Genomic DNA, 139294 nt, shown 5'->3' with positions numbered 1-139294 from the left:
ATTTATGGAAAACTCATAAAGCTCTTGAGACGAACGCAGTGCGCCCTTTGTTCAAATTAACACGACGCAATCTACACAATCACTTAGTTAACAAGCAACACTGAGTTCATAATCTTTCATCTTTGTATTTGCATATTTTTCTGTGCCATCCAAGTGCTACAAATGGTGCCGTGGTTATTATGTCGGAATTGCCATGTCATTTGTCGTCTTAAACAAATTATTTCAATAAATATGTTTATTAAGTAATTTATGTTTAAATTTAACACAGGATTATTACCATGCTTGTCTGAATTGTTAAAAATCTAGGGAATAAATGGGCCGTGCTCTGTGAAAAGGGGGTATAATGCATGTGCGTAGAGTGTCGTTCCAGATTAGCATTGCAGTTCGCACAGGCTAATCAGGGACGACACTTTTCCTCTACACTGGATTTTCGCTAAGAAGAGACCTTCTTAAAACGAATAATATCATAAAAGCGGAAAGTGTCGTCCCTATTTAGCATGTGCGGATTGCACAGGCTAATCTGGGACGACTCTTTACGCACATGCATTCAACCCACTTTTCACAGAGCACAGCTCAATTATAATCCAAACAATGCTAAGGACGAATATGAGTTCGTGTTAAGGGGGATGTGTTTGGCTAATTGGCGAAATCAGTTGTTATGGATGACCAACTATTTTTCAATGAAATACATTATTTGCAAAAAAAATAGAGTCATCTGATTTGATACTTAATGCCTGCATTAGCTCAGTCCCCGCTTTGAAAAATGAGCGGCTTCATTAAACAAGTCTATCGATAACCTGTTCGACTCAAGGGCGAATTACCCTTCACCTAAACCTAGGAACCTGCGGAAACAATTATAGTAAAATAAAACTGCTGTGGCTTCTGCTATTTTTTTATCCGCCACTTCTATTTCTTTTACCTTTAAAATACCTTCCAGCATCAATGCCGTTACTAAAATGCGCTGCCACGTTTACCACTGTTAAAACGACCACCGCCACGGCTACCACTGTTACAACTACGACCACCACGGCTACCACTGTCACAACTTACACATCCACGGCTACCATTGTCACATTTACCACCGCCACTGCTAAAACTGTCACAACTACCATCGCCACGGCTACCACTGTCACAACTAACACATCCACGGCCACCACTGTCACAACTACCACCGCCACGGCTACCACAGTCACATCTACCACCGCCACGGCTACCACTGTCAAAACTAACACATCCACGGCTACCACTGTCACAACTAACACATCCACGGCTACCACTGTCACAACTAACACCGCCACGGCTACAAATTGTCACAACTACCACCGTCACAGCTACCACTGTCACAACTACCACCGCCACGGCTACCACTGTCACAACTACCCCCGCCACGGCTAAAACTGTCAAAACTACCACCGCCACGAAAACCACTGTCACAACTAACACATCCACGGCTACCACTGTCACAACTACCACCGCCACGGCTACAACTGTCACAACTACCACCGTCACGGCTACCACTGTCACAACTACCACCGCTACGGCTACAACTGTTACAACTACCACCGCCACGGCTACCACTGTTACAACTACCACCACCACGGCAACCACTGTCACAACTAACACATCCACGGCTACCACTATCACAACTACCACCGCCACGGCTAAAACTTCACAACTACCAGCGCCACGGCAACCACTGTCACAACTACCTCCGCCACGGCTAAAACTGTCAAAACTACCACCGCCATGACTACCACTGTCACAACTAACACATCCACGGCTACCACTGTCACAATTACCAACGCCACGGCTACCACTGTCCCAACTACCACCGCCACGGCTACCACTGTCACAACTAACACATCCACGGCTACCACTGTCACAACTACCAACGCCACGGCTACCACTGTCCCAACTACCACCGCCACGGCTACCACTGTCACAACTAACACATCCACGGCTACCACTGTAACAACTACCGCGGCCACGGATATCAATGTCACAACTACCACCGCCATTGCTACAACTGTTACAACTACAACCGCCACAACTACCACGGTCACAAGTACCACCGCCACGGCTACCACTGTCACAAGAACCACCGCCACGGCTACCACTGTCACAATCTACCACCGCCACGACTACCACTGTCACAACTGCCATCACCACGGCGTTAACTGTCACAACTATTAGAATACTTAGAAGGGTTCTTACTTGTAGGCATATCCTCGTCCGCCCGGTGTTCTGAACTCCCGACCCCCTGGTCCGTACTGGCGAGCAAATTGGGCGTGTCGCATGCCCTGGGACATCATGGCCGCGCCTTGCATGTGTAAGCCCGCCGCCATGCCGTGAATGTTCGCTAGCATATCATCGAGCCCTCCACCCATAAACCAGGCTGGATATAAGAGGAGCAGACAAGTTAACATTTTATCGCCCCCTTGGTGCAAAAAGGTACCATGTCCCTTCTAATTTCGCTGTCACATGGTACATTTTTGCACCAAGGGAGCGTTATGTTATTCGAGCTGTAGCGGACTTAGCTTTTCCTTGAACGAAATATATTTTTACTGATCTTGAATTCCCACTATTCAAGTGAACTGTGCAAACAAATATTCTAAACGTTGCTTAAATAAGACATAAATCACATGATTAATTTCTTATTGAAATTAGTATGTGTTACTTCACATAGCGTTATGGTGATTATTTACAGTCGGAAACGAATTTCAAACATAAATCTCGAAGGTAGTTGCCTTGCGTCATTTTATCATTTTAACCCATTTATGCCTTGCGTCTAGAAAAAAAGTCATTGGCAAACAGCGTAGACCCAGATGAGACGCCGCATGATGCGGTGTCTCATCAGGGTATGCGCTGTTTGCTTAAAGGAATTTCTGTAAGAAATATTCTAAATTTAGAAATAAATATACTAGACACCCCTAATTTTGTAAATAAATTGATCCAATATAGAAGGATGGGAGAGTCCACTAGGCATAAATGGGTTAAAACTAGTTATCTCTCTTAGATCTTATGGATCTTATATAAGTAATGAACATGATACTTACGTTGAGCGTTCGCTCCTGGCACTACCACGACCACCAGGAACAACAGAACGAGCGGCGCCATGGTGATCTGCGGACAAGAAATAGAAATCCTCTGTAGAGTGCATAGCATTTTCCTTTAAGATATGAGAACTTGAGAATGTGGTCGTGTTTTCATTATACTTATGCAATACCATGTAATATCAACAAAACAAAACGGTTATAGAGTTGTCAAGAAATTTGTTGAACGTTAGCCTTAAAATAGTCCGTACGTATCAATAACGTTCCGTTACACATTATATTTTATATTTCAACCGGATCATATTTATAAATAAGCGCGCATATTATATTAAAACACCGCCAAATTTTATTCAGAAAATTAGGTTGATATAAAAATTCACCATTTCTTTTCCCGTTTTGCAGTCAATATGTTTACGTTAAATGCGACTGAAAGCCACGTCATTTAAAAGACGCTCTGCTCAACATTTGACGTGTAAACGCACAACAGCGTAGTAAACACGTACTGGCCTAAACTTCGCGTTCATCATTCTTGTCTATTAAATTACGAACACATGGACTCGTTTATTCAATAACAAAAACTGATTTCATATGTACACATTTTGCGGTAAAACATGTTTTCATTAGCGTTTTTTTTCCAGAATTGACAACAAAAAGCAAAACTGGTAGTAAAATGTTCAATCATAAAGGTAGTCGAATATTCGATCGTCGAGTAGGCACTGTTGTATAAGTTGAATGATTAATTGTAGTGAACATACCTGTAGTTACTGAACATACCTGTAGTTACTGAACATACCTGTAGTTACTGAACATACCTGTAGTTACTGAACATACCTGTAGTTACTGAACATACCTGTAGTTACTGAACATACCTGTAGTTACTAACGTGCTACAGTATGTATATAAATTATAAACGCATATACAATTATGCTGTATTAAAATACATCATAGACCTACACTGACAAACACGAAGTGTTAACATGCGTGCAAACCTGCGTTTCAACATCATCTAACAAAACAGTATTTACTGTACAGTGTTGCTTTCAACAGAGTGCGAAGTGGATTACTCTTGAATTGATATTCTTGTCAAGCCGGTCACGTGATAGTCTGTGCGCGCAATGTGATCACCTTAGCCGGTCACGTGATAGTCTGTGCGCGCAATGTGATCACCTTAGCCGGTCACGTGATAGTCTGTGCGCGCAATGTGATCACCTTAGTCCTTCGACGGAAAGCATTCGCTCAGAAGAAACATATGTGGCCGGTAGAGCGCAGTTTTTAAGTTGCGATAATTATTACAGATGGATGATAAAACGTTAAATTGCGCATTTTAAGCGGTCGACGACATGATATTAATATAGCAAAATGCCGTCCACACAATCATATATAGATTTAAAGACATTTGTATTATAAGGAACCATAGGCAGCTGGGGTTATGCTCTTATACTGGCACAAATTATTTGAGACGCGTTCTGAGAAAACGGGGCTTAATGTATGTGCTTAAAGTGTCATCCCATATTAGCCTGTGCAGTCCGCATCAAGATTATCAGGGATGACAGTTTCCACTTTTATGACATTTTCCGTTAAAATGAAGCCTCTTCTTAGCAAAAATCTAATTTAGGCGGAAAGTGTTGTCCCTGATTAGCCTGTGCGGACTGCACATGCTAATCTGGGACGACACTTAACGTACATGCATTATTCCCAGATTTCTCAGAACACGACGCATTGTATTACTTATTTCAATAGGACATACGGTATTCGAATAGCAAGGATATATTCAAATATGTTTACGAGTCGAATTCTCTGTTCCACGCCTAATATTAATAAGTATTTAACTCAATGTTATAAATTATTTATTTCTTTTTTATAAACTTAATAATATAGGTTATTTAAAAACAAATACACATTTTGACAAACAAAATCCACAGGGCCTTTAAATTTGCAATTCTCGTTGTAGTTATGATATTTGTGAGGAAACAGTAACACTGAAGTTTGAACATTTACCATACTCTAAAATAACTATTATAGGCATCTTTTGGCGATTTAAAACCTGAAAATCATCAAGCGTTTCATCGCAAAACGATTGAATAATTTGGAGAGTCCCAGGGGTTGTCATTATATTTTGTGACACTACGAGGATTGCTTATAAATATTTATTCTAACACGGCACGTGCCGAATTTCATATAAACAAAGAAGAAAATCGTCTCTCTCTTAATATATATGGGCTATAAAAGGGGCCTTTTCACATATTTTGGCATATTTTGAAGTTTGTCATTAAATGTTTTATATTGATTAATGTAAACATTCGATCTTATAAGCTCTAGTAAGAAATCAAGAATAAAATTTAAAAAAGGAAAAAAAGTAGCCGGTACCAGGGCTCGAACCAGTGACCCCCGGAGTCCTGGAGTAAGTCTGAAGTAAAAACGCATTAGCCTCTCGGCTATTCCGCCGGGTATACAAATTTTAAGTATGTTATACCTTATATAAGCAATCTTCGTAGTTTTGTAAATTTAAACGACAACAACAGAACTCTCCAAATTATTCAATCGTTTCGCGTTGCAACGCTTTATAATTTTTACGTTTTCAAATCGTCAAAGGATATATAAATTGGCTATATTGGACTATGCTAAATGTTCAGTAATACTGTTTCCTCACAAATATCATAACTAAAACGAAAATTTACGAATCTGAAACAACTTTTTTCAATTTTGTCAATTTACCAAACCGTGTAAAGATCCCTTTAAGATGTTAACATGTCCATGAGTGGACATGATGCGTGGTTTCAAATCACTCGTGCTTCGCACTCTTGGTGTAATCCTTATGCATCTAAACGTCCGGCAGTGGGTTATTCAACAACAATCAAAGTAGTAGTAGTAGAAGTAGTAGTAGTAGTAGTAGTAGTAGTAGTAGTAGTAGTAGTAGTAGTAGTAGTAGTAGTAGTAGTAGTAGTAGTAGTAGTAGTAGTAGTAGTAGTAGTAGTAGTAGTAGTAGTAGTAGTAGTAGTAGTAGTAGTAGTAGTAGTAGTAGTAGTAGTAGTAGTAGTAGTAGTAGTAGTAGAAGTAGTAGTAGTAGTAGTAGTAGTAGTAGTAGTAGTAGTAGTAGTAGTAGTAGTAGTAGTAGTAGTAGTAGTAGTGTAGTAGTAGTAGTAGTAGTAGTAGTAGTAGTAGTAGTAGTAGTCGTAGTCGTAGTAGTAGTAGTAGTAGTAGTAGTAGTAGTCGTCGTAGTAGTATTAGTAGTAGTAGCAGTTGTTGTAATCGTAGTAGTCGTAGTAGTAGTCGTAGTAGTAGTAGTAGTAGTAGTAGTAGTAGTAGTAGTAGTCGTAGTAGTAGTAGTAGTAGTAGTAGTAGTAGTAGTAGTAGTAGTAGTAGTAGTAGTAGTAGTAGTAGTAGTAGCAGCAGCAGCAGCAGCAGAAGCAGCAGCAGCAGAAGCAGTAGTAGTAGTAGTAGTAGTAGTTGTTGTAGTAGCAGCAGTAGAAATAGTAGTTGGTTTACTTGATGTTTTGTCTCGACATCTTCGGTTGCAGTTTTGCATGTATAGACATTTCATGTTCAGTGCACGGATTGTCAAGACAGATTGTCGCATCCACAAAAAAAGTTGCATTACCTTATTGCATGTCGTTAAAATGCATGTTGATTTGCACATACAATAAATAATTGTGTTCTTCTATCTCAGAGGATCATTAACTCGATTGTTTTAATTCAGCGTGAACATTTGAATAAAACTTTAAGGGACAAAACTTCACTCTGGTCAATATTCAATTACGGACGTAATAAAAAGTTTTCACATCAGGCAGTACAGCGTTAGAAGAAATTTCGATGTATTCATATACAAAGTTTGGGATCGTGCTCCAAACAGTTCGCAATTTTGCCATATCAATTTCACTGTACGGAGTAGTTTGGGCATTCGATTCAAGTCTTTCAATGAAATCTTATAAATCCACAAACGTACATTATTAAGCATCTAGTGGTTGAAACGATGTTGGGTGCGATGTTGTAGTTGATTTTCTATTGGTTGAGACGATATTTGATGTGGTGGCATGGAATTGAGACGCTATTTGATGTGATGTTCTTCATGTTTGTAAAATCTTACCCTTGGATCAAAACTGACCTAGCCTTAAGAGTTACCTTTTCCCCTTATATATAAATAGTGAAAACTTTGAGCCTTGTTGTGAGAAAACTGGGCTTAATGCATGTGCGTAAAGTGTCATCCCTGATTAGCCTGTGCAGTCCGCCCAGGCTAATCAGGGACGACACTTTCCGCCTAAACATGATTTTCGGTAAGGAGGGACTTCCTTGAAACTAAAATACCTAAAAGCGGAAAGTGTCGTCCCTGATTAGCGGACTGCACAGGCTAATCTGGGATGACACTTAAGGCACAGGCTAATCTTGGATGACACTTTAGGCACAGGCTAATCTGGGATGACACTTTAGGCACAGGTTAATCTGGGATGACACTTTAGGCACAGGCTAATCTGGGATGACACTTTAGGCACAGGCTAATCTGGGATGACACTTTAGGCACAGGCTTATCTGGGATTACACTTTAGGCACAGGCTAATCTGTGATGACACTTTAGGCACATGCATTAAGCCCATTTTTCACAGAACGAGGCTCCTTTAAAGATCTTCCATGAAACTGCGGCTCATATGTTTGGTGTTTGGCATATAACACTGTTTAGTGTTTGGCATGTAACACTGTTTAGTGTTTGGCATGTAACACTGTTTAGTGTTCCCATTCGAGGTTTGTTCAAACATGCCCTGAGTCTAAAATGGAATATGAGGGTGAAACGATTTATAAAGATTAATACAGTCAAGTTAAACATATGTTTCATTTAATACAACAAGGCTAATAGCTTTGATATTTGGTGTATGACATTAGATACATATACTATACAAAGATCGTACTTTGGGTCAAAATTTGCAATCATTGATCACAGGATTTATATAGAGGTGTATAGTTACTAATTCATGCATCTTGGGTCAAAACTGGCCATGGCTAAAGAATCACATGTTTTCTGTTGCATTTTTTTAGGAAGCATAACTATTTAAAAGTCTTTTAAATAACATTGATCTGGTTACTCTGGTTAGAGATCTAGGGCTTTATCGGCCATTTAGTTTTCGTTTCAGGCCATGTTGTTTAGTAAGCGCCATCTTGTCATCTATATTTAACCGTGATTGCATGGTGGACAACATTTCGAACTGTTAACAAGTATGGTTCGTTAATAATTGTTCATACATTGATACAGTGAGAAAAAAATTGATGGTCTTGTGACCCACATTTGATAAAAATGTTTTTAACGATTTGACTTAGATGTTTTTCATGCATAATAAGAGTCAAGATTTCTAATTGTATGCTTTTATTGTAGAAAGTTATATGATACATTTGGTTCCAATATAAGACAAGAAGAAATAACGCACTATATATCACACAGTGCATAAGTTGAGAAACTTAATGCATGTTAAAACTTTACATTGATCAGTTTCACATATGCACACCGTTATCCGAAAAATGAAGCGGATGACAAACAAGCATAAAATTTTACCAGCCGAAACTTGACTTTAAAGACAGCATGCTGTCCCAGGTTTGACATATAAACATGTGGAACCTATATAATTGTTAATGATGTTAACATGCAGTGTTATAATTACAATATTTTGATAATATACAGGTACTTCCTGTGATTACAAAACAGAAAACAGAACAGGAAGTTTATTTACGACTTAAGCATATACAGCTCATCGTCAAAATAACAATATAGCAATAATAAATACACATAAATACTCATGCGTCAAACTAACAACAATTTTGTTTATGCATTTTTACTTATAAATGTTTTTTGTGAGAATGTAATATGTAAGAGAAGGCTCTCTATTATTTTTTAACAAAGTTAAAATGATGTAAAAATCCGCGATTGTTTGAGAAAAATAATGCGGTTAGTTAAAATATGCACAATTCCAATTCTGGGGAAAAACTTATCTATATATTTTCGGCTCTAAGTTAACATGCTTTTTTAATACAGAAATAAGCAAGACGTATCAGTATAGATTTTCTAGTCTCATTCAATAATTGTATATATTTAAACATACTTGGTCTTCTTCTGTTAACATCAGGTATAAATGTATTTCTAAAATTGTAAAATTACACACTTAGCGATGTTTGCATATTTTCGTTTACTAGGTTTACAGAAAGCAAAAGCAGTAAATACTCTAATATACAACAGAGTATGGACTCAAATCTCTGTTCAACAATGAACTCAAAATTGGTGTAAGAATCTATAACATTTGTTACTAAACATAACATTCTCGTCCCAGTTATTTTTCTGCTATGGTTTAAGGTTTCTAATAAATTGCTTATATCGTTGTAAGAGTATTATTCAGTTATATTCCGTGTCTGGTATAAACATTTTTGTCAAAGATGGTCGCATTTTTGCTTCAGTTGTGTACTTCCAAAAGCATATAAAAAAGTTACATGTGAAATTCATATAAACATTATAAACGCTTCTTGTACTCGGATGTTCCAAAATTATATACATGAACAATGTCAATTACTATTTGTAATATCAAATCGGATAAATCTGAACACGTTTATCGATGTGATGTACCGTATCTGAACTGAAAACTTTACATATCCGATTGTTTTATTTCGCTGATTTGTCCAACAAATAAAAGTATGTTATGACAAACTTATCCGGTAAAATGTGTATTTTACATAAATAATAAACACACGTTTTGAAAGGATGCTTGCACACAAGGTTTGGTCTATACTCCCACCGTTCATCCTTCATTACTCGGTGCTTGTATGAATGATATAGCCATCATAATCACCATATTTCTTTCACGAAAGCACGCGTGTACGCAAGCTATAGCCAGCGTTCCCGCAATTCATCCTTCATGAATGGATACCTGTACGCAAGCTATAGCCAGCGTTCCCGCAATTCGTCCTTCATGAATGGATACCTGTACGCAAGCTATTGCCAGCATTCACGCCATGTGTACTTAAGCCTCGGCCCGATGGTTCGACAGGCCTTTCTAAAGTTCTTGTCTAGCAATGCGTACACAAGGGGGTTGATAATGTTGTTCAGGAAATAAAGCCGAAAGAACGCCTCGAAAAGGGCAAAGGAGGACGGCGACAGCTTGGTGATGTTGTCCACTTTGGTTGCCATGGCAAGGAATAGTATGTAGGTAACAATGAACACCAGCGTAAGGACGAACCATATGAGGGTTTTATAAGGAAATCGTTTAAGGCCGAACCCAGAAGCTCGTCGACTCATGGTACGACGTCGTGAGGCGGTAGACGAGCTGGTGTCGTTGTTAACGACCACAATACGGCCGGATGAGGCACTAACGCTGCTCAGCTGCCTTATGAACTTCTTCTGCATTGCCTCTTTGTCGCCTTCGTCTAACGTGCTTTGCTTGACCAGTTGAGCTCGGGTTCTCCGCGGACTTTCGCTGGCAGTCTTAGCACTGCCGGGACACACGATAGGGCTCGGTGGACAGGGATCTACGTCGGAGCTTTTCGTCTCCGTGCTAACCCGGTTACTGGTTTCGTTGTTCGCTGATTTATTGGTTGATTGCGGCACCACTTTCAAATTACCAAACGTGTCCGAGGAGTACTCGGAGTTGTATTCTCTGTTAGAATCCTTCCGGAAAGACACAGGCAAAGATCCCCAGTGGCTGAAGATTTGCTTTCCGATCAAAATATACATAACAATGCACGCTATTGAAACACCTAGCAAAAGGGTAATGAATGTATATTTATATATGACTCTCATTGGGTGTTTTTGGAACTTTTCCTCTGTAGAACATATGTATACCGTCGTGTTTTGTCCGCGCTCGTTCAGCATATGTGCTTGCCGGATACCGCTCATAATGACGCCTGGCACTGCGAGAACTATGGGTACGAGAAAGGAGAGTACCACACAGAGCCGCAGGGCCAGGCGAGGGCTGATCTGCCGCTTGAACGGCTGGCACACCTTCCGGTACCTGTCCACGGAAATCACCAGCAATGACAACGCCGCCGCGCTACCCGCCCAAACATTTAACATATTTTTTAGTTTACACATGACCACATTTTCAAATCCAAAGTAGTTCCTATGCTTGGCCATTTCTGCAGGAATCAGAAAAGCGCTGGTAAGCAGGTCAATTAAACCCAGGCAGACGACAAACACGCGGAAATTGTTGTTCCGGTATGCGCGACCAAGGGAGAAAACGATCAGTACAATTATGTTGCCGGCGACACCTGTTACGGCAAACACCCCAAAGGTGATCGTTAATGGCAGAATGGCGCTTGCGTAGCGCTCATTCAGTTCATCGGTGTCTCCGGTGCTCGAAGTTATGTTCAAACCAGGTGTAGTGTGGCCCCAGAATAGTGAGACAGGGACGTGTACCTCACTGCTGCCTGTGTCAGGGTGTGCAGACGACAGGCTGCTGAAGCCTACACTGCTGTTATGTAGGTCCACCACCATATGGCTGGAAGTATCGGTTTCACCCATCCTTAATAATGTCAGATTTCGCTTATGACTCGCTTTTTAAACGCGAAGCTACTTTCTGATTTACGAAAAAGAAATATTTTAACTAACAGTCCCTATGCACGTTTTGAAACGAATGTGACCATATCCTGAAAAATGTTTAACTGCATAAACACAGACACATAATGTCGGTTATCTTTTCAGTCAGGAGCTGTTTAACTGCTGATTTTATGGTTCTCAGAAGCAAACTATTGAATTCATCCTGAACGATCAGAACGAAGATTAAGTGAGCTAATTGCAAGTGCTTACGCTACGGATGCGTCAGTGTGGGATACAATCAAGCCGGAAGGAACATCTATTGCATATATGTTTAAAAATATTGCATGCAATACTGGAATCAAATAAAAGCATACCGAAACATATTTTATTCCTTTTAAGAACTATATTATTGGCGTCGCTCTGAAGAGCGGCGACTAGTATGTAATGCATTTTTTTCGCTTATGAGAGAAGTTATTTTACGGATCATTGTATGTTTTTGTTTTAAGAATATCTTGCATAATGGTGATTTTTTGTGTAAATTAGTGTAAATAAGTACTGCATTTGTGCCTAGTACATTTTATTACAACATTTATTGCCAATAATGCAAAGCTAATTGTTTTAATTAATAACTGATACACAACTGATCACAGGGGAAAGATCACAGGGACTGGGCAAATACGCGAAACTTTCTGGTTTTTTTATGAAAACAAAACATAATCAAAATATATAAAAAAATTTCTAATTTGCTTATTTAGTGGTGAATCAATGTAGTACGATATTTGACGACCTATCGCGCAAGTTTATTGGAAGGCGTAGTGGTACGAAAACGTACACTGTATTAGTTTATTAATAGACATATAATAACGATCGCTATACACAACTTCACCAAATAGCAGTACATAAATGATGTCAGCCGGAATAGCTCAGTTGGGAGAGCGTTAGACTGAAGTTGTTTACGCAACAAGCATCTAAAGGCCCCCGGTTCAATCCCGGGTTCCGGCACGAACGGAACAGATCGGCGATTGACAATTTTTTTCAGTCAGGATAATAAATATGATAAAGCTTCATTTTATGTAGACATTTAAAATCCATTTTACTACAATTTGACATTTTTATTATAATTTATGGATGCCACGTGGTGACAACGTTAATTAAAATTTCTTACATCACTTAAATATCTTATAAAAAATACACGTGTTTTTATATTAACAAATAAATGCAAACAGCACATCTATTATCCATGTATTTGTATGGTTGTCTATCATAGGCCCTAAGTACTATCCCTACCACATATAGAGCGCGAAGCGCAATACGTATGATTGATTGTAACAATGAGTTGCGATAAAGGAAGCAGCCGCTTTTCAATGAGGAGCTGTGTGCCGTTAACCCGTCAAGCACTCCTCGGAGTTTTTTTTAAGAACCACATATAGAGCGCGAAGCGCGACACGTATTACTATCCAGGTGGTATGGGCCCTTTAGCATTATCCGACCATTACGTCCATAGTTATCTTCCTTAGAATTTGAAAAAATTTGAAATCGTTGTTCGAAGTCCAAAATTTTCATCCGCTTGTTCCCAAACTTGCACAGTTTTTTTCTTATCAATGAGGACCCAGCCCAAACTCTATAAAAGCAATATCGGACCATAAGTCCAGAATTATGTCTTTTTGAATTTAAATATAAAAGTGAAAAACTGCTTGGTAAGGTGATTATGTCAACATTTGTCATCAGATTCTTTCCAAACTTACAGTGTCTTCATATCAATGAGCATTTTTACCTCATTTAAAATGAGAAATATTGGGACAATAAGTCCAGATTTTTTTCTATTAAATTTGACAAAATAAACAATTTCCACTTGTTTAAAAGATTTCACAACTTTCGTCTGAATCTTTCCAAACTTTTTAAGTGTTTTTATATCAGTATTACTCGAACCCTATTGAAAATGATGAATATCGGAGCAATAAATCTATTATGATCTTTTACTGAATTTCAAAGTATTGTGAAATGCAGCTTCTTTATGCAATTTACAGTTTTCATTTTTTTTTACAAACTTTTACAGTGTTTGCAATGAGTACTCAACCCCTATAGTAAATGAGCAACATAAGAATAAGTTCAGAATCATCTCCCCTTGAAGTTGAGAAAAATATGAAATTACGTTTACAAGATGAAGCAGATTTTTTAAAACCTACACAGTTCTGTTCCATTAATGAAAACTGCACACGGATGCCAGTAAAAAAGGAAACCAATGTTAATAAAATGAACTATGAAATATTTGGGGGTTACAACACAAAATCATAGATAATGGTTATTTGGGGTTATAACACAACATCATAAATAATGGTTATTTGGGGGTTATAACACTAAATTATAGATAATGGTTATACCAGTATCTTTTTCTACTTTGTTTAAAATAATCGGCCAATATATTAATATTTACAGTAGAAAAAAATCGTTCTATGTAACTTCATTGAGTGCCTTTTACACTGAAATTCCCGACGCCCTTTGATGCTTTGCATCAATACTTATCTTGCAGTTTATACAATACGTGTGACATAGTTTCCTAAGGAATACCTGCCTAAAATAATTTTGACGATGCTCCGCCGTGTTTTTATGTAATTTTTTCTACGTTGGTCATGTCGGCGCCACAACTTATCTTTTTAAGAAAAACTAAAGCGTATTAGAAAGAAATGAATCAATGTCGGAGCCGGGGCAAGAGTCGCTACATGCACCGGCAACGAGATAATTGTCCGAGAGACTTCGACCTCAGGGGTTAATATCGAGTCCTTTCCTGGCACCGTTGACCGGTTTCATGTATATATGGTTTAATATAATATATATTTATCGGAATGATTTCAATGGCTTTATATGTTCTCGCCCAATTTTATTAGAAAATAAGTTTAGATTCACCCGTCTGGATTTCAGTATATTGTGATTTCACACAGCAATGACGTTATCTACTCCTAGAGGCTAAACAAAGAAATAAGAAGTTTCCTGAGGATTGCTAAGGGCCTAGTTCACATACTTTCCTATTGTTGAAAAATATCTTCTTTTTTTAAAGTTACACAAATATAATAATCGGAATAGTGTTAAGATATTAAAATATCAAGAAAAAATGACATAAAAAAGTACGATGTTTCTGCAGTTCGAACACTGGACCTCTCGAGGCAAAATATAAATCTCACTAGGCACAGCAGGGGTTAAGCTTGAAACGAAATTTTAACGCCGTATCGCTAGTACACGTTTATGCTAAATTATCAAAGGAAAGGCGATTCAACCCCTAGTTTTTTTCTCCGATTACGAATGATGATTTTCAATAAAGGAACACGTCTATGTCACATTTTTATATGCCGTGAGTATTATTTGGCTTTCTTGTATACCATGCATGCATTTTAGTTGTGCTCTGTGAAAATGGGGCTTAATGCATGTGCGTAAAGTGTCGTCCCTGATTAGCCTGTGCAGTCCGTACAGGCTTACCAGGGACGACGCTTTCCGCCTTAACTGGATTTTCGCCAAGAAGGATCATCCTTTAAACGAAAAATACAATAAAAGCGAAAAGTGTCGTCCCTGATTAGCCTGTGTGAACTGCACCGGCTAATCTGGGACGACACTTTACGCACATGCATTAAGCCCCATTTTCTCAGAACGCGACTCATATATAAATAGGGAAAACTTTAAAGATCTTCCATGAAACTGCAACGCTCATAAGTTTGGTGTTTAGCATGTAACACTGTTTAGTGCTCCCATACGAGGTTTGTTCAAAATATGCTCTGAGTCTAAAATGGAATATTGAGGTCAAACGATTTATAAAGATTAATAAAGTTAAGTTAAACATATGTTTCCTTGAAAACAACAAGGCTAATAGCTTTGATAATTGTTGTGTGACATTAGATACATATACTATACAAAGATCGTACTTTGGGTCAAAATTTGCAATCAGTGATCACAGGATTTATATAGAGGTGTATAGTTACTAATTCATGCATCTTGGGTCAAAACTGGCCATGGCCAAGGGATCATGTGTTTTCTGTGACATTTTTGAAGGAAAGTATAACTTTAAAAAAAGTCTCTTAAATAACATGGCTCTTTTGTATAAGATAGAAAATGTCAATATTGCAATGTTCTTGAGGATGAATATCATTTTTTATTAGAATGTTCTTTATATGATGATATTAGGAAATTGTTGATAAATAAATATTACTGTAAAGACCAAACATGATCAAATTTATTGAAATAATGCAATCGGATAATATAAGTACCAACAGAAACTTAGCTATGTATGTACGTAAACCATTTAGTCAAAGAAACCTATAAAAATATTATTATGATTAATTGTATATAATGCAGTACTCAAACTTGACTTCTTGCTCTCTAGTAGATTCGTCTTTGTTAATTTTGAAGTTATCGTTTATAGCATTGATTGTTAAATAGATTCTAAATGTTGTAATCTAAAAATAATGTGTCCTAGACCTTTTTATGTATTGATTCTTTATTTAACAACTTATTGAATTCAATACTGATCACGTGTCATGCCTTTATATATGTTACTATGTTTTGATCATGTATACTCATGGACTGTTTGTCTATTGTATATATTGAATAAACCTAAACCTATAAATTGGCCCTTCCATGTTATAGGGGGGTTAACTTTGGGTTCGGAACTGGCCATCCACCGTTACTCTGGTTAGAAATGTAGCATTCTATACATAAATGGTGACGTCACTACGTTATTTTCAACTCTATACTAAGACGCATCACATTCCCCTGATTTGGGGAATTATGTTTCCGCCAAAGTAGTTCTGCGTAGGAGAGAAAATGTTAATAATGAAATAAATTGTTTTTTATTGTGTGCTTAAAAGGAATGTTGTTTAAAGAAATGTTATTGAATTATGTTTACCTGGCCTATTTTCGCTTTCACTTTTCACTCGTAAAAGAAGTGCTACCCACAATTCCTTTCGCGTTAGTACACAGGTCAGTAAGACCGGTGTGTACACAATGGAGATGAAGGGCTCTTTCGGCCATTTTGTTTCGTTTGCGGCCAAGTTGTTAAGTCAGCGCCAGCTTGTCATCCATATTAAACCGTGTTTGCATGGTGGACAATATATCGATGTGTTCACAAGTATGATTCTTAAATAATTGTTTTTAAATTGATACAGTGAGAAAATAATTGATAGTCTTTGCCCCCACATTTGATAAAAAATTTGTTTTTAACGATTTTAACTTAAAATGTTGTAAATGCATAATACGAGTCAAGATTTCTAATTGTATGCTTTTATTTTAGAAAAGTTATATGATAAAATCGGTTAAAACGTAAGACAAATAAACACGCAATATATATCATATAGTTTATAAGTTGAGAAACTTTATGCATGTTAGAACTACATTGTACAGTATCACTTATTTACAACGTTATCCGAAAAATGAAGCTGACGATGTTACCATAACAGTCGACAAACACGCTTTAAATGTTTCCAGCTGAAACTTAAGTTCAAAGAAAGCATGCTGTCTCAGGTTTGATATATACAAATGTGGAACCTATATAATTGTAAATGATGTTTACATGTAGTTTTATAATAATAATATTTTGATAATATACAGGAACTCCCTGTGAGTACACACTTAGCGATGTTTGCATATTTTCATTTACTAGGTTTACAGAAAGCAAAGGCAGTAAATACACTTATATATACCAGAGTATGAACTCAAATCTCTGGTCAACGATGAACGCAAAGTTGGTGTAAGAATCTATAACATTTGTTACATAACCCATTTATGCCTACTGGACTCTCCCATCCTTTTAAATTGGATCAATTTATTTCAAAAATTAGGGATGTCTAGTATATTTATTTCTATGTTTAGAATATTTCTTACAGAAATTTCTTTAAGCAAACAGCGCAGACCCTGATGAGACGCCGCATCATGCGGCGTCTCATCTGGGTCTACGCTGTCTGCCAAGGACTTATTTCTAGACGCTAGGCCTAAATTGGTTAAAGTTGGTGTAAGAATCTATAACATTTCTTACTAAACATAGCATTCTCGTCCCAGTTATGTTTCTGCTATGGTTTAAGGTTTCTAATTATTTGTTTATATCGTTGTAAGATTATTATTCAGTTATATTCCGTGTCTGGTATAAACATTTTTGTCAAATATGGTCGAATTTTTACCTCAGTTGTTTACTTTTAAAAGCGTTTAAAGTAACATGTGCACTTCATATAAACATTACAAACGTTTTTGTACTCGGATGTTCAAAAAGTACATATACATGAAAAATGTCAATTACTATTTGTAATATCCAATCTGATAAATCTGAACACGTTTATCGATGTGATGTACCGTATCTGAACTGAAAACACATCCGTTGCATATCCGATTGTTGTTATTTCGCTGGTTTGTCCAACAACTGGTATGTCCAGCAACTAAAAGTATTGTACGATAACGTTATCCGGTAAAATGTGTTTTTTACATAAATTATAAACACGATTTGAAAGGATTCATGTACGCTAGCTATTGCCAGCATTCTCGCCATCTGTCCTTAAGCCTCGGCCCGATGGTTCGACAGGCCTCTCTGAAGTTCTTGTCTAGCAATGCGTACACAAGGGGGTTGATAATGTTGTTCAGGAAATAAAGCCGAAAGAACGCCTCGAAAAGAGCAAAGGAGGACGGCGACAGCTTGGTGATGGTGTCCACTTTGGTTGACAACGCAAGGTACAGTATGTAGGTCACAATGAACACCAGCGTCAGGACGAACCATATGAGGGTTTTATAAGGAAATCGTTTAAGTCCGAAACCAGAAGCTTGTCGACTCATGGTACGACGTCGTGAGGCGGCAGATGAGCTGGTGTCGTTGTTAACGACCAGACTCCTGCCGGATGAGGCACTCACGCTGCTCAGCTGCTTTATGAGCTTCTTCTGCATTTTTTCTTTGTCGCCTTCGTCTAACGTGCTTTGCTTGACCAGCTGAGCTCGGGCTCTCCGCGGACTTTCGCTGGCAGTCTTGGCACCGCCGGGACGCACGATAGGGCTAGGCGGACAGGGATCTACGTCGGAGCTTTTCGTCTCCGAGCTGACCCGGTTACTGGTTTCGTTGTTCGCTGATTTATTGGTTGATTGCGGCACCACTTTACCAAACGTGTCCGAGGAGCACTCGGAGTTGTATTCTCTGTTAGAATCCTTCCGGAAAGACACCGGCATTGTTCCCCAGTGGCTGAAGATTTGTTTTCCGATCAAAATATACATAACAATGCACGCTGTTGAAACACCTATCAAAAGGATCATGAATGTATATTTATATATGACTCTCATTGGGTGTTTGTGGAACTTTTCCTCTGTAGAACATATATATACCGTCGTGTTTTGTCCGCGCTCGTTCAGCATATGTGCTTGCCGGATGCCGCTCATAATGACGCCTGGCACTGCGAGAACTATGGGTACGAGAAAGGAGAGAACCACACAGAGCCGCAAGGCCAGGCGAGGGCTGATCTGCCGCTTGAACGGCTGGCACACCTTCCGGTACCTGTCCACGGAAATCACCAGCAATGACAACGCCGCCGCGCTACCCGCCCAAACATTTAACATATTTTTTAGTTTACACATGACCACATTTTCAAATCCAAAGTAGTTCCTTTGCTTGGCCATTTCTGCAGGAATCAGAAAAGCACTGGTAAGCAGGTCAATTAAACCCAGGCAGACGACAAACACGCGGAAATTGTTGTTCCGGTATGCGCGGCCAAGCGAGAAAACGATCAGTACAAGTATGTTGCCGGCGACGCCTGTTACGGCAAACACGCCAAAGGTGATCGTCAATGGCAGAATGGCGCTTGCGAAGCGCTCATTCAGTTCATCAGTGTTTCCGGTGCTCGTAGTTAAGTTCAAACCAGGTGTAGTGTGACCCCACAAGGGCGAGGCAGTATCGGTGTCATTCATCCTTAATAATGTCAGATTTCGTTAATGCGTTGCTATTTTTAACGTAAATCTACATTCTGATAAATATTTTCACGCACAGTTCCTATACACGTTTTGAATGTATATGGCCTAATCCCGAATAATTTGTTAACTGCACAAACACAGACACATAATGTCGGTTATATTGTTCAGTCAGGAGCTGTTCAACTGATTATTAAATACGGTCATTAGAACAAAACTATTTGTATTGATCCTGGACGATCCCAATACCGCACACACGAAGAGGCCAAACCGGTTATGTATCATTCAGTTAAGACATCCGCAATATTAAGTGGGCTTATTGCAAGTGCTTACACTACGCTTCTGTCAGTGTTAGATCAAATCAAGCCAGATGGAACATTTATTATACTTATATATGTTTACAAATTATTCATGAAATACTAGAATCAAAAAAAAAAATTATCGAAAAATAATTGTATTCTTACCAAGAATTCTATTACAGTTTTACAATACTTGTAACATTGTTTCCTAGGGAATACCTGCCTAAAGTTAATGTTGACCGTGCTCAGCCGTGTTTTGATATATTGTTTTCTACGTTGGTCATGTCGGCGCCACAACTTTATCTTTTAAAGGAAAGCTAAAGCGTATTAAAAATAAATTAATGTCGGAGCCGGGGCAGGAGTCGATACTTGCACCGGCAAGCAGATAATTGCCCGAGGGCCTTTTTCGATCCTAGCGGCTATATATAGTATAGAGTCCTGGCCCGGAACAGCCATTTATTGACCTGTTTCATGTATATGTTTTAATATTTTATATTTATCTGAATGAGTTCAGTGGTTTTTTGTGTTCGCTCCCAATTTCATTAGAAAATAAGTTAAGATTCCAGTCTAGTGTGATTCCACATAATACATTGTTTACAGTGATGACGTTATCTATTTCATGAGGCCTACAGTAGAAATAAGAAGTGTACTGAGGATTTTTAACAATCTCCACGCAGAGTTGTCGGTTCTTACTCTAACCGTCGTGCAAGAGATTGGATTTTTAAGGGACTAGTTCACAAAATTTCGTATTGTTGAAAAATATCATACAATTAAAATAAACAAATATAATATTTTGAACAGTATAATAATAAAAGAAAAAACATTACATAAAAAGTATGACGGTCCTTCGGTTCGAACTCTTGACCTCTGGAAGCAATGCATAAAGTGTCGTTCCAGATTACCATGTGCAGTCCACACAGGCTAACCAGGGACGACACTTTCCGCCTAAACTGACTTTCCGTCAAGGAGGATCATCGTTTAAACGAAAAAAAACAACATAAAAGCGGAAAGCGTCGTCCCAGATTAGCCTGTGCGGAGAGCACAGGCTAATCTTGGACGGCACTTTAGAGACATGCATTAAACCCCCTTTTCACAAAGCGAGGCTCTTTAAGTTTTGAATCCGAAACATTTTCTGAAAATGACATTTTCCTAAATTGTTAACAAGTCTCTTTTAATGTGGCAATACTTCTACGCAGTTTGCACAGACAGTCTACTCGAGAGCGCATGTAAACATTTTCGTATGATGTTCCGAAAAAAAAATCGTACATAAAGAAAAAACTTCAGCTGCGCTATTGAACAAGGCGATTCTTTCTTTATGGCAACGAACCAATTACCAAACAGTGAGACGCAAAACAAATGCACTGGACAGAACAAGCACGTACATATTGTACATAAAAAACGCACAAACATGAACAACACTGGAGTAATCGCTTAGAACGGTCGTGGCTTGTGGATGCGCAGCGATTTATTGGCTGATCGCTTGTAGCTGGCGGTATCTACGGTGGGTTTACAGGAAATGGCCTGTTCAGTATCTCCTGGAAGAACATCCACATCTTCTTCTGCCGTCATCTGCGATCACCCCTCCGTTCAAGTTCATGACTGGCCTCTATTGTTTGGTAAACTTTCCCGGTTTTCTCTTGGACGAATAAGGCTTCCTTGGTTCTGTTCTGGTATACTGCTTATTCAGCTAGTATTGCAAGCGTCTCTAAGTAGTTCCGCTGGTCTGCACATATACTTTTCGTTTCTATTTGTTTCTGTGCACTCTTCTTGTTCGTTCACTAATGCAGCTCTTGTCTCGCTTCTGTTGAAACATGCTTCTTACCTATACTTTCCTCAATATTTATGTAGCTTTCATTTTGATATCCACTCATTGTGAGTGCATGTCTTGGACCATGTACGTGTTGTGGTTACTGACTCTGTAACATTTTTCACACTTTTACTCTATCGTCTCTTCGTCAAGCCACTCCTCTAGGCTTGAAAATTGTTATATAGAATGACCTTGAACTCTCGCTCCTTGGTGCCCTTCAGCGTAGCGGTGTTGTAGCGATGGCGTTGGTTGGACCCCCTTCCCCACCCAACGTTCTTCAACTTCAGTTTCAATCGGGCGACAAACATATGATGGTCCGAGGAAACGTCTGCTCCTCGCTGAACGCATACATTCTGAATGGAGCGAAGAAACTTGCTCACGATGCACAGATGGTCGATTTGGTTCTCCGTTGACAGGTCTGGTGACACTCTTGTTGCCTTGTATATCCTTCTGTGATGGAAAATACTTCCTCCGATGACCCTGTTACTTGTTGCGCACATGTCGGCGAATCTCTCACAGTTGTCGATCATCTCGATTCAAAACATGTATAACCCATTGTTTACCTACCATATGCGCATGATAATTATTGCACACGCCGAATATATTTTTTCTGGTCTAAAGATATATTTTGTTTTAAACGCTTAGTTAGTACGAAAATAAATAAATAAGCTTTTTGTCTTGCAAATAGAATACAACCTAACCATTCATACACATACACAAAAACATGGATCACAACATACGTTTTGCGCATAAATTATTTCCATGTCAACATAAACCGATCCGATCGACTACCCGCGAACAAAACGTTTGACCACATTACAAAGTGCCGGACCTTACCCACACGAATAATGATTAAAACTTAAAAGGTTAATAAACAAATAAACAATTGACTTGTTCATCACAATTACAAATGTGTATACAAAATCAAACAAAATTAAATAAAGTTCCAAAAGACTAATGAATAAATAATACCCTAAATGACTATATAAAAACACTCCTGAAAGAGACTTTCATTAGCATAAACAAATATTGCTATGAACAAGCGACTTAAAAATATTTTTAAATATTTGTAACAAAAATGATCTTCATATCACCTTTTATTATTTATCTTGTTAGTATTGCCATAATTTAAAATTTGCTGCACCATGTGTAAACTTATTTTTAAGCGAACTTTAAATAAGTCTAACCGCCTATTTGAAGAACAAACAAGTGCAACAATTACCAGAGAACTACTGCAGAGTGCAGGACCACGTGATTTTGTGGGGTTCACAATTGAACTTTAATGGATGTAAACACACCGGTAAATGGTGCTTTTTTTCAAATAACTTTTTAAAACAATTTTTGCTTTTGAATTTCAACTAATGCATATAAGATAGTTTGTATGCTGCTTATGGTGTGAAATACATCTGAATAACTTTATTTAATTAGCCCGTGTTCTTGGTAAAAAAAAATTTTACGAAATTTACAACATTCATTTACACGGTTACCAAGCACGCAACGTGAAATTTTGGCACCGATTTCCGACGTTTTAAAGGATTTATTCTTCAATCTTCAGAGATCGGCACAAACTGCAAGAAAAACTGTAAACCCCTGAACAACTTTGATCATTCACCGTGCTTAAAATGTGACGAAAATTATAGCAATAATTTTCTCCCTCACTGCGTTCGACTTAATGCATTAAACGTTTTACATTTTTACTTTTTGTGTATGTAGTTACTACAACCATTGAAACTATAAACATCACTGGAGACAATCATCTCTTTTATCAATGAAAAAAGCATGAACATGTTTAACCAACATTTCACTAATAACGATAGGACACACAAATATATGCCCCAATACTGTTAACTACGAAACACATATATACGCCCCTATACAAACAGCGTGCATATTCACTCGCTCTTCGAAAAACTGAATCACAATCTTCAAAAGGCAAAACACCGACCGGAATTCAAGAAAAAAACACACACAAAAAACGATACATGCGGTGCATATTTATGAAACCAGACATGCCCCCCCCCCCTTCAGCAACCAGAAAATGAAGCAATCCGAATTTGTCAATTGCGAAATGCAACAACGAAAAGAGATGTGCCGTGTGCCAAATAGCGTTTAATTTCTGCAACTTTTCAGGTATATAGCCGATGCGACTTTTTGTTAAATCTAAAAAATGTTTATCACTGTAACATATTTCAGAATTTAGAGAACATGCAGAATTAGAATTATGTTTGAGCTTTAATATACACAATAGAAAGTCAAATCAATTATATGTTAATGTGAACGAGTCAAACAATTATAGATTGCCTTTTTTCTCTCCATATTTTATGCCAAATATCCATTTAATCATCGATGCCTTTCTGCGGGAAATTTTGTCAATATTTCGATAGACAATTACATAGGTCTATAAAGAGCAAAATCTTTTAAAGTTGGTATGTACATTTGGTAAACCACTGTAAATATATTCCTCGTTTTGTAAACAGAGGATCGACACGATTACATATTTAGACGAGGATACATCATAATAACCGAAAGCATGAATGAGGACGAAAAATCACACTGTGTTCGGCGTAAACTCAAGCCCATCCTGTTCATGTTAACTGCTCAAATACTGTACGGAGAACAGATTCTCATCTTTCTTCTGGACCTTGTACCCTTTATTACTATTGTTTGATGTTTAAATGACGCTCACTTTCCAGTCATGTCAGAAAAACTTGATTAGCGTTTATCTCATATTGACATTCGTTTTATATCTCGACTTTAGTCCCCGCAAATTTTCTTGATGGAGCTGTAATTAGGTCATCCCGCTAAGACATATTGAAGTCAGTAATATCGATGAAGAGCGAATATTAATACGAAATAAATGTTAGTAACTTTCTTGCTGATATGGCTGGAAAATGAGCGGCATTTAAAATATTAATACAAGTAATAAAGGGTATACCCTGGCGCAAAATACCTGCCTCGGCATGGACGTCGCCATCTTGACTATCACGGGATTACCCCCCTTTGTTGTATTGATTTGGTATCATAGGAGTTTCAGTCCATAGAAAAAAAGAAAAATCCGTTAGTGAAGATTGTGTTTTAATTATTTGATAAGCAATTACACATCTACTTTGTGTATAAACCCCAGGCATGTTCTGTACCCGACTATTGGGAAAAACATATACATTTACAGATTTGCCTAAAAACCGTCTGTATGAGGTTGGGGTGAAGAGGAATCAGAGATTAGTAATTTGAGTGGCGAGTGCGACCTTGACCTACTTTTGAGGTAACAGGTAAGTAGTTATACCTGCAAGTATAAAAGTACGATAACAGGCACAATATGGAGCTTAAATATATATTCCTATTTAGGCCTACATGAACATTTCTAAATTTACCCACATATACAATAGAAATATGACGATAATGGACTCCGCGATTTCACGTTAATGGACAATTAAAATAGGGTTGCAATGCTGCGATGAAAACATATCATACGACACAAATAAAAGTGAATTCACAGTGTGTTCCGTGCGTTTCTCAAAAACATAACTTTCCAAGTAAAGATCGACATTATCTTATACAGATGCAGTTATATGTGTCGGTTCATTTACTCAAAGATGTCGTTCCCATTAGGCTCCATGAAATGAATCTGCTTAGAACTGAAAAAGGTATGTAACTAACATTACAGTTGATCATTAGGAAGCATATAAATAAAGATCATCTGATTTAAACAAAGTTATTCGTGGATAAAACGTATTAATTTCGATTCCGGTAATAGTAACTTTTTCAAAATTTGATGATATCGATTTGCAACCCCAAAATGTCACACAAACAGAATGAATGCTTGTGTAGGATGCGTTTTGAATGCCGTGATGTTCCTTAAACAATTACTAACGAGACAAGGTCAATAGAATGTATCCGCCGTATACATACATTGATTTGGATTACCAATATAAACTAATAGCAATAATTGTGTCTATAATTACTGCTTTTTCGTACGCACAAATAAACACTAAGACAAGCGCATGTTATACCTACAGTTATGTTCTTTCAATGTAACACAGAAGTGCAGTTTGTTTTTGCGGTTATGAGGCATAGATCATCTATGTCAAACGTTAATAGCGATTCAGGATTGTCGATCAAACATAGATTCACTAGACTGCAAACACTTCATTGACAAGAGCACTTTGAAGCCGCCATTGTATATAACGGCTGTTTTCCACGACTTGCCTTCTTCTCGGTAGAGGCCTATCACTGTGTACAAACTCTCGGTCAAGAGCCCGGATCCGGACATACTGCGAACCACAGATAAGCTGCTCTCTCGTTTGTCAACAACTTTAATAATGTCAGTCGAAAACTGTAGCCCATCTTCACTTAAACATGCGCGGAATTTCGAGTTTCTGACCTTCATATGCAGGCTCAACATGCACGGCTGTGATCAGCCCAATTCGAGAGTCGCTTAATATATAGTGTCACTGAGCCGCATTATGAGAAAACTGGGCTTAATGCATGTGCGTAAAGTGTAATCCCAGATCTGTGCAGTCCGCACAGGCTAATCAGGGACGACACTTTCCGCTTGTATGGTATTTTTAGTTTCAAGGAAGTCCCTCCTTACCGAAAATCAAGTTAAGGCGGAAAGTGTCGTCCCTTATTAGCATGTGCGGACTGCACAGGCTAACTGGGATGACACTTTATGCACATGAATTTAGCCCAGTTTTCTCAGAACAATGCTCCAATATAATTATTCACAGTATATTTATGATGTAAACTTTGCATATTCCAGTTCCGTAACTATGACTCATGGGAAACATTGCCCAAAGATGTACACTAGGTGCTGTAGAGGCTTCGTTGACCATACATTAGTATGTTGTGAACCGTAATTTTATTTTCTGTAAACTTTAATACGTTAAAACGAGGACTCATTTACATATGCCAACACAACTGGTCCCACATGTTATACCTCAGGCACAAATAGAGACCGATCACCGTCCTATCAGCGGACGACGTGTTATTCCGTTATTCGGACTGGCGCCCGGCCGATGATCAGACGGACAGCGGGTCATTTTATAGCATCGGGCGGCGTCCGGATTAATTTTAAGTCTCACTTAAAATTTTATCCGACGTCGGGCCCGGGATGGAATCGAGTTGAGATCGAAAAAAGATCGGACGATCGCCCGAAATCGGATTTATTGAACGTGTATCGGCAAAAGTCCAAGTATTTTCCAGCGGAATAAACATCGGACGGCGCTCGTTGTGATACACGTACAATAAATCCGATGTCGAAAAATACGTCGTCCGCTGATCGGCCTCTATAAGTGACTGAGGTATTAAACTGTGTCATTCATCGGACGGCTCCGAAGTGTCTTCCCGATGCCTGGAGATCGGACACATCGGCCGGCGACCGGATTATTTGTGACTGAGGCATTACACATACAGTAGACTCTCTGTAAACCGGACGGTTTGGGGACCGGCCTGATCGTCCGGTTTTCAGAGAGTTCCGGTTTACCAAGAGTATGCATATTGCCGAAATATACATTGTATGCCTTGTGTACAAAATCCTATAAGAATAAGCTAGTTCGATTTCGCTATAAATAGCTCTGAATTAATTAAACCTCAAAGACAATTTTGACGAATAACGATTTGAGAAGACTTGTAGATTTAAGAATATTAATGCTGAAGATGCGTTTGAAATTAAGAAAAGGCAGTGAATGAATTTGCAGACAGATGGATGGATATTTAACGGTCATATTTCTCACCGTTTTATCTGACAAACAAACACACAACAATTTAAGCGTTAAGGCTATGAGCTTGTATAAGTTTTACTGCTGAATAAATGTTGTTGTTGTTGAAAACATGGCTATAAGATCTTTTTAAACGACCCGAGAAGATCACAAGAAAGTGATCGTCGCAACGGCATGCATTAATTTTGTAATAAAATTGTTTATCATAAGCTTAATAAAACGATCGAGTCAATCACTTTTTGGTGTTACCGCACGTCTATTAAAGCCATTCACAGTTTGTTTTACATTTTTTTATCGGACTTCTTTAGCGCGGTAACGACTTAGCACCTTTATGGTATGCTTAATCCGATTATCGACGATTGCGCGAGCGAAATGTGTGACACCGCACGCGCTGTCCAAGTTTCCAAGTTTATTTAACTCAAGCTCATTTCATGCATAACATGACAGTGTGAGCAAAAGTTACACAAACATAAATTTAAAAGTACATAGTTGAAGGGGCCATTACATAGCAAACTAAACACACAAAAAAACATTTAAAGGGAGAGAATGTTTAGAAGTTAAGCATCAATCACATGGGGGTAATAACATACACTATTTGATTGTATAGAAAAACAACACCAGAAAAATATAAGTTCTAAATTAAAACTGTTTCAATATTTCCTTAATGAACATACATAGTTTTCTGTAATAACTGTTATTATGATAATCGATGGACATTAACAATTTAAATTTAATAGTATTAGGTCTTGTGTAATATTTTTAATCAATAAAACGTTTTCTTAGATCTTTAAGGGCATTACATTCAAGTAAATAATGGAATTCATCACCAATGTGATTATTGAAGTTACATAAATTACACAGTCTTTGGTTCGATTCTATTCCGTACCAACTTCCAGTTTCGACAGGTAACCTGTTATTTCTTGTCCGAATTTGTATAATGTATTTTAAAAATTTATCTGGAGTTTTAATAAGGCATGATTCGAACCCAAATGTGTCTTTAATTAGCCTATAATTACTGCATTTACTAGAATTATGTATATCTGAGTACCATTCATTAATAAACAGATCTGAAAGTTTTTGTTTCACGCTTTGAATGAGCCAGGTGCAATTCGGAAAATCATGAGACTGCCAAATATTCATCATTCCGCATTTAACAAAAATGTTTCGGATGCACTCTATCCAGTCAAATTTAGCATTTTCTATTGCATGTATATTAAATAAGGTGTTGTAGATTTGATATGACAATTTAAAACACAATGGATGGACCAATTTAGACCAAAAGGAAATCATTCTAGTTTCAATGTCAATTTGGAGGGGCTTTACTCCAGTTTCTCCGTATATAATGCAAGATGCCGTACTGGCTTTAACCCCTAATATAATTTTCAGAAACTTCAACTGAACTTTTTCTAATATATAATTATTTCCAAACCCCCAACATTCATAACCGTACAAAAGAATAGGTTTAATCATCTTATTAAAAAGATCAATTTTCATATCTATTTGTAAAGCGAGGTTATTGCATTTATTAATCAGACAGTACATAGCTTTTGTTGCCTGTTCGGCTAGATTCTTTTTGGTCTGGAAAAAAGAGCCACTGCTATTGAATAAAATACCGAGGTATTTATAATTTCTAACAACTTCAATGGGATGATCTTTATAGTAGAATACATAATTAGATGGTCTACCTTTACTAAAAATTACAATTTTTGACTTGTCTATGTTAACAGTTAGTTTCCATGTGTCACAATATTGGGAGTACACATTTAAACAATTTTGAAGATCGTTAGCTGACTCTGCTACAATAACAGTATCGTCAGTGTACAGCAAAACAAATAGTTTGAAAAAATTTAACATATCGTTTTCATTTGACTGAACATGAAAATTTATTCCGTCTACATCACTGCTATTATTGAAATATGAATGTAGGTCATTCAAAAAGAAGGAAAATAGTATGGGGGATAAATTTTCTCCTTGCCTTACCCCAACTGAACATGAAAAATAGTTAGATTTTTCGCCATTACACATGATACATGATTTTGCGTTGTTGTACATATTTTTGACAATATTTAAGAACTTTCCATTTATACTGTACTTGCCTAACTTATACCACAATAATGACCTATTAATCGTATCGAATGCAGCCTTTAAATCGATAAATGCAAAAAACAGTTTTTTCCTTTGAGTTCTAAGAATGTTAATCAGCGCATATAAGACAAACATATTGTCAGTTGTTGAAAAATGTTTACGGAAACCCGCTTGATGCTTATCAATAAGGTCATATTTCAAAATAAATTTTTCTAAACGTATATTTAAGACTGAAGTGAATAATTTACTCACACAGCTCAACAGAGTGATTGGTCTATAGTTAGAAGGATCGTTTTCAGAACCTTTATTTTTAAAAATTGGATTAATAAGCCCAATGGTCCAATTGCTTTAATGTGCTCATTCAAAATATTATCAATGCCGCATGCTTTGTTATTTTTTAGCAAATTTATACAGTGCTCGATTTCTTCGCATGATATCTCGGCATTAAGTAAATCGTTATTATTAACGGTAGTTGGCTGTGATTCATCGCTAGTGAAATCATAGACAGTGTCGTCGGCATTTACAGTTTTAAAATGGTTTTCCAGCAAGGCAATATTTGCTTTTACCGTATTGTGTTTTTTGCCTGAAATAGTTTTCCAGAATACTCTGGGGTTAGTGTTTTTCAGGGATTTAATTTTTTGAGCATTTTTCTTTTTAAATGTGTAATAACATTGTTTAATGGTTTTCTTGTATATTTTACTTGTGCTTTTAATATTAAGGCGATGCGCTTCAGATTTCTTAGTCTTGTATACATATTTGGCACGGTGAAAATTTGTCCGGGCTTCTTTACAATTTCGGTCGAACCATTTGGGCTCGTTGCTATACTTTGATTTATTTACATGTTTATGAGTGCCGAAGCTGTTTTTACAACTGTTTTGATAAACAGAATCATTTTTGGAGACTATATGGTCCATGTCATTAATTGAATAAGTATCCGCGTTTTCAAAAGCTTCGACAACCCGGATGATGTCATTGACATTTAAAGATTTTATATTTTCTACAAATTCATTACATTTATCATGATCCCACAATTTCACGTTTTCATTGATATTATTATTATTATTATTATTATTGGTGTTATTGTTATTATCTTTATCATTATTACTAATAGCATTATAAACATCACCGACATTTGCATCAGCAACAATACAATTCTCACAAACATCAACATTTTCAAAGACATTTAAACATATACATGTATTGTTAACAGTGACAATATCCCTGTTATGATAATTTGGAAATTCGAACACCATAGAAACGGGGGTGTGCACATCTGAAAGTAATGGGCAAAAATCTAAAACTTCTATATTGATTATATGCTTAAATAGCGTAGGAGAGCTGACAAAATAGTCTATGCTGCTTGAATTTTTACAAGTGAATTTACCCATAAAGTCACCTTTTGTTCTACCATTTAATATGAACAGTCGGTTTCGTTGTAAGAAATTTATTAACTTGTAGCCAAAACCATTTGCCGCTTTATCTTGGTTATTTCGAGTAATAGTCATACTTGCTTCTAAAAATAGTTTCTCATCGCATATTAAATCATTGTACATGTCATCTAAGTGTCATTCGCAAAAAATATCATGATCAGGTTTAATATAATCTGCTAGCTGTTTTGTACGACTATTCCAATCACCAAACATGCATATATTACTGTATTTATCTCTAAAATTATCAATTTCTATCTTGATATCGGAAAACGGATCATCGTTTACATACACAGAGTTTTCAGGCGGTACATATACAATACCGCACAGTATATCCTCGTTTTTAGTAAAATGTTTAGAGATTTTAAACCACAATACAAATTTACTGCTTGACTGAATAATTGTGACATGTTTACAGATTGTGTTTTTAACAGCGAGACATATCCCGCCTGATTTACGTACTGAGAATTCTTTTCTGTTTTTAAAATGCATTTTAAATCCATCTAATTCTAAATCAGCTGTGCTTACCAGGTATTGTAATTTTCACGCCTCGGGCATCTTGAGAATTTGGACCGTCCGGTGTACTCAATGTATTTTACGTTGAAAATGACCAAATTCATTAAGATATCGGTTTCCGGTTTTGAGAGAGTTCGGTTTATTCAACATTTTTTTAACAAAGAAATAGAAGGAGAAAATACGAGACTAGCCCGACCGTTCGGAATCGGGAGAGTTCCGGTATTCAGAGAGTCCGGTATTGGCAGAGTCTACTGTATTAGCCATGGGTTAAAGCAAACACTTGACAATTAATAAAGGTTCAATGGTCCTTGCTATTACTATCCATAATCACAGAAAAAGATTTGCCCTCAAACTTTCACCATAGTACTGGTAAAATGTGGAACGATGGTGCCCTTGTTAATCAGAATAACTCACCAAATTGAATTAATTCTAGTTTTATTAAAACGTCTACTACATATCATTCGGATATAATGTTGCTAGCATTTGCTGTTGTCGAGACCTTGCTCATGTCACCTCGTTGCAGTCTGAACAGTTCTAGCCCCATGCCGCTGACCAGCACGTGCGTGGTCTCACTGAAACGTAACACGCCATTGTGTATAGCAAAACCACGTGTCTTTGTAGAATAACACCATAATTGTTTGTTCAAATATGATATTCTCATGAGGGCTATGATGACCCAAAATCGCTCACCTTAGTTAAACAAGAGGGCTTGAAAGGCCTTAAGTCGCTCACCTGAGATTCAAAGAGACTGGCCTGTTCTTTGCAGCCCAAGATGTCATTAGAACAAAATGTTCTTACCAACTTTCATGACTAGTGAACACCCTGGCAGCCACGATTTTCAACAGACCAGAACCATTTTCATACACATCAAAGATATCATTTAAACAAATATTCTGACAAAGTTTCATGAAGAGTCATAAGTCCATATAAGGAAAAATGCCCCGCCGCCATGTTTTTCAAGCAACTGGAACCATTTTCGAACTTGTCCAAGATATCATTGGGACAAATCTTCTGACCAAGCTTAATGATGATCGGACAATAAATATGGCTTCTAGAGTGTTAACAAGGTTTTACTATAGCTATATTAAGAAAAATGCCACGCCCCCTTGGCGGCCATGTTTTTTCCACAAACCGGAACCATTTTCAAACTCATCTAAGATATCATTCGGACAAATCGTCTGACCAAGTTTCATGATGATCGGACAATAAATGTGGCCTCTAGAGTGTTAATAAGGTTTTTTAAGCAAACGTAACCATTTTCGAAATCATCCAAGATATCATCGAGACCAATCTTCTGACCTAATTTCATGAAGATTGGACAACAAATGTGGCCTCTAGAGTGCTAACAAGGGAAATGTTGACGCCGCACGTTGTGCTCAGGTGAGCTAAAAAATATTAAGGTGCCAATATATTTGTTCATTCAAATTTATAAAAAACAGATTTTTTTTAATTCTTAAACTTAATCATGTTTCAGCATCATGATACTATTTTTTCATTGCAAACACAGCATGCATTTTGGCACCAATAACATTAACATCAAGCAGGCTTCATGGAAAAAGCTGGTAATGAAACATATTCATTGTAGATTTACATAACTTACTTAACCACTCTTAGTGTCTTTTTTACAGACATGATTTCCTAAACCTTAAGTGTTTTGCATTTATGCTGAGAAATCAGGAAGACATTAGTAATCTTTAACCTTCAGCACTGTTCAAGCACTGCCTCTATGTAGGTCTTTGTTTTGGTTGTGACATTCACTGTCCATTATAACCTTGCAAACGCCTCCAGTAATTACAAAGTCCGAGATATATGTATATAAGGAATAGAAACTACATAGAAGCTTATTTTATAAACAAGAGGGCCTGAAAGGCCCAAAGTCGCTCACCTGAGATAACAAGATATTATTGGGACATATCTTCTGACCTTGTTTCATGAAGATCGGAAAATAAATGTGGCCTCTAGAGTGTTAACAAGGTTATACTATAGCCATATAAGGAAAAATGCCCCGCCCCCTCTTCCAAGATATTATCTGGATGAATCTTCTGACCAAGTTTCATGAAGATCGAACAGTAAATGTGGCCTCTAGAGTGTTAACAAGATTTTACTATAGCCATATTAGGAAAAATGCCCCGCCCCTTGGAAGCCATGTTTTTCATGCAAACATAATTATTTTCGAACTCATCCAAGATATCATTGAGACCAATCTTCTGATCAAATTTAATGAAGATTGGACAATAAATGTGGCCTCTAGAGTGTTAACAAGGTTTTACTAAAGCCATATAAGGAAAAATGCCCCACCCCTGGTGGCCATGTTTTTCAAACAAAGGGCATCATTTTTGAACCTGTCCAAGATATTATTGGGATAAATCTTCTGACCAAGTTTCATGAAGATTGGACAATAAATGTGGCCTCTAGAGTATTAACAAGATTTTACTATAGCCATATATAGCCATATAAGGAAAAATGCCTCGCCCCTTGGCAGCCATGTTTTTCAAGCAAAGGTTACCATTTTCAAACGCATCCAAAATATCATTGGGACAAATCTTCTGACCAAGTTTCCGTAAGATCCGAAAATAAATTTGGCCTCTAGAGTGTTAACAAGGTTTAACTATAGCCATATAAGGTAAAAATGCCCCGCCCCCTGGCTGCTATGTTTTTCAACCAACCGGCATCATTTTCGATCTCTTTCAAGATATAATTGGGATGCATCTTTTGACCAAGTTTCATGAAAATTGGACAATAAATGTGGCCTCTAGAGTGTTAACAAGATTTAATATAGCCATATAGAGCCAAATAAGGAAAAATGCCCCGCCCCTTGGCAGCCATGTTTTTCAAGCAAAGGTTACCATTTTCAAATGCATCCAAGATACCATTGGGACAAATCTTCTGAGCAAGTTTCATGAAGATCGGAAAAAAATGTGGCCTCTATTGTGTTAACAAGGTTTTACTATAGCCATATAAGGAAAAATGCCCCGCCCCTTGGCGGCCATGTTTTTTAACCAACCGGCATCATTTTCGAACTAGTTCAAGATATTATTGGGATGAATATTCTGACCAAATTTCATGAAGATCAGACAATAAATGTGGCCTATAGAGTGTTAACAAGATTTTACAATAGCCATATAAGGAAAAATGACCCACCCCTTGGCAGCCATGTTTTTCAAGCAAATGTAACCATTTTTTAAATCATCCAAGATATCATTGAGAACAATCTTCTGACTAAATTTCATGAAGATTGGACAATAAATGTGGCATCTAGAGTGTTAACAAGGCAAATGTTGACGGCGCACGACGGACAAAAGGTGATCACATAAGCTCACCATGAGCACGTTGTGCTCAGGTGAGCTAAAAACACCCATTTTTGTAGAGTTGGCCAGATTAATTAGTTTTTGAAATCACTTGACCTTGCCCCAGATTAAAAAATGGCCTTCATTTTGATGAACATTCCGACAAAGGTTCACCAAGACCAAGTCACAATATGGTGACAAGTTTTGTGGATGCACCTGATCAGATTCAAACTTAACCTAGATATTGTCAAGATATACATTCCTACATTCCTACCAAGTTTCATCAAGATTGAGTCATAAATTTGGCCTCTGCAGTGGTAACAAGGTTTTTAGCTCACCTAAGCACATGGTGCCCATGGAATGCATTAAGGATACTGTGTCTGTCATTAAGGATACTGTGTCTGTCATTAAGGATACTATGTCTGTCATTAAGGATACTGTGTCTGTCATTAAGGATACTGTGTCTGTCATTAAGGATACTGTGTCTGTCATTAAGGATGCTGTCATAAGATACTGTCTGTCATTAAGGATACTGTGTCTGTCATTAAGGATACTGTGTCTGTCATTAAGGATACTGTGTCTGTCATTAAGGATGCTGTGTCTGTCATTAAGGATGCTGTGTCTGTCATTAAGGATGCTGTGTCTGTCATTAAGGATGCTGTGTCTGTCATTAAGGATACTGTGTCTGTCATTAAGGATGCTGTGTCTGTCATTTAGGATGCTGTGTCTGTCATTAAGGATGCTGTGTCTGTCATCCATCAGAGCGTGCATCAGTGGTTTTTTTCTTAGGACTTCTCCTTCTTATCTACTTGGCAGACTTTGATGAAACTTGTTTAAATTTAGATTGATTATATTGACTACAAAGTTGACCAGCATTACAACTTGGCAGAATGATGGGAACAATGTGTAACACTTTGACACTGTTATTACCCCTCACAAAGGCGGAGGGATATAAAATTGGTGTTGTCTGTCTTTCACTCACTCTGTCAGCGACAACATCCATTTTTGGTGGGGGATATTAATTCAATGAATTTGCTTGTTTTTATTGACATCACATCATTATTTACCTGTCTATCGATGTACTGATATTGGCAACATCAGACACTGAGGTCAACTGAGCGCACACAAGCTGCAACTGTAAAGAGAAGTGTACTTTATAGAGTGATTAAAAGGGCAACTTTTGAAATGCCCTACCCTGATATTTGATAATATATAAGTATATCATTGATTGGGGGACAGAGTAGCTCACTGCAATCACTAGTAGATATGCCTTTTTCCTGCTATGTAAAATAACATAAAAATACCACTGATTGGGGGAAAGTGTATCCCCGCCCCAAAGCAATCACTAGTTACTAGTCCTACCCTGAAATTTGATTTATAGGGAAGAATTAGGTTCCCTGCAATCATTATTTATTATAATATACCCAGATATTTGAAAAAAACAACAAGAGATGTGTTTGTCAGAAACACAATGCCCCATATTGCGCCACTTTGAAGCCATATATTAGACCTTTGACCTTGAATGATGACCTTGACCTTCCACCACTCAAAATGTGCAGCTCCATGAGATACACATGCGTGCCAAATATCAAGTTGCTATCTACAATATTGCAAAAGTTATCGCAAAACTTTAACCAAGGTTAAAGTTTTGGGACAGAATGACGAGTGACAGAAAGACAGGCCAAAAACAATATACCCCCGATCATTCAATCCAGGGGCATAAAAAGATAAGAATGTCAATGATTTGGAAAGTAAGACCCGCCTGCATGAAAGTTGATATGATCTTCCCCAATATTAATAATACATAAGAATACCACTGAATTGGGGACAAAGTAGCTCCCCTGCAATCACTGGTTGATATGGAATAACCTGTTAATTGAGGTGCGTTCTGAAAAAAATGGGCATAATGCATGTGAGTAAAGTGTCGTCCCAGATAAGCCTGTGCAGTCCGCACAGGCTAATCGGGGACGACACTTTCCGCCTAAATTGGATTTTTGCTAAGAGACTTCATTTAAACGAAAAATGTCATAAAAGCGGATAGTGTCGTCGCTGATTAGCCCGTGCAGACCGCACAGGCTAATCTGGGACGACACTTTAAGCACATGCATAGGCCCAATTTTTTCAGAACATGACTCAATTGACGATTCATAAGTGTATCACCAAGAGAGAAGTCCCCCTCCCATGCAATCACTAGTTGCTTAGTTGCTTTGATCTACACTTTAAATTTTGATATAACATTAGTATATTGTATATATCTGATTGGAGGACCAAATGGCTACTCTGTGTTCACTAGTTGTTATGGCCTACCCCGATAGTGTCTGCAGACTGCACCATCTTCCAGATGCACAGTCTCTGGTCTATAGAGGCACTCAGGACGTGGTCCTTGTCTAACAAACATACACCTGAAAGTTAAGTAATAATACGAGTCACATACAGCACTAGGTTATGATATAATTTCATAAAGGGAGAGAACTAAATGTAGGCGTAAAACTATAACTTGACATAGAAGTACATGTTTGGATAGAACTAAATGTAGGCATAAAACTATAACTTGACATAGAAAATACATGTTTGGATGGAACTAAATGTAGGCATAAAACTATACCTTGACATAGAAAATACATGTTTGGATGGAACTAAATGTAGGCATAAAACTATAACTTGACATAGAAATACATGTTTGGATAGAACTAAATGTAGGCATAAAACTATACCTTGACATAGAATAACATGTTTGGATAGAAAAATATGTAGGCATACAACTAAACCTTGACATAGAAGTACATGTTTGGATAGAATTTAATGTAAGCATAAAACTACATCTAGGCATGGAACTCAATGTACCATACATGTTAAACTAGAGCAGCATTAACAAATGTTAGGGATATGAAATACAGATTGGTTATCAATATATCTTAGCGTTGAACAGTGTTAAGAACTTCACAACTATCTTACACAGACATATAAGTATTTACCAGTGACTTGTGCGCTATGAGGATTAATATGTCCTCCCAGTTTGTCTGTGTGTACTCTTGTGACAGTGTCTGAAGTATCCATGGAAACTGCAGTGACTCTGATGGCGTTGTCGTCACCACCCGTAAGCACTATATAACGATTCTCTGTAATATAGCAAACATACAAGTTAGTATTGTCCCTGTAGAAGTTAACCCTTTCCCACTTAGAAGCAACGTGAAAATGGCAGTCTGTTCAGGTTTTACGCTGTTTGCTGCTTATCAGTATATAAGGTTTGGAGATGAAGCGTTACAAACTTGAATCTAGTAAGCAAGGTCTAAAATTAAATATAACTTTCTTAGGGACTACACAAATAAAATACACAAATAAAATCTAAGTGATAAAGGCACCTACCTGCCATGTGTTGAACATACAGACTGTTGATCCCAGACTGATGGAGTTGAATGCTACAACACTTCCTCAAGACGTCACCTCCAACATTCACTCCTGCTAATCCCTTTCCTGCATTGACGTCCGCTTCCAAAATATCCTTAGCTACATTATTTCCTTTGAGTTTATTTTCTTCAAAAACATGTTTAGAATGTGCACTGTTGACATCATGTCTGTGACTTTCGCAAGAAGATTCTGTTTGCACTTCATCATCATATGTATCACTTTCCTCATCCTCATCTCCACAATTGCGACCCACAGTTCTGCTCCTGCATACAAGATGGCATACATCTGTGATGTCCCAGAATGTGACCCTGCCGTCAGTGGCTGCAGTCAACACCACCTCCCTTTGCAGGCTTCTCCCCATACCTACCTGGTCCCCAACTGGCACAAAAGGTATTGTCAGGTGCACAATTTTAAGAATGCAATGTTCTGTACACATGGACGTAGCTATCACTGACATTTCTTTTTCATCTTCATCAAACAATATTAACCTGAAACAAGAACATAAGAAATAACAAGAGGGCCATGATGGCCCTGAATCGCTCACCTGACTAACCAAATACAATATCAACCCAGTTTTCATCATGATAAACATTCTGACCAAATTTCATAAAGATTGGATGAAAACTGTGACTTCTATTGTCTACACAAGTTTTTTTTCTAATATTTGACCTATTGACCTAGTTTTTGACCCCAGGTGACCCAAATACAATCCCAACCCAGATTTCATCAAGACAAACATTCTGACCAAATTTCATGAAGATTGGATGAAAACTGTGACCTCTATTGTCTACACAAAGTTTTTCTATTATTTGACCTAGTGACCTAGTTTTTAACCCAAGATGACCCAAATACAATCCCAACCCAGATTTCATCAGGATAAACATTCTGACCGAATTTCATAAAGATTGGATGAAAACTGCGACCTCTATTGTCTATAAAAGGTTTTTCTATTATTTCACCTTGTGACCTAGTTTTTGACCTAGTGACCTAGTTTTTGACCCCAGATGACCCAAATACAATCCAAACCCAGATTTCATCAAGATAAACATTCTGACCAAATTTCATAAAGATTGGATGAAAACTGTGACCTATACTGTCTACACAAACAAATTGTTGACGGTTTTTCTATTATTTGACCTTGTGACCTAGTTTTTGACCTCAGATGACCCAAATACAATCCCAACACAGATTTCATCAAGATAAACATTTTGACCAAATTTCATAAAGATTGGATGAAAACTGTGACCTATACTGTCTACACAAACAAATTGTTGACGGTTTTTCTATTATTTGACCTAGTGACCTAGTTTTTGACCTCAGATGACCCAAAAACAATCCCAACACAGATTTCATCAAGATAAACATTCTGACCACATTTCATAAAGATTGGATGAAAACTGCGACCTCTATTGTCTACACAAGGTTTTTCTATTGTTTGACCTAGTGACCTAGTTTTTAACCCAAGATGACCCAAATACAATCCCAACCCAGATTTCATCAAGATAAACATTCTGACCAAATTTCATAAAGATTGGATGAAAACTGCGACCTCTATTGTTTATAAAGGTTTTTCTATTAGTTCACCTTGTGACCTAGTTTTTGACCTAGTGACCTAGTTTTTGACCCCAGATGACCCAAATACAATCCCAACCCAGATTTCATCAAGATAAACATTCTGACTAAATTTCATAAAGATTGGATGAAAACTGTGACCTATACTGTCTACACAAACAAATTGTTGACGGTTTTTCTATTATTTGACCTTGTGACCTAGTTTTTGACCTCAGATGACCCAAATACAATCCCAATACAGATTTCATCAAGATAAACATTCTGACCAAATTTCATAAAGATTGGATGAAAACTGTGACCTATACTGGCTACACAAACAAATTGTTGATGGTTTTTCTATTATTTGACCTAGTGACCTAGTTTTTGACCTCAGATGACCCAAATACAATCCTTACACAGATTTCATCAAGATAAACATTCTGACCACATTTCATAAAGATTGAATGAAAACTACGACCACTATTGTCTACACAAGGTTTTTCTATTGTTTGACCTAGTTTTTGACCTAGTGACCTAGTTTTTTACCCCAGATGACCCAAATACATTCCCAAGCCAGATTCCATCAAGATAAATATTCTGACCAAATTTCATAAACATTGGATGAAAACTGTGACCTCTACTGTCTAAACAAACAAATTGTTGATGGTTTTTCAATTATTTGACCTAGTGACCTAGTTTTTGACCCCAGATGACCCAAATAAATTCCCAACCCAGATTTCATCAAGATAAACATTCTGACCAAATTTCATAAAAATTGAATGAAAACTGCGACCTCTATTGTCTACACAAGGTTTTTCTATTATTTGACCTATTATGTGACCTAGTTTTTGACCTAGTGACCTAGTTTTTGACCCCAGATGACCCAAATACAATCCCAACCCAGATTTCATCAAGATAAACATTCTTACTAAATTTCATAAAGATTGGATGAAAACTGTGACCTCTACTGTCTAAACAAACAAATTGTTGCCAGACGCACGCACGCACACACAACGGACGCTGGACATCACACGGTCACATAAGCTCACCATGTCACTTCGTGACAGGTGAGCTAAAAACATGTGAACCACAATTAAAATGTTCTATATTAATATCTGAGCTGTTGTAGAGGCTTTTAAGTAAAATTGCTATTACATGCATTTTATTTTAGCATGAAATGAAAAGGATTACAATTCCTAAACCATTATTGAAAATATAACAATGTTTTAACCCATTGATGCCTAGGGTCTATAAAAATGGCCTTGGCAAACAGCGTAGACCCAGATGAGACGCTGCATCATGTGTCGTCTCATCAGGGTCTGCGTTGTTTGCTTAAAGGAATTTCTGTAAGAATTTTCTAAATATAGAAATAAATAAACTAGACATCCCTAATTTAGGAAATAAATTGATAAGATTTAGAAGGATGGGAGAATCCACTAGGCATAAATGGGTTAAATACCTAACAATCCCATCAGAACACGCAGCACAGACAATAAACAATGCCCTTGACCCTTGCAAGGTCACCACACAGAGGTCCATAAGTCTGGTTTCTGGGTCAGAGTTCTCTACTGGGTATCGCCATGGTTTTTTGGCCCTCCTTGTCAGATTGTTCAGGTGAAGGCCACATAAGCTCTCATAGGTGACTGGACACTGCTGACTCTTCCCAGCGTCCACTGCAAGTCTCCATGTATCACAGTCTCCTTTCTGGTCACATGCTGGGCCACCCTGAACTTCACCCACAGCAGCACTACGTAACTCTTCTGAAGCTTTTTTACACTCAACAATAGAATGAACGTCTGTGCCAATATCTAACAGTTGAGGGTCAGTCTGATTCCTACAGACTGAAGACGGGTTGTGCTTGTTCCCACCCAATTGCACTCTGCATACTTTGAGCTGGGCCCTCCCTCCTCCACTGAAGATCAACTTCATGTCAGCTGGTGCCCTGCCTGTGACTTTCCCCGAGTCACACACTGCCAGGCACTGCACACTGGAGATGTGGCTGGTCAGTTTGTGACACACCTTCAGCTGGGTTACACAGTCCTCATCTACATACACTGTCAAGGATTTTTTGTTCTCATTTATTTTACCATGTTTGACATTTACATAGACACAATTAACATTTACATTTGCATACATAAACCATTGATTATATAACATATGATATACATGGTACACTCGTTCAGAATTGTTTTTTGATGTACACAAGTGTAAATAGTTCACAAACGCACCATTTTTATTGTCAGAATAAATCATTTTATATGAGAGACAAATCGCCCCCTTGGCGCAAAAAGGTACCATGTGAAATTGAATTTGAATTGCGCATGGTACCTTTTTGCATTAATGGGGCGACATAATATGCATGCACTCACTGTCACACACACACAAACAAAGGCATGCATTAACACAATGCAAAGTGTGTTTAAATGATTCAAGAAACACTATCAAGGATGTATTGAACATGTTTGGGCTATTGTCATGGTGACAAAAGTTAATCCGATACAGCATGATCCGATATTATGCATATTAACCCATTTATGCCTAGTGGACTCTCCCATCCTTTTAAATTGGATCTATTTATTTCCAAAATTAGGGATGCCTAGTATATTTATTTCTATAATTAGAATATTTTTTACAGAAATTCCTTTGAGCAAACAGCGCAGACCCTGATGGTGCGGCGTCTCATCTGGGTCTATGCTGTTTGCCAAGGCCTTTTTTCTAGACGCTAGGCATAAATGGGTTAACTACCTACACAGAAAATTACAGTGTTTTGCCCTCATTCAGACTAAAGTTATTGAGCAGATGCAATTATCCACTTAGATAGGTATTTTAACGCATCTGTAGTCACTTAGAATATCAAATTTAATTAAAGAACTTTCTTACTAGTTTCAAGTTTTAAAGGCTAGACACTGATGAGCAGCAAACAGGATAAAACCTGAACAGACTGCGAGTAATTCGCTGTTTGCACATAGCCATGTCCACTTTTCTTTTGAGTGGGAATGGATTATTCTACTTGTAGCAACAATAACCTTGACCCCACTGGCCCCAATGCATTCCCAACCAGGCACTGCATGCAAGCTACCAGCAAACAAAAATGCACAAAACCTCCATCGTTACTGAAGTTATTGAGAGCATTTTCATCTGCAAACATTAACCCTTTCCGCCATAAGAAGCAAAGTGAAAATGGCTTTTGCAACCAGCATAAAACCAGAACAGCCTGGGAGTAACTCAGTCTGTTCAGGTTTTATGCTGTTTGCTGTTCTTCAGTATCTAAGGGTTGGAAATGAAGCCATTAAAACTTTAATTTCGTAGGAAAGGTATTTCATTAAATGTAACTTTCTAAGGGACTACAAATGTGTTAAAATACGCATCTAAGTGGTAAAGGGTTAAAATAGCATAGGCAACTATTACCCTGCTTCAAGTGGGGGCAAGGATACAATACAAGAGTGCCAGACTGGGGGCAAGGATACAATACAAGAGTGCCAGACAGACATCTGGGGGCAAGGATACAATACAAGAGTGCCAGACTGGGGGCAAGGATACTATACAAGAGTGCCAGACTGGGGGCAAGGATACAATACAAGAGTGCCAGACAGACATCTGGGGGCAAGGATACAATACAAGAGTGCCAGACTGGGGGCAAGGATACAATACAAGAGTGCCAGACTGGGGGCAAGGATACAATACAAGAGTGCCAGACTGGGGGCAAGGATACAATACAAGAGTGCCAGACAGACATCTGGGGGCAAGGATACAATACAAGAGTGCCAGACTGGGGGCAAGGATACAATACAAGAGTGCCAGACAGACATCTGGGGGCAAGGATACAATACAAGAGTGCCAGACAGACATCTGGGGGCAAGGATACAATACAAGAGTGCCAGACTGGGGGAAAGGATACAATACAAGAGTGCCAGACAGACATCTGGGGGCAAGGATACAATACAAGAGTGCCAGACTGGGGGCAAGGATACAATACAAGAGTGCCAGACTGGGGGCAAGGATACAATACAAGAGTGCCAGACAGACATCTGGGGGCAAGGATACAATACAAGAGTGCCAGACTGGGGGCAAGGATACCATACAAGAGTGCCAGACAGACATCAGTATCCTCACTGGGGGCAAGGATACAATACAAGAGTGCCAGACAGACATCTGTATCCTCACTGGGGGCAAGGATACAATACAAGAGTGCCAGACTGGGGGCAAGGATACAATACAAGAGCGCCAGACAGACATCTGTATCCTCACTGGGGGCAAGGATACAATACAAGAGTGCCAGACAGACATCTGGGGGCAAGGATACAATACAAGAGTGCCAGACAGACATCTGGGGGCAAGGATACAATACAAGAGTGCCAGACAGACATCTGGGGGCAAGGATACAATACAAGAGTGCCAGACAGACATCTGGGGGCAAGGATACAATACAAGAGTGCCAGACAGACATCTGGGGGCAAGGATACAATACAAGAGTGCCAGACAGACATCAGTATCCTCACTGCAGGTCGCTACCGCATGGACGGGCCGGCCTGCAAATACACACATGGCAACCAGACAAGGCATTGTTGTAAAATGGTGGTGACATCAATTGAATAATCAACACAACATGCCGAAATATTGCAAACGTATGAGCCATGCTCTGTAAAAAGGGGGTTTAATGCATGTGTATACAGTGCTCATCCAGATTAGCCAGTGAAGTCTGCACAGGCTAATCAGGGACGACACTTTCCACCTTAACTGGATTTTTTGGATAGAAGAGACTTTCTGTAAACCAAAAATACCATAAAAGTGGAAAGTGTCGTCTCTGATTAGCCTGTGCTGACTGCACAGGCTAATCTGGGATGACAGTTAACGCACATGCATTAAACCCCTTTTTCACAGAGCACAGCCCATATGTATAACTTACCTTTACTGTCATACATAGAGGACACAAATCTAGCATCATGTACTTCCCTCCCGTGTAACTTACCTTTACTGTCATACATAGAGGACACAAATCTAGCATCATGTACTACCCTCCCGTGTAACTTACCTTTACTGTCATACAAATCTAGCATCATGTACTTCCCTCCCGTGTAACTTACCTTTACTGTCATACATAGAGGACACAAATCTAGCATCATGTAGTTCCCTCCCGTGTAACTTACCTTTACTGTCATACATAGAGGACACAAATCTAGCATCATGAAGTTCCCTCCCGTGCAATGCTTCCTGTATGGGAAGAAGATCAGAACAAATAATTGTACAAAATTTAACAAAATAAGTAAGTTGTCATGAAATTCTGTATATATTATTTGTGTTTCAATTGTATATTTATTATTAATACAAGAAATTGTTAAACTAAAGTACCAACTTGTCACAAAATATGCCTGTTTCAAGATCTGGGTTACATTGATCAAGTTTAATGATTATTAGATTATGAATATTTGAGTAAAAAAGTAGACAAAAATAGTTAAGTATGATCCAGACCATTTAAAGACCATAATTCATAAGTATTTCAAAGATATAGATGGTTACTTAGCAGAGAATTCCTGTTCACAAAAATTATGACCAAGCTGGATTATTTTACAATTAAAATAGTTCATTTAAACATTGACAAGGTCAATTTGGTCATTTATTATTATTATAATATAGCCATAATTCATGCAATATGGCTGGTTATCAAACTTGGCAAAGATAATGTGCCCAAAAAGATTGTAACAAAGTTCATGAAGATTCGATTTGAAATTTCTGAGTTAGAGAGCGGACAAGGTTAAGTTGTCCATTTTTGTTGAAGTTCAAGGGCAAAATTCAGAAGTGTTTTAAACGATCTTGACAGTAAGCAAGCTTTGATTCAGCTTTTAAGTTTGGTGATGATCACAATTTAACTGTTTTAGTAAATGAATGGACATTGTTCTCCTAAACGTCACACGTCAGCCAGTCTTAAGTGATAAAAAAATACACCAGATTTTTTTAATCTGCATTTGAAAGGTCCATAATACATTTTCAAAGACAAGCCTAGCTGATAAAGTTACACTGAACTAACATCATTCACACACCTTGATTAGCACCTGACTGGGCCTAGTTGCTATGGATGTGACCTTGACCTCCCTGGCCTTCACATGCACGAAGGTGGCTGTGTCACCATGGCAACAGTAGTCCCAGGCCCTGTGTCCCCCGCCACACGGGACCTCCAGGAGCTTCTGGTTCTGTAGAACACTCCACACAACAAACAAGTTCTGAAAAGAATTCTGCTACTTAAACATGACATCATTTATACCTATCATGTCAAAGCCTACTGCGCGAATGATGAGTCTGAGTTACATCAGAAATTTGACACAGCAGTTGTTTTACAATATAAAGAAGTAAAACTCCAGTTGTTCTAGCAGTATTGCATTCCTATAATACACACGTTCGTGGTCCTTTATTTATGGCAAGTAACCAATTGCCAAAACAGTACAGCACAATACAAAAAATCATACACACGTAGAATAAAGCTGGGGTCACTGCTTGGAACGGTTAATGCTAATACAAACATTGCTATAGTTACCGAGTAGAATCCCTGCACTTGGATATTGTCAGGCCCTTCTTCAGGCACCACAAGCCTTTCTATCCACTCAAGGCCTTTGCACACCTGTACATATATTACCGTTAAATTCTTTGCACACCTGTATGTATATTACCGTTAAATTCTTTGCACACCTGTATGTATATTACCGTTAAATTCTTTGCACACCTGTATGTATATTACCATTAAATTCTTTGCACACCTGTATGTATATTACCGTTACGGTAAATTCTTTGCACACCTGTATGTATATTACCGTTAAATTCTTTGCACACCTGTATGTATAATACCTACAAATTCTTTGCACACCTGTATGTATAATACCGTTAAATTCTTTGCACACCTGTATATATAATACCTACAAATTCTTTGCCCACCTGTATATATAATACCGTTAAATTCTTGACAAAACACATTTTTATATCAACATATTACTCCTCTGAGTGATACAGAATAAATGCAGGTGTGTTTTCATATTTAAATAGGTCAAATTGAAGTGTGATTTAGAAAATATTATATAACAATAATATAAAGTATGGAAACACTGAACAAGTTAAAAAAACCTGCGTTTTTCATTGAATAAAGTTTATTCAATGATCAGTTGGATAATACTAGACCTAGTTTAATACATGGTTGACATTGGTGTAAAGGAGGGTAGACAAATCTTTAAAACCAATCACAAATGACCCATAAGCATTGATGCTACAGTGTAGGTTGAAGGCAGCATGTGTCTGTACCCTGTGACTGTGCAGGATGTTCAGCTGGCCGCTATCAGACCACTCGTACAGCCTGTAAGTGCCGTCCCTGCCTGCAGAGTACACCCGGTCTCCGTGACAACTGACATGGGTCACACCTACCTTCCCATGACACTTGGGAAACGTTTGCACAAGAACACCTTCCTGAAGTGAACAGCAGAGCAGTAATTTAATTCAATTTATTCAATTTTCACGTATAATAACAACAAACTATCATGTTCTATTTCCAGTATTTTGTTCTAAAATTTTCTTATGAAATTTCTACCGGTAAAAGAAAATTGAAAAGGAACCTGAAATGATGTAATTGTTTCTACTTACAAATTAGACTTAATATGAGTCGTGTTCTGAGAAAACTGGGCATAATGCATGTGCGTAAAGTGTTGTCCCAGATCAGGGACGACACTTTCCGCCTAAATTGGATTTTTGCTAAGAAGAGACTTCATTTAAATGAAAAATGTCATAAAAGCGGAAAGTGTCGTCCCTGATTAGCCTGTGCCGACTGCACAGGCTAATCTGGACCGACACTTTACGCACATGCATTATGCCCAGTTTTCTCAGAACTCGACTCATATAATAGGGTCAGAGCCACTGACCTGGTCGTGCAACCGGTACAAGTATAAAGTGCCAATCTTGTCTCCACACAGCAGGTACTGGTTGCTATTCTGGTTGCCATGGAAAAGCAGCGCGGCTGCAGACACAAACCTCTGCTTGCTGCTGGGTAGCTCAGCTGTGGCTATCTTCTCAAGGGTACCATCAAGGATGCTCCACACAGTCTGTGCATACAGAGGTAAAGTACAGACTAACTATATAGGGTATGTGTACATTTGTCAATCACTTTTCAAGTAAAAACTGTTAGAAAGTATGTCTGAGAGAGCAAACAAAACCATTTCGTAAAAACGTATTTATTTGTTTGGATTTTAGATTTCCACAGTATTTCAGTCACATCACAGCTCGCTCACTCATCTCCTGCGTAGCCATGGTTACCATTACTAAGTGCAAATATTTTTGCCAGTAACTGCCTATTACCAAACTTGAATCAAAAGTAACTGTAAAATGGTCATAGAAATAATTTCAGAAACAATTCCCACACAAGATATATGATCAGGTTTCTAGCCAAACAATCTTTTGATCTGAACTTTCAGTGATTTGTGCTCTGCAATTTTGATACTAAATGATAGTAAAGCAAATCAAACATTTTTGTTTGGGACACGAACTTAATAAACTTTGGATCTCAGAATGAAACAATAAAAATAGTTAAATGTATACTTCAAGTAACAAGAGGGCCATAATGGCCCTGTATCGCTCCACTGTTTTTTTTTGCGAAAAAAACGTGCATGGGTTGAAATGTACTCAAGCATGTGACTTTCTCTTTCTATCCCTCGTCCCACTGGGCGCTTAAAAGTTGGAAGGGTGAGCTTTTTTATACATGGAAAAAGTTACTACCGTGTTAACTAAACAGACTAAAAAGCCCGGGAATTGTTGCACAGGTCCTTTGCTTATAACGTAGGTACATTTATCTCGCCAAAAGATATTGTCGTTCTTTCTATTTCACATATTTTTAGATGCTGAAGATCAAATCTACGCATTTGATTTGAAACAGATTCACAAGACCCATAGGAATCAAAATGCCTTAACCCTTTACCAAACGACACATTTTGGACTTTCCCAATTTGAAAGAGGTTGCAGACGACAATTAAATTGTAATGGAATATGAAGGAAATGATCAGGTAGGGTAGAAATAATTGTGATAAAAGGAGAAATTGCTCATCTTGAGCAATTTCTCCTTTTATCACAATTATTTATAAAGTAATCAGCTACAAACCCGTAAAATCCTGTTAGTGTTTGGTAAAAGGTTAATAATCTCTGGTTCCTTCTTAGAGCCTTTCACACATTTATAACAAATACAATAGTAGCATCTTTCTTTGTAAAGAATCATCTCAAAATATAATTAACAACCCACACATCCCTTAGACCAACAGGCCTGAGAATATTATGATAATCTAAAGATTATTTATATTTATAAATGTATATAATTAAGTAATACATTTGACTTCTAAGATCAATTCATAACTTATTTTAAGAAAATTAAAAAATGGTCAGAAATATATAGATCTATGGATCATTCAGCAATTGACAATCATATCCACAATTCATGAGTCACGATTCACAAATGAAACAATGAATCATAAGTTATTAAAAAGCAGCATATACGATAGTTAAGAACAGTGCACTTCATTAATTCCAACACCTTCTCTTGGATACAAAGTTTGAGTTTACCATGCAGTATCATATATTGACTTTTCTTTAAATAATTATGTTCATGGAAGTTGTGTTTTAAAAATCAATAAGATATTATTCAACTAGTTTAAACACTACAAAAAAGACATGAAATTAACATGTCATCCGAAATATTTTTATCCGGATATATTTTCACTTTCGATATATTTAAATAAAACCCGACTTTTTTCACTTTATAAGAAAAACATTCATAACACTTTTTCTTACTTCAATTCCTTTGTAAGCAGTCACCATCTGATCTAAAATGGCACTAAATGACAGGGTTTTATCTCATGTTTCAAGATGTTGTTGTTGTTGGTCACAGACACACGGCCGCAGTAATCTCCCCTGGTAAACGTCATATGTTCAGTTTTGTGACCCTCGGGGCAGGGTCAAATTTGAGCCCAGGGGAATAATTTGAACAAATTTGGTAGAGGACTATTAGATATCACTACACACCAAATTTAGTAGCCCTAGGCTCTATAATTATGAACAAGAAGGTTTTTAAAGTTTGTACAAAATAGGCCTTATTTAAGCATATGTTCATTTTTGTGACCCCCAGGGCAGGGTCAAATTTGTCCCCAGGGGCATAATTTGAACAAACTAGGTAGAAAACTATTAGATGTCACTAAATACCGAATTTGGTAGAAATAGGCCCAATGGTTATGGACAAATAGATTTTTAAAATTTGCACAAAATGGGCCCAATATAAGCATATGTTCAATTTTGTGACCCCTGGGGAATGATCAAATTTGATCCGAGGGGCTTAATTTGAACAAACTTGGTAGAGGACTATTAGATGTCATTGCATACCAAATTTGGAAGCCTTATGCCATACGGTTATGGACAAGAAGATTTTTAAAGTTTGCACAACATAGACCTTATATAAGCAAATTTTCAATTTTTTGACCACCTGGGGCAGGGTCAAATTTGACCCCAGGGGCATAATTTGAAGAAACTTGGTAGAGGACTATAAGATGTCTATACATACCACATTTGGTAGCCCTAGGCCCAATGGTTATGGATGAGATTTTTAAAGTTTTCACAAAATAGGCCTTATATAAGCAAATTTTCAATTTTTTGACCCCCCGGGGCAGGGTCAAATTTGACCCCAGGGGCATAATTTGAAGAAACTTGGTAGAGGACTATAAGATATCACTACATACCACATTTTGTAGCCCTAGACCCAATGGTTATAGACGAGAAGATTTTTAAAGTTTTCACAAAATAGGCCTTATATAAGCAAATTTTCAATTTTCTAACCCCCCAGGGCAGGGTCAAATTTGACCCCAGGGGCATAATTTGAAGAAACTTGGTAGAGGACTATAAGATGTCACTACTATTTGGTAGCCCTAGGCCCAATGATTATGGAGCTAAAAACGAACAACACATTTTATGAAGTAAACTAAATTGCAATTCTTATTATCAGACATTATTTGAAAAGTATTTCAGCAAGATATTTCAAGAAAAGAATGTATGACAATGATCTCATCTTCTTTGTTTAGCTGTCTAGCTAGCACAGTGGTTGGTACACATGCTTCTCAACTAAGTGAACAGGGTTGAAAACACCAGTGCATGTGAGTTTGGTTAGTGGTCACCATACCCAACAGGTGAGATTTCCTCTGGGTACTCCATCTTCCCCCCACATCACAAGAACGCACCAAAATGAATATTTTTCAGTAAAAACTCAATATCTTGAAATTGCAGCTAGAAATCCAAATTCGCCCCAACCTTTTTAAGTCTTATAAGTTGATTTGGTAAGAGTGGTGGGACACACTCCGGGTCCTCACATATTGCAGCCTAAGGAGCAGAAGGATCTCATTAACTTAAATACATCACACACCCACACTTGTACCCACCACTGCTCCAGCTGGGCCGGAAGTCAGGATAGTGCTGTTGTCCAGCCAGTGGATGCTGAACACCTTCCCCGCACAGATCTCAGCTTCTACAAGCACTTCTGGATCACCATCTTAAAAATAATGCAAGTGTCTAAACAATTCACATAGGACTGAAGTCAGTAGATAAAGAATAAAGACAACGCTTTTGTGGAGACAATTTTTATAAACATTTGCAAACAACTTGTTGTTTGTTTGCAGCCTTTTTTAGCATTTCATATTGTTGTGTTTTTTTATATAAAAAATGGTTCAAATTTGAAGGATGGATTGCACCATCAAAGTAAGACTTGTATGTGTTTGTAATGGATTGAAGTTGATAATTGGACAGGTAACAATTTTAGGTTTTCTGTATGGTGGAATATTAAGAATAAATTAATGTTAAAATTCTGTGCTTTTTTATGTTTCACTGAGGATTTTTTTGTAAAAATTCTTACCTTAATGATAGATGACTTTGAGGTTTAGTTGGATATCAAAACTTGGGAATTTGATATAGAGTCAGAAAATAAGGGTCCGATTATAAATGCTTAGACACTGAAATAGTGAGCCACAATGTAATATTGTTGTCACAAGTCTAATGTGTGTGCGTGTTTCTTTAAGGTCCAACTAAGAAGACATTAATTTGGGATGTGCTCTGTAAAAAGGGGGTTTAATGTATGTGTGTAAAGTGTTGTCCCAGATTAGCCTGTGCAGTCAGCACAGGTTAATCTGGGATGACACTTTACGCAAATGCATTAATCCCCTTATTCACAGAGCATGGCCCATTTTCATATTGATTACCCACAGATAATCTTTTGTTCCTATTCTTACCAAAGTTTCCAAAGATTCGGAGTGTCCCCTGTAAGTTGCCAATGGCAACGAGGTGTCTACTATGTGAGAGGCTCATCTCTGCGTAGGAGGAGAACGCCTGGTCCCACATGACCACCTGCCTGGAGTGCCGTGATTTGTCATAGAGGACTAGGCGCCTTCAACATACACCATACAATGAGCTGACTGCCATAGTAATATAATACCTACAAAGCTGTAGATATGCATGTATATACAAATTCAAAGTTATGAAAATAATTATATTCTTTGCTTTGTTAATCAAATTGATGCTATTTCTTTCAAAATATACAGAAAGGCATTCAGAACTTAAAAATTAGAGCAAAATATTTCATTTTAAGCTAGTCACTGGGGAATTATGTACGTCTGATTTTGTTCTGGTCTCTATGACATTTATCAAAACTTTGTTATTTGAACAGAATACTATGAGATATAAAACTAATTTTGCCTAGATTCCATTAGAAAACTTAAAAAATACTGTGTTATTGATAATAATATTACTTTAATTTTTTGTTAAATACCACAAAAGCATAAAACAAACATATCACGACTACACGTGAAATAAATTCATGGTTCAAATCTGTCAAAATTAAATTTCTTATTTCCAACACATAAAATTATTATTTACAGTTTACCCTTTACCACTTAAAAACGTATTTTCATGCATTTGTAGTCCCTTAGAAAGTGATACTTAATTTAAGACCTTTCTTACTAGATTAGAGTTTTGAAGGTTTCATTTCCAGCCCTTACATACTGATGAGCAGAAAACAGAATAAAACTTGAACAGACTGCAAGTTACTTTTGCAAATAGCCATTTTCACTTTGCTTCTGATAGGGAAAGGGTTAAACAAAGAAAGTTAAAGCCACTACAACAGTGTTACCCCTTGTTTGTGATCACCAGTATCCTGTGAACACTGAGCAGTTTGGTATCCCTGGGAGATTCATCTGCATCGAGCTGAAAATAAACACCAACAGACATACTAGGAATGTAGTTGAAATAACAGTCACATGTAGTTGATAATCAAATTAAAAGACTACCACCATTTATTACAGTCTCTTTTGTTTCGATGCATGAATACGTCACGTTAAACATGCATGTGAGGTCTTGTCTCCCTATCTACCTGCAGGTCCAGGGTGCTGGTCTCTGTCTGTTTGACTGCTGCCTGAGCTGCCTGCAGGCTCCAGGCCCTCACAGAGTGGTCTCCCCCACTAGTAAACACCAACTTCTCTCCCTTGTCAATGCACACACTCCATATACTCTTTCCCTTGTGACCTTTGAACTTGTGTATCATCCGGCCTTCATAAGACCAAATACAGCATGTAGAGTCCTGAATATACAAATAACATTAACCCTTTACCACTTGCTAAGTCTTGGATACATATTTTGACACATTTGTTGTAACTTATAAAGTTAAAATTAATTAAAGACTTCTTACTACATTCTTACTATATTCTTACTATATTCTTACTATATTCAAGTTTTAAAGGCTTCATTTCCAACCCTTAGATATTGACGAGAAGCAAACAGCATAAAACCTGAACATACTGCAAGTTACTCGCAGGTTGTTCTGGTTTTATGCTGGTTGCAAAAGCTATTTTCACTTCTTATGGGCGAAAGGATTAAGACATGACAAAACAGGAAAAGAAACACAATACATTGTAATATACTGTAATAATATTTCGAATGGAAAGCAATACTGGCAAACACAATATTTAGCAGAAAATATATATTTTAAAACTGCATATTACAACTCATTTAATCAACAACAAGAGATGTAATTGTCAGAAATTATCTCCCTTTTAAAGCTTATTACTTCCCTTGGATTGTATTTTTTGACTTCTGACCTTGAAGGATGACCTTGACCTTGACTTTTCACCACTCAAAATGTGCAGCTTCATGAGATACACATGCATGCCAAATATCAAGTTGCTATCTTCAATATTGCAAAAGTTATGGCCGATGTTAAAGTTTTCGGACGGACGGACGGACAGACTGACAGACAGTTCAACTGCTATATGCCACCCTACCGGGGGCATAAAAACATTAGAAACCACAATGCGGAGAATGATTTTAAAGCTCGCAGCCAACCCACCTCTTCAATGAACCCACCTCTCCAATGAACCAACCTCTCCAATGAACCCACCTCTCCAATAAACCCACCTCTCCAATAAACCCAACTCCCCAATGAGCCCACATCTCCAATGAACCCACCTCTCCAATGAACCCACCTCTCATAAGAGCCCACCTCTCCAATGAACCCACCTCTCCAATGAACCCACCTCTCATATGAACCCACCTCTCATATGAACCCACCTCTCATATGAACCCACCTCTCATATGAACCCACCTCGCATATGAACCCACCTCTCCAATGAACATACCTCTCATATGAACCCACCTCTCATATGAACCCACCTCTCCAATAAACCCACCTCTCCAATAAACCCACCTCTCATATGAACCCACCCCTCATATGAACCCACCTCTCCAATAAACCCACCTCTCCAATGAACCCACCTCTCCAATAAACCCACCTCTCCAATAAACCCACCTCTTCAATGAACCCACCTCTCCAACGAACCCACTTCTTATATAAACCCACCTCTCCAATGAACCCACCTCTCCAATGAACCCACCTCTCCAATAAACCCACCTCTCCAATGAACCCACCTCTCCAATGAACCCACCTCTCCAATAAACCCACCTCTCCAATGAACCCACCTCTCCAATGAACCCACCTCTCCAATGAACCCACCTCTCCTATGGTGACAAGACAGCTGGAGAGGAGCCTGGCGTCCCAGACACGAGCAGAGTGTCCGTATAGAGCGTGCTGCAACTGAGTCTCCATGGATACCCAGTCATGTACACAGGGGGAGGCCCCGCCCCCACACCTATCACATAGGGGACTGGAGAACTGTACCCGGTACAGACGTACACTGCGGTCATCAGACACAGAGCAGATAAAACCCAGGTCACCACGGTAACAAACATTGAATATCACACCCTGAAATAGGTACCGTCTTACAGAGAGCTTCATCATCTCTTACTGTTGGAGTTTTTCTTGTAGTTATTAGGAATTCTTACTGCTCGCAAAATTTCTAACGCTAGAGTTTCTATAAAGCAAACATGTTCTACTTGTTTATACATTTGAATATTTGAATTATTAGTGTCTGTTATATCTGTCAGACAAATTTCGTTTGCATACAATATCAAAACTCTTCACTTCATCTTCACAATTTACAAACAAACCAAAACGAGCAATCAAATTATTTCAATAAAATTAGTGTCTGTTCTACAAAGTAGTGTATTGCTACTGTACCTGATGACCAGTCAGTCTATGGAAAGGCTCTGCCCTGTTATCTCCCGCTACCATGGCAACCTGGGGACTCCATAACACGACCTGGTTAAACACTGTGCCAGCTGCCAGAACTACGCAGTCCTGGTATGTGGACAGAAACCTACCACAGTAACTTATGAAGGATGTTAAGGATATTATGTACATATAAAAGCGATATCATAAATGCACCCAGGCCAAATAATTTCAAGTGGGAGAAACTGAGGATACACAACACTACATTAAGTATTGTTTGTGATGGTTAAGAGCTTGTATTAACTATTTTGCAGTTAATGTTGTGTAACATACATTCCTAACACTTAACAGTAACAATCATTTCTGTGACAAGAATTTCAAGAGAAGAATAAGAATTCAGTTAAAGATTGCATGGATTTAAAGCTGTCTGGATACCTTGTTGTTCAATTTATTTGCCATCTTTTTTCAAGAATAAAACTAAACCATGGCACCATAAATTTTGGGCTCATGAAAATCTGTATCTGGGCTAATGGCTAAGCTAAGGTTGTAAGCCTGAAAGGCAAATGCTCTTAAAATATTTTGTTAACTGATGATACAGTATACATTTCTCTGTACAATGGACGGAGCTGATCACTTGCAGAGTCTGTATATCCACGGTGACAACGACATTATGTCCCAGTGCCAAACACATCTGGTTAGCTCCCTGTAGTAGATCATACAATTTGAGTTGCACCAATCTGCCATTTAAGGAAACAAACAGGCATAAGACACAAATTGACAATGATCATGTATTAACTGTAAGAGATTGAAAATTATGTATTATTGAAATAAAACTTGTAAAAGTAAATTACAATTGGAATAAGTAAGAAGTGGATTGATAAAGTGAGTGCATGTAATCATTACTACGAAGCAACAACAATAAACAGAGAAAAGTCCGCTCAAATATACACACCTTATCCAAGTTGCGTCCCATATCTTACACATACCTGTATCTAAGCTGTGTCCCATATCCAGTCAGGTAGCTCCAGTGTACACACATACCTGTATCTAAGCTGCATGTCATATCCAGTCAGGTAGCTCTAAACACATACACACATACCTGTATCCAAGCTGTGTCCCATATCCAGTCAGGTAGCTCCAGCGTACGCACATATCTGTATCCAAGCTGCGTCCCATATCAAGTCAGGTAGCTCACACATACCTGTATCCAAGCTGCATCCCATATCCAGTCAGGTAGCTCCAGCTTAGGACCGGCACATTGAAGATGTCCGCTGGATGGAAGGACATTCAGCAATCTCAGTGTTTTCTGACCATACACACACACTCTGCTCTCACAACGGGCTGGGAACATAAGACATCAGAACATTTCCTATCTTGAAGCTCACAACAAAGAAACACAGCAACAAAATGATATAGTTTGATATTTTAACCAATAGGTCATTTATTTTCAGAAAAATGCTTGCAGACTTCCAGATCCTTGGTAAAATAGACAATACAGACACATTTTGAGTGAGTCTGATATTTATTAACAAAGAATCAGTTCGAAAGTCAAATAGCTTTTTGAAGACTTAATCCAAAATGTAGCTTGAAAAAAATAAACCAATTATTAAGCAATTTTATTTTGCTCTAAAACATTGCTGTTTTTCATGTTCTGAAACTTCTTATTGTTGATGTTCTAAAAAAAATACAAAAATGTGCAAACTTTCTTTTTCTTAAGTAGCTTTAATTACTAAAGCTACAAATATTCCTTATAAAAGTTTAATATTATTTAACAGAATCTCAAACTGTTTCTTTTGTTATTAAGATTGCATTTATATATTGTAAAAGGTCAGTCCCTACCAGGCCGGAATCCATGAACAACACCTGCTGGAAGCACTGACAGAGTCTGAAGTACCTTTCCATCACTGATATTGTAAACCCAGACATTGCTGCCTATTCCTATGAAACGAAATAGAATAAAAGATTCTGAATGACAACAATAATGTTTTGTTTTTACAAAAGTTCATTTCTTTTATGTTTCATGCGTTTGTATATATGCAATAATGTTCCATAACTTGTGTCAGGGGCAGGTAACCTGTATATCACAATAAACCATTGTTGTTGTTGTTAACAAAATGAAAAAATAACTTTTTACAAGAAGACAAAATTTTACACAACAGCTGAACTTTGTTTTGTTGCTGGGATTTTTAAAATGAATTAGAAATATCCAAATTCTGCTATTTTAGAAAATAGACTTAAATTCTTTTAAGGTGAATATACACCAGGCCACATATATAAAGCAACACAAACAAAACATTCCTTAATTTAAGATATAAAAGTAAAATTGTCATTGACAATTATAATTGTGATACAAATATCTTTTGCCTTCACAACCTTATCATATATAACTGACCATAACTTTGTTAATTTAGGTATTTAATTTTTCTACACAGAAAACCTTCATATTACGAATAGTCTTAACAAATATAAAAGCTAGAAAAAAACACCAATAAAACAATTTGCCCTGATTGGGATTCTAAACTAGAACCTTTGGAAGCGAAAACAATCTTCCTACCACTGGACCATCACGGCTTATTGTAAATGCTATGATCCTAATACACATATTTTGCAAATAATCAGCAAAAAACGCTATACAAGCTTTATTAGTTAACAAATTTTGATTCAAGAGTATCCATATGAGTATCCTAAAACAAACATATATTTTGTATTATTTTTCACAGTCAGGATTGTCATTTTGCTTGCTTGAATATAATGCAAACATTTTTTTCCAAAGCTTTGACATTTTGACTTACTGTGAACAAGTTCCTTGAAATGAGATTCTTTTAACCGCAAATTCAAAATCACTTAAAAACATTTAAGGTATAGAATTTCGGATTAAGCATATTTTAAGAAGATGTCGCCAGACTGGTGTGGCGTTCCAACTTTACACTTAACCTGTTACCACTAAGATACGTAATTAACCCTTTACCACTTAGATATGTATAAAACCCTTTACCACTTAGATACATATTTAACCTTTTACCACTTAGATACGTATTTAACCTTTTACCACTTAGATACGTATTTAACCTTTTACCACTTATATACGTATTTAACCTTTTACCACTAAGATACATATTTAACCTTTTACCACTTAGATATGTATTTAACCTTTTACCACTTAGATACATATTTAACCTTTTACCACTTAGATACTTATTAACCTTTTACCACTTAGATATGTATTTAACCTTTTACCACTTAGATACGTATTTAACCTTTTACCACTTAGATACGTATTTAACCTTTTACCACTTAGATACGTATTTAACCTTTTACCACTCAGATTCGTATTTAACCTTTTACCACTTAGATACGTATTTTGACGTGAGTGTAGTCCCTGAGCAAGTTAAATTTAAATAAAGACCTTTTTTTTACAAGATTCAAGTTTTAAAAGCTTCTTTTCCAACCCTTAGATACTGATGAGCAGCAAACAGCATAAAACCTGAACAGACTTTAATTTACTTACAGGCTGTTCTGGTTTTATGCTGTTTGCTTATAGCAATTTTCAGTTTGCCTCTGAGTGGGAAAGGGTTAAATCAACTTTTATGTTCCTAGATCTCTCCCTTTGAATGTTAACAATATTGATAATAAAGAGTCACCTGTCAGCAAATGGTCAGCAAGGCATGATAAGGCTGTCACAGGACCGGTATGGTATTGTGAAATGAAACTCATTTGTTTTCCTGAAAAGAAAATGTGTGTTATTTGCATTAAACGTCTTATTTATTAGACTAGTTTTTAAGTGTTATGCCATTCTTCCATGACATGCAACTTTTGTCTATAGAAAAACTGGGAAAAAAAGGAGGGTCATTCTGCAACTAACCATGGACGGAGCCTGGTGTGAATGTTGTTCCAGAAATTCCATGCAATTGTTCAATAAAATCCATGTGCTAAGATATAGCTTACTGTAGACAAACTAATTATTTCTGTGTTATGCTGAGAGTAAAAACACAAATGTAAAATCTTATTTCATCCACATTTAAATGTTTATTTAAAAAACAAGAAGATGTAAGTAAGTTAAGAAAGTATTTAAAAATATTTTAGTTTCAGCCTATTTATTTAAGCTCGATTGCATTGAAAGCCTTAGGCTTATTGAAACAATCTTGAGTCTGTTTCCTAGAACTAGAACCAGTACTTGGTGTCTTTGGGGAGCACTCCCAGTGGGTATAGAACCTGTGACCTCCCAGTCGCAAGGCGGACCAGGGCTTTTCATCAGGAAATTGGGAAGAGGCCCTAGCCTTTCAAATTGGGAATTTCATGCGCGATAACTGCTCATTTTGGGAAGGCCGTGTTTTTGAAAGTTTTTGAAACAGGGTCTTTTTAATGGTGCAGACGTATAAATTCACTTAAAGCGGCGTGTTTGTTTTTGTTTTTTTAGTTTGTTGACATCACTGAACAAGTGTGGCTGCTTTACACCAAAAATGACCGAATGTACTAAGATAACAAAAGTTAAAATATTATGCAATTATTTTTTTAATTCCTGGTAGATTTGAAATAATTTGCGGTCCATAGTTGATTATTTTCTTAATTACTTTTGGTTTTAATTTCAATGCCCTTGGGCTATCACAATTGTGGTTTAATTTCCAAGTATTGGAATTGTTGCTGATTACAACAATCAGTAACACACAGTTGGAAATTATTTCTATAAACTAAGGTAGTAGAAAAAACATATGGAACATTGATGGACATTACAAGCTAAAGGCTAGTGTCAAAATTTTTAATAGGCTTACTTTTCTAAATGGCCAAATGGATAATGATACCAACTTCTGATATTATTGATTTCTAACCTACACTACAGGCTAACAAAAAATACAGTACAAGACTATAGATTGGTTACCTCCCCTTATCTATCGTTACTCTCTATATAGGGATCGGTACAGGATAATTTTACCGGTCCAAATTTGGACCGGTTAACATATCGCGAGATTATACGAGGTTCAGGGGAAGTAATCCGTGTACCATTTCCAAACCGGAAACAAAACATTTCCCGAACTTTTTGACAGCTGACAGGTAAGAATAAAAGCTCGTTATTATTGCGTATGATGATCGTATGGTTTTAAAAAACTGCAAAATACGAAAACAGTTGCTTTAGTTTCGACATTTTATTAGACGTTCATACAAAGTTGTTTAATATACAACATGAAGTGACGTCGATAGTATACATGACGTCGCGTGCATGTTAGCGGATAAACGTTAACGTCATGAATTCCCGACAGTAATAAACAACGTTCCGATTGGTCTTCGCGTTATCCAATTAAAATCGCCGATACATTAGCCTGTACCTGTTGTATATTATAGTCAACGGTTATATTCAACGGGGAACCAGTTAATACAAGACTAGTGCTTGTAGTGCAGACCACAAGTGGTTCAATAAATGAGACGTGTAACGCGAATACAGATAGAACTTCTGATGGGCCAAGTTGCCTGGAACATAACAAATAATTTGAATAAAAGAAGAAGTTCAATACACGCTTAGTCCAGTTGGATTTTCTCTATTTTCACTTTGTTTTTGCCGCTTACATCATTTATTATTGTTGTATAAATACATACTACATTTTCGAAGTAGAGCCCTGAAATAAGTACTTTATGTGTATTTCATATGTGGCATTGTCGAAAAAATAAGGAAACGTTTCGCAGTGCATTTGAGTCATTAATTGCTATTTTATTGTTTAAACCGGCGTTGATTGCAGCGACTCTTAATGCGTACGCCATCTTCCGGACGCGAAAAGAAAACGATTATAAGCTGTATTATTTTCACGTTTAAACTCAAGCTAGGAAGTTATCTGGCCTTATCACAATGGCTGATGCGGCTGCAAGACAGCTGCAGTATGAATACAAATCGGTACGTTCAAACTAAATTTAGAACATTTGTTTGGAGCAAATGTTATAATGTTTGCAATATATTTTCGAGACACGACATAAAACGTTTTGATTTGATTATATGAAAACGAATTACGTTTTGAATGTGAAATTGTGTTGGCTCTGTTAACATCTTATGAATTTGAATACGCCTATTTTACAGTTTACACTATTTATGTCTTGATGGCTTGAAGCCAATGCTCTTTATCATGATAAACTTGCATGAGTTGTCCATGCTCCTGTTTACAATTATCCTAGTCCAATGGACTAAGTCCATATAAACATATTCCCATATGCACCCCTTCATAAACACAAATGCAGTTCTGTGCACAGATTTTGTGAACATCACTCAACAGACATCTTTCTTGACCAATAAAGGAAAGCGATGATTAAACTTCAAAAACACCGTACATTTACATGAAGGCTGAATGGCAGCCTACTGACATTATCTTTTGTATGCAACATAAAATTGTATGCAACATAAAATACACAACGATGTTTCAAGTCACTGTTCTTGCTGACATTTTCATTTTGAAACTGTGTACAGGTTTTTTTCTGCTATGCATAAATATGCCTTAAAATGCACCTGATTCCAAAGCAAATGGACCCAATCCCAAACCTTAATTATAACAAAAATTCCCAATTTCCAAATAAAAGCTTATTTTTTTTAGAAAGAAGTGTCTAATGACTTAGGATTATAAGACTCTATATCTCAAATTATATTTTTTATGCCCCCAATAGGGTGGCATATAGCAGTTGAACTGTCCGTCAGTCCGTCTGTGAGTCTGTCTGTCAGTCTGTGTGTCCATCCGAAAACTTTTAACATTGGCCATAACTTTTGCAATATTGAAGATAGCAACTTGATATTTGGCATGCACGTGTATCTCATGAAGCTGCACATTTTGAGTGGTGAAAGGTCAAGGTCATCTTTTAAGGTCAAAGGTAAAAAAACAAAATCCAAGGGAAGAACAAGCTTTAAAGGAAGATAATTTCTATTTTATATCATTTGGCAGGTACAGATCATTTTTACAAGGGAAGTAAAAAAATTTTAAAGGATATAATCTAAAACAAATTTTAAGGTCAAGGGCTTCCTTCAATGTCAAAAGTAAAAAAATACAATCCAAGGGAAGTAATAAGCTATAAAAGGGATATAATTTCTAAACCTGCCAATGATATATTGAAATTTTATTTCAAAGCGACGCAATAGGGGGCATTGTGTTTCTGACAAACACATCTCTAGTTAAACATCCTACAAAATAAAAAGATTTGTGTGATTTTTCCCCAAAATTGTTGTGTTAATATTTGTTGATAAAAAAATCTCAATTTGGTCCTTTTGACAATAAAAAATTCCCAAATTTGCCACTTTTATGGAAAAAAAACCCAATTTGACCAGACTCCTTTTCCCAAAATGACTAGAAAAACGCCTGTTAATGTTCAACATCTGTTTGACATCGTTATCGCCTTAGGTTACATCAAATATTACGATGTGCAAAAGATTTGTGTACTGCAACCTAACCGATAGGGACACTTTTAGTCGAAACATTACAACAGTTTCTGGATATGGTGGATAGAGCGTGCCAAAGAATAAAGTAAATAAAAGCAATTATTTCTTGCTTTAATCGTACCATTTGCATGAGTTTGTGCTTTAGACAGGTAAACATTGAATGATTGATCAGTTTTTGCAGCTTAAGTGTTCTTTAGCATTTTCAGTGGTGATCAAATTTGCACCTTGGGACAAAAGACGGCGCATTGCAACTCTCAGCAACCCTTTGGGTTATAAAGCTGAGAGTTGAATTATTGCAACTAACAATAATCCCAATAAATCATTTAAGAAATCAAATGTATGCCTTATTTATTTAGAACTCCAACCTTGTCCTGCAAGCGGATCGATCGTTGATTGACCGGAGAGCCAGAGATGAGCCCACTAGTGAAGTTCAGTCCCTGACTGGGAAGCTGACAGGAATCAAGATGGGTGACAAGGCCCAAAGAACTCGCCCCCCACAAATGGAGGAAAGAAAGGCCAAGTAATGTGGTTTGATTATTTTCATTGACATGAAATTTATTGGTTTCGTAAACCCAGGCATATTTGTTGGAGCTTTAATTCTTGGAGCCCTTAATTAATGTGAAATACGGAAAAAAAACACCATTTCCTTTATTTTTTGTTTTTGAGACACCATATATTTTGGATGTATAAATTGCTGCGACTGTTTTTGGATTTGATAATCTTGTAACAACCACCCAACAGATTATTTTGAAAATACAAAATCCTAGATTTTGAACAGGTTTGAGCACATGCTAATAAAAACACTAACATATGAACATTATAAGAAGATAAATTAAATGTTTTAATCATGCACACATATTCCAAGAGATCTGAGAAACAGTTAAACTGTCTATAATCACTCATCTTACTCCAAACTTGCACTTAATTATATATTTTTATGCCCCCGGTAGGATGGCATATAGCAGTTGAACTGTCCGTCAGTCAGTCTGTCCATCTGAAAACTTTAACATTGGCCATAACTTTTGCTTTTTTGAAGATAGCAACTTGATATTTGGCATGCATGTGTATCTCATGAAGCTGCACATTTTTAGTGGTGAAAGGTCAAGGTCAAAAGTAAAAAAATACAATCCAAGGGAAGTAATAAGCTTTAAAAGGGAGATAATTTCTAAACCTGCCAAATGATATATTGAAATTTTATTTCGAAGCGGCGCAAAATGGGGGGAATGGTGTTTCGGACAAACACATCTCTTGTTCATAATGTAATGTTATTCATTTAATTTGAAACCTTTTCCCAGAATGTTTAAGGACCTGTGGCGCTTTATGTTTGACTTTGGCATTACAGGGTCTCCTAAAATTTGTCTCCTACTAAAATAAACCCACTCAAGTCAGTATAATTGGCTAGATGAATTTATTCTTTGAACAGGCATTAATGTGTTAAGCTTTCCTGAGCTATGAGTGTTCATTGGGAACTCATAGGATACAATGTTTCCTGTCATTTTATGTGTCTGTAAACTTTTTCTTTTTCCACTTCTGACAGAGGCAGAGTGACTCTCTTGAAAAGTTATTATCATTGTTTCTGTCTGTTTAATGTACATAGAAGTCACTGAAGCTATTTCTAAATTTAAACTTATAAAATCTTGTAAAAAGATAAAATAGAATGGGTTTAATATTTGTTGTGTTACATCTTCAAGTTTTGGTCCACCACATTTCTAGCTCACCTGTCACGAAGTGACATGGTGAGCTTATGTGACCGTGTGATGTCCGGCGTCCGTATGTGCGTGCGTGTGTCCGTCAACAATTTGTTTGTGTAGACAGTAGAGGTCACAGTTTTCATCCAATCTTTATGAAATTTGGTCAGAATGTTTATCTTGATGAAATCTGGGTTGGGATCATATTTGGGTCATCTGGGGACAAAAACTAGGTCACTAGGTCAAAAACTAGGTCACATAATAGGTGAAATAATAGAAAAACCTTGTATGGACAATAGAGGTCGCAGTTTTCATCCAATCTTTATGAAATTTGGTCAGAATGTTTATCTTGATGAAATCTGGGTTGGGATTGTATTTGGGTCATCTTGGGTCAAAAACTAGGTCACTAGGTCAAATAATAGAAAAACCTTGTGTAGACAATAGAGGTCACAGTTTTCATCCAATCTTCATGAAATTTGGTCAGAGTGTTTGTCTTGATGAAATCTGGGTTGGGATTGTATTTTTGGTCATCTGGGGTCAAAAACTAGGTCACTAGGTCAAATAATAGAAAAACCTTGTGTAAACAATAGAGGTCACAGTTTTCATCCAATCTTTATAAAATTTGGTCAGAATGTTTATCTTGATGAAATCTGTGTTGGGATTGTATTTGGGTCACATGGGGTCAAACACTAGGTTAATAGGTCAAATATTAGAAAAACCTTGTTTTGTATGTCTACAGTTGTTTTTATAGTTAAACATTGTGAATACTTTTTAGTTTTAGTCACATTTTTAGTACAATGTGAATGACACTTGCTGAGTGCAAATGTTTATATCATATCTTGATTTAGTTTACTCAATTAGTTTTAATAATATCATCTTCAAACATGGTGACAATCTTTATGAGCATAATATTTCTATGCCCCAGAATGAGGGCATATAGTGATCGGACGGTCAGTCCGTCTGTCTGTCCTTCCGTCACACTTTGCATTTAGGTTTCGCGTTTAGGGTTCGAAAAATGCTCATAACTTCTATGTTGCTTCAGATAGCAACTTGATATTTGGCATGCATGTGTATCTCATGGAGCTGCACATTTTGAGTGGTGAAAGGTCAAGGTCATCTTTCAAGGTCAAAGGTCAAATATATGGCTTCAAAGCGGCGTAGAAGGGGGCATTGTGTTTCTGACAAACACATCTCTTGTTTGCTCATGGTGAAATTTTATGATCACCTTTTGTCAATTGTCTGTCTTCCGTTGTGCGTCATGAATATTTGCCTTGTAAACACTGTAGCGGCCACATTTATTGTTGGATCTTCATGAAACTTTGTCAGAAGATTTGTCCCAATGATATCTTGGATGAGTTCAAAAATGGTTCAGGTCTGTTGAAAAACATGGTCGCCCGGGGGCCATTTGTTGTTCATTCTTCATGAAACTTGGTTAGAACATTTGTTCTATTGATATCTTGGGCTGCAAAAAACAGGTTATTTCTTTTTATCTCAGGTGAGCGACTTTGGGCCTTTCAGGCCCTCTTGTTTCTAATCATGCAGTTGTGGTAAAAACTTGTAGAGCCATAGGGGTTAAAGCATTTGTTAAGACTTGTATAAAAAATATTGATAAACTTCAAAAATCTTTTTGTTAAACAAAAAGGATTAAGGATTTGATATTTAGTGTTAAACACTGTATAGTTTTCATATTCTTAATTTGTTTACATCATGCCCCTGGGGTCGTATTCCAGAAGCATCTGAAGTTAAATTTTATTGTTATCCTTAAATTGGGAAATTTTCTGAAGTGTTTCATTTCCTATTGCAATAGTTTGGCATCAAGAATTAAATCAAAATAACATTATTTTGTCAATGTTATTTTAGGGATACCAAAAGAAACATGTGATTCCTTATCTAGTAAAGAAATACAAACATTGTAATTTTGAACTTAAGTGAAAATATTTAAGAAATGACTTAAGATGTTTCTGGAATACCACCCCTGGTTTCAGAACTATTAATGCCTCAGAGGTCACATGATTAATAGAATTTTTGAGTAAATAACATTGAAAATCTTGTTGTTAAATTATGTACCTATTAATTTTTTTTGCTGTTTTTGTTTGTTAAATAATTATGCTAATGCAAAATATTGCAAATGTCAGGCGTAACAAGCGAGATGAAGCCCAAAGAGACATGTTGAAGATGAAGGGCACAACCCTACTGACAGAGGGCATATCTGACCTGGTGGGTATCCTCTACAGACCCAAGACCCCAGAGACCAGAAGCACTTATGAAGTTCTGCTTAGCTTCATTCAAGCTGCCATCGGAGATCAGGTAAAAGTCCAGAGTCTTTTCACTCAGACATGTAAAGGAACATATGTTCTAACTAATTGAAAATGTGAAATGTACAGCTCATACAACAGCAGAAAATTTGTTTCTTGTTCTGAGAAAACTGGGCATAATGCATGTGCCTAAAGTGTCATGCCAGATTAGCCTGTGCAGTCTGCACAGGCTAATCAGGGACGACACTTTCCGCTTAAACTAGATTTTCGGTAAAAAGGTACTTCCTTTATACGATTAAAGCGGAAAGTGTCGTCCCAGATTAGCCTGTGCGGACCGCGACTTATTTAATAAGCTCACCAGAGCTTGAAGTGCTCATGTTGACTCATTTCCTTGATGCTTTCAGTGTGTTTTACATGTGCCCAATAATACCGTCACCAGGTTAAACATTTGCTGGTTTGGTCACTGATTTGATAGTAAAATGTGTGAGTTTAAAAGATGTAGTTACAGGCACATTATGATTAGTAATTGGATCAATCCAGTCTTTAATGCTACTATTTTTATGGTTGAAAAAAGTCAGCTAATTTTCTTTGATTGTTGGGTCATATATATATATATATATATATATATATATTATATGTATATATATATATATGTATGTATGTTCCTGCTGTGACATTGTTATGTCACTATGATTGAATGGCGTGATGTTGCAGCCTCGTGACGTGCTGTGCGGGGCTGCAGATGAGGTGCTGTCCGTTCTGAAGACGGAGAAGCTGCGGGAGAAGGAGAAGAAGCGTGATGTGGAGGGCTTGCTGGGCTCCCTGGCCGACGAGAGGTTTGCACTGCTGGTCAACCTCGGCAAGAAGATCACAGACTGGGTGCAGGAGGAGAAGATGCAGATTGGTGAGGCCACAACTATCACACTTCTCTCACTTATTATCCCCCAGTATAATATGATTAAAAACAGATTTCTAAAATAAATTTAGGACTGTGTAAATATGATTACAGTGTGTTTTTTGTACACAATCAGGTGAGGTATTCATCCCCATTCCTAATTGAACAAATGTATATATTTTTCCCAAATGGGACCTACAGATTCCCAATTGAAGGTTTTATTATTTATTTTTTTAGATCTCAACATTTTTTTTCATCTCTCATCCAGCTTTATAAGTTCAACCTTGATAAATATAATTTTTGTCAATTTTGCGTTTTTTAGCAAAACAGCAACAACACTAATTTCCCGATTTAACCCTTTGCATGCTGGGTAATTTGTCGTCTGCTAAAATGTCGTCTGCTGAATTTCAAAAATTAGCATTTTCCTCGATTTTTTTCAAAGAATACTATCAGAATAGCAAACAGTTTGGATCCTGATGAGACGCCACGTTTTGTGGCGTCTCCTCTGGATCTAAACTGTTTGCAAAGGCCTTCAAAATCCGGTTCCAGCGCTCAAAGGGTTAAGTTAAAAAAGCAGCGAATTTTCCCAATCCAAAAGGATGTCCCATTCCTTAAATGGTAAAAAAAACACTGAATTGTGAAACAGTCTTGAATTAATAATAATTTTGTAATTATTACAAGTGTGTTCCTTACAACTGATTATTAATGGTGTTTTTTCAGAGGAAAACATTGATGAAACATACGGAGTCAATGTACAGATTGAAGAATCTGATGAAGATGTAAGTAGATATCCCTGCTTATGAAAGCCTGTCTGCTTGTTGGTTTTCATTGTTCTTGGACAACAAACAGAGATTAGCTTGAATTATTTAAAGAATTAATGGTACACATGCGCTTATAATAAAATACTTGTCAACCTTTTTATAGTCATTGTACAATTGAGTCGTGTTCGAGAAAACGGGACATAATGCATGTGCGTAAAGTGTCGTCCCAAATTAGCCTGTGCAGTCTACACAGGCTTATCAAGGACGACACTTTCCGCTTTTATGACATTTTTTTGTTAAAATGAAGTCTCTTCTTAGCAAAAATCCAATTTAGGGAGAAAGTGTCGTCCCTGATTAGCCTGTGCAGTCCGCAGTCCCAGTGTCTGCGACGACACTTTACGCACATGCATTATGCCCAGTTTTCTCAGAACGTGACTCTTACAAGATATGAGATTGCGTTTATCAAAGAGTTAATGCAGTAAAAGTTAATGCAGGACGATGCTGATGTGTACGGGGAGGTACGTGAAGACGATGCCACAGATGAGGAGTCCGGTGGAGAGGAGGCAGACCACAACGTCACTCTCTCCGCTGCTAATGTGAGTTACACACTCTGTTTATACCCATGAATGCAACTCAGTACTTTTCATTTGTCACTTTTGTAGCATCAGTTGTTTTTTCTTCATCATTTTAGAAATCGGACCGGGTCTCTTTGGATTGTGAAAAATCACATCCTTCGACTAAAATTGGGAGATTAGTGTTTTTGAGTTTTTTTTGCAAAAAAATACTTTCATTCGAGAATAAACTTTATTCAATTTTACATTTACTAAGGCTTAACTTACAGAACTGGATAGATGAACTTACTGTTGAGACAGAAATATTAGCTGGGAGATGGTGCCCTTACTAAGGTGTTTTACTAGTGGCTATTGTTGCTATGTTATCAGCTGGGAGATGGTGCCCTTACTATGGTGTTCTACTAGTGGCTATTGTTGCTATGTAATCAGCTGGGAGATGGTGCCCTTACTATGGTGTTTTACTAGTGGCTATTGTTGCTATGTTATCAGCTGGGAGATGGTGCCCTTACTATGGTGTTCTACTAGTGGCTATTGTTGCTATGTTATCAGCTGGGAGGTGGTGCCCTTACTATGGTGTTTTACTAGTGGCTATTGTTGCTATGTTATCAGCTGGGAGGTGGAGCCCTTACTATGGTGTTTTACTAGTGGCTATTGTTGCTATGTTATCAGCTGGGAGATGGTGCCCTTACTATGGTGTTCTACTAGTGGCTATTGTTGCTATGTAATCAGCTGGGAGATGGTGCCCTTACTATGGTGTTTTACTAGTGGCTATTGTTGCTATGTTATCAGCTGGGAGATGGTGCCCTTACTATGGTGTTCTACTAGTGGCTATTGTTGCTATGTAATCAGCTGGGAGGTGGTGCCCTTACTATGGTGTTCTACTAGTGGCTATTGTTGCTATGTTATCAGCTGGGAGGTGGAGCCCTTACTATGGTGTTTTACTAGTGGCTATTGTTGCTATGTTATCAGCTGGGAGGTGGTGCCCTTACTATGGTGTTCTACTAGTGGCTATTGTTGCTATGTAATCAGCTGGGAGGTGGAGCCCTTACTATGGTGTTTTACTAGTGGCTATTGTTGCTATGTAATCAGCTGGGAGGTGGAGCCCTTACTATGGTGTTCTACTAGTGGCTATTGTTGCTATGTTATCAGCTGGGAGGTGGAGCCCTTACTATGGTGTTTTACTAGTGGCTATTGTTGCTATGTAATCAGCTGGGAGGTGGTGCCCTTACTATGGTGTTCTACTAGTGGCTATTGTTGCTATGTTATCAGCTGGGAGATGGTGCCCTTACTAAGGTGTATTACTAGTGGCTATTGTTGCTATGTTATCAGCTGGGAGGTGGTGCCCTTACTATGGTGTTTTACTAGTGGCTATTGTTGCTATGTTATCAGCTGGGAGGTGGAGCCCTTACTATGGTGTTTTACTAGTGGCTATTGTTGCTATGTTATCAGCTGGGAGGTGGTGCCCTTACTATGGTGTTCTACTAGTGGCTATTGTTGCTATGTTATCAGCTGGGAGGTGGTGCCCTTACTATGGTGTTTTACTAGTGGCTATTGTTGCTATGTTATCAGCTGGGAGGTGGAGCCCTTACTATGGTGTTCTACTAGTGGCTATTGTTGCTATGTTATCAGCTGGGAGGTGGTGCCCTTACTATGGTGTTTTACTAGTGGCTATTGTTGCTATGTTATCAGCTGGGAGGTGGTGCCCTTACTATGGTGTTCTACTAGTGGCTATTGTTGCTATGTTATCAGCTGGGAGGTGGTGCCCTTACTATGGTGTTTTACTAGTGGCTATTGTTGCTATGTTATCAGCTGGGAGGTGGAGCCCTTACTATGGTGTTTTACTAGTGGCTATTGTTGCTATGTAATCAGCTGGGAGGTGGTGCCCCTACTATGGTGTTCTACTAGTGGCTATTGTTGCTATGTTATCAGCTGGGAGGTGGTGCCCTTACTATGGTGTTTTACTAGTGGCTATTGTTGCTTTGTTATCAGCTGGGAGGTGGAGCCCTTACTATGGTGTTCTACTAGTGGCTATTGTTGCTATGTAATCAGCTGGGAGGTGGTGCCCTTACTATGGTGTTCTACTAGTGGCTATTGTTGCTATGTAATCAGCTGGGAGGTGGAGCCCTTACTATGGTGTTTTACTAGTGGCTATTGTTGCTATGTTATCAGCTGGGAGGTGGTGCCCTTACTATGGTGTTTTTGTGGCTATTGTTGCTATGTTATCAGCTGGGAGGTGGAGCCCTTACTATGGTGTTCTACTAGTGGCTATTGTTGCTATGTAATCAGCTGGGAGGTGGTGCCCCTACTATGGTGTTCTACTAGTGGCTATTGTTGCTATGTAATCAGCTGGGAGGTGGTGCCCTTACTATGGTGTTTAACTAGTGGCTATTGTTGCTATGTTATCAGCTGGGAGGTGGAGCCCTTACTATGGTGTTCTACTAGTGGCTATTGTTGCTATGTTATCAGCTGGGAGGTGGAGCCCTTACTATGGTGTTCTACTAGTGGCTATTGTTGCTATGTTATCAGCTGGGAGGTGGAGCCCTTACTATGGTGTTCTACTAGTGGCTATTGTTGCTATGTTATCAGCTGGGAGGTGGTGCCCTTACTATGGTGTTTTACTAGTGGCTATTGTTGCTATGTTATCAGCTGGGAGATGGTGCCCTTACTATGGTGTTTTACTAGTGGCTATTGTTGCTATGTTATCAGCTGGGAGGTGGAGCCCTTACTATGGTGTTTTACTAGTGGCTATTGTTGCTATGTTATCAGCTGGGAGGTGGTGCCCTTACTATGGTGTTTTACTAGTGGCTATTGTTGCTATGTTATCAGCTGGGAGGTGGAGCCCTTACTATGGTGTTTTACTAGTGGCTATTGTTGCTATGTTATCAGCTGGGAGGTGGTGCCCTTACTATGGTGTTCTACTAGTGGCTATTGTTGCTATGTTATCAGCTGGGAGATGGTGCCCTTACTATGGTGTTCTACTAGTGGCTATTGTTGCTATGTTATCAGCTGGGAGATGGTGCCCTTACTATGGTGTTTTACTAGTGGCTATTGTTGCTATGTTATCAGCTGGGAGGTGGTGCCCTTACTATGGTGTTTTACAAGTGGCTATTGTTGCTATGTTATCAGCTGGGAGATGGTGCCCTTACTAAGGTGTTTTACTAGTGGCTATTGTTGCTATGTTATCAGCTGGGAGGTGGAGCCCTTACTATGGTGTTTTACTAGTGGCTATTGTTGCCATGTTATCAGCTGGGAGGTGGTGCCCTTACTATGGTGTTTTACTAGTGGCTATTGTTGCTATGTTATCAGCTGGGAGATGGTGCCCTTACTATGGTGTTTTTGTGGCTATTGTTGCTATGTTATCAGCTGGGAGGTGGAGCCCTTACTATGGTGTTTTACTAGTGGCTATTGTTGCTATGTAATCAGCTGGGAGGTGGTGCCCTTACTATGGTGTTCTACTAGTGGCTATTGTTGCTATGTAATCAGCTGGGAGGTGGAGCCCTTACTATGGTGTTTTACTAGTGGCTATTGTTGCTATGTAATCAGCTGGGAGGTGGTGCCCTTACTATGGTGTTCTACTAGTGGCTATTGTTGCTATGTAATCAGCTGGGAGGTGGTGCCCTTACTATGGTGTTCTACTAGTGGCTATTGTTGCTATGTTATCAGCTGGGAGGTGGAGCCCTTACTATGGTGTTCTACTAGTGGCTATTGTTGCTATGTAATCAGCTGGGAGGTGGAGCCCTTACTATGGTGTTCTACTAGTGGCTATTGTTGCTATGTAATCAGCTGGGAGGTGGAGCCCTTACTATGGTGTTTTACTAGTGGCTATTGTTGCCATGTTATCAGCTGGGAGGTGGTGCCCTTACTATGGTGTTTTTGTGGCTATTGTTGCTATGTTATCAGCTGGGAGGTTGTGCCCTTTCTATGGTGTTTTACTAGTGGCTTTTGTTGCTATGTTATCATCTGGGAGGTGGTGACCCTACTATGGAGTTTTACTAGTGGCTATTGTTGCTATGTTATCAGCTGGGAGGTGGTGACCTGAGTTCCAAGGACACACAGGGCCTACACCCACGGGACATTGACGCCTTCTGGCTGCAGAGAAACCTCAGCAAGTACTACCCGGACGACCCCACCATGGCCCAGGCCAAGTCCAAGGAAGTCCTCCAGATACTGCGTGTGAGTAAAATAACAGTAGCAGCGGAATCACCCTGTTTAATGTATTGCCTTTACATTTTGGCCCAATTTGAAGCAAGATATTCATCAAACTTGATTTTGGCATTCAGTCAGCTTAGTTCTTAAAATATATATCTGACATTGATAAAAACAGTTACTAATAATTTTAACCCTTTCAGTGCTGGAACCGAATTTTGAAGGCCTTTGCAAACAGTTTGGATCCAGATGAGACGCCACAGAACGTTGCGTCTCATCAGGATCCAAACTGTTTGCTATTCTGATAGTATTCTTTGAAAAAAATTGAAGAAAATGCTAATTTTAGAAATTAAGCAGACGACATTTTAGCAGACGACAAATTTCCCAGCATGCAAAGGGTTAATCATGACAGTTCCATTGCCATAAGTGACAAAAAGAATGTAAACTGAAAACATGTTTTTTTCTACTGAATGGTAGATATGAACAACTATTTCTCTGTTTCTGATGAGTGTTGTTGTTGTATGTTGAAGGCGTCCAGTGACGACCGTGAGGCCGAGAACCAGCTGGTGATGCTGCTGGGGGTGGACGCCTTTGCCTTCATAAAGGTCCTAAGACAGTACAGGCAAATGAGTGAGTTCTTACAGTGATTGTTTTTTGCCCAACTGGGAAAAGTACCTTTGCCAGCCCGATTGGGAAAAATGTGTGAGAAAACCCGACAATGGGAAAATTTGTGTCTTGATATTGGGAAATTAGTGTATTGTATTCTTTGCTCCCAAATACTTAAAAATTGATAACTTAGAGTTGTCAAGTAGTCAATTTTATGTTTACTTAAGTTTGAGCCATAGAGCTGCATAGGGAAGCTAATTTTTTATTATTTTTTTGAAACCTTCAATTGGGACTTTTTTTACAGCGATTTGCAAATGTGTAGTTTTTTTTCTAATTGGGAAAGTGCTGTTTTCCGGTACTTTATAAAGAAGGAAAATAATCCCTGAACTTCATATTGACTGTTATGAATCTATGTATGTTGGCTGCACTTAGCTTCATATTGACTGTAATAAATCTATAGAGAAGGGCTGCACTGCTGTGTCAAGGCTGGCAGTTTACTGCCCACTTCTCTTCATTTTGCTTTTGAATGTTGAACAATTATTGTGACATTGTGACAGAGGCTTAATCAAATACTTTCAGTGGTTTTTTTTTCGTTCAAATTTGGGTCTAGTAGGGGGACCAATTCCCAATGGAAAGAAGTAAATATTATTCCCAAATGGGACCTACAAATTCCCTATTGAAGGTTTCCAAAAAACAAATTAATGTTTTTACTGAGAATCAACATTTAATTCATTTCAAGTCAAGCTCTGTAAGTTAACTTGAGTTAATATAATATTGAAATCACTTGTAGTCTCAATTTTAGAGTATTTGTTAGCAAAAAATCATGAACACTTATTTCCCAATATTAGTGAACAAGACAAGATATTTCCCAATCCAAAGGGACCCGGCCCCATTCCAAATGTGGTGGAAAAAACAACACTGACACTTGACTTCATGTCAAAACAGTGTTATTCTTTCATTCCAGTAATATTGAAGGTTTGTGGTTCAAAGGTCAGGTAGATAATATTGTACGAAGAAAAATTAATAAATCAGCTGTTTAATTTGAACGCAATCAATTATTTTCCTTGGATTATACGTAAGTGACCTTGTTGTACTTAATATGTACACGATCAATTCCTTACATAGGATTGTTGTTTAGATAGGTTGTTGATGTTTCAGTCCTGTACTGTACATTGCTGGCGCAGGCTCAGAATGAGAAGGAGCGTGCAGATATAGAGCAGAGAATGGGGAGCGATGGCGAGCTGCTGGCCATACTGCACGCCCTGCAGGCCATAGACAAGGAGGACCTAGTGACAGAGGAACGCTCTAGGCGGGACCAGGCCAGGAAGAGTCGTGTAGCAGCGGACATAGAGGCCATGGACACTGATGATACGCAGGTAGACTAAGCTCTTTACATGCTGGGAAATTTGTCGTCTGCTAAAATGTTGTCTGCTGAATTTCTAAAATTAGCATTTTCTTCGATTTTTTTCAAAGAATACTATCAGAATAGCAAACAGTTTGGATCCAGATGAGACGCCACGTTCTGTGGCGTCTCATCTGGATCCAAACTGTTTGCAAAGGCCTTCAAAATTCGGTTCCAGCACTGAAAGAGTTAAGCAACAACTGGGGAGCGAATGGCAAACATGAAACAAGCTTGATTTCTATGCAATACTCTTAATTACATAGCATTGTACATGTTTTCCCTCATGCTTTGATTACTCCTCGGAAAGAAGGTGGGCAGGAGTAAAATTATTTGAATAAATTCATTTCAATGTCTTATTTCTTTATTGCATGCATTGAACTGTTATTTTGAGTGTTTTCTTTGGTTTAGCTTCATATTTAAAGACAAAAATAAAGTGTGACTTCTGGCTATTGTTTTCTGAGACTCACTTAATAAAGTTACCTTGACTTGAAACCAACCTTGTATTCAATTGATAATTATCTCTAAGATTATGCCATATTCGATTGTATTAATGTATTCATTAGGCTTATTTGACAGACTGTTCATATATTAATAACTATGCAGATATTACTGCCATGACTATTATACATTCTGTATGTCCTTATGTCTATGTCAGGAGCTGGGCTATGTGAGTCAGCTGGACTTGGAGGACCTGGCGTTCCAGCATGGCAGCCACCTGATGGCCAACAAGAAGTGTCAGCTGCCAGATGGCTCCTTCAGGAAACAGCGCAAGGGCTATGAGGAGGTGCATGTTCCAGCGCTGAAACCACAGCCATTCGATTCAGATGAGGTACCACAGTTAGCACAGAGTTCACTTGTGCATGTTGCTTGCTTCTGTCCAGTAAAACGACAGATATTCACCATATTTCTGTAATACTGTGACTAATTCTAACCAGAAAAAAATATTATTAAAAACGGTCTTTTATTGTAAATACAACAGTTTAAGGTGTCATTTAAGGATTTTATTTGAAACATCTTCAGGAAAGGGACTTTAAATAGCCTTGTTTGAATTTGATATATTTTCCCCATAATCATCAGCTCTGTTCTGTTTTTCAGTCCCTGGTAAACATAGAACGCCTCCCAGCCTACGCCCAGCCTGCCTTCGAGGGGTTCAAGTCATTGAACCGCATACAGAGTCGCCTGTTTAAAGCTGCAATGGAGACAGATCAAAACATACTGCTTTGTGCCCCAACTGTAAGTCACAGATGTTCTTTAATGGCTGTTACTACTAACACTACATACATTCATGATCATAGCATAATGGATAAGTTGCCTGTGTCGTGTTTTCAGCTTTATTCAATGGATAGCTTTTGTATAAAATACCATTGTATTGGAGTAGCTTTCCTGTAAATCACCAGTGATTCTGCTTTTGTTGTGTAGATGACCAGCGATTTTCTTTTGCCCTATTGGGAAAAGTGCCGGAACCAGCCCATTTGGGAAAATTGTGCGCGAAAAACCCTGAATTGGGAAAATTGCCGTTGTGAAGTCTATTGGGAAATTTGTGTATTTGATATTTTTTGCTCCCAAAAACTTTATATTTGATAAATAAATGCGTCAGTATTATATTTACTTAGGTTCAAGACAAAGAGCTGCATAGGGAAACTAAATGTTGCATTTTATATATATATTTTTTAAAAAGCAATTGGGAAATTTGTCGTTTTTCCCTAATTGGGAAAGTGCTGTTTTCCGTTACTTTATAAAGAATTAATGAAGGAAAAAAGTTGCTGATAATTGGATATATCTTGTGTAGGGAGCAGGCAAGACAAATGTGGCCCTGCTGACCATGCTTAGAGAGATAGGCAAGCATGTGAACGCTGACGGAACCATCAACAAGGATGAGTTCAAGATAGTGTATGTGGCCCCCATGAAGTCACTTGTACAGGAGATGGTGGGAAACTTCACAGCAGTATGTACATCCAGGGTTGTCATTTCTCCTCCTTTCAGCTGATTTCTTCCTTTTCAATGTCAAACGTGGTTTACGAATAGTTATTATCTTTGCTGGAATTATGTATAAATGAAAGGTTTAATTAAGATGAATATTTTGAAAAAATTTAGAAAGATAAGACTGAATTAGCACATGTTTTAAGAATATACAATTTTTCATCTATGATCTAGGTGTTTTGGAATGATATAAAGAAATTAAACATGGAAGAAAAGAATGTAAAATTTAGCAAGTTTTTTTCAAGTTGAAAACAACACTACATCAGTGCAGTAGTATTTTATACACATAAAGGTTTTATCTGAAGTAATCAGAAAAAGTACATTTTTTGTTGTATAGTTTATTGACTAAATAATGCATGAGAAATAATATGTATAATTTTATGCAACCAAGCCTCTTTGATGAGCAAGAGTGTTATTGACCATGTACACATTGTTTGTGTCAGCGTTTGAGCTCATACGGCATCAAGGTGGAGGAGTTGACGGGGGACTCTCAGGTGACCAAGGAGCAGATTAACGCCACCCAGATCATCGTGTGCACCCCTGAGAAGTGGGACATCATCACACGCAAGGGCGGAGAGAGGACCTACACCCAGCTCGTCAGGCTCATGATCTTTGTAAGTGGATGTTTGGGGAGAAATTGAGATGTGTTCTGAGAAAACTGGGCATAATGCATGTGCGTAAAGTGTCGTCCCAGATTAGCCTGTGCAGTCCGCACAGGCTAATCAGGTACGCCACTTTCCGCCTAAATTGGATTTTTGCTAAGAAGAGACTTTATTTAAACGAAAAATGTTATAAAAGCGGAAAGTGTTGTCACTGATTAGCCTGTGCGGACTGTACAGGCTAATCTGGGACGACACTTTACGCACATGCATTATGCCCAGTTTTCTCAGAAAGCGACTCACTTGTTATGGGGTAAAGAAATCCACTGGTTATGTTGCTCTATGCCTTACTGCACATACATGTTAGACGGACGGGTACGTTTAACATGAAGTGTCCTCACTGGAATTGTGTTGATTGGAAAAAATGGCATATTTGAAAGAAACTATCCCATTCATATAGTTATCTATTATTTAAAAGAAACTTTTCTATTCATATAGTTATCTATGATTTAAACAAAAGATTTTGTAAATCATGAATGTTTATACTTATGTTATCTTGTTAATATTTCATGTCTGCAATTATGTTATCTTGTTAATGAGGTTGTTTTTTGTATGCAGGATGAAGTGCACTTGTTGCATGATGAACGTGGGCCTGTGTTGGAATCTCTTGTGGCAAGGTGAGTTACCGGTACACTTGAATGTATTGTCATGTTGCATAAAAGAGTTATTGACTATATATTGTTTGTTTTTTCTATATAGGGACAGTGGTTTAAAAAAAAAATGTTTAAAATGAATGGATTTAAATAGTATGTATAAGAGATTTTTAATCAGATTTCAATGATACATTATAGAAGACTCGCATATTCCCCTGTAATGGCCTGAGCCATAAGTTGTCCACTAACACTTGCTGCAGTATACATGGCATATTGGAATCCTGCTGATTGTTGGTCGGTTTGGTGTTTGTCTGAAATGTGTGGAGCAAACTATTTCTACATGTCTCAAATAATTGAATTGATACTTTAATTAGTCATCCCAATGAAGTGTAGCTGTGCGTGATACTTTTTTCATGTTGTTTGACAATTTCAGTTTTAGAGAAATAAGTGTAAAACAGTCCCTTTAATGCGTGATAACAAGTGACCACTCATGACTTTCTTTGTCTCTCTGCAGAACTATTCGTAACATAGAGACGACCCAGGAGGACGTTCGGCTGGTAGGTCTGAGTGCCACCCTGCCCAACTATGAGGACGTGGCCACGTTCCTGCGAGTGGAGCCCTCTGAGGGACTCTTCTTCTTCGACAACAGCTTCCGCCCCGTGCCCCTGGAGCAGCAGTTCATTGGAATCACAGAGAAGAAGCCTGTCAAGAGGTTTCAGATCATGAATGAAATCGTCTATGAAAAGGTTATGGAGCATGCTGGCAAAAATCAGGTGAAACTTTTTTTTCATTACTTTTTGTTTTTAAAGAAGTGTCTAATGATAATTATATCTCAATTTTATCTCATTAACATCTAACAAAGTATAGAACTATAATATGATTTTTTCCAAATATGGCCAGGGAAAGGCCTGATGTGTTGATAAAACATCCCAATTTGATCAATTTTGTGGATAAAAAAATCCCAAATTTGCAATTTCATTGATTTAAAAAATCCCAGTTTGAACAGACTCCTTTTTCCAAAATAGCTATAAAACCCATGTATCCTAAGCTATAATTTATATTGTGTCACTTTTCTAACAAATTATTTTCAATGAGAGAAGGAAATGTTGAAGCTTTAAAACGATTTTAATTTGCGTGAGCCACTTTTAACTGAGAATCATGATAATGTAACATTTCCTTCAATATTCCTAACTTAATACATATTTCTTTGGTGAAGATGTTGTTGCATATTTTCGCTTGATTGGTCACTGTTGGCTCGGGTACTACTTAAATGTACCCGGGGTACTCCAAAGTATATGTTAATGTACCAGGGTATGGAAAGTATACTGGAACATTCACAGGAATTCTATGTTAAATTACTCGTTGTCGGCTTTTTTCCCCCAAATTAATTATGTTCATATTTATGTCAATATTCTGTAAAATGGTCTCTTTATTTTCGAAACTCCTGTTCAAAAAAGTATGTTGAAGCAGGTTTTGTTCAAAGAGAATTTTGTTTCGTATTCAGTAGCGCGTTTGAAAACATCCGATTTTTGGCAGGAATTAAACTCTGGTACAGTCTTAAATTGCCAGGTATGTGTTAGTATATTTTCAGAACCTGAGGTACATTTAAATATGCGTAAGAGTCTCCGGCGTACATTTAAGTAGCACCCAAGCCAACAATGACCAAGCAAGTAATATTTTGCTTTGTTTAATATATAAGTATGATAATGTAAAACTTGATAATCATACGAGTGTATAACCTGCAAGGTGTGTGTGTGTCAGGTGCTGGTGTTTGTTCACTCGCGCAAGGAGACCGGAAAGACTGCGCGGGCTATCAGGGACATGTGCCTGGAGAAGGACACCCTGGGTCTCTTCCTCAAGGAGGGCTCAGTGTCCACTGAGGTCCTCAGGAACGAGGCTGAGCACGTCAAGAACCTCGAACTCAGAGACCTCCTGCCTTATGGCTTCGCAATTCACCATGCTGGAATGAACAAGTATGTGAATCTTTCCATTTTAACGTGCCTCAAAATGATCAGATTAGCAGATTAATTATGTATCTATTTTCATGCCAGTTTCATTGTTTAGTTCTCTGTATTGAGTACCCAAAATGGTCAGATTCGCAGATTAATTATACCCCCACAACGAAGTTTAGAGAGGTATATAGGAGTGAGCTTGTCGGTCTGTCTGTCGGTTGGTTTGTCGGTCGGTCGGTCTGTATTAAGGGTCCGCTCTCTAATTCAAGTTGTATTCATCCGATCTTCACCAAACTTGGTCAGATGTTATATCTAGATGATGTCTAGGTCAATTTCGAATATGGGTCATGCCGGGTCATAAACTAGGTCACGGGGTCACTTAGTGCGTTTAAACATTGAGCATGGTGTCCGCTCTTTAGTTCAAGTAGTTTTCATCCCATCTTCACCAAACTTGGTCAATGTTGTATCTAGATGATGTCTAGGTCAAGTTCGAATATGGGTCATGCCGGGTCATAAACTAGGTCACGGGGTCACTTAGTACGTTTTAAACATTGAGCATGGTGTCCGCTCTCTTATTCAAGTAGTTTTCATCCCATCTTCACCAAACTTGGTCAGAAGTTGTATCTACTCTAGATGACGTGTTGGTCAAGTTCGAACATGGGTCATGCTGGGTCACAAACTAGGCCACGGGGTCACTTAGTGCGTTTTAAACATTGAGCATGGTGTCTGCTTTTTTTTTTTAAGACAACATGCAAAATATTCTGTGTCAATGCGGCATGTGGGGGTATTCGGCACGTCTGTGACAAAGCTCTAGTTATGTATCTATTTTCATGCAAGTTTCATTGTTAAGTTCTCTATATTGAGTACCCAAAATGGTCAGATTCACAGATTAATTATGTATCTATTTTCATGCAAATTAAATTGTTAAGTTCTCTATACTGAGTACCCAAGTTCCAGCACTCTCCATGATAACCATGTGTTGTGTACAGGATCGACCGCACACTGGTTGAGGACCTGTTTGGTGACCGTCACATCCAGGTACTGGTGTCCACCTCCACCCTGGCTTGGGGAGTCAACCTGCCTGCCCACACTGTCATCATCAAAGGTAAGCACACAGCCCCACACATCCAGGTAATGGTGTCCACCTCCACCCTGGCTTGGGGAGTCAACCTGCCTGCCCACACTGTCATCATCAAAGGTAAGCACACAGCCACACATCCAAGTACTGGTGTCTACCTCCACCCTGGCTTACACAGCCACACATCCAGGTACTGGTGTCTACCTCCACCCTGGCTTGGGGAGTCAACCTGCCTGCCCACACTGTCATCATCAAAGGTAAGCACACAGCCACACATCCAGGTACTGGTGTCCACCTCCACCCTGGCTTGGGGAGTCAACCTGCCTGCCCACACTGTCATCATCAAAGGTAAGCACACAGCCACACATCCAGGTACTGGTGTCTACCTCCACCCTGGCTTGGGGAGTCAACCTGCCTGCCCACACTTTCATCATCAAAGGTAAGCACACAGCCACACATCCAGGTGCTGGTGTCCACCTCCACCCTGGCTTGGGGAGTCAACCTGCCTGCCCACACTGTCATCATCAAAGGTAAGCACACATTATCAACTTGCTGTCACATACAAATGTTTAGAGTTTAGTTGAATCCTGTAAGGAAGGGGAGGCATTTTCTTCCCCTGATATGTTTTTTTTTAAACGCACCCCTGAATAAAATTAATAAATACGGTAATTAGTGATGTTGGTAATTGTTAAACTTTGGTCTAAGAGGCATTGATTTGATTCTGCACATGCCAGAATGCCTTGCATTTGTCAAGTTTGAACAGATTTTTTTATGTAGACTTGTTTGTCACATTGTTTGCTCTCAGGTATTGAGGTAATAATACACTTATGCTTGTTGTTGGTTTTATGTAAAATGTACAATGTATGATTGTTTTATCAGTAATGGAATAAGTGGTCATTTCAATGAAGATATTTTTCTTTGACATACATGCAAATGCAGTATTTTTAGTTGTAAAACACCTTGTCTTTCTTGTGTACCTTGTCTTTCTTGTGTACCTTGTCTTTCTCGTGTACTTTGTCTTTCTGTACCATGTCTTTCTCTTATCTCTAGTACCTTGTCTTTTTCGCGTACCATGTCTTTCTCTAGTACCAAACGTCCCCCAGTTCCCAGTGTGCCTTACTGCAGTGTTTGTGTTTCCTCCTAGGAACCCAGGTGTACAGCCCAGAGAAGGGACGCTGGGTGGAACTCAGTGCTCTAGATGTTATGCAGGTAATGTTCATTTGTTGCACAGCTAACCCTTTCCCACTCAGAAGCAAAGTAAAAATGGAAATGTGCAAACAGCATAAAACCATAACAGCCTGCGAGTAACTTGCAGTCTGTTCAGATTTTATGCTTTTTGCTGCTCATCAGTATCTAAGGGTTGGAAATGAAGCCTTTTAAACTTTAATTTAGTAATAAAGGTCTTAAATTAAATTTATCTTTCTAAGGGACAGCAAATGGGTAAAAATATGTATCTAAAGGGTTTAGACCAGTTTATATGATAGGTAGGATCAAAGACATATATATGGAAGATTTTTTGTACAGTATTAGTGTTTGAGGAAAAAAATACTCAGTTCTAATGTTGTTCTATGGGTTGTTTCATTTTCAAATGCCATAATTTTCATTTTAAAATTGATTATGAAATATTATTTCTCTTAATCATAAATACTTTACATTTCGTTGTTTCAAGATTGAGGAAAGCTAGATCAAAATTCACAAAAGTTTGTTTTTACCTTTGGCCGTGTAGATGTTGGGTCGCGCGGGTCGTCCCCAGTATGACACGAAGGGGGAGGGTATAATGCTGACCAACCATAGCGAGCTGCAGTACTACCTGTCCCTGATGAACCAACAGCTGCCCATCGAGAGCCAGTTTATCAGCAAGATGGCAGACAACCTGAATGCAGAGATAGTCCTCGGCACTGTACAGAACGTCAAGGAGGCCGTGGACTGGCTGGGTAAGAACATGACCTCCATCTGTGCATCACCAAAACATGATTGTTTCATTCATTTGTAATTCATTTGGTAAAGTGTCCTCCCAGATTGCACAGTGTAATCAGAGATGACTTTTTCCGTCTAAACTAGATTTTTGTTAAGAAGAGACTGGTGTGTGTTGGTAGGTTACACGTACCTGTACATCCGTATGCTGCGGCACCCGACCCTGTACGGGGTGAGTCATGAGCATGTCAAGGACGACCCCCTGCTCCAACAGAGACGCAAAGACCTCGTACACTCAGCAGGCATGCTTCTAGACAAACACAACCTCATCAAGTACGACAAGAAGTCTGGGGCCTTCCAGGTACAGTTGAAACCATATCAATCCAATCTTCTCTTATCCAGAATCCTATCTTACCTACACAATTTGCTAACTCTAGGTTTTTCGGAATTCCTTTATAGACATTCAGAAAACTTGTATGTACTTGTTTACAACATCTTGTATTTGATAATTAGCTAAAACGTATGGTATTTGTTGTCAGGTGACAGAGTTGGGTCGTATTGCTAGCCACTACTACCTGACTCACGAGACCATTGCCACATACAACCAGCTGTTGAAGCCCACGCTGAGTGAGATTGAACTCTTCAGAGTGTTCTCCCTTTCCTCGGAGTTCAAATACATCGCAGTGAGAGAGGTACTATACCTCAGTAGTTCTTGAATTTGAAACCTAACATTCCAATACAGATCTATGCAGCATCTGGGTACCGTTTTACTCAGCAACTTACGCAAGTCTTAGACTTGCGAAGATATTTTAAAATAAAATGTTTCAGATTGATGCAAATTAATTTTTACTTGCAATGCAACATTATATTATGAATTTCATTAAAACATACCATATGTCAATGTAGCAAGAATTTGCAGGAACTATACTGAATATAAAATGAGTGCATAAGTCTACGAATTGCGTTAATAGCTTAGTTAAAAGGTACCCTGGTGTGTGAAGTCAACTATTTGCTTGATATCACTCTAGAGGCCACATTTTTCATCCTCTCTTAATGAAACGTGGTAAGAATGTTTACCTTGACATGTTCTGCACCAAGATGGTATCTGGGTCATGTATGTCCGAAAACAAGGTTGCAAAGTCAAATCTTGGTAAAAACATTGGCCACATGTATGCTTCATTCTTAACTCTTTCAGTGCTGGAACCGAATTTTGAAGGCCTTTGCAAACAGTTTGAATCCAGATGAGACGCCACAGAACGTGGCGTCTCATCAGGATCCAAACTGTTTGCTATTCTAATAGTATTCTTTGAAAAAAATCGAAGAAAATGCTAATTTTAGAAATTCAGCAGATGACATTTTAGCAGACGACAAATTTCCCAGCATGCAAAGGGTTAATGAAACTTTGTCAGAATGTTTATGTAGGTAATATCTAGGCTGAGGTCGAATCTTGTTCATGTGTGTAAAAAAGCACACATGGTTATCAGGTCAAATCTTAGAATTACCTTCTTACCACTCTATAGGCCTAATATATGAGTTGTCTTGATGATCTCAGAATCTTCACATTTTCTAGACTGAGTTCAAGCTTGGGACATGTGTCGAAAAGCTAGGTAACCAGATCAAATCTTAGAAAAAACTTGCCACCACACGAGAGGCCACTCTTAGGACTCAATTTTGAGACATTGCCAAAATGAAAATCTAGACAATATCTAGAACGAGTCCAAATCTGGGTCTCGAACAAGGTCACCAGGTGAAACCTTAGTAAGAGATTATGACTCAATCTTGATGAAACATGGTCAGAATGATTATCTGTTCTATTTCTAAGCCGAGATGGGGTTCTGTGTCATGTGCATCCAAAACCCAGATTTCCAGGTCTATTGTTAGAAAGACCTTGTAACCACTCAAGACGCCACATTTGTGACTCAATTGTGATGAGCTGTGCACCTGTGTGTGCTGTATGCCTGTGCTTGTGCGGTGCTCTTGTTAGGTAGAGCTCAAATCTGGGTCTTGTGCTGCCAAAAACTAGGTCACAAGGTCTCATTTTTTCGAAAATTGTGTTGCTACTCTATACTGGTAATACAAAATTCTTTCACAGTACGAGACCCTTGATTGCTGCTTTTTTACAGCACAGTCACACTATATTTAGATTCTGATTTATGCATTATATAGTTCTTACTGGAGAAGTTGATTCAGTGATTTCAATTGAAGCACAATCCTGCATTTTGATGCAAGCAAGTTGCATTTTTCTCATTTTTGACTCTTGCAAAAAATGAGCCTTGCATCATTTTGACACATTTGTTTTTCATCATCCAACTTGTAAAAAGGACCAGAAATGATCTTTTGTGGAAATAATAAAGCTTTTACGAAAATGGTTTATTCATTATTATGATAAATAAGCTATTACAAAACCTTTATCAATTTGCATTTAGGAACATTTCAAGTTACTTCAGTGTTTTGACCATAATCATTTTTATTTTGACCTCTCATAATTTTGAGACCTTGTTTCATTTTGACTCCTAGTTTTCAAAATCTACTGAAATCCCTGAGTTGATTCAAAAGTATGTTTGTATTTTGCGTTGCCCGTGTTGTAGGAGGAGAAGCTGGAGCTCCTGAAGCTGTTGGAGCGGGTGCCCATTCCTATCAAGGAGAGCATAGAGGAGCCGAGCGCCAAGGTGAACGTGCTGCTCCAGGCCTACATCTCACAGCTCAAACTGGAGGGATTCGCGCTCATGTCCGACATGGTCTACGTCACGCAGTCGGCGGCACGACTCATGCGCGCCATCTTTGAGATTGTCCTGCACAGGGGCTGGGCACAGCTAGCTGACAAGGCTTTGTCATTGTGCAAGATGGTCCAAAAGAGAATGTAAGTTGCTCAGTTGACATGGTCTAACGCTGTTTAAGTGTTCATGGTCCTAGTCTGAGTGTGCTTACTTGTGGTCCAGATTCATCAAAAGCTCGAAATGAGAATTATGTCCGACATTTCTCCTGCCAATCATCTTAAGCTGCTGGATAATACATACATTTGCAGGACCAAACTATTGTTTTATAATAAAATGTTTTGGGAACTGTTTTCATCAGTTGAACCCAGCCTAGTAGAATACAGAAGCCTTGCCTTCCATGTCCTTAACCCTCTCCCACTCAAAAGCAAAGTGAAAATGGCTATGTGCAAACAGCTTAAGACCAGAACAACCTGCCAGTAACTCGCAGACTGTTCAGGTTTTATGCTGTTTGCTGCTCATCAGTATCTAAGGGTTGGAAATGAAGCCTTTAAAACTTGAATCTAGGAAGCCTTGCCTTCCATGTCCTTAACCCTTTGCATGCTGGGTAATTTGTCATCTGCTAAAATGTCGTCTGCTGAATTTCTAAAATTAGCATTTTCTTCGATTTTTTTCAAAGAATACTATCAGAATAGCAAACAGTTTGGATCCAGATGAGACGCCACGTTCTGTGGCGTCTCATCTGGATCCAAACTGTTTTCAAAGGCCTTATAAATTCGGTTCCAGCACTGTAAGGGTTAACCCTCTCCCACTCAAAAGCAAAGTGAAAATGGCTATGTGCAAACAGCTTAAGACCAGAACAGCCTGTGAGTAACTCGCAGACTGTTCAGGTTTTATGCTGTTTGCTGCTCATCAGTATCTAAGGGTTGGGAATGAAGCCTTTAAAATTTGAATCTTGTAAGAAAGGTCTTTAAATAAATTTAACTGAGGGACTACAAATGCGTCAAAATACGTATCTAAGTGGTAAAGGGTTAAATACGTATGTAAGTGGTAAAAGGTTAAATACGAATCTAAGTGGTAAAGGGTTAAATACATATCTAAGTGGTAAAGGGATAAGTCTCCAGTGTACATTTGCTGTGCTAGGTGGCAGTCCATGACGCCCCTCCGCCAGTTCCGCAAGGTACACGAGCATGAGGAGGTGGTGAAGCGCATTGAGAAGAAGAACCTGCCGTTTGAGCGCCTCTACGACCTCAACCACAACGAGATAGGAGAGCTCATTAAGATGCCCAAGTTTGGCAAGACCATCCATAAGTACATTCACCAGTTCCCTAAACTGGAGCTTGCTGTGCACATTCTCCCTATTACAAGGTAGGTACATTTCCATCAATGCTTCATGCGATTTTCTTCATTCATACCATGGGAAATGCATTCCTGTTGCACATAGTATTACATTCATGTTTAGTAAACACATGGATCAGTAATTGCATTATAATACCATTTGTGGAGTGTTAATAAATTATATTTCATGTGCATATATTGCTGTATATAGGTGAATTAAGAAAAAAAATGTATTCACTTAAAATTATTATAGTACAGTTAAGTCCGGTAATCTTGCGCGTCCGGTAATTTTGCGCACTCCGCAGTTGTGAATTTCACAGACGACGAATGGTTTTCTTTAGTGATGAAAGATGGAATTTCCCATTTTTAAGAATTAACGGATTGAAAAGGTAGATCTACGTATTCTATGCAAAATAAAATTCGATCATTACATTTTGACACCGTTTGCATCATCCCTATACAGTGTACATGTATCGTAAACACTGACCTACTTACGATAAATTCGAAATGAATCACACATTCCCTGCAGTCTTTAGTGTTTTCATACTTTAAATTAAGAATTCGTTTTATGACATAACATGTAATATAGCATTCCAATGCACAATATCCGATCAGTTATGGTATTTTTTGGCCATTGAAAATAGATTGCATCAGACGACATGGTCATCATTTCCTGCCATTCTGTCAAACCACATTTGGTATTGTCTCCGCATGCGCAATGGCCTAGTTTTGATATTTTCTGTAAACTATGGAAGCATGATCGTTTCAAAATTAAACTTGTTATGCATAAACATTTTTTCATGCTAGAAATCAATCATTATATATTTTTATTGTTTCTTTTGCTACAATCAACATAATGCCACCACCATCATCAAAGAAACCGAAAAATCCACATTAAATTTGAATGTTTTACATACAGATTTTTAAAATAATTTAAATTGAAATGTATTTTGTCACTAATTGGGCACCATATGTCTACAATTTTGCCTTTAGAAATGAGGTCATTACACTAAGTGCGCAAGATTACCGGATACTGTGGTAATGTGGTAATGAGGCGAGTCATGTTTGTTTTGAAATCAAATTGGACAGTTCTTCACTGAATTAATCAGATATTTTTGTGTCAATAAGCACATGAACTTCTTATTTTCATAATAAATTTAGATATTATGTTGTCAATTTATAAAAGAACATGTTTTACAAACCAATTGACCCTTAACTGCGCAAGATTACCGGAAAGCATCGTATGTAAGTTGTATTTTTCACAATTCAAAAGTTCAAAATTAATGGAGACAAATGGAATTCAGATTCAATTGGTGAAAGGTGTTAAGCCTTCCTGTCACTGCTCTAACTGCCCTGGTCTCTACAGGTCCACATTGCGTGTTGAGTTGACAATCACGCCCGACTTCCAGTGGGATGAGAAGGTACACGGGACCTCCGAGGCATTCTGGATCTTGGTGGAGGACGTGGACAGTGAGGTTATACTGCACCATGAGTACTTCCTGCTCAAGGAGTGAGTACACCTTCCACCTAGCCGTCTGCTGTTGGGAAAGAGTAACACCACACCTCTAGCTGTAGGGAATGGCAGCATTTGATTTCATGTTACCAGCCCTGCAGCCACTGTGTTGGATATGTTGCTATTAAGGGTCTCATGTTTGAAATAAGCCAATTACCCAAAAATCTAAACAAGCAAATAAGTTATAAAAATCATAATTTTCCTTTTCAAAATAATAAAAAACAGTTGTAACCTGTTCATAAAGCAAATTCTCTTTAACCCTTTGTTAAGATTGGATTTTGTTTAACCTTGACCTTTAAAGATATTCTAAAAGTTACAAAAATTGCATTTATTTGTTTTTGTCATTATATGTCGAGTGCCATGTGTCTACCATGGACATAACTAGTTATGCACAGTGGGTAGCCCAGGGACATCTTATTTCTATTAGCAAGACAACTTTGCAATACGTTTAAGTTATGGTACATTTTTATGCTCCCCGAAAATATTTTCAGTGGAGCATATAGTTGCCAGTTTGTAGTTCCTTACTTCCTTCCGTCACAATTTTGCTACCGTTTCTCATAGCGCCTTCAATACTTTACCAATCGCTTTCATATTTGACTTGTAGGTACCTTGCATGGACCTCTACCTTTTGATGAGGTTTGATTTCACTGGGGTCAAGGTCAAGGTCACTGAGGCTAATAATAGACTTCCTTCTGTCACACTTTTGCTACCGTTTCTCATAGCGCCTTCAATACTTTACCAATCGCTTTCATATTTGGCATATAGGTACCTTGCATGAACCTCTACCTTTTGATGAGGTTTGAGGTCACTGGGGTCAAGGTCACCGAGGCTAATAATAGACTTCCTTCTGTAACACTTTTGCTACCGTTTCTCATAGTGCCTTCAATACTTGACCAATCGCTTTCATATTTACCATCTAGGTACCTTGCATGGACCTCTACCTTTTGATTAGGTTTGAGGTCACTGGGGTCAAGGTCACCGAGGCTAATAATAGATGTCCTTCTGTCACACTTTTGCTACCATTTCTCATAGCACCTTCAATACTTAACCAATCAATTTCATACTTGGCATGTAGGTACCTTGCATGGACCTCTACCTTTTGATGAGGTTTGAGGTCACTGGGGTCAAGGTCACCGTGGCTAATAATAGACTTCCTTCTGTCACACTTGCTACCGTTTCTCATAGCGCCTTTAATACTGTAAACGTATAGAAATTCGTCGGTATGAAATTTCGTGGTTGAATGAAAAACAACTAATTCGTTGACACGTAATTTCGTGGATCAAAAATTTTCGGGGAAGACTGACCGTCATAATAATTAAACTTTTATTAAAACAACCAGAGTAATAACGAAGCATAATCTGCTAATCTGTGTTGACAGCAAGACTTGAGGTTAATGTGCACTGAAGCATGCAACTTTTGCCGATAATTATCGATAAGAGTGATAAAGCGGCGCACTTGTGGGTCCCTGCTCGCTAATTGCCATCGATGTTGTTTTGACAATATTTGCACTTATCAGCGCAATCGGTCCCCTAGTAGAAACAATTGAGTGATAAGGTCCCCAAAATACATGTGTGAAAACCGTTATGTCTCCTGCGCATATTGACATATATGATTAATCTGCAAACTGTTAATTTTACGACGTCACGTAAAAGAAATGTGTTTTTCTCCACAATTGGTAATGCTATTTATTATATTTATTTACCATGATTAATAAAACGTACATTAACGATGATGAATAAAAAAAGAAAAACTGATAGATATAGTGTAATGTGACCTACTGAAGTGAAGTAACTATTACAAAAACAAATATCTCTGATAACTGACAACACAAGAAAATGTCGGGTATGGCATTCGGAAATTACCGATTTTGGATTAAAAATGTATAAATAATCGTTGGTACTTGAATTCGTGGTTCAGTGGACCAACGAAATCCACGAAAATTCGTACCACACGAAATTTAATGGTTTTACAGTACTTTACCAATCGCTTTCATATTTGGAATGTAGGTACCTTGCATGGACCTCTACCTTTTGATGAGGTTTGAGGTCACTGGGTCAAGGTCTCCAAGGCTAATAATAGATATTTTAGGTGTTTATTAACACATACATTGACAAAGCACTATCGGGGAGCATCCATCAGTTTCACTGATATACTTGTTTCTCAAGAGCAAGTACTGCCTCTTTGTTATTTTTTTACTACACCAGAGGTAATTGTTATGCATTCAAAGGGACCCTTAACAGTGTTTTAGCTGTAGAGTTTTTAACCAGGTTTTCCGAAGGAAAAAACTGGTTATTAGATTGGCGAATGGGGGCGGGCTGGCTGGCTGGCTGGCGGGCGGGCGGAACAAGCCTGTCCGGGCCATAACTATGTCGTTCATTGTCATATTTTAAAATCATTTGGCACATTTGTTCACCATAATTGGACGGTGTGTCGCGCGAAATAATTACGTCGATATCTCCAAGGTCAAGGTCACACTTTGAGTTCAAAGGTCAAAATTGGCAATAAATGAGCTTGTCTGGGCCATAACTATGTCATTCATTGTGAGATTTTACAATTATTTGGCACATTTGTTCACCATCATGGGACGGTGTGTCGCACGAAAGAATCACGTCAATATCTCCAATGTCAAGGTCACCACAACTTAAAATAGATTTATTTTGAAACAAACTTACAAAGGGGGTTAATTTTGTTTGTTCATTTCAAAAGTTCAGTTTGAGTTGTCTCCCTTAATCAGATTTTTTTTCACAATGAAAACCTGGTTTTGTGACAATTTTGTCCCTTGTTGTTTTTCGTGTGGAGATGTTGTTCTTATAATAAAGGTGGGGGGGGGAATTTTTTGGTATGGATAATGGGATTTGGCCCACAAAAATGTACACAAATACTTCCTGAATATTGTGATAAACTTGCTGTTATAAGTGTTTATTCGATGATGTCGTATTTTTGTACTTGAAACTAGGTCAGTAGCAGATGAAATATTGAATATAACAGGAGAGAAATCAGAGGTTTATGTTTATGTTTTTCAGCAAATTCGCCCAGGATGAGCACTATGTGAAGTTCTTTGTGCCAGTGTTTGATCCCCTTCCACCCCAGTACTTCATCCGTGTCATCTCTGACCGATGGATTGGTACGTACCAGACTTATCAGCTTGAATATGTTCTCAATTGATCCTGCCATTGTTTGTTTGCTCATGTTCACCACACCTGTGATTTCCCCCGGTATTGGTGGGGAGTTTGCTTATGTACACCTCACCTGTTATTGCCCTTCATGTTGGTGGGTTTCAGGAGCGGAGACCTTGCTACCTGTGTCGTTTCGCCACCTGATCCTGCCAGAGAAGTACCCTCCCCCCACGGAGCTGCTCGACCTTCAGCCCCTTCCAGTGTCCGCTCTGCGAAACACTAACTTTGAGTCCCTCTACAGTGACAAGTTCCCATACTTTAATCCCATTCAAACACAGGGTGAGTGGGCAACACTGTTTGTAAGATATGCAAATGAGGAGAAAGTATACGTTTTAATATGTCAATTAAGTCTAGGTAGCCTACTTGGTTTGAAACAGCTGGAAATGTATTGCAATAAATTGCGATACAATAAATAGTAAACATGTATTGCAAAACATATCAAAACAATGAAGTTATGAAAAGAACTTGAACACCATTAGTTTACATATTGAAAATGTGTTAACATCTTAAATGTACAAAACTGTTTAGAGTTTGTTGTGTTTCCATATAAATATTGACATGACTAAATGTCAAGTTGGTAAATAAATAAGGAATTTTATATTTATATGGGCCTCACTGTTTGAAAATGGGGTTGAATGCATTATCGTAAAGTGTCGTCCCTGATTGGACACATTTTTTGCAATCAGTATGACACATGCAGTCAAGAAAAGGGTGAACCCTTTCCCATCAAAAGCAAAGTGAAAACAGCTTTTGCAACCAGCATAAAACCAGAACAGCCTGAGAGTCACTCGCAGTCTGTTCAGGTTTTTTGCTGTTTGCTGCTCATCAGTGGCTAAGGGTTGGAAATGAAGCCTTTAAAATTTGAATCTAGTAAGAAAGTATTTAGTTAAATGTAACTTTCTAAGGGACTACAAATGTGCCAAAATACGTATCTAAGTGGTAAAGGGTTACATTAATTTGAAAATGGTTTGGGTCAAATGAAAGTCATGGGCCTTTCATATGAAGTTTAAATAAATAATATTTTTGATACAGCAAAACTAATCAGCGATACCATATACCTTTTGAATATACAGCGGTATAAGGACATATTGGTTTATCTTCGCCTCCTTCTTAATAATATGTGATAACGATGAAGCAGAACACAACAAAAGTGTTGATGAAAACATGTTAACAATTATACTTTTCAGGAATATGTTATTATGTTGGATCAATATTTTATGCTGGAACACATTACAGTATTAGATCATATATGAGAACATGTATGAGAACAGTGATAACAATGTGTTTATGGGTGTTTTCTGTTTCATTGTTTAATGCAGCATACACCACTGATGACAGTGTGTTTATTGTAGGGCTGTAACGATACATTCGAATATTCGAATTTCTCGAATACGGCTGTGGACGAATCGTATTCGTTTTTCGCCACCTCCCGAACCGAATATTTGATGAATACAAACAACGTGGTTTCAAGCTTGAAAGTTTAATCATCTTATCTTATCTTACAAATGAAGGTTCATACAATAAACCCCTATATTTAAATGTTCTCCTGATTCGGTCGTTTTTTATCATGTTCACCCCACCCACTATATTACACAGTTATCAACAAAAATGGCGGGCACCGGTTATATATTTACGACATTGAATTGAAAAATCTTTCGATGGTTGTTTAATGTTTATTTAGGTAAATACCAGTGATTTGATGCTCAAACATACACACAAAGGATTAGAAGATAGAATTTCTTTTTTGTTTATCTTTAGGACAATGATTGTGCAACTTATCAACAAACATGGAGCCTAGCATGTCAAGTTCCTTAATTGTTCTACTTAAGGATTTTATTGGTACTAGTATCCGTAATGTTTTTTTTTTTAACTGTGTTAAAAGTTTAAGCAGTTGTAGTCAGTGTTTTGTTATTTCAAAGTGTTATATTTCATATTTTCAGTATGCAATGATACTCAATTAATCAAATTTACAAATACTCATAGTTTCATACTATATAATGTCATGTCAAATTGTCATTATTACTTTTGTTCATTGAAATTCATATTCGCGAATAAATATTCGTATTCGCCACCCTGTATTCGTGATACGTATCGTATTCGTCACCTTGTGTATTCGTTACAGCCCTAGTTTATTGGTGTTTTCTGTTTCAGTATTCAATGCAGCATACATCACTGATGACAGTGTGTTTATTGGTGTTTTAATATCATAAATACATACCTATTATCTCTAGCTAATCCCTTTCCAGGGAGTTAATTATTCGGAAAACTTTAAGCGCTGGGAATCATCCACCTCTAATAAAGACAACCAAGTCAGGTTAAACATAGTACAATGTAACCTAACCGGAAATCAAGAACAACAACTCATCTTTCCTTTCGGACAACCAAGAGTGCACGCCTATTTTGGCTCAGGAATATTTCGTTCTTTTAATCGTGTTTATTGTCTGAGTTTGAAGGATAATTTTATTTTTTTTTCTGTATATTATTCGGTTTACTTTTTTATACTTTTTATGCCCCCCTTCGAAGAAGAGGGGGTATATTGCTTTGCTCATGTTGGTCGGTCTGTCTGTCGGTCCGTCCACCAGGTGGTTGTCAGACGATAACTCAAGAACGCTTGGGCCTAGGATTATGAAACTTCATAGGTACATTGATCATGACTCGCAGATGACCCCTATTGATTTTGAGGTCACTAGGTCAAAGGTCAAGGTCACGGTGACCCGAAATAGTAAAATGGTTTTTGAATGATAACTCAAGAACGCATACGCCTAGGATCATGAAACTTCATGAGTAGATTGATCATGACTCGCAGATGACCCCTATTGATTTTGAGGTCTCTAGGTCAAAGGTCAAGGTCACGGTGACCCGAAATAGTAAAATGGTTTCCGGATGATAACTCAAGAATGCATACGCCTAGGATCATGAAACTTCATGGGTAGATTGATCATGACTCGCAGATGACTCCTATTGATTTTGAGGTCACTAGGTCAAAGGTCAAGGTCACGTTGACCCGAAATAGTAAAATGGTTTTCGGATGATAACTCAAGAACGCATATGCCTAGGATCATGAAACTTCACAGGTAGATTGATCATGACTCGCAGATGACCCCTATTGATTTTGAGGTCACAAGGTCAAAGGTCAAGGTCACGGTGACCCGAAATAGTAAAATGATTTTCGGATGATAACTCAAGAACGCTTTTGCCTAGGATCATGACACTTCATAGGTACATTGATCGTGACTCGCAGATGACCTCTATTGATTTTCAGGTCACTAGGTCAAAGGTCAAGGTCACAGTGACAAAAAACGTATTCACACGATGGCTGCCACTACAAAGGACAGCCCATATGGGGGGCATGCATGTTTTATTATTGCAGTTTTTGTTATAATTCTGCTTTTGCTGGGTATCTTTGTTTATAGTGCTCATGTACATGAGCACGTGCACCACAAGGTTTTCGTTCCATTTCCTTCTATAGGTAATCCACCAGGACTTCGTGCCTTTTTCCTCAATAAATAATTGAGGGCATTTGTACAGCGTTTGTTTATTTACATTGTGGTTTAAATTTAACAATTGGTTTTGTCTGTTGTAGGATCTTTCTGTTTCATTTGTTTTCAGAAATGAACTTACAAAAGAAAGGTTCGTGTGGTCACATCAAGGCAAGGTGGGATTCTCATGACACTTGCCTGGCATGTACCGGTTGTACTCTGCTTAAAAAATGTGCGGTGTGCGATTTATGGTTTTACGACACATGGAAACAAGCTGGTCGCCGTCGGACGTCGATCAGCCGCAAACGCCACAAACCTCTAACGTACGTTGATGATCCGGTGACTTCACTGGTCACGGATGACCAGCTGACATTTCAGTCACCGGATACCGGGCACGATGGTGGTGTTGTCTGTCGGTCGTCATCTGACCGTATGACTCCCACCATACATACCGGCGACATTGATCGTGGACTTAAGAATGGACCAATGTCTAACCAAATGGCAGCCGCCATTCTACGGTCTTTGGCCGGTGACGTAACCGGTCATGATATGACCGGCTGGTCCGATCATGATATGACCGGCCGGTCACGGGTCCGGTCCGGTCATGATATGACCGGCCGGTCACCGGTCCGGTCAACGGTCCGGTCAGGTCACCGGTCCAGTCCAATCACCAGTCCGGTCCAGTCATCGGTGACTGGTCCGGTCACCTTCACCGGTCTGGTCCAGTCCGGTCCGGTCAACGGTCAACAGTCAGAAGAAGGCATAGATCTTCATCATCGGATGACTCTTCTTCCTGAATCTTCGTCATCTAGGAGTAGACATCGGACTCCCTCATCTTCGTCGAGCGATTGTCATCGCCGCTACGCGCGTAAGCGATCACGTCGTCGTTCACGGAGACGCTATTCCAGAAGATCCCGGTCTCATCGCAGCCGATCTACAACTCGACATCGCAGCCGATCCAGATCGCGACATCGTAGGAAACGAGGACGTCGACAAACCTCACGTAGACATCGTATCTACCATTCGGATAGTCGATCAACGTCTTATTCCTTTATGGAATCACATGTTACCTCACCACATGTGTCGGCTCTAATGTTGACAGCCACACATGTTGGAACTTCAGGAGTGCTGCTAACAACTACTGCTACATTATCAGCACCACGGGTGTCTTCGACCGTATGTAGTCGTGTACCCCCTAATGCTACCCATTAGAATCCTGATGTTCTATGGGTACAGAATGCATCTGGTCATTTTGTACCGGTCAATACTGATAAGAATTATCAAATTGGGAAAGTAGAGAGCGAAGATCTTTAGGTCTATCCAACCAGGTAGACTTAATGCTAGCAACCTTTTACACTTGGTTTGTGATTGGTCTGATTCTGTTCCGGAAGAACTTCGGGATTTATTGATCCACCTATCACGAACAGCATTATCCCTTTCACATAATGCTGCTTCTTCAATGTCTGAGTTGTTAAGGATTCGTAGAGATCTTATCCTTACTTCTTTAACTAAAGATTTTCTCTTAGAACCAGGTATGAACTCGCTCAGAACGGCTCCTCTCACATCAGGTTTCCTTTTTGGTGGAAGGATACAAGAAGCAATCACAGCTGACAAGGATGACCAACTTCATGCTTCTTTAGCTAGAAACAATTCTGGACAACACCAAGGAGCCTTTAAACAGCCTTTTTCTAGGCCACCAGCAGTTCCAGCACCCAAGAAGGCTAAGAGAAACAATCTTTTCTCTAAAAGACCTGCTGTTAATCCACGGTCGGGTCCTAACAGGCCTTCTTCCTATAACAGACCTTCTTTTTCTAAGAAGTTTTCTGGTAGAGATTCTGAGAAAAAGAACAAACCCAAGCCGGATCAGAGGAATTTCAAACCTTCTGCTGGCAAGGGCGTACCTCCTCCTTATCAGCCCTAGGTCCCTACCTTTTCTACCACCACAACCTCCGATGCTGGAAATACCAGTCGGGGCCAGACTTTTCCACGTTTCAAATCGCTGGCTTCAAATTACTTCGGACTCATGGGTTCATTCTCTGGTTACAAAAGGCCTGACTTTTCAATTCGAAAAAAGGCCTTCACTTTCTCGCGTTCCGATAGAACTGGTATCTCAGCATCCACATATTCCACAGTCCATCCTCGGGCTCTTGGAAAAACAGGCGGTAGAAATGGTTCAAGATCCTTATTCTCCAGGATTCTACAGTCGTCTTTTTCTTGTTCAAAAGAAAAATGGTTCCTGGAGACCAGTAATAGATTTAAAAGTGTTCAACATGTACCTTCTCAAACCAACTTTCAAAATGGAGACTCCTTCCTTCATACGGAACTCCATCAAACCCCTGCACTGGGGGGTGTCTTTGGATCTGGAAGATGCGTACTTTCATGTTCCTATACATCTCAACTTCCGGAAGTACCTTCGATTCGCCTTTCATGGCCAAGTCTACCAGTTCCGGGCCATGCCATTTGGTTTGGCGACCGCCCCACGAGTTTTTACCAAAGTAATGGCTGCAGTCGGAGCTCACCTCCGAGTTCACGGGATTGTTCTTCTTCAGTATTTCGATGACTGGCTCTTACACCAGCTCGATCGTCATTAACTTCTGACCAACCTAGAATTCTCTTGGAAGGAACTCCTCTCTTTAGGACTCCTTCTCAATGCAGACAATTCAGACCTCATTCCTTCTCAGGACTTCACTTTCGTGGGAATGAATTTCTTGACACACATCAATCGGGTCAGAGTGTCATGTCAATGTATATCAGACTTTCTGGTAAAGGTCAACTGGGTTTTTTCCCAATCTCATATAACAGCTCAAGAGTTCCTCTCTCTCAACGGTATCCTGAGCTCAGTAGCAGACTTTGTGCAGTTGGGACGTCTATTCCTACGTCCTCTTCAGCATTATCTCTCAGCTTGTTGGAAATGGTCTCCGGGCAATCTGTTAAAACAGATTCCAATCCATCCTTCCCTAGTGTCTCATCTCCAGTGGTGGCTAGACGAGGAGACTCTCTTAGCAGGAGTACCGCTTCTTCCTCAGCAACCGTCATTACATCTAATCACGGATGCGAGCAAGGAAGGATGGGGTGCTCACCTGGAACCTCTCAGTCTGATAGTTTCAGGGTTGTGGTCTCATCAGGAATCTCACCTTCATATCAACAATCCGGCTTACATCCAGGCACAGGGGGGAACACATTCTCAATCCCTGTATCTGGAAACCAGGAAATTACTTGTTCTTTGCAAAACACTCAACATTTATATTTTGGCCAAATACATACCAGGTCGCCTCAACGCCCTGGCGGATGGGTTGTCTCGCAAACACCAGATACTTCCATCGGAAAGGACACTTCATCAAGAAGTGACCAACCAGATCTTTTTCAAGTTCAGTTATCCCCTGGTCGATCTATTTGCGACCAGACACAACTACAGACTACCTCTGTATGTGAGTCCAGTTTACGATCCAGCAGCGTAGGCAATAGATGTGCTTTCGTTCGCTTGGGACCAACTGGAAGCTTACGCCTATCCCCCACCCATTCTAATTCCCCAAATATTGGCGAAAATCAGGGTGAGCTCATGCCGGATACTCCTGATTGCCCCTTGGTGGCCCAGGAGATCTTGGTTCAACGATCTTCTCAGTCTCCTGTACGATTATCCCAGGAAACTTCCTCACAGGTCAGATCTTCTATCTCAAAGCGGCAGACTACATGCGGATCCAGTAATATTCCACTTACACGTTTGGCCGTTATCAGGCAATCTCTGCAGAAGAAACGTTTTTCTGTCAGGGCTTCAACCCTCGTTGCTTCTGCAAGGAGAAAATCCACCAGAGCAGTCTATGATGCTCGCTGGAAACTCTTCTCTAATTGGTGTATTCGAGGGAAAATTGATCCCTTCAATCCCTCTGCTAGACGCATAGCGGATTTTCTCATCTGTCTTTTTGATGATAAGAAACTTTCTCTTAGCTCTATCAAAAAATACAGATCTATGATTTCGCATACATTGGCTTTTACTAAGTCATCACAAATCTGTGCCGATCCAGCGATTTCGGAACTGATTAGAGCTATGGAACTTAAACGTCCTGTATCTCGAACACTGGCTCCTAAATGGAATTTAGCTTGTGTGCTTGGTTCGCTTACTAAGGCTCCCTATGAACCTCTTGAAGTGAGAAGTGAAATTCATGCTCTTTCTATAGGAGATAACCATCATCGTTTTGATGCTGTCGATGGATCTGTTACATTATTATGTCAGCCAGGATTTCTTGCTAAAAATCAACTTCCTTCTATGGCTTCCAAACCCTTCAAAGTTCCAAGTCTTTCTAGAACTTGTGGACATGAAGATGATGATAGACTCCTTTGCCCGGTAAGGGCTTTGAAGTTCTACCTTAAGAGAGTAAAGTTTATTCGAGGTTCTCGTAAAAGACTTCATTCCATTAAAGGGGGGGGGCAATGTGTCTGCGGCTTCTATTTCCCGTTGGAGAGCCTCAACAATTAAGAAGGCTTATTCTTCTCTTTCATCCAGTGATTTATCCCTGTTTAAGATAAGACCGCATGAATTAAGAGCTCTTTCGGCTTCGTGGGCTTATATTAATTGTACCCCACTGTCTGAAGTGCTTCAAGCTGCTTTCTGGAGGAATCCTACCACCTTCTCCTCTTTTTATCTTTGTTCTCTTGAGTGCCAACAAGACAATTTGTATATGTTGGGTCTTCTTGTTGTGGCTCAAACTGTAATTTCTTCTATGGCGTAAGTACTCTAGGCCATCCGAGAATTAAGTACGTACAATATGGTACTAACGAAGATAATCTGAGGACATGATCTACTATCTCTGGCTGAAAACCCTAAATATGGGTTCTGCTGTGATGGGAAAAAATATGCGAACCTTCCAGCCGCAGCTGCAAAATCAGCTAGAGATAACAGGTATGTATTTATGATATTAAAACAAATTTTTAAAGTAAAATTCATTTTAATTATTAAATACTTACCTGTTATCGGTAAGTCCCACCTCCCACCCCGCTCATCGACATTTTATGTTTTTGTAAAGGAAAGATGAGTTGTTGTTCTTGATTTCCGGTTAGGTTACATTGTACTATGTTTAACATAACTTGGTTTTCTTTATTAGAGGTGGATGATTCCCAGCGCTTAAAGTTTTCCGGATAATTAACTCCCTGGAAAGGGATTAGCTAGAGATAACAGGTAAGTATTTAATAATTAAAATGAATTTTACTTTAAAAATGTGTTTTCTGTTTCAGTGTTCAATGCAGCATACAACACTGATGACAGTGTGTTTATTGGTGTTTTCTGTTTCAGTGTTCAATGCAGTATACAACAGTGATGACAATATGTTTATTGGTGTGTTCTCTTTCAGTGTTAAATGCAGTATACAACAGTGATGACAGTGTGTTTATTGGTGTATTCTCTTTGAGTATTCAATGAAGTATACAACAGTGATGACACTGTGTTTATTGGTGTGTTCTCTTTCAGTGTTAAATGCAGTATACAACAGTGATGACAGTGTGTTTATTGGTGTGTTCTCTTTCAGTGTTCAATGCAGTATACAACAGTGATGACAGTGTGTTTATTGGTGTTTTCTCTTTCAGTGTTAAATGCAGTATACAACAGTGATGACAGTGTGTTTATTGGTGTATTCTCTTTCAGTATTCAATGAAGTATACAACAGTGATGACAATATGTTTATTGGTGTGTTCTCTTTCAGTGTTAAATGCAGTATACAACAGTGATGACAGTGTGTTTATTGGTGTATTCTCTTTCAGTATTCAATGAAGTATACAACAGTGATGACCATGTGTTTATTGGTGTGTTCTCTTTCAGTGTTCAATGCAGTATACAACAGTGATGACAATGTGTTTGTGGGTGCGCCTACCGGTAGTGGTAAGACAATTTGTGCAGAGTTTGCTGTGTTGAGAATGTTCTCACAGAATGCGGACGGTCGCTGTGTGTTTGTGACACCTCTGGAGTCCCTGGCCCAACAGGTACGTACGGCCTCTCACACTTATACAGGGACATGGATGCTTTCTTAGTTTCTTAATAGAATTGAGCCGTGCTCTGTGAAAAAGGCGTTAAATGCATGTGCGTAAAGTGTCGTCCCAGATTAGCCTGTGCAGTCCACACAGGCTAATCAGGAATGACACTTTCCTCCTAAACTGTATTTTTGCTAAGAAGAGACTTTCTTTTAACAGAAAATATCATAAATGCTGAGGCTAATCTGGGACGATACTAAACACATATGCATTTAACCCCTTTTTCACAGAGCACGGCGCAATTAATTTATTATATGTACGAAATGTCATAATGATTGTTGTTTTAAATGTGAGAATTGAAAATGTGCAATATGCTTTCTGTACTGTAGAATTGTGCTGTTACCATTTATAGATGGTCACAAGTATTTCTTTATCAAAGTCCCCTAAGTGTGAAACAGTTTAAATCCCTTTTTGCAGATGTACACAGACTGGTACAGTAAGTTCGGTCTGCAGCTGGGGAAAAAAGTGGTTGTGCTGACGGGTGAAACGGGAACCGACCTGAAGCTGCTGGCTAAGGTGAGCCTTTGTTACTCAGTGCCAGGTCATACACTATCTTTTCCAGATGTACCTGCTAGCATAGAGACTGTGATTGTTATGCTCCCGGGTAAGGTGGCATATAGAAGTTGAACTGTCAGTCCATCTGTCTGTCCGTCAGTCTGTGCGTCCGTCCTAAAACTTTAACATTTGCCATAACTTTTGCAATATTGAAGATAGCAACTTGATATTTAGCATGCATGTGTATTTCATGGAGCTGCACATTTTAAGTGGGGAAAGGTCAAGGTTTTCTTTCAATATAAAAGGTCAAAAAACAAAATCCAAGGGAAGTAACAAGCTTTAATGGGAGATAATTTCTATTTAATATCATTTGGCAGGCACAGATCATTTTCACAAGGAAAGTAATATTTTTTTAAAGGGATTTAATAAAAAATATTTTATTTTAAAGCGGCTCAGTCGGGGGCATTGTGTTTCTGACAAACACATCTCTTGTTTCTTCTTTATAAATGCAGGAAAGCGGCACTTTCCCAATTGGAAAAAATCTACAAATTTCCCAATTGCTGATATAGACTGCTTACATCTGCATAATTAGCATTGCACACATTTTTTTGATTACAGAACATAGCAAGACAAAAACTCTTATTTAAATTTTAATTTATTTTAATAAACTTTTCTTAATAGCTGTGCATTTTGACAAATATTAGAGCTTATGAAATAGACGAGAGCAAACAATAATGCAAAAGCACTGTTATGTTAGAAAGTAACATGAATATTCTATGCACTCAGGGTAACATCATCATCAGCACGCCGGAGAAGTGGGATGTGTTGTCACGACGATGGAAGCAGAGGAAGAACGTGCAGAACATCAACCTCTTCCTTGTGGACGAACTGCACCTCATTGGTGGAGATGTCGGGGTAGGTTGCAATTCATGGTTTTAAAACTGCTCACAATTTGTGATTGTATTCTTATGAAGTATACAAGGAAATATGGTTAGGTGTAAAATACATACAAGTTTAAGAGCATTTGGGCCTTGCCATGTGAAAAGGGGGTTTAATGCATGTGCGTAAAGTGTCGTCCCAGATTAACCGCTGCATTCCCCTCTGGCCAATCAGGGACGATGCTTTCCTCCTTAACTGGATGTTTGCTAAGAAGATACTTTTTTAAACAAAAAATATCATATAAGCAGAATGTGTCGTCCCTGATTAGCCTGTGTGGCCTGCACAGGCTTATCTGGGACTACACTTAATGCACATGCATTAAACCCCCTTTGTACAGAGCATTTATAGTTGAAGCCTGACTTGTTACTTTGCTTGTAGCCTGTGTTGGAGGTGATCTGCTCTCGTATGCGCTACATCTCCTCCCAGCTAGAGAGGAACATCCGTATTGTGGCCCTGACCTCCTCTCTAAGCAATGCCAAGGACGTGTCGCAGTGGCTCGGTGTCTCCACTACAGGTTTCTTCAACTTCCACCCCAACGTGAGACCTGTGCCCCTGGAGCTGCACATTCAGGTGGGGCTTCAACACTGGATGCTTTGTTTGAAAACTTATAGTTCAGATTTTTGTTAGGGCCATTTATTTTTGTTAACATTGGACATAAGGTCACTATTTCTTTTAAGTTTTGTTTATTAGATAATCATCAAACAACAAGTATCATTATAAATTGACTTATTTTTGTTCAAAAAGTAAATGCAGAAACTTTCCCTGGTTCATTTGTTGTTTTTTTCTTACACATTTGATCAGCTGCTGAATAATAATAACACCAATGTGTGTTTTTCAGGGTTTCAACATCAGCCACAACATGTCCCGTATCATCGCCATGGCCAAGCCCACCTATCAGGCCATCCTGCGGCACGCCCCCAAGAAGCCCGTCATTGTGTTTGTGCCTTCACGGAAGCAGACCCGCCTCACGGCCATCGACATCCTGACATTCAGTGCTGCGGAGATCCAGCCTGAGACAGAGACACCTCGCAGCAGGTTCCTGCATGTGCCTGAGGAGGATATCGCTCCATTCCTGGACAAGATATCAGACAAGGTACTTTCCAAGACAAGATATCAGACAAGGTAATTCCTACACAAGATATTAGACCAGGTACTTTCCAAGACAAGATATCAGACAAGGTAATTCCTACACAAGATATTAGACCAGGTACTTTCCAAGACAAGATATCAGACAAGGTACACGTCTAGAAAAGATATCACACAAGGTACAGTCCTAGACAAGATATCAGACAAGGTACAGTCCTAGACAAGATATCAGACAAGGTACAGCCTTAGACAAGATATCAGACAAGGTACAGTCCTAGACAAGGTATCTGACAATGTACAATTCTAGTCAAGATATCAGACAAGGTACAGTCCTAGACAGGATATCAGACAAGGTACAGTCACAGACAAGATGCCAGACAATGCACAGTCCTTGACAAGATGCCAAATAATGTACAGTCCTAGACAGGATATCAGACAAGGTACAGATCTTGACAAGATATAAGACAAGGTACAGCCCTAGAAAAGATATCAGACAAGGTACAGTCCTAGACAAGATATCAGACAAGGTACAGCCCTAGACAAGATATCAGACATTGAACAGCCTTAGACAAGATATCAGACAAGGTACAGCCTTAGACAAGATATCAGACAAGGTACAGCCCTAGACAAGATATCAGACAAGGTACAGCCCTAGACAAGATATCAGACAAGGTACAGCCCTAGACAAGATATCAGACAAGGTACAGCCTTAGACAAGATATCAGACAAGGTACAGCCCTAGACAAGATATCAGATAACGTACAGCCTTAGACAAGATATTAGATAAGGTACAGCCCTAGACAAGATATCAGACAAGGTGCAGCCTTAGACAGGATATCAGACAAGGTACAGTCCTAGACAAGATATCAGACAATGAACAAGTCTAGACAAGATATCAGACATGGTACAAGTCTGGACAAGATATCAGACATGGTACAGTCCTAGACAGGATATCAGACAAGGTACAGTCCTAGACAGGATACCAGACAAGGTACAGTACTAGACAGGATACCAGACAAGGTACAGTTCTAGACAAGATATCAGACAAGGTACAGCCTTAGACAAGATATCAAACAAGGTACATTCCTAGACAAGATATCAGATAAGGTACAGTCCTAGACAAGATATCAGACAAGGTACAGTCCTAAACAAGATATCAGACAAGGTACAAGTCTAGACAAGATTTCAGACAAGGTACAGTCCTAGACAAGATATCAGACAAGGTACAGTCCTAGACAAGATTTCAGACAAGGTACAGCCTTAGACAGGATATCAGACAAGGTACAGCCTTTGACAGGATATCAGACAAGTTACAGCCTTAGACAAGATATCAGATAAGGTACAGCCCTAGACAAGATATCAGACAAGGTACAGCCCTAGACAAGATATCAGACAAGGTACAGCCTTAGACAAGATATCAGACAAGGTACAGTCTTAGACAAGATATCAGACAAGGTACAGCCCTAGACAAGATATCAGACAAGGTACAGCCTTAGACAAGATATCAGACAAGGTACAGTCCTAGACAATATATCAGATAAGGTACAGCCCTAGACAAGATATCAGACAAGGTACAGCCTTTGACAGGATATCAGACAAGGTTAAGCCTTAGACAAGATATCAGATAAGGTACAGCCCTAGACAAGATATCAGACAAGGTACAGCCCTAGACAAGATATCAGACAAGGTACAGCCTTAGACAAGATGCCAGACAAGGTACAGCCTTTGACAGGATATCAGACAAGGTTTAGCCTTAGACAAGATATCAGACAAGGTTAAGCCTTAGACAAGATATCAGACAAGGTACAGCCTTAGACAAGATATCAGACAAGGTACAGCCTTTGACAGGATATCAGACAAGGTACAGCCCTAGACAAGATATCAGATAAGGTACAGCCCTAGACAAGATATCAGACAAGGTACAGCCTTAGACAAGATATCAGACAAGGTACAGCCTTAGACAAGATGCCAGACAAGGTACAGTCCTAGACAAGATATCATACAAGATACAGCCCTAGACAAGATATCAGACAAGGTTCAGCCCAAGACAAGATATCAGACAAGGTAAATTCGTAGACAAGATATCTGACAAGGTAAAGTCCTAGACAAGATATCAGACAAGGTAAACCCTAGACAATATATCAGACAAGGTTAAGCCCTAGACAGGATATCAGACAAGGTACAAGTCTTGACAAGATATCAGACAAGGTAGACCCTAGACAATATATCAGACAAGGTTAAGCCCTAGACAGGATATCATACAAGGTTAAGCCCTAGACAGATATCAGACAAGGTTAAGCCCTAGACAGGATATCAGACAAGGTACAGGTGTAGACAGGATATCAGACAAGGTAAACCCTAGACAATACAGGTACAGTCCTAGACAGGATATCAGACAATATACAATCATGGACACACCATTAGACAACGTAAACCCTAAACAATATATCAGACAAGGTTAAGTCCTAGACAAGATATCAGACAAGGTACAAGTCTTGACAAGATATCAGACAAGGTACAAGTCTATACAAGATATCAGACAAGGTAAACCCTAGACAATATATCATATAAGGTTAAGCCCTAGACAAGATATCAGACAAGGTGCAAGTCTAGACAAGACATCAGACAATGTACAGTCCTATACAATATATCAGACTAAGGTTTAGCCCTAGACAAGATATCAGACAAGGTACAGCCCTAGACAAGATATCAGACAAGGTACAGCCCTAGACAAGATATCAGACAAGGTACAGCCCTAGACAAGATATTAGACAAGGTACAGCCCTAGACAAGATATCAGACAAGGTACAGTCCTAGACAAGATATCAGACAAGGTACAGCCCTAGACAAGATATCAGACATGGTACAGCCTTAGACAAGATATCAGACAAGGTACAGCCCTAGACAAGATATCAGACAAGGTACAGCCTTAGACAAGATATCAGACAAGGTACAGCCTTAGACAAGATATCAGACAAGGTACAGCCCTAGACAAGATATCAGACATGGTACAGCCTTAGACAAGATATCAGACAAGGTACAGCCCTAGACAAGATATCAGACAAGGTACAGTTCTAGACAAGATATCAGACAAGGTACAGCCCTAGACAAGATATCAGACAAGGTACAGCCTTAGACAAGATATCACACAAGGTACAGCCCTAGACAAGATATCAGATAAGGTACAGCCCTAGACAAGATATCAGACAAGGTACAGCCCTAGACAAGATATCAGACAAGGTACATGTCGTGACAAAATATCAGGCAAGGTACAGCCCGAGACAACATACCAGACAAGGTACAAGTCTAAGCAGGTATTATTCATGGTCAAGTTAGTTTGGTTCATCATGCCTGTGTTGGTCCTAGTAGTCTGGTATCTCCCAGTGTATGGATCTGTCTGTCTGTTGTAGACCCTTAAGGAGACCCTGAGTAATGGAGTGGCGTACCTGCATGAGGGACTCACTGACATGGAGCGCAAGGTGGTTGAGCAGCTGTTTGCTACAGGGGCGGTGCAGGTCCTGGTTGCCTCCCGTAGCCTCGCCTGGGGAATGAATGTCACGGCTCACCTCGTGATTGTCATGGACACCCAGTACTACGACGGAAAAACACACTCGTATGTCACTGATTAATCATATCCTGTTTTTTGCCAGATTCAGTGTTCAAGTGATTTTAGGTCTAGATAGTTTTACAACAAGCTTATGTGTTTGTAAATTAAAAAATGATTCATCACATTTACTTATTTATGTATTACAACTATGAGGAATATTTCTACAAAAGGGAATAACTTCAAAAGGACTGATAAGAGAGTAGTGGTTCTTCTTCTTAATAACTGTTGAATCCTGAAGAAATTTGTTTTCTTGTTCTGTACTTTGCCTTCAAGCCCTCACTCATTATATTAAGTTCCCTTGAAATCCCGTCAATACTTTTGGAGTTATGCCACACTTGAAGCGTGCCACACTGAACGATGGACAATGCTGTATTTATATATTATTCCTATATGGTAACCGCATCGTCTGTCATGCTTTTCTGTGAAAGGCAGAGAACTAGAACAAAATTCTTCATTTCTATATAAATGTTCAGCTTTCATCAGTGGGTTACCATTTGGTAAACAAGAAACAATATGCCCCACCCTCTCCTGTACATCAGTCTGATAACTGTCTTTGTGTGACACCTTGTAAAGTTCTGTTATTTGGTAACTTCACTGCAATTGTTTATGGAAACTTGTTGTTAATGAAAGTTATTATTAATTTACACATCATCTCTTAGCATGAAACAATGTTAATCAACAATGTTTGTTTCCATAGTTACGAGGATTACCCCGTGCCAGATGTGTTGCAGATGATTGGAAGGGCCAACAGGACCCTGATTGATAAGGAAGGTAGGAGGGCCTGTATAAACTGCTGTTCAGCGATTACATTCATATCAGATGTTTATTTTATGTAATTTTTATTGTTTTCACCAATGTTTTGGAAACAGTCTGCCAATACTAGCTTATTTTTTTTTTATTCATTGACCCTCAGGTTTGAAGATTCTTGTCCAAATATTGCATGTGTTCTAAAGATTCATAAATAATAAATTAAATGCATCAGTTATGTCAATAATTGAACATAGTTGAAGAGGCAATCATTTCTGCTGTGTTGTTTCAGGCAAGGCAGTGATACTGTGTCAGAGCTCTAAGAAAGAGTTCTTCAAGAAATTCCTGTATGAACCACTGCCAGTTGAGGTGAGAAAATGTACACACTCTGAAATTGTGTTCCGAAATTGTTAAACATGATGTTAAATCTACCTTAAGAAAATGTTTTTACCAGTCATTTCTAGTGTTCAGCTGGCTGTGTTGGTAAACAACTTTCATTTTAGTATTTTGAGTTGGACCTCCAACATAGCTGCACAAATTGTGTGGGCATTGGTAATGAAATAACTTCATTGGACATCATACTCCTCATACCTCAGTTGCTAGTAATGCTCGTTGGGTACTGCCCCAGTAACATCATGGTGTATGTAATGTTGGTGTTGTTCGCAGAGCCATCTGGTAATGCTCATTGGGTACTGCCCCAGTTACATCATATGGTGTATGTAATGTTGTATACTCCTCATACCTCAGTTGCTAGTAATGCTTGTTGGGTACTGCCCTAGTTACATCATGGTGTATGTAATGTTGTATACTCCTCATACCTCAGTTGCTAGTAATGCTTGTTGGGTACTGCCCCAGTTACATCATGGTGTATGAAATGTTGGTGGTGTTTGCAGAGCCATCTGGACCACTGCCTGCACGACCACTTCAGTGCAGAGATAGTCACCAAGACGATAGAGAACAAGCAGGAGGCCGTGGACTACCTCACCTGGACCTTCCTGTATCGACGCATGACTCAGAACCCCAACTACTACAACCTGCAGGGCGTCTCACACAGACACCTGTCTGACCACCTCTCAGAGCTGGTAGAGAACACCATCTCAGACCTCGAGCAGTCCAAGGTACAAACTTGGTGCTGTCCAAGATCCCATTTCATGTGGTTGTTAGAGATCAGTCAATAACAAAATACTATTGGGTATATGGCATCTTTTTATGTGCATCTACAGATGCCTAAAGGTATATGTAATGGTCCGTCCATTGAATTGTTCCGTACAAGGTTAAACCAAATTGACACATTTTTCTTTCTACTAAGCTTTGTTACTATCAACTTACTCACATTACCCTTACCTCATCTTTGCCATGACATTTACTAATTTTTGCAACTTAACTTATTCAGAAGGTCAAAATTCTTGGTAAATCCAAAATTACTTTTTTTTCATCATCAAAACTACTTACTATAAGGCTTAGATACTTCCATTTGGCTGACTTATTTTGATCTTGACATTCAACTCCTTCATCATTGATGATTTTTTCAGTGCATCAGCGTCGAGGATGAGATGTATGTGTCACCTCTCAACTTGGGCATGATTGCAGCCTACTATTACATTAACTACACCACAATAGGTAAGTCTTGTAAACAGTCTACTATTACATCAACTACACCACAATAGATAAGTCTTGTAAACAGTCTACTATAACATCAACTACACCACACAAGATAAGTCTTGTAAACAGTCTACTATTACATCAACTACACCACAATAGATAAGTCTTGTAAACAGTCTACTATTACATCAACTACACCACAATAGGTAAGTCTTGTAAACAGTCTACTATTACATCAACTACACCACAATAGATAAGTCTTGTAAACAGTCTACTATTACATCAACTACACCACACAAGATAAGTCTTGTAAACAGTCTACTATTACATCAACTACACTGCAATAGGTAAGTCTTGTAAACAGTCTACTATTACATCAACTACACCACAATAGGTAAGTCTTGTAAACAGTCTACTATTACATCAACTACACCACAATAGGTAAGTCTTGTAAACAGTCTACTATTACATCAACTACACTGCAATAGGTAAGTCTTGTAAACAGTCTACTATTACATTAACTACACCACAATAGGTAAGTCTTGTAAACAGTCTACTATTACATTAACTACACCACAATAGGTAAGTATTGTAAACAGCCTACTATTACATCAACTACACCACAATAGGTAAGTCTTGTAAACAGTCTACTATTACATCAACTACACCACAATAGGTAAGTCTTGTAAACAGCCTACTATTACATCAACTTCACCACAATAGGTAAGTCTTGTAAACATACTACTGTTACATCAACTACACTACAATAGGTAAGTCTTGTAAACGGTCTACTGTTACATCATTTACACTACAATAGGTAAGTCTTGTAAACAGTCTACTGTTACATCAACTACACTACAATAGGTAAGTCTTGTAAACAGTCTACTATTACATGAACTACACTACAATATGTAAGTCTTGTAAACAGTCTACTATTACATCAACTACACTACAATTCGTAGGTTTTGTGTCCATTCAAATTGTCTTGAATATAAGTTAATGTTTTATCTGAAAATTTCAACATTCAATTCCAAATGTTTATTCCATGTGGGTAGGGCATGCTTCACAAAACACAAAGTTCCAAACTTAAAGGTAAAGGTAATTCTTAGAGATTAAATATGTCAAGTTTAAATCTGGTAAAGACTTAACTTCATCATTTGTCAATGGTTTTTTTTTACTTTTAAAATGTTTTTACAAAGGAGCCCCATATTAAAATCCATGGTTTAGATCTGATTGGTAGAAAACATGATTAACAAAATAATAACAAACATTTTTGACAGCAAGCTTGACATGTTGCATGGTATTTCACTATACATGCTTGCTATTTCAGAGCTGTTAAGCATGTTCCTTATTGCCATGGTATTGCACTTTACATGCTTGCTATTTCAGAGCTGTTCAACATGTTCCTTATTGCCATGGTATTGCACTTTACATGCTTGCTATTTCAGAGCTGTTCAACATGTCCCTTATTGCCATGGTATTGCACTATACATGCTTAAGTGTTTCAGAGCTGTTCAGCATGTCCCTTAATGCCATGGTATTGCACTATACATGCTTGGTATTTCAGAGCTATTCAGCATGTCCTTATTGCCATGGTATTGCACTATACATGCTTGCTATTTCAGAGCTGTTCAACATGTCCCTTAATGCCATGGTATTGCACTATACATGCTTGCTATTTCAGAGCTATTCAGCATGTCCCTTATTGCCATGGTATTGCACTATACATGCTTGGTATTTCAGAGCTATTCAGCATTTCCCTTATTGCCATGGTATTGCACTATACATGCTTTAGTGTTTCAGAGCTGTTTAACATGTCCCTTAATGCCATGGTATTGCACTATACATGCTTTAGTGTTTCAGAGCTATTCAGCATTTCCCTTATTGCCATGGTATTGCACTATACATGCTTGGTATTTCAGAGCTATTCAGCATGACCCTTATTGTATTTCACTATACATGCTTGGTATTTCAGAGCTATTTAGCATGTCCCTTAATGCCATGGTATTGCACTATACATGCTTGGTATTTCAATGCTGTTCAGCATGTCCCTTATTGCCATGGTATTGCACTATACATGCTTGGTATTTCAGAGCTATTCAGCATTTCCCTTATTGCCATGGTATTGCACTATACATGCTTGCTATTTCAGAGCTATTCAGCATTTCCCTTATTGCCATGGTATTGCAGTATACATGCTTGGTATTTCAGAGCTATTCAGCATGACCCTTATTGTATTTCACTATACATGCTTGGTATTTCAGAGCTATTTAGCATGTCCCTTAATGCCATAGTATTGCACTATACATACTTGATATTTCAGAGCTGTTCAGCATGTCCCTTAATGCAAAGACGAAGGTGAAGGGCCTGATAGAGATCGTGTCCAACGCTGCAGAGTACGAGGAGATTCCTATCCGTCACCATGAGGACTCAGTACTGCGCCAGCTGGCCTCGCGTCTGCCCAACAAGCTGGCCAGCCCCAAGTATAACGACCCCCATGTGAAGACCAACCTGCTGCTCCAGGCACACCTCTCACGCATGCAGCTGTCAGCCGAGCTGCAGTCAGATACGGAGGAGATACTGAGCAAGGTATAAACAATCACAACACTCATACTCTAGGCTCAGTCAACTGGTATTCAGCAGGGTAACATCCTGGCATTTATTACTTTGTCTAGCTGTTTTATTTTACAGACAGTGAATATGAAAACTGCTAATTTAAACAAAATATTTGCAGATTCATCATACACATAATACATATTTTCTATGGTAGTCATATTGTTAGATTATGAAATCTCTGTAATACAACGCCAGGTAGCTCAGACTTTAGAGGGCCTGACTATAAATCTGAGGATTACAAGCTCAAGATCTGGTCTGGCCCCATAACTCATGTGGTAATAAGGCATGAGATGATTGCTTTTGGTCAATCTCTCCCTACTTCTGATTCAAGTAAAGTAGTTATCAGTGAATTGCATAAGTATGATCACCTAGCACTGGTAAACCAGCTGACTCCAAAAAAGTTTGTGAGTGGGTTTACTGACACCCACAGAAATACTGTTGAAAAAATCCACCCAAACAAAAAAATATGAAATAAGGAGCTAAGAAAACTATCTATCTGTATCTATAGTGTTGAACACATGTTCAATGTCTGTGCACTATGTGTTTGTTGCAGGCTGTGCGACTAATCCAGGCATGTGTGGACGTACTGAGCAGTAACGGGTGGCTGTCCCCGGCCCTGGCGGCCATGGAGCTGGCACAGATGGTCACACAGGCCATGTGGGCCAAAGACTCCTACCTCAAACAGCTGCCCCACTTCACACAGGACACCATCAAGGGATGCCAGGATAAGGTAAAATTGAGGCTTAAACTGGTAAACAAAATTGTTGGGGTCAGGTGGGCGTGTCAACATTAAGAAACAGCTGCCCCACTTCACACAGGACACCATCAAGGGATGCCAGGACAAGGTTACTTTAAGGCTTAACCCTTTCCCACTCAGAAGCAAAGTTAAAATGGCTATGTGCAAGCAGCATTAAACCAGAACAGCCTGTGAGTAACTCGCAGTTGGTTCAGGTTTTATGCTGTTTGCTGCTCATCAGTATCTAAGGGTTGGAAATTATGCCTTTAAAACTTGAATCTTGTAAGAAAGGTATTTAATTAAATTTAACTTTCTAAGGGACAGCAAATGCGTCACAGTACGCATCTAAGTGGTAAATGGTTAAACTGGTAAACAAAATTGTTAGGGTCAGGTGGCCATGTCAAAATTTAGAAACCCGGAAAGACAGAGGTTTTGACAGAGTCAGGATTTTTCTCAGTTTGTACATGCTTGCAACAATGATTGAAGTCATGTTAACTTGATTGTCAGGATTTGAAACCATATTTGCTGTGATGCGCTCTTGATTGTCAGGGGGAAGAGACCATATTTTATGTGATGTTGTACTACATTGTCAGAAGTTGAGACGATATGATGTTGTACTTGATTGCCAGGGTGTGGAGACCATATTTGATGTGATGGAGATGGAGGATGAAGACAGGAACTCACTGCTGCAGCTCACAGAGTCTCAGATGGCTGACGTGGCACGCTTTTGCAACCGCTACCCCAACATAGAGATGACATATGATGTTGCTGATAAGGACAGCATATCCAGGTAAATAGCCTTGGTACTTTGAATTTAAGGAATCTATTTTAGCTCTCATGTCCGTCAATCGCTGATTTCTTGCTATATTGAATTGTATGTAATGGTCCTTTTGTTTGCTAGGGTCTGTGCATATATTATTGTTGTTTTTGCTATCCAAGTCCAGCAGTTTTTGTCCAATCTTCATGAACACTTATGACATCATATATCCTTGTCAAGTTAAAAGGCTGTAATGGTTAACAAATCATTTCAGGAACTGCACAGTTATTGCTCTATCTAAAATGGAACAAATTTGCATTTTGAATCCAGGGTCAAACAGTTGTCATCCAATCTACATCAAACAAAGTGAAAATGGCTTTTGCAACCTGCATAAAACCAGAACAGCCTGCGAGTCACTCGCAGTCTGTTCAGGTTTTATGCTGTTTGCTGCTCATCAGTATCTAAGGGTTGGGAAAGAAGCCTTCTAAACTTAACTATAGTAAGAAAGGCCTTTAATTTAATTTAACTTTCTAAGGGACTGACACATGCGTCAAAATACGTATCTGAGTGGTATAGGGTTAATGGTCATATCAGTTTAACATCTCTTATTGACACAACATGTGTATTTGATGTTTCAGTGGCTCCACCGTGAATGTAAATGTACAGCTGGAGCGGGAGGATGAGGTGGCTGGGCCGGTCATAGCGCCTCTTTTCCCACAGGTAGGCCACTCTACACCAATGACCACTGTCATCAGTACTGATATCACCTTATATTGCATTTATTCTGAATGTAACAATATACCAGTATTGCTTTTGTTACGGTGGAGTGCTTCACAAGTGTAACTGCAAAGGCGTATCTAACTTTACATTATTATACCCCCGGCATAAGTTGTTAGGGAGAGGACTATACTGGTTTCAGGTCGTCCGTCTGTTCGTCGTATGGACTTTTTCATGACCCCAGCATATCTCAAAAACTATTTAGAGACAGAACTTAAAACTTTATAGATGGTAGATGGATTGATCTCATTTATGGATTGTGCAGTGCACAAGAATTATAAGGACCTACTTTTTTTCCTTTACCTATTATAAACCTCTCTTAACACTCTAGAAGTGACTTTTTAATTCCAATCTTTATGAAACTTGGTGGGAACTTTTGTTCTCATGATAGCTTGGCTGAGTTCGAAATGGTCATGATGTGGTCGCCAAGGGACGGGGCATTTGTTCTAATATGGCTATAGTAAAACCTTGTTTACACTCTAGAAGTCACATTGTTTGTCCAATCTTCATGAAACTTGGTCAGAACATTTGTTCTTATGCTAAATTGGCTGAGTTTGACAATGGTTCCTGTCCATTGAAAAACCATGATTGCCAGGGTGCTAGGGCATTTTTTTGCCTTTATGGCGATAGTAAAACCTTGTTAACTCTCTAGTTGATACTTTTGCTAAGTTTGAAAATGGTTTTAAAAACTTGTCAAAAGTTGTTATGAGCAGTTCAGTTTCCTGAAGTCTCGGGTGTATGACCATTGGCCGCTGGCCCTCTTGTAAAGATATTGCCATTTTATGTTGAATTGCCTATGCCCCCGGAAAAAGCAGCATGTGAAGGGGAGAGGGTACGTCAGGATTTTCAGTTGTTTGTTTCCTTACCTGTTATTGTTTTCAAGGCTAATCAATTTCTGCTTCATGTTATAAAATGAACAGAATGTATCTTATGTTTGAAAAACAATTTGCCCTGTGTTCTCACTGGTGTATGTGTTTCAGAAACGTGAGGAGGGCTGGTGGGTGGTGATAGGGGACACCAAGAACAACTCTCTGCTCTCCATCAAGAGGCTCACACTGCAGCAGAAGGCCAAGGTGAAGCTGGACTACGTGGCGCCCTCTCCAGGCCGCTACAACTACACGCTGTTCTTCATGAGCGACGCCTACATGGGCTGTGATCAGGAGTACAAGTTCAGCATCGACGTCAAGGAGGGACGCGGCAGCAGCGGCAGTGATAGTGACTAGGCATGGCAACAGTAACTGGACTCAATTGGAAGTGACTGTCTGCACATTCAGTGTTGCTGCCATCATTTCTCTGTCTTGGATAAATGTTCTGTTGCAGCCTGCAGAATTTAAGCCTTAAAGATAAATATTTTCATATCTTTTGCTGGCAGTTGTCACATTATTTGTGTGAATGAGATTGTGCAGTTGCAGGCCAAGTCTGTTGTTGCCATTTTTTGTCCAAATGTGTGATCTGGCATAAATGTTAACAAAAACTAATGGAAACTTATATGTATCAATCTTACATCTGTATTGTTTTTGACATTGAAATTTCTTATTTCTTTTTTATGATATTTTAGATGGACTTGTTTCATTTTATTAGTAATGATATTTGTTAGCTGTTAAATCAGAAATCATGTAATATGTCCTTAATTCTTACTTTACAGAATGCAGTCTGATACAAAAAATAATCACCAGAGACACCAATTTTGTAATAGTTATGCGTTTTTAGCGCATCTGATCACAGTGCGCTCATGGTGATCTTTTATGGTTGCCATTTGTCTGTCGGATCTTTGTGCTTCATCAACATGTAATCTGCTAACTCTTTAGAGGCAGCATTTATTATGAAACTTTGTCAGATTATTTGTCCAATTATATCGCAGCTGAGTAGAAAACTGGGTCATGTAGGTGATAATGATAAAAACTTGTTAAAATCCCAACGCATTTTATGCCCAATCATCACGAAACCTGCTGAAAACATTTAAAGACAATGTCTTGGCATAGTTTGAAAATTGTTCAGGTCTGTTGAAAAGCATAATACATTTATGGCCTTTCTCTGTAAAAAGGGGGTTTAATGCATGTGCGTAAAGTATTGCCCTAGATTAGCCTGTGCAGTCTGCACAGGCTAATCAGGGACACACTTTATGCTTTTATGAAATTTTTTGTTTCAAGAAAGTCTCTTCTTAGCAAAAATTCAGTTTAGGCGGAAGGCGGAAAGTGTTGTCCCTGATTAGCCTGTGCTAATTAAACAGGCTAATCGGGAACGACACATTACACACAGAGCGAGGCTTATATGGCTGTAGTAAAGCCTTGTGAACTATCTTGAGGTAACTTTTTTTTGCCAAAGCTACATGAAACCTTAGAACATTTTTCTAAATGTTATCTAAGCGATGTTCAAAACTAGTTCTGGTAAGTTGAAAAACATGGCTACCAACGCTGAACAGGCATGGCAGATTTTCTTATTTGTCATTACTTAAACCTTGTAAACTTTCTCTCATAACATTTGTTTTAATGATATATTGACCAAAATCCAAAATGGTTCAGGTTCATTTAAAAAACATGGCTGCTGGGGGTGGGGGATAATGTTTTTACCAAAAATATTATAAATGTGTTTGAAACTGAGTCATGCATGTTAAAAAAATAAGTTTTTAACTTGTTAGGTTTCATTATAGAAAAAGCTTGTGAGCACTTTAGAGGCCATATTAATTGCTCAATCTTTATGAAACTTGGTCAGAACTTTTGTTGCAATGAAAATTCAGCTATTTTGAAACTGGGTCATGTTCAATATTGGTCACAACTTCAAATTGAAGAAAAGCTTGTAAACACCCTAAAGGGTATGTTTATTTCCAATCTTGATGTCAACCAAGTTTAAAACTGTATCACAGAGGGTCATAAACTCTGTCACTTGTGTTATTTTTAGAGAAATAGCGGTCTAACTAGAGTATTAGCTTGTGAACACTCAAGATGGGACATTTATTGCCAAAGATATTTGGTCATGACATATGTCCCAATCTAATCTCAACCGAGTTTTTAACTAGGCATGTGGTGTCGAAAACTAGGTTGCTAGACTGAATTAAAGAAAAAGCATGTAAACACTTGAGGCCACATTTATTGCCAAATCTTCATGTAACTTGGTCTGAACATTATTCCTAACAATTTCTGTTCTGGGTTCGTAATTGGTTCAAAATGTGTCAAAAAGTAGTTGTAAGGACCAAGAATAGAAAATGTTGGAATACTATTGATGCTTTATTTATTTGCCCGTTTTTCCTAAAACATGGTTTTAAATTTTGTTCTAATGATAACTCCACAGAGTGAGATATGATTCCAGGCTATTGAAAATAGTGGCCACAGTTTTATTTATGTGGCTTTAGTAAAATCATTGTATAAGATCTCGTTTGATTTATTAAAAAACCAGTCTTTCAGAAGCATAGCATGGCATAAAAACGACAAAGATTCAAACAACTGACAAAATTATTGTTTCTTAAAATGGCCGTCCAACAGATTTTGGCTGTATTGAAGCTTGTCATTAAATGCTTTATATTGATAAATTTAAACGTTTGGACTAAAAATCTCCAGTAAAAAAACAAGAATACAATTTAAAAAATAGGAAAAGAAGTAACCCTCAACAGGGCTCGAACCACTGACCCCTGAATTCCTGGAGTAAAAAGCCACCCGCTTAGACCACTTGACCATCCACGCTCACATTCAGAGCGGATGTATTGTTTTGCTATATAAGCAATCCTCGTGGTTTCCCAAAATATCGAATCGCGTCGATACGATGCTTTATCTGTTGGACGGACCCTTTAAGATCATACTTCTTACATTAAAGCCCAAAGAATTACAATATATGTTAATGTTATGTAAATGGTTCTGTACCTCTGGTGATTAACCTTAAATGGAAATGTCATCCGGAAAAATCTCAGCCTCCTTATTTTTGATCAATGTTTAAAAACGTGTAGAACTTCATCTAAGGAAAAGAATACTAAAACTATGTTAAAAATACAATAATTACACAAGTATTTTGTTGATTTTATAAAGAAAAAAATTGAACGATATTTAAATCTTGTTATGTATCTTAGCAATTTGGGGTTACCCATAAATCACAACATATGTGAAGGTGTTTTGCATGATTAACACTGTATTAAAATGTGGACAACAAACACTTGGTTTACCTGCAATATTTAGAATGTAACGAATGTCCATCTCATCTTCGCCTGTGGTCCCATCTGGGACATAGGTCACCAACCAGCTTCCTCCAAGCATCTCGGTTTTGGGTGAGTCTGTCCAGCTGCCCCCATGTTTGTAAGGAATGTATCTAATTATATATTGATGTTACGCATAAAACTGGTGCTAAACACGTGGCAAGAAAAAAACTTCGCTTTGGCAATTTTCATTAACGTCTTATAATTATTTATTTGACATATGCGATAAAAAAATCAGAGATACTTGGTTTACCTTCAATATAAAGAACGTAACGAATGTATCTTATAATGTATTTACGTTACACACAAACTGGTACTCAACACGTTGCACGAAAAAAACTTCGGTTGCGTCAATTTTCATCAACGTATTATAATTATTAATTTGACATTTGCAATAACAAAAATCAGAGTCTTTTTTAACAAATATGTTTTGATAATACAAATTAAATCTGCATATCTCCGAATCGGCTATCCACCCAAGGTGTTGACAAAACGTCCAAATAAAGTACTTATCAGCGTATGTAAACGCATGCATTTTATTCAGAAGTTAGTATAAATAGGTAACTTGTTTCAAACTTAAATGAACTGAGACACAATGTAATCGTTGAACACGTGTGGTACTCGGCGTTGTGGTCATAGAATTGTACCATGCATAAGACGTGTGTACCACATGTACAGTAGACTTGTGTGTCTGTATCTGTATGGTACTCCGAACTAGCTCACTTATGAGCAAAACTTATCGAGGGTGTGGTGTGTGCCCTCGATGTTACACTGTTAATAGCACGATTTAATTAGGGCACTTGAATTGGTCGCTTTTTGTACAAGTCACTACACTGTCTGGTAGTGAGTTCCAATCTTGAATAGTACGTGGAATAAAAGAGTTTTTGTAAATTTCAGTGTTACTTGTTGCCAGTTTGATGGATTTAGAGTTGGAGTTACGTTGTGTGCGTTTGTTGACTTCAGGAAGATTGTCAGCGGGGACGTCCACCAGGTCTTAGATGATCTTGTGGAAGAAGACTAATCGTTGGTCACTTTGTCGGTCCTTAAATGGTTGCAAGCAACTTCATTTCTTTGAGCATTTCTGTTACACTGCTCTTGCTTTGGTAATTGTTGCAGACAAAACAGGCTGCACGCCGTTGTACTCCTTCCAGTTTATCAATATCTTTTTGAAGATATGGATGCCAAACAATGCTCGCATAGTCTAAAATTGAACGTACTAGGGTTATATATGCCTGCTCTTTTAAGTTTTTGTTGCTGTGTCTTAAATTTCTCCTGATGAATCCACGAATACTGCTTGCTCTGTTACAAACTTTATTAACATGTGTTGACCACTTAAAGTTTTCACTGATCTGGACTCCTAGATATTGATTTTCGTCAACTTTTTAGCTCACCTGATTGCTCAGTTGAGCTTTTGTGACCGGTCTTTTTCCGTCCGTCCGTCGTCCACATTTGGTTTGTAAACACTCTAGAGGCCACATTTCATGTCCGATCTTCATGAAACTTGGTCAGAAGATTTGTCCTAATGATATTTTGATCAAGTTCAAAACTGGGTCATGCTGGGTCAAAAACAAGGTCACTAGGTCAAAAAAAAAGAAAAAAACTAGTAAACACTGTAGAAGTCACATTTCATGCCCAATCTTCATGTCACTTTGTCAAAATGTTTGCCTTAATGATATGTTGGTCGAGTTTAAAAGTGGTTCCGGTCCGTTGAAAAACATGGCCGCCAGTGGGCGGGGCAGTTTTCCTTATTTGGCTGTAAAGAAACCTTGTAAACACTCTAGAAGTCACAATTTTTGCTCAAGCATCATGAAAGTTGGTCAAAACATTGGTTTTATTGATATCTCGGACGAGGTCGAAAATGCACCAGATTGGTGAAAAAACATGGCCGCCAGTGGGCGGGGCATTTTTCTCTATATGTATATAGTGAAAACATGTGAACACTCTAGAAGTCACTTTTTGGCCCAATTTTCATGAAATTTGGTCAGAACATTTGTTTCCTTGATATGAGAGTTGAGCTCGAAAATGGTTCCGGTCAGTTGAATAACATGGCTGCCAGGCGGGAGGGGCAGTTTTCCTTATTCGGCTATAGAGAAACCTTGTAAACACTCTAGAAGTCACTTTTTTTTCCAATCATCATGAAAGTTGGTCAAAATATTGGTTTTATTGATATTTCGGACAAGTTCGAAAATGGTCCAGATCGGTGAAAAACATGGCCGCCAGTGAGCGGGGCATTTTTCTCTATATGTATATAGTGAAAACATGTGAACACCTTAGAAGTCACATGTTTGGCCCAATTTCATGAAATTTGGTCAGAAAATTTGTTTCTTTGATATGAGAGTTGAGTTCGAAAATGGTTCCGGTCAGTTGAAAAACATGGCTGCCGGGGTGGGGGGCAGTTTTCCTAATTTGGCTATAGAGAAACCTTGTGAAAACTCTAGAAGTCACAATTTTTGCCCAATCATCATGAAAGTTGGTCAAAACATTGGTTTTATTGATATCTCGGACGAGTTCGAAAATGGTCCAGATCGGTGAAAAAAAACATGGCCGCCAGTGGGCGGGGCATTTTTCTCTATATGTATATGGTGAAAACATTTGAACATTCTAGAAGTCACATTTTTGGCCCAATTTTCATGAAATTTGGTCAGAACATTTGTTTCCTTGATATGAGAGTTGAGTTCGAAAATGGTTCCGGTCAGTTGAATAACATGGCTGCTGGGGCGGGGGTCAGTTTTTCTTATTTGGCTATAGAGAAACCTTGTGAAAACTCTAGAAGTCACAATTTTTGCCCAATCATCATGAAAGTTGGTAAAAACATTGGTTTTATATATATCTCGGACGAGTTCGAAAATGGTCCAGATCGGTGAAAAAACATGGCCGCCAGTGGGCGGGGCATTTTTCTCCTTATGTATATGGTGAAAACATTTGAACATTCTAGAAGTCACATGTTTGGCCCAATTTTCATGAAATTTGGTCAGAACATTTGTTTCCTTGATATGAGAGTTGAGTTCGAAAATGGTTACGGTCAGTTGAATAACATGGCTGCCGGGGCGGGGGGCAGTTTTCCTTATTTGGCCATAGAGAAACCTTGTAAACACTCTAGAAATCACAATTTTTGCCCAATCATCATGAAAGTTGGTCAAAACATTGGTTTTATTAGCGAGGCTGTTTTAGGAGAAAACCCGAGCTATTGTCATAGCCAGCTCGTCGTCCGCCGTCCGACGTAGGCGTCGTGCTAAAACCTTAACATTGGCCAAAACTTTTTAAATATTGAAGATAGCACCTTGATATTTGGCATGCATGTGTATCTCATGGAGCTGCACATTTTCAGTGGTAAAATTTCAAGGTGAACATAATCCTTCAAGGTCTAGGGTCAAAAAAACAAAGTCAAGGGAAGTAATAAGCTTTAAATGGACATAGTTGTTATCTGACCTGCCCACGTATATATATATATTTGTTATATAAATCAAAGCGGCGCAGTAGGCGGCATTGTGTTTCTGACAAACACATTGTGGTAAAAGGTCAAGGTCATCCTTTACGGTCTACGGTAAACAATACAAATTCAAGGGAAGAAATAAGCTTTAAAAAGGGAGATAAGTATGCAATATTGAACATAGCCACTTTATATATTTGGCATGCATGTGTATCTCATGGAGCTGCACATTTCGAGTGGTCAATTACAGTCACAGTAGTGGCTTTTAATTATTTGCTACTAAAAATAGAGATTTCTTATAGACAATTATTTTGAAGGGAAGTAATTTATATAATTATAAATCTCATATTATATATTTCCTTACCAAGAATTGAAGTTTTTTTCACAGTTACTGTACAGATTTATTATTTTGATTATTTATAACGCAAATGATTGATTTGTCAAAGTTGTTTTTAAATGATATAATTATAGTTTCTTTGATGTTCAATACATACCTGTGGACTTATGTCCATAGATACATGATCAACTCTGGATACGAAAAAGAAAAAAAACAAAAAAAACTCTGGCTATGATCTCTTTTAAACCACAGGCCTTGGTTGTCAGTGATGTCTGACAAGGTCATAATTGACTGTGAGACCCTCCTCCCCCCCCCCCCCCCCCCCGGTTGGATTGGACAAAATTCAAGGGAAGTATTAAGCTTTAAAGGGAGATGATTTCTATACCTGCCAAATGATAAATAGCAATTTTATTTCAAAGCGGCGCAACAGGGATTGTGTTTCTGGCGAACACATCTCTTGATATAATTATCATTTCTTACCTGTTCTAATTTGTGAATGCTAGTTTTCATTAAATACCAGTGGACTTATGTCCATACATATATGATGAACTCTGGCTATGATCTCTTTGATAAACCACAGGCCTTGGTTGTCAGTGATGTCTGACTTGGTCATTTTAAACTGTCTACAGACCTCCCCCCCCCCCCCCCCCCTCGGTTGGATTGGACAAAATCCAAGGGAATAAAGCTTTAAAGGGAGATGATGTCTATACCTGCCAAATGATAAATAGAAATTTTATATCAAAGTGGCGCAGTAGGGGGCATTGTGTTTCTGACAAACACATCTCTTGTTGGGTCACTAGGTCAAAGGTCAAGGTCACTGTGACCTCTAAAAAATTCTGACAAGCTTTCGCAGCCGAGTGTTGGCACCCGCTATGCGGTGCTCTTGTTGATATCTCGGACAAGTTCGAAAATGGTCCAGTTCGGTGAAAAAAACATGGCCGCCAGTGGGCGGGGCATTTTTCTCTATATGTGTATAGTGAAAACATGTAAACACTCCAGAAGTCACATTTTTGGCCCAATTTTTATGAAATTCGGTCAGAACATTTGTTTCCTTGATATGAGAGTTGAGTTCGAAAATGGTTCTGGTCAGTTGAATAACATGGCTGCCGTGGGGGGGGGGGGGGGGCAGTTTTCTTATATTTATATAGTAATAAAAGCTTGTGAACACTCTAGAAATCACCTTTTTGCCCAATCACCATGAAACTTGGTACAAAGATTGGTTTTGTATATATCACATAATTAATGCCATAATTATTGCCCTTAGATTGTCCAAATTTTCATTATATTTTACAAAATTCTTGTAAACACTCTAAGAGGTCACAATTTTGTTTCAGATTTTATGAATTTTGGTCATAATATTTATTTTTGTAAGCAAAGTTTGATGTTTGGTAAGGGGGGTCAACTCAAAATAAAGGTCACCAGGTCAAATCTTTCAAATACAAAAACACTCCATATGCCAGAGTTTTGGTTCAATAATGATGAAACTTGACCAGGATGTTTGTCTGGACAATATCTAGGTCAAGTTTGACGTTTGGTAAAGATTGAATGAACCGACTCCTCTCAGGTGAGCGAACTAGGGCCATCTTGGCCCTCTTGTTAAATATAGGTGTGACGTTCGCGTTTCTCCAGTCTGTTGGTAGAATACCTGTAGATAGGCTTATCTGGAAGATATGGGTTACTTCAGGTGTAAGTTCCTCTGAGCAATGGCGGAGTACTTTATTCGGAATACTGTCCGGTCCACTAGCTTTATTTACATTCAGTGTATTTAGAATTTTTTCTACACCGGGAATTGTTATATTTAATTCTGTTATTTCAGGGTAACAAGGTTCACGTAACTCCGGGTTACTTTCTTTTGGGTTTTCCTTGGTAAATACTGATTTGAACTGGTTGTTTAGAATTTCTGCCTTCGATTGACACTCCTGGTATAATTTTCCGTTTCTTTTTGTCCCCTACCGGTTTTCGCTCTGTCTGTCTGTCCGTTACACTTTTCTGGATCCTGCGATAACTTTAAAAGTTCTTCATATTTTTTCATGAAACTTGAAATATGGATAGATGGCAATATGGAGATTATGCACGTCATTCCATTTTGTTCCTACGTCAAGAATCCTGGTTGTTATGGCAACAAATCTTTAAAACAAAATGTACTGACTGGTGGAGTTTCACCGGTAGTGGACCATATTGCTTGGTAATCTCTTGTTAGTTCTGATACACCCACATTGTCTGTGCGTTTTGATTTTATATACTTCCAAAAATACTTATTATTCCCATCTTCCATGGACTTTGATAGGGATTCATTCACGTAAGACCAGTGTGCATTCCTTAGTTCTTTCTGTAGTTTACTTATATAAAGTTTAAATTGGTCCCAGTCTTCTAGTGCATGTGTTTGCTTAGCTTTTCTTATGTTTATCTTGACTTTATTTTTCATACTTGATGTAATCCAAGGATGACTGTGTTTTTTAGATGTTAGTTTTGATGGTACATTCTTATCGAGTGCACTATTAATACCATTTTTTAAACTGTTCCAGCATTCCTCTGGTGATGACAAATTACACACTTGGGAAGATAATTCAGCCATGTTTGTTTGTATAATACTCCAGTTTGCTTTCTTATAATTGTACATTTTCCTTCTGTTTGGCTTGTTATACTTTGGCTTGATGTCGCAGTCTATAATCACAGTTTCATGGTTTGATATACCAGGCGCGGTGTCACATGATTTAACTAGACTTTGGTGGGATATAAAACAGAGGTCGAGATTATGATCTTTTCTTGTTAAGTTCATTTGTACTTGATCAAGACAGTTTTCTTCTGAAATATCTAAGAGATATTGGTGTTGGTGTGCTCGATTACATCCAGACTTTACCGCCAACGAATTCCAATCAATGTGTGGTAGGTTGAAATCTCCGGCCAAAATGATTATTTGTCTTTACATTTTTGTTTAATTTTACAGATTGAGTCATTTAGGTATTCTAAGGCATTGATATCAGCACTTGGTGGTCGGTAGTAGGAGCCCACTACAACATGTTTCACTTCTGTTTGAATTTCAGTCCAAATAATGTCGCATTCAGAGTTACTATCATCGATAGACCATGTTTGATAATTATCTTGAGCTGTTATGAATACACCACCTCCATTTTTATTTCTGTCTTTACGGTGGACGTTTGTCTGGTAATTTTCAGGAAATATTTCAGAGTTTGTCATATCGTCTGACAACCATGATTCACAGCCAATAATGACGTCTGGTTTAAAGTATACTACTGATTCCGCCATTTGTGTTCTTTTGTTTCTTTTACTTTGACAGTTTGTAATAAGCAGTCTTAAGTTGTTACGTTTACCTACGTGCTGGTGGGTAGTGTTAACTGATCCATGTTCGGTCGACATTGACGAAAACAATCTGCGTTGTCTTGGGCTACTAAATGCTGTAGGGCTGAATGACGAGTCCACTGACGATATTGATGATACATTGCTGAGAATACTAAATGAGTTCCATATTTCAAGTTCAAAGGAGTGCTACGTAAAACTATCTACATTTAGTGCATGACATTTAACACAGATCCACGATACATTTGAATGTTGTAACAAGCTTATATCATTTGTACTACTTTCTATACAATGTGAGTGGTACCAGACACTACAGTCATCACATGCTTTTGCCCGACAATGTTCCCAAGTCACTGGTTGTTCACATAATCCACAAGGAAAAATATTTGCCGGTGTGTTACGGGTACTTGTTGGTCCGGGGTTAAGCTCTATGTCTCCGGGCAGAATGATGGAGAGCAAAAGTAACTTGAATGGAGAATTTCCCATGAAGTTTGGTTTGATAGGTCTGCAGGTCTTTTCATTTCTAAGATATGGGGAGAAAAGTATATCAACGTAGAAGTTGATGCTGGAAGAGAATATCTCACAAAAAAGAATGTTTTCAAATGCCTGTGTGGTTCGCCGTTGTTAGTGATGTTTCGAATCATCAAAGTTAAAAATACAATTGTAAGCGAAATTTTTACGATGGCCGCAATCTTGGATTGTTGGTTCCTGGTGGCCGCCCGCTAAGTTGGTGTGATACTAGTATATAAGACGTCTGTTATACAGATGCATTGAACGTGTACTACACGAGTGAACAAGATGATTTGTGTTATACAAGTACAGAAGACGTCTGTTATACAAGTATACAAAACCATATAATATCGTCTTTTTAACTTGTTTGTTAAACTCATGTATAAGATCAATATATCTATATTTTCAGAATTAAAACTATTATGGATACCATCGCATAATAATAAAATATAATAGTTCAACACTCGGTTCTATGGAGTTTATGTATAAAATGATGTAAATGCAATAACAGTAATATTTTAATTAATGATAAACATGTGTCTTAAAGATAACCGAATCTGCATTCGACAACCAGACTGGATTTATATATTTTTACGCAAGATACAACTTCCCTTTATAACAGCCGTGACCACTGACTTACAATTCATGGTTTAGCATTGTCCTTGAAAAGGAGCAGGCCGATATATTGAATCATGATTAAATTGAAAATCACAGACTACCGTCATTTAGCTACATAGTTTGGATGTATGTCCACAGACCAGTTAATCTCCTAAAGGGTGATAGTTTGGTGGCGTTGTATCGTTAAGGGATACAGACAAACATTAACTTAAACTATTGTTTCCCCTTAATAAAATGTATTTGTATTTGTCCTGCACATGAAAATAATAAAACTCATGTAGCTATATGACGGTAGTCTGTGAGTTTTCAGTTTAATCATGATTAATCTTCACTCTCCTTTAGCAAAGACAAGTCCTGCTAAATCCATTAATTGAATCCCTTATTGGTCCCACGTGTTATTGCAGATTTTGTTGTTACAGAAAACTATATGTGACAAATATCGGTTTTCAATAGCGTGATACAATATTTTAATGCGGCACGTTGACAGAATTGTTTTCTCTAAATCAACTCAAGACATAACTCCATAGAACAGAGACTCACGTCAATTTTCATTTATCGGCACTGGCTTTTGATAACAATATGATCTGGATATACAATATGTTCATTAAAAGTTAAAAGACATCAGTGTTTGTGTTCTCTTCCATTGATTCATATTTGTTTTATTTAACATGATCAATAACCAACATAGATGTGATATACACATTTGTACTGAAATCCATAGCGTATAATGAGTGGGGGTAGGCATTCTCAAAGTGTAATTTCTTGAGATTGAAATGGTTAAATAGGTATGTACAATATATGCATTTCATCCCACTACAAGTTACATAAAACGTAATTAAAGATTCTTTTCACTCAACGATTAGTTGTCGTTTTTGCCATTTTATCCAGACGAATACAAATATTATTTGAGATCAAATGCACAATTCACTTTTTATGACACTGTATTATGCTGTGTCTACTAGCACACTACACTTGATTATGTTTATTAAATTTATTGTCAAAATATATGTATATCCCATTTACAAAAACTAAACATTTTGGATATAGGGTGAATCCATAGAAAACGCCCAACCAAGTCGAGGGGTAGGTATTTCCATCAGAGTGTAAAAAATAACTGGCTGGTAAAATGTTTAAACATTTTGCCATATGTGGTTATGTACAGTTTACAATATGGAAATAATAACGATTTCTATTTCTGGAAAAGTACCCATTAGGCTCCGGCTACCTTAAAGGGGCCTTTTCACAGATTTTAGCATGTATTGAGGCTTGTCATTAAATGCTTTTTATATTGATAAATCTAAACATTGTATTTAAAATAATCAAGTAAATAAAAGAAGAAAGAAAAAAGTAATCCTCAACTGGACTCGAACCACTGACCCCTGGAGTAAAAGTCTATCGCTTAGACCACTCGGCCATCCGTGCTCATACAATAAGTGATGTATTTTATACTTTATATAAGCAGTCCTCGTAGTAGCACAAAATATAACAACAACAGAACTCTCCAAAGTTTTCAATCGTTTCGCGGTGCAACGCTTTATAATTTTAGGTTTTTAAATCGTCAAAAGATGCATATAATGGATATTTTAGAGCATAGTAAATGTTCAGTATTACTGTTTCCTCACAAATATCATAAATACAACGAAAATTTGCGAATCTGAAACTTCTTTTCCAATTTACCAAAACGTGAAAAGGTCCCTTAAAACCACATCAGCAGCTGTTTAAAACACATAGAGTTAATGGGAGGGAAGAGATTGCAATGTGGCCTATACCCGGGGCCATATCATATTTGAACATTTACCATAGTTCTTTATAGCAATGAGTTTAATCCCTGATGAAAATAGTATAAGAGAATGAATAAAGCAGCTGTGATAAAATAAACTATTGTTTTATATGACTTTGACTCAATTTTACTTAATTTACTGAATACATAAACGTATTAACTATTAACACATATAAGTACTTCAGACAGTGTACTAACGTTTCGCTTATTTCGGAAAAAGTACAATTACAATAATCAGACGTTTGCATGGTATTTTATTAGACATTAGCACAGCAACACTTGCAATCTATAAAGGCTGCAAACCAAGAAAAATTTAAACAAATAACTAAAATGCGTCATAAACTTGGTGTTGCTTCAGACATTTTGGAGCAAATCGCAATTGAAGAAATGGTGAATATCATAACTAGCCTTAATACATCCCTCACAGTTGATATCGACCATTGGAGCCTACCATTGCTCCAAATTTATTGGGAAGTTAAAACAAGTTCGTGACATGCAACACACAAAGTGAAATGCTATGTGTGGTATATTTTTTATTCAATCAACAAAAACGTTCATTATAATATTGTTCAAGGTTTAAAAAATAGGGCGGACATTGTAAATTATCGAAAACGTTACCTGAAGCGATGGTTTGTTGACATCCGATTGTCCCACGCCGAAAAAGTCACGTGGTACAGGCACCTTGGGTACTGTTTTGCACCAGTGCACCAATGCGCGCTGACAGAGGCTTGTAACGAAACTGTATGAAAACAACACTGGTTGAATGACAGGTTATATACGTATTAAACAGTATTTAATGGCTAAGACATGTATATATTTAACGACAGGCACTAATATAATTAATGGCATTTCTGTACAATCAGGGTTAACTAAACCGCAACCAAGTTTTGGATTGTAACCACTTGTTTTGCATTTAGAAATAATAAAACTATTGAAACTCGAAGGCTGCCACAACAATGTCGGGACAATAAATGAAAAGTACTCAATGACGTTTTGGCTCTGAATGCCAATAATAATTAATACTCACAAAGCGCACACTATCAACAGGATGTCATCTACTAGGTATTGTTATATACACGTATTTAAATAATGATGGTGTTGTAACTCACAAGTCGTTGATAACAAAATTGTAACAGATTGTGCTGTCAGCTCATCTGGCGGCAAGATTAACGATACCAATAACGCTTACCAAAAACTCATCACCCTTGCCGGAGATTGGACTGTTCTATCAACCTTTTAAGACCCGGAACTACAATCCCAAATGGTCGATGTGACGCTTTCAGGACAGTAACTGGTCTGTGGACACACATCCAATACTATTAGAAAAATGATGAACAGTTCGGTATCGAACAAGCTTGCTACTGTGGCAACTGGTTATTCAATATATCGGCCTGCGTCGGTTTTCAAGGACAATGCAAGTAACTGTGTGAGTGTAAGTCAGTGGCACGGCTGTTATAAAGGGAAGTTGTATCTTGCGTAAAAATATATAAATCCAGTCTGGTTGTCGAATGCAGATTCGGTTATCTTTAAGACACATGTTTATCATTAATTAAAATATTACTGTTATTGCATTTACATTTGACTATTTTATAACATAAACGTGATGCCCCATGCCTAACCGTAGTGTTGAACTATTATATTTTATTATTATGCGATGGTATCCATAATAGTTATTAAATTCTGAAAATATAGATATATTGATCTTATACATGAGTTTAACAAACAAGTTAAAAAGACGATATTATATGGTTTTGTATACTTGTATAACAGACGTCTTCTGTACTTGTATAACACAAATCATCTTGTTCACTCGTGTAGTACACGTTCAATGCATCTGTATAACAGACGTCTTATATACTAGTATCACACCAACTTAGCGGGCGGCCACCAGGAACCAACAATCCAAGATTGCGGCCATCGTAAAAATTTCGCTTACAATTGTATTTTTAACTTTGATGATTCGAAACATCACTAACAACGGCGAACCACACAGGCATTTGAAAACATTCTTTTTTGTGAGATATTCTCTTCCAGCATCAACTTCTACGTTGATATACTTTTCTCCCCATATCTTAGAAATGAAAAGACCTGCAGACCTATCAAACCAAACTTCATGGGAAATTCTCCATTCAAGTTACTTTTGCTCTCCATCATTCTGCCCGGTGACATAGAGCTTAACCCCGGACCAACAAGTACCCGTAACACACCGGCAAATATTTTTCCTTGTGGATTATGTGAACAACCAGTGACTTGGGAACATTGTCGGGCAAAAGCATGTGATGACTGTAGTGTCTGGTACCACTCACATTGTATAGAAAGTAGTACAAATGATATAAGCTTGTTACAACATTCAAATGTATCGTGGATCTGTGTTAAATGTCATGCACTAAATGTAGATAGTTTTACGTAGCACTCCTTTGAACTTGAAATATGGAACTCATTTAGTATTCTCAGCAATGTATCATCAATATCGTCAGTGGACTCGTCATTCAGCCCTACAGCATTTAGTAGCCCAAGACAACGCAGATTGTTTTCGTCAATGTCGACCGAACATGGATCAGTTAACACTACCCACCAGCACGTAGGTAAACGTAACAACTTAAGACTGCTTATTACAAACTGTCAAAGTAAAAGAAACAAAAGAACACAAATGGCGGAATCAGTAGTATACTTTAAACCAGACGTCATTATTGGCTGTGAATCATGGTTGTCAGACGATATGACAAACTCTGAAATATTTCCTGAAAATTACCAGACAAACGTCCACCGTAAAGACAGAAATAAAAATGGAGGTGGTGTATTCATAACAGCTCAAGATAATTATCAAACATGGTCTATCGATGATAGTAACTCTGAATGCGACATTATTTGGACTGAAATTCAAACAGAAGTGAAACATGTTGTAGTGGGCTCCTACTACCGACCACCAAGTGCTGATATCAATGCCTTAGAATACCTAAATGACTCAATCTGTAAAATTAAACAAAAATGTAAAGACAAATAATCATTTTGGCCGGAGATTTCAACCTACCACACATTGATTGGAATTCGTTGGCGGTAAAGTCTGGATGTAATCGAGCACACCAACACCAATATCTCTTAGATATTTCAGAAGAAAACTGTCTTGATCAAGTACAAATGAACTTAACAAGAAAAGATCATAATCTCGACCTCTGTTTTATATCCCACCAAAGTCTAGTTAAATCATGTGACACCGCGCCTGGTATATCAAACCATGAAACTGTGATTATAGACTGCGACATCAAGCCAAAGTATAACAAGCCAAACAGAAGGAAAATGTACAATTATAAGAAAGCAAACTGGAGTATTATACAAACAAACATGGCTGAATTATCTTCCCAAGTGTGTAATTTGTCATCACCAGAGGAATGCTGGAACAGTTTAAAAAATGGTTTTAATAGTGCACTCGATAAGAATGTACCATCAAAACTAACATCTAAAAAACACAGTCATCCTTGGATTACATCAAGTATGAAAAATAAAATCAAGATAAACATAAGAAAAGCTAAGCAAACACATGCACTAGAAGACTGGGACCAATTTAAACTTTATATAAGTAAACTACAGAAAGAACTAAGGAATGCACACTGGTCTTACGTGAATGAATCCCTATCAAAGTCCATGGAAGATGGGAATAATAAGTATTTTTGGAAGTATATAAAATCAAAACGCACAGACAATGTGGGTGTATCAGAACTAACAAGAGATTACCAAGCAATATGGTCCACTACCGGTGAAACTCCACCAGTCAGTACATTTTGTTTTAAAGATTTGTTGCCATAGCAACCAGGATTCTTGACGTAGGAACAAAATGGAATGACGTGCATAATCTCCATATTGCCATCTATCCATATTTCAAGTTTCATGAAAAAATATGAAGAACTTTTAAAGTTATCGCAGGATCCAGAAAAGTGTAACGGACAGACAGACAGAGCGAAAACCGGTAGGGGACAAAAAGAAACGGAAAATTATACCAGGAGTGTCAATCGAAGGCAGAAATTCTAAACAACCAGTTCAAATCAGTATTTACCAAGGAAAACCCAAAAGAAAGTAACCCGGAGTTACGTGAACCTTGTTACCCTGAAATAACAGAATTAAATATAACAATTCCCGGTGTAGAAAAAATTCTAAATACACTGAATGTAAATAAAGCTAGTGGACCGGACAGTATTCCGAATAAAGTACTCCGCCATTGCTCAGAGGAACTTACACCTGAAGTAACCCATATCTTCCAGATAAGCCTATCTACAGGTATTCTACCAACAGACTGGAGAAACGCGAACGTCACACCTATATTTAACAAGAGGGCCAAGATGGCCCTAGTTCGCTCACCTGAGAGGAGTCGGTTCATTCAATCTTTACCAAACGTCAAACTTGACCTAGATATTGTCCAGACAAACATCCTGGTCAAGTTTCATCATTATTGAACCAAAACTCTGGCATATGGAGTGTTTTTGTTTTTGAAAGATTTGACCTGGTGACCTTTATTTTGAGTTGACCCCCCCTTACCAAACATCAAACTTTGCTTACAAAAATAAATATTATGACCAAAATTCATAAAATCTGAAACAAAATTGTGACCTCTTAGAGTGTTTACAAGAATTTTGTAAAATATAATGAAAATTTGGACAATCTAAGGGCAATAATTATGGCATTAATTATGTGATATATACAAAACCAATCTTTGTACCAAGTTTCATGGTGATTGGGCAAAAATTTGATTTCTAGAGTGTTCACAAGCTTTTATTACTATATAAATATAAGAAAACTGCCCCCCCCCCCCACGGCAGCCATGTTATTCAACTGACCAGAACCATTTTCGAACTCAACTCTCATATCAAGGAAACAAATGTTCTGACCGAATTTCATAAAAATTGGGCCAAAAATGTGACTTCTGGAGTGTTTACATGTTTTCACTATACACATATAGAGAAAAATGCCCCGCCCACTGGCGGCCATGTTTTTTTCACCGAACTGGACCATTTTCGAACTTGTCCGAGATATCAACAAGAGCACCGCATAGCGGGTGCCAACACTCGGCTGCGAAAGCTTGTCAGAATTTTTTAGAGGTCACAGTGACCTTGACCTTTGACCTAGTGACCCAACAAGAGATGTGTTTGTCAGAAACACAATGCCCCCTACTGCGCCACTTTGATATAAAATTTCTATTTATCATTTGGCAGGTATAGACATCATCTCCCTTTAAAGCTTTATTCCCTTGGATTTTGTCCAATCCAACCGGGGGGGGGGAGGTCTGTAGACAGTTTAAAATGACCAAGTCAGACATCACTGACAACCAAGGCCTGTGGTTTATCAAAGAGATCATAGCCAGAGTTCATCATATATGTATGGACATAAGTCCACTGGTATTTAATGAAAACTAGCATTCACAAATTAGAACAGGTAAGAAATGATAATTATATCAAGAGATGTGTTCGCCAGAAACACAATCCCTGTTGCGCCGCTTTGAAATAAAATTGCTATTTATCATTTGGCAGGTATAGAAATCATCTCCCTTTAAAGCTTAATACTTCCCTTGAATTTTGTCCAATCCAACCGGGGGGGGGAGGAGGGTCTCACAGTCAATTATGACCTTGTCAGACATCACTGACAACCAAGGCCTGTGGTTTAAAAGAGATCATAGCCAGAGTTTTTTTTGTTTTTTTTTCTTTTTCGTATCCAGAGTTGATCATGTATCTATGGACATAAGTCCACAGGTATGTATTGAACATCAAAGAAACTATAATTATATCATTTAAAAACAACTTTGACAAATCAATCATTTGCGTTATAAATAATCAAAATAATAAATCTGTACAGTAACTGTGAAAAGAACTTCAATTCTTGGTAAGGAAATATATAATATGAGATTTATAATTATATAAATTACTTCCCTTCAAAATAATTGTCTATAAGAAATCTCTATTTTTAGTAGCAAATAATTAAAAGCCACTACTGTGACTGTAATTGACCACTCGAAATGTGCAGCTCCATGAGATACACATGCATGCCAAATATATAAAGTGGCTATGTTCAATATTGCATACTTATCTCCCTTTTTAAAGCTTATTTCTTCCCTTGAATTTGTATTGTTTACCGTAGACCGTAAAGGATGACCTTGACCTTTTACCACAATGTGTTTGTCAGAAACACAATGCCGCCTACTGCGCCGCTTTGATTTATATAACAAATATATATATATACGTGGGCAGGTCAGATAACAACTATGTCCATTTAAAGCTTATTACTTCCCTTGACTTTGTTTTTTTGACCCTAGACCTTGAAGGATTATGTTCACCTTGAAATTTTACCACTGAAAATGTGCAGCTCCATGAGATACACATGCATGCCAAATATCAAGGTGCTATCTTCAATATTTAAAAAGTTTTGGCCAATGTTAAGGTTTTAGCACGACGCCTACGTCGGACGGCGGACGACGAGCTGGCTATGACAATAGCTCGGGTTTTCTCCTAAAACAGCCTCGCTAATAAAACCAATGTTTTGACCAACTTTCATGATGATTGGGCAAAAATTGTGATTTCTAGAGTGTTTACAAGGTTTCTCTATGGCCAAATAAGGAAAACTGCCCCCCGCCCCGGCAGCCATGTTATTCAACTGACCGTAACCATTTTCGAACTCAACTCTCATATCAAGGAAACAAATGTTCTGACCAAATTTCATGAAAATTGGGCCAAACATGTGACTTCTAGAATGTTCAAATGTTTTCACCATATACATAAGGAGAAAAATGCCCCGCCCACTGGCGGCCATGTTTTTTCACCGATCTGGACCATTTTCGAACTCGTCCGAGATATATATAAAACCAATGTTTTGACCAACTTTCATGATGATTGGGCAAAAATTGTGACTTCTAGAGTTTTCACAAGGTTTTTCTATAGCCAAATAAGAAAAACTGACCCCCGCCCCAGCAGCCATGTTATTCAACTGACCGGAACCATTTTCGAACTCAACTCTCTTATCAAGGAAACAAATGTTCTGACCAAATTTCATGAAAATTGGGCCAAAAATGTGACTTCTAGAATGTTCAAATGTTTTCACCATATACATATAGAGAAAAATGCCCCGCCCACTGGCGGCCATGTTTTTTTTCACCGATCTGGACCATTTTCGAACTCGTCCGAGATATCAATAAAACCAATGTTTTGACCAACTTTCATGATGATTGGGCAAAAATTGTGACTTCTAGAGTTTTCACAAGGTTTCTCTATAGCCAAATTAGGAAAACTGCCCCCCACCCCGGCAGCCATGTTTTTCAACTGACCGGAACCATTTTCGAACTCAACTCTCATATCAAAGAAACAAATTTTCTGACCAAATTTCATGAAATTGGGCCAAACATGTGACTTCTAAGGTGTTCACATGTTTTCACTATATACATATAGAGAAAAATGCCCCGCTCACTGGCGGCCATGTTTTTCACCGATCTGGACCATTTTCGAACTTGTCCGAAATATCAATAAAACCAATATTTTGACCAACTTTCATGATGATTGGAAAAAAAAAGTGACTTCTAGAGTGTTTACAAGGTTTCTCTATAGCCGAATAAGGAAAACTGCCCCTCCCGCCTGGCAGCCATGTTATTCAACTGACCGGAACCATTTTCGAGCTCAACTCTCATATCAAGGAAACAAATGTTCTGACCAAATTTCATGAAAATTGGGCCAAAAAGTGACTTCTAGAGTGTTCACATGTTTTCACTATATACATATAGAGAAAAATGCCCCGCCCACTGGCGGCCATGTTTTTTCACCAATCTGGTGCATTTTCGAACTCGTCCGAGATATCAATAAAACCAATGTTTTGACCAACTTTCATGATGCTTGAGCAAAAATTGTGACTTCTAGAGTGTTTACAAGGTTTCTTTACAGCCAAATAAGGAAAACTGCCCCGCCCACTGGCGGCCATGTTTTTCAACGGACCGGAACCACTTTTAAACTCGACCAACATATCATTAAGGCAAACATTTTGACAAAGTGACATGAAGATTGGGCATGAAATGTGACTTCTACAGTGTTTACTAGTTTTTTTCTTTTTTTTTGACCTAGTGACCTTGTTTTTGACCCAGCATGACCCAGTTTTGAACTTGATCAAAATATCATTAGGACAAATCTTCTGACCAAGTTTCATGAAGATCGGACATGAAATGTGGCCTCTAGAGTGTTTACAAACCAAATGTGGACGACGGACGGACGGAAAAAGACCGGTCACAAAAGCTCAACTGAGCAATCAGGTGAGCTAAAAAGTTGACGAAAATCAATATCTAGGAGTCCAGATCAGTGAAAACTTTAAGTGGTCAACACATGTTAATAAAGTCTGTAACAGAGCAAGCAGTATTCGTGGATTCATCAGGAGAAATTTAAGACACAGCAACAAAAACTTAAAAGAGCAGGCATATATAACCCTAGTACGTTCAATTTTAGACTATGCGAGCATTGTTTGGCATCCATATCTTCAAAAAGATATTGATAAACTGGAAGGAGTACAACGGCGTGCAGCCTGTTTTGTCTGCAACAATTACCAAAGCAAGAGCAGTGTAACAGAAATGCTCAAAGAAATGAATTTGCTTGCAACCATTTAAGGACCGACAAAGTGACCAACGATTAGTCTTCTTCCACAAGATCATCTACGACCTGGTGGACGTCCCCGCTGACAATCTTCCTGAAGTCAACAAACGCACACAACGTAACTCCAACTCTAAATCCATCAAACTGGCAACAAGTAACACTGAAATTTACAAAAACTCTTTTATTCCACGTACTATTCAAGATTGGAACTCACTACCAGACAGTGTAGTGACTTGTACAAAAAGCGACCAATTCAAGTGCCCTAATTAAATCGTGCTATTAACAGTGTAACATCGAGGGCACACACCACACCCTCGATAAGTTTTGCTCATAAGTGAGCTAGTTTCGAGTACCATACAGATACAGACACACAAGTCTACTGTACATGTGGTACACACGTCTTATGCATGGTACAATTCTATGACCACAACGCCGAGTACCACACGTGTTCAACGATTACATTGTGTCTCAGTTCATTTAAGTTTGAAACAAGTTACCTATTTATACTAACTTCTGAATAAAATGCATGCGTTTACATACGCTGATAAGTACTTTATTTGGACGTTTTGTCAACACCTTGGGTGGATAGCCGATTCGGAGATATGCAGATTTAATTTGTATTATCAAAACATGTTTGTTAAAAAAGACTCTGATTTTTGTTATTGCAAATGTCAAATTAATAATTATAATACGTTGATGAAAATTGACGCAACCGAAGTTTTTTTCTTGCAACGTGTTGAGTACCAGTTTGTGTGTAACGTAAATACATTATAAGATACATTCGTTACGTTCTTTATATTGAAGGTAAACCAAGTATCTCTGATTTTTTTATCGCATATGTCAAATAAATAATTATAAGACGTTAATGAAAATTGCCAAAGCGAAGTTTTTTTCTTGCCACGTGTTTAGCACCAGTTTTATGCGTAACATCAATATATAATTAGATACATTCCTTACAAACATGGGGGCAGCTGGACAGACTCACCCAAAACCGAGATGCTTGGAGGAAGCTGGTTGGTGACCTATGTCCCAGATGGGACCACAGGCGAAGATGAGATGGACATTCGTTACATTCTAAATATTGCAGGTAAACCAAGTGTTTGTTGTCCACATTTTAATACAGTGTTAATCATGCAAAACACCTTCACATATGTTGTGATTTATGGGTAACCCCAAATTGCTAAGATACATAACAAGATTTAAATATCGTTCAATTTTATCTTTATGGAATCAACAAAATACTTGTGTAATTATTGTATTTTTAACATAGTTTTAGTATTCTTTTCCTTAGATGAAGTTCTACACGTTTTTAAACATTGATCAAAAATAAGGAGGCTGAGATTTTTCCGGATGACATTTCCATTTAAGGTTAATCACCAGAGGTACAGAACCATTTACATAACATTAACATATATTGTAATTCTTTGGGCTTTAATGTAAGAAGTATGATCTTAAAGGGTCCGTCCAACAGATAAAGCATCGTATCGACGCGATTCGATATTTTGGGAAACCACGAGGATTGCTTATATAGCAAAACAATACATCCGCTCTGAATGTGAGCGTGGATGGTCAAGTGGTCTAAGCGGGTGGCTTTTTACTCCAGGAATTCAGGGGTCAGTGGTTCGAGCCCTGTTGAGGGTTACTTCTTTTCCTATTTTTTAAATTGTATTCTTGTTTTTTTACTGGAGATTTTTAGTCCAAACGTTTAAATTTATCAATATAAAGCATTTAATGACAAGCTTCAATACAGCCAAAATCTGTTGGACGGCCATTTTAAGAAACAATAATTTTGTCAGTTGTTTGAATCTTTGTCGTTTCTATGCCATGCTATGCTTCTG

At 38.2% G+C, this 139294-nt stretch overlaps 4 protein-coding genes, 1 long non-coding RNA gene and 1 other non-coding gene across 26 annotated transcripts in view; 4 read left to right on the top strand and 2 right to left on the bottom strand.

Annotated features, from left to right (window-relative positions):
* Positions 1–19684, bottom strand: part of LOC127841940 (alpha-2C adrenergic receptor-like) — a 20318-nt gene extending 634 nt beyond the window's left edge. Inside the window, exons 1-4 of one of the 4 annotated variants that reach the window (XM_052371090.1) lie at positions 19340–19684; positions 9134–11308; positions 3057–3123; positions 2215–2395 (exon numbers count right to left, since the gene is read on the bottom strand). In XM_052371090.1, coding sequence (XP_052227050.1) covers positions 10015–11308; positions 19340–19470 — 1425 coding nt within the window. In that variant the 5' untranslated portion in view covers positions 19471–19684 and the 3' untranslated portion in view covers positions 2215–2395; positions 3057–3123; positions 9134–10014. Of the gene's footprint in view, positions 1–2214; positions 2396–3056; positions 3124–9133; positions 11801–18806 lie in introns of those variants that run through there. The other 3 variants (XM_052371089.1, XM_052371088.1, XM_052371087.1) reach the window with 3 other exon arrangements.
* Positions 1747–2193, top strand: LOC127840673 (hepatitis A virus cellular receptor 1-like). The gene has a single exon (XM_052369086.1). The coding sequence runs from the start codon at positions 1747–1749 to the stop codon at positions 2191–2193; it is 447 nt and encodes a 148-aa protein (XP_052225046.1).
* Positions 12466–12555, top strand: Trnaf-gaa (transfer RNA phenylalanine (anticodon GAA)). Its single transcript is given in 2 exon segments — positions 12466–12502; positions 12520–12555. It is a non-coding gene; the product is annotated as a tRNA-Phe (tRNA).
* A 12055-nt stretch (positions 19685–31739) lies between the features above and the next one.
* Positions 31740–60752, bottom strand: LOC127841131 (WD repeat-containing protein 6-like). 17 transcript variants are annotated; one of them, XM_052369700.1, is made up of 25 exons: positions 60682–60752; positions 58816–58896; positions 57014–57112; positions 56376–56515; positions 55771–55877; positions 55184–55334; positions 54620–54868; positions 52985–53191; positions 52745–52818; positions 51849–52003; positions 51006–51115; positions 47463–47642; positions 46852–47013; positions 46097–46180; positions 45606–45785; positions 44652–44778; positions 44474–44599; positions 44049–44096; positions 43696–43764; positions 41027–41612; positions 37975–38504; positions 37584–37727; positions 36916–37010; positions 35676–35743; positions 31740–31893 (listed from the first exon to the last, which is right to left on the bottom strand). In XM_052369700.1, the coding sequence occupies exons 2-25, from the start codon at positions 58886–58888 to the stop codon at positions 31779–31781; spliced, it is 3879 nt and encodes a 1292-aa protein (XP_052225660.1). In that variant the 5' UTR covers positions 58889–58896; positions 60682–60752; the 3' UTR covers positions 31740–31778. The 17 variants fall into 17 exon arrangements, with proteins under 17 accessions (XP_052225660.1, XP_052225664.1, XP_052225661.1 ...); XM_052369704.1 differs by having other exon boundaries at positions 44537–44599; XM_052369701.1 differs by lacking the exon at positions 43696–43764 and having other exon boundaries at positions 44031–44096.
* A 140-nt stretch (positions 60753–60892) lies between these two features.
* Positions 60893–116150, top strand: LOC127841130 (U5 small nuclear ribonucleoprotein 200 kDa helicase-like). The gene is made up of 41 exons (XM_052369693.1): positions 60893–61055; positions 62933–63096; positions 66400–66571; positions 67234–67423; positions 68135–68193; positions 68670–68771; positions 72768–72920; positions 73424–73523; positions 74658–74875; positions 75557–75730; positions 75997–76134; positions 76691–76846; positions 77325–77495; positions 78099–78157; positions 78648–78906; positions 79895–80106; positions 81075–81190; positions 82308–82372; positions 82890–83097; positions 83260–83438; positions 83617–83769; positions 85666–85937; positions 86935–87159; positions 88496–88639; positions 91666–91766; positions 91924–92097; positions 101107–101267; positions 101733–101831; positions 102597–102725; positions 103128–103319; positions 103588–103842; positions 107246–107448; positions 108140–108213; positions 108482–108558; positions 109083–109307; positions 109722–109809; positions 112115–112380; positions 112961–113137; positions 113773–113933; positions 114539–114620; positions 115658–116150. The coding sequence occupies exons 1-41, from the start codon at positions 61011–61013 to the stop codon at positions 115898–115900; spliced, it is 6441 nt and encodes a 2146-aa protein (XP_052225653.1). The 5' UTR covers positions 60893–61010; the 3' UTR covers positions 115901–116150.
* Positions 104610–107034, top strand: LOC127841133 (uncharacterized). Of its 2 annotated transcripts, none has more exons than XR_008030715.1 (3): positions 104610–104913; positions 106351–106379; positions 107018–107034. It is a non-coding gene; the product is annotated as an uncharacterized LOC127841133 (long non-coding RNA). The 2 variants fall into 2 exon arrangements; XR_008030716.1 differs by lacking the exon at positions 107018–107034 and adding an exon at positions 106525–106541.
* Positions 116151–139294: the final 23144 nt, after the last annotated feature.

Source organism: Dreissena polymorpha, chromosome 8 (genome assembly GCF_020536995.1).
Source record: "Dreissena polymorpha isolate Duluth1 chromosome 8, UMN_Dpol_1.0, whole genome shotgun sequence".
In the NCBI taxonomy this organism is placed as follows: Eukaryota; Metazoa; Mollusca; class Bivalvia; order Myida; family Dreissenidae; genus Dreissena; species Dreissena polymorpha.
This window is presented reverse-complemented; position numbering and strand designations above follow the sequence as displayed.

Excerpts from the sequence above, each read along its gene's own strand:
- LOC127840673 (XM_052369086.1), top strand. The coding sequence starts at position 1,747 with ATGACTACCACTGTCACAACTAACACATCCACGGCTACCACTGTCACA.
- LOC127841131 (XM_052369695.1), bottom strand. The coding sequence starts at position 58,888 with ATGAGTTTCATTTCACAATACCATACCGGTCCTGTGACAGCCTTATCA. Across the intron at positions 52,004-52,744 it reads CTGGTGATCACAAACAAGGG|GCGCCTAGTCCTCTATGACA; the intron begins GTAACACTGTTG and ends TGTATGTTGAAG. Across the intron at positions 41,613-43,910 it reads CTGTCTGGCACTCTTGTATT|ATGAGGACTGTGTAACCCAG; the intron begins GTATCCTTGCCC and ends CAGTGTATGTAG.
- LOC127841130 (XM_052369693.1), top strand. The coding sequence starts at position 61,011 with ATGGCTGATGCGGCTGCAAGACAGCTGCAGTATGAATACAAATCG. Across the intron at positions 101,268-101,732 it reads TGGAGTCCCTGGCCCAACAG|ATGTACACAGACTGGTACAG; the intron begins GTACGTACGGCC and ends CCCTTTTTGCAG. Across the intron at positions 113,934-114,538 it reads GATAAGGACAGCATATCCAG|TGGCTCCACCGTGAATGTAA; the intron begins GTAAATAGCCTT and ends TTGATGTTTCAG.